This window comes from Protomyctophum parallelum, assembly GCF_964188405.1.
Source record: "Protomyctophum parallelum genome assembly, chromosome: 13".
NCBI lineage: Eukaryota > Metazoa > Chordata > Actinopteri > Myctophiformes > Myctophidae > Protomyctophum > Protomyctophum parallelum.
In genome coordinates, this window is record NC_139708.1 from 49970978 (window position 1) to 50086189 (window position 115212).

General features: G+C 42.6%; 5 protein-coding genes across 5 annotated transcripts in view; 3 read left to right on the forward strand and 2 right to left on the reverse strand.

Moving 5' to 3' along the window:
- LOC310868747 (extracellular serine/threonine protein kinase FAM20C-like) overlaps positions 1-15333 on the forward strand; it is a gene marked incomplete at both ends in the record, with an annotated part of 57973 nt that extends 42640 nt beyond the window's left edge. The window contains 8 exons of the mRNA XM_083779207.1: positions 2987-3065; positions 4767-4859; positions 7019-7134; positions 8817-8997; positions 10139-10248; positions 11633-11714; positions 12790-12849; positions 15084-15333. Of these exons, the coding sequence (XP_083635333.1) occupies positions 2987-3065; positions 4767-4859; positions 7019-7134; positions 8817-8997; positions 10139-10248; positions 11633-11714; positions 12790-12849; positions 15084-15333 (971 nt within the window). The remainder of the gene's footprint in view (positions 1-2986; positions 3066-4766; positions 4860-7018; positions 7135-8816; positions 8998-10138; positions 10249-11632; positions 11715-12789; positions 12850-15083) is intronic.
- A 1317-nt stretch (positions 15334-16650) lies between these two features.
- Positions 16651-39974, forward strand: LOC310869182 (uncharacterized protein). Its single transcript, XM_083779792.1, has 18 exons — positions 16651-16916; positions 18372-18543; positions 20083-20123; positions 20172-20325; positions 24374-24493; positions 24931-25064; positions 26200-26244; positions 26422-26467; positions 28394-28465; positions 29621-29755; positions 29954-30070; positions 31618-31760; positions 32042-32110; positions 34679-34824; positions 36812-36920; positions 37434-37508; positions 38393-38536; positions 39834-39974. The coding sequence occupies exons 1-18, from the start codon at positions 16773-16775 to the stop codon at positions 39930-39932; spliced, it is 1965 nt and encodes a 654-aa protein (XP_083635918.1). The 5' UTR covers positions 16651-16772; the 3' UTR covers positions 39933-39974.
- An 11991-nt stretch (positions 39975-51965) lies between these two features.
- On the forward strand, positions 51966-55000 carry LOC310868748 (uncharacterized protein; the record flags this gene model as incomplete). The annotated part of the gene is made up of 4 exons (XM_083779208.1): positions 51966-52179; positions 53095-53130; positions 53504-53775; positions 54009-55000. The coding sequence occupies 4 exons, from the start codon at positions 51966-51968 to the stop codon at positions 54933-54935; spliced, it is 1449 nt and encodes a 482-aa protein (XP_083635334.1). The 3' UTR covers positions 54936-55000.
- Positions 55001-57574: 2574 nt separating this feature from the next.
- On the reverse strand, positions 57575-66172 carry LOC310868749 (GTPase IMAP family member 4; the record flags this gene model as incomplete). Its single annotated transcript, XM_083779209.1, is given in 5 exon segments — positions 57575-57793; positions 57796-57894; positions 57897-58209; positions 58513-58603; positions 66007-66172. Coding segments are annotated over 5 exon segments (888 nt in total).
- A 15297-nt stretch (positions 66173-81469) lies between these two features.
- llgl1 (LLGL scribble cell polarity complex component 1) lies at positions 81470-110052 on the reverse strand. Its single transcript, XM_083779789.1, has 12 exons — positions 109952-110052; positions 107701-107993; positions 106737-106890; positions 105571-105712; positions 102840-103195; positions 100304-100495; positions 96445-96517; positions 94942-95056; positions 92486-92544; positions 88485-88623; positions 86243-86325; positions 81470-82394 (listed from the first exon to the last, which is right to left on the reverse strand). The coding sequence occupies exons 1-11, from the start codon at positions 109997-109999 to the stop codon at positions 86247-86249; spliced, it is 1650 nt and encodes a 549-aa protein (XP_083635915.1). The 5' UTR covers positions 110000-110052; the 3' UTR covers positions 81470-82394; positions 86243-86246.
- Positions 110053-115212: the final 5160 nt, after the last annotated feature.

The following is a 115212-nucleotide window of genomic DNA, read 5'->3' on the forward strand; positions in this document are numbered from 1 at the left end:
CTAAAGCTATGTGTTTCTATGTCAGTGGTTCTTCGATAAAAAAAAATAGCAGACCTACAAGCTTGTAGCGCGCCACTCGGTGGCGCGCTATGAGCTTGTAGATCTGCTATTTTTCAATAGCTAAAGCATACCATATAATAACACCAAAATGGGTTCCCGCCCCAAAATGGGTTAAGGCAACCAGCCGGTTCCACTCGCTGCACAAGGTGCCCTTTTTTTCACTTGACCACCTGCCCCTCTAAATGTCTGTGCACGCCACTGCTCTCACACACACACACACACACACACACACACACACGCACACACGCACACACGCACACAGACTCTACTGATGGCTTGTATTGTATTATCGGGGATGAAACGACTAACCCAGGAGGTTTTGGAACAAAGCTTGATGTGTCTAAGATCCGATCTGCCGTGAGGCACAGCAAGGAGTTTGAACAATAAGCTACGCCAAGCACAAAAGGAGGAGGCATGTAAGGACACAACCACGTGTGCGCGCACGTGTGTGTGTGTGTGTGTGTGTGTGTGTGCGTGAGTGTGTGCGTACTGTACTGTACACGCATGCTTGTACAGTACAGTGTGAAGCTATTTGTACTGTGCATGCTTTTTCCTGTGATCTCTCTATTGACTGTCAGAAACGGTGTTAGGAAAAGAAAATACAAATTGACGTTCTCTTCTTATGGAGCGCTGCACTGCACAACACATCACTCACGATGCACGAGCCCTCAGGGCTCTAAACACATGCACGCACTCACACACTTCTGTACACTTCTGTTTCAAAGACAACTAGTACTTTTTTACGCTACTATAATTCTATAGGAAGGCAAAGATGTATATTGTGAGCTTGTAGATAACTTGTAGTGTTGTTTCAAATGATGTACTGGATACATAAGTCCACCACTGCACATGTGTACAGTATTATGTGAACACACAAAGACAAATCCAGACACACACACACACACACACACACACACACACACACACACACACACACACACACACATACATATAGACATACACATACACATGCACATTTTATCTTAGAAGACAAAGCTGGAAGCTAAAAATAGTCATTATGGCTGGAAGCAGAAGGCATGCAAATTAATTTGGAACTATACAAAGAACCAGTCTGTGTTTCGTAGAATCCGTATACCAAAGCAGGAAGACGGATAATCGAACATCGTGAATCACAAATCTCCTGCTGCATGCCTGATCTTATCGTAGATATATAATCCTTCCCCAAGCGCACGCACGCACGTACACACACATCGATATGCCTTCTCCTATACCATCAAATCACACACTGCCTGAATTGTCTTTTGGGATTGGCGTTGAATGGAGTGGATGAAATAATCTTCACTGCGTGGTCTTCACTTCCCCCGCGCATGCATGCATGCCACGCTCCTCAGCACCACATGTAGCATAAGCCTTGAGGCTTAAGAGATGTCTTAAGCCATGTACTTACTGTATATATTCTCTCAGCCCTCTTCATTTCAAGGACCCATACATACTACAGTGTCGTTTGATCTGCATTTATAGGCCAGCGTATGGTTCTCAAACATTTACATGTCAAGGACCCCCAAGTATATATATATATATATATATGTGTATACACGGTCAAAGACAAATAGTACTTTTTACTCTACTATAACTCTATAGGAAGGGAAAACTTATATTGCTATTAAGCTGTGTAGATTGATTGAAATATTTATTAACAGTTTGCAGAATTACAGTATACATTTCAAGCACAGACTCAATACAAAGACTGTTAACTGTGAGTGGACGACCCAATTAAGCATTACACTTGTTTACAACAGGGTCCACCATGTTCAATTCATCAAAACATTTAGAGACGTACAAATAGACACTTCTATATAGTTAAAGAACAGAACAGGATTTCATCATAATGGAGGTAAAAAGGGAAAATAAACATATTATACAGTGAGGGAAAAGGGGGGGGGGGTGGTGGGGATTCAGATTTTACGGGGGCCAGTTTTGATAACTTGTAGTGTTGTTTTAAATGATGTAGTGGATACATCATTCAGTCCACCACTGCACATTTGTACAGTAGTGTGTGAACACATAAATCCAGACACACTTATAGGCTATACACACACACACACACACACACACACACACACACACATGCATATGCCTACGACTACATGTGTGCTCGCGCGTATGTACGGTATGTATGTATGTGCGTGTTCTGTGATTGCTTCATCTTGATGTAGCCTATAATGAAGTACCAATAATGAGTGCATTATAAGCATGGCGACTATATAGGCCTACTGCAGAAGGTAGATCACTATCCCATTCTGACCGGGCACCCATTTTGGTGTCAGCATCATCTTATGCTTTAGCTATTTAAAAATAGCAGATCTACAAGCTCATATCGCGCCACCGAGTGGCGCGATATGAGCTTGTAGATCTGCTATTTTTGAAAAATCGAAGAGCGACTGACATTTTTAGAATCTGATCTCAGGTCAGAATGGGTTCATCAGACCAGTGTGTGTCCGGCGGAAACCTCGTATGAATCTGATCTCAGGTCAGAATGGGCTATCTACCAGTAGATCGCAAAGGCTTTGCAGGTACACCACATGACATGCCCCAATATATATATATATCATTAAAAATATGTACATATTTTGCCATCTGCTATTTGAATTAAGGTGACTTGATTGATTGACATCAGAAAGAGCCTGTCAGCTCAAACACACAATGCAATAATTTGCTTTCAATAGTTTGCACACAAACATAGCATTACAAAGTCACAAAGTCACACAAATTACTACGAATTCCATTTTCCGCTCTCTTATTTCCCATTCCAAGTGTGTTTGTCTCATAGTGTGTAAGGCCAGTGCTGCTGTTTTCAGCAATGGGATAATACTTTTTTGGTTTGGTAGATCTTGTTGAGTCGAAAAAGGGTGGGCGCCTCTGATATATTATAATGTATCTTCATGGAGTACATTTGGTCTTTCAGAGCAGAAGACGGGAGGCACGCAGCTCAAGCTGCTCATGACCTTTCCAGACTACGGACAGGCCCTTCTGAAACCCATGAGGTGAGACAGGCCCTTCTGTAACCTATGAGTGTAAGACAGGCCCTTCTGTAACCTATGAGGTGAGACAGGCCTTTCTGTAACCTATGAGTGTAAGACATGCCCTTCTGAAACCTATGAGGTGAGACAGTCACGGCAAAACACATGCTATTCAACTGCCGAACAGCAAATAGCACTTTATTCTGGCCCTTTTGCACATACTGCCCACCTTTGCTGACTTTGCTACTATACTGTATGTCATGAGTTCTCTGTTCTCTAGTGCCCTGTTCTTATAGGCCTGTATTGAATGTTGTTTTTGTGTGTATTTTTTTCTATGATCTGGCTGCAAACCAATTTCCCGCAAGGGACAATAAAGCTAACCTTGAACCCCTTGACTGACTGATGATAACACTCGTACATAATGTCTGATGACAAATACTTTCGCGAGCTGAAAAATAGCAGATCTACAAGCTCGAGCTACGAGCTTGTAGATCTGCTAGTTTTGAAAAGTCTTGAAAATGTGGCGCAAATCTTTCAATATATATATATATTCTTTCAGAGCGAACGTTTTAACTCAAATCTTTGCTTCTGGGAGGGGGGTCCCTAGCTGGAACGACATATTTTCAGATGGGGGGGGCCGGCAGCTGATTACATGTGATATTTGGGGTCCATGAAATAGTTTGAGAAGCACTGGTATTTTAGTTTTTTTCAGAAAACTGTCATGATTTAGTAGACAATGTCTACTAAACGACCGAGACCAGATTCTACAAAATGTCTACTAGACATTTTGTATAGAAACTGGTCTCGGTCGTACATGGGTTAAGAAAAGCTGACCAATTTGCTGGGTGACTGATGGCTCTGGTCCATAGCCTGGTTCTGGTCTGGTACTGATGGCTCTGGTCCATAGCCTGGTTCTGGTCTGGTACTGATGGCTCTGGTCCATAGCCTGGTTCTGGTCTGGTACTGATGGCTCTGGTCCATAGCCTGGTTCTGGTCTGGTACTGATGGCTCTGGTCCATAGCCTGGTTCTGGTCTGGTACTGATGGCTCTGGTCCATAGCCTTCTACTGAAGCAGTAGAAGGCTATGGACCAGAGCTAGGTGACTGCCTGGTGGGATTGATGGTCAGAATTGATTAGGTGAGTGGTTTTCAAAGTGGGGTTGAGATCGGGACCCTCAGGGTTCCTTAAGAGGGTTCCAAATGGACCCGTACAGGTCTGTAACTCATTCTGACCTGAGATCAGATTCTAAAAAAATGTCTTCTACATCCTGACAGTTTTCTGAAAAAGCTATGTTTCTATGTCAGTCGCTCTTCGATTTTTCAAAAATAGCAGACCTACAAGCTCGTAGCGCGCCACCGAGTGGCGCGCTACGAGCTCGTAGATCTGCTATTTTTCAATAGCTAAAGCATAACATAATGCTAACACCAAAAGGGGTTCCCGCCCCAAAATGGATTAAGAGGGTTCCAAATGGACCCGTACAGGTCTGTAACTCCAAATGGACCCCGTAACGGGTCCCATTTGGACACTCTCGGAGTGAAGGGGACCCCCCCTCCCCTTATAACAGCAAGTCGATCAATCAATTTGTCCCGCCAGTCACCTAATCATTAGGTGGCCGGTGGGGACGAATTGATTCATCGTGTGTGTGTGTGTGTGTGTGTGTGTGTGTGCGCGTGTGTGTGCGTGTGCGTGTGTGTGTGTGCGCGCGCGCGTGCGTGCGTTTGGCAGGCAGTCCAGAGATGCAGAGACAAACCTCAACTTGTTCTATTTCTCAGACTTTGAGAGACACAACGCGGAAATTGCTGCATTTCACCTGGACAGGTACAGTACAGTTGCACGTACAGTATAGGGGAGATTACAGTAGGAAGGTTACACCCTACACTACAGTATAGGGGGAGATGGGAATTACAGTAGGAAGGTTACACCCTACACTACGGTATAGGGGAGATGGGAATTACAGCAGGAAGGTTACACCATTTCCTATGATGCCAAATCATGATTTCAACTGATAACCAGATTATGAATGGAAGGTGCATTATCCAATGCATAAAGTGGCATGATTTTAGTGTATATATTTCGATGTGATATAGCAGCATAAAGTCAAAGTGCAAAATCCAGCTATCGCCACAGACGGTATATACAGTAAGAAAAGTAAACTTGTCTTAAACCATTCTGAACGGGCACCCATTTTGGTGTTGGCATCATGTCGTGCTTTAGCTATTGAAAAATAGCAGATCTACAAGCTCGTATCGCGCCACCGAGTGGCGCGATACGAGCTTGTAGGTCTGCTATTTTTTAAAAACCTAAGACACTTTTAGAATCTGATCTCGGGTCAGAATGGGTTAATAATGAAACTGTCAGGATGTAGAGGACATTTTTAGAATCTGATCTCAGGTCAGAATGGATTAAAGTTGAGCCTTCCATGACCCGTCTAAGGGAAAGGAAAACCTTATGCTTGGCCGAATGCCCTTATTTGCTCAGAGGCGGAACGTTTTGGGAGAGAGAAATATAGTCACTGTTGAGGGAGATAAAGGGCACTGTCGCTTTGATTAACCAACGTTAACCCATTCTGATCTGAGATCAGATTCATACCAGGTTTCCACTGGACAACACACTGGTCTGATTAACCCATTCTGACCTGAGATCAGATTCTAGAAATGTCAGTCGCTCTTCGATTTTTCAAAAATAGCAGACCTACAAGCTCGTATCGCGCCACTCGGTGGCGCGATATGAGCTTGTAGATCTGCTATTTTTCAATAGCTAAAGCATAACATGATGCTGACACCAAAATGGGTGCCCGTTCAGAATGGGCTAATGTCTGGAAGCATTGCCAGGAGGCTGGGCGCGGTACAGTTTGGGCAGCAATAGTGTTATTTAGTAGCCTAGTCTCCAACCTTTTCCCATCGAATATTATGGCTATCAAAAGTGTTTGTGTGGCCCCACACATCTGACAGCTGCTTTTAATGATCAATTGATTGATTGATTGAAATATTTATCAACAGTTTGCAGAATTACAGTACAATGGATTGATTGTGTTCTGGTTTGGGTCAATGAAACTCATGCAGTATAGGCGATACTTTAAATTTATATAAATTTATATTAAAAGTATAGACACACACACACACACACACACACACACACACACACACACACACACACAACACACAGATGCATGCATGCACGCACGCACACACACACATGTCAGGAAAGAGAGAGAGAGAGAGACAGAACATATACACACTAAACCCAAGCGTTTAGATTATAAACAGTTTTAAACACATAATATGTGTTTAAAACTGTTTTTATTTATTTGTAACACTTTTTAAACGTGTCACAGTGTTTAGATTATAAACAGAAGAACATGTTTAATCCCTGTAACACTTTTTAAACACATAAACGTGTTTAGTTTTTACAATCAAAGTCAGTCATATAGGTGTTTAGAATTCGAACACTAGGTGTTCTCGTGAGGTGTTTGAGTGAACTCGTGTTCTATACTGTATTTTATGACCATTAATAAACACTTGGCATTTTATTATTACACACATGGTGTTTAGGTTTAAACGCGTCACATGTTCCAGGGATTTACAGTGATAAAAGCTTTAAAAGCAATTAAGGCTTTAACCTTTCTTCTGAAAAAAGGGGCCTTTAAGATAAAGACAAATACAGCAAATAGATTTCATAATCATGTATCTGTTGTACACTACTCTCAATATTTGAGTCAGAGATAAGAAGAGAGAGACAACATACATAAAACATATGGATAGTAGCTTTATAGGCAAGGCTTTAATTTTTATTTAAAAAAGATTTAGAATAAAAGGAATTTTGTACTGTAAGAAAGTTTGGACATGAAAGATTCTAATATATAATGGATGCACTTCATGGACTCTCTCTCTCTCTCTCTCTCTCTCTCTCACTCTCTCTCTCTCTCTCTCTCTCTCTCTCTCTCTCTCTCTCTCTCTCTCTCTCTCTCTCTGTTTCAGAGTGTTAGGTTTCAACAGGGTGCCTCCAGTAGTCGGCCGTCTTATCAACGCCACCACAGAGGTCAAGGAGGTCACCACAGACCACCGCCTATCCAGAACCTTCTTCACCTCCCCTGGTACACAACTACACATGTGTGTTCGTGCTCGTGCCTAATTGATATAGGCCTATAGTGACAGCCGGGGCGCCTGATGGAGGGGAAAGGAACTGGTTGGAATAACGTGTTCCTTCCACGCGCTACGTCCAACCAGGAAAGCTCCCCCCTGTCAGGTTGTAAAGGAGCAACTTGGACACTCAGGCATGAAGGAAGCATGAGTTCAAGTCCGTTGCTCTCCCCTTGTCCCCCATATATGGGGACTAGGTTGGTGGAGGGTGTGTAGAGCCCAGGATCACATTAGATGATTGACACAGGACGGGCCTAAACATAGTGAATGTAAAGCCAAGGTTGTTGCAAGCAGTACAGTACGATGCTTCATGGTCATTTTATAAAATAAACCTGTAATGGTCCATGTTTGGTGAATGTTTTGTTTGTTAGTGTAATGTGTAGGTACAGTAGGCCTACTGTGAGTGTTTTCCCCCTGTCTTTATGCCCATATATATAGTATAGACTACTTTACATCTCAACACATTTTTGTCACTCTAGTCTAAAGTCTCCGCACCTGGCTCGCTGATAACAAACTATCCTTACACCTGGGAAAAACTGAATCCATTCTCTTCGGATCAAATAGTAATCTCAGCAAGGCAGATGGCTTCTTGGTTAGAGTGGGTGACAATGTTATCACACGAAAAGATGAAATTACCTACCTAGGTTCCATCCTGGAGGCCAATCTTTCCGGTGATAAAATGGCCACCAACGTAATCATAAAAGTCAATCAAAGAACAAGTTTCCTTTACAGGATCTCCTCACTGGTCAACAAAAACACCTTGAAGACCTTAACAGGAGCCCTCGTACAAGGTTTCTTTGACTATGCATCCACCTCTTGGTACCACAGCACCTCAAAGGCCCTTAAAACAAGGCTCCAGACTTCCCAAAACAAACTGTTCAGGCTCCTACTTGGCCTCACCCCCCGAACCCACCTCACCCCTGCCCACTTTGACAGGCTGGGATTGCTTAGGGTCGACGACAGAGTACAGCATCTTGCAATGGGTCTGGTCCACAAGATTCGATACACCACCAAGATACCCATGTACCTGTCTAAATACTTCCTTAATGTAAACGAAGTCCACACCCACAACACCAGAGGGAGTGCAACAAACCATGTACAACCCAGATTCGGCACAAACAAGGGACTACATTATTTTCGCTCCTATGCCACCAAAATGTGGAACGCCCTACCAACAGTCATTAAGACATGTGAATCCCTTGACTCCTTCAAAACCGCTCTCAAAGGGCACCTACGGATGGCTGCAATTCAAAACTGGCCTCTGTAAAATCTGAATCCCCCCCCACCGCCCCCCCCCCCCATTTCCCCTCACTGTATATGTATCTTTTCCCTTTTTGCTTCCTTTATGATGAATTCCTGTTCTGTTCTTTAACTACATAGAAGTGTCTATTTGTATGTCTCTGTTTTGATGAATTGAACAATGTGGACCCCGTTGTAAACAAGTGTAATACTTAATTGGGTCGTCCACTCACAGTCAACAGTCTTTGTATTGAGTCTGTGCTTGAAATGTACCGTAATTCTACAAACTGTTAATATATATTTAAATCAATCAATCAAAAGTCTAAACTGTAGCAGGTATAGGTACAGCACTAGCCGACTTCAAAGTTCAAACCCATGGGTATCTGTCTCCCTCTAGTGGGGAATGTGTGTTTCTACGGCCGGTGTGAGTACTACTGTTCCACGGAGCACCCGCTCTGCGGTCGGCCCCATTCGGTGGAGGTTTCCCTGGCCGCCATGTTGCCCGACCTCGACCTGGCCCCACGGAGGTCCTGGAGGTCACCGTGGAGGCGCTCGTACAGCCGCACCAAGCTGGCACAGTGAGTTATTAATAATTATAATTATTAATTATCTGTCCCATTGATTGATTGATGATGCATGCGGGCTGCCATATCTCCCTCCTCTGTAGTGTGTCTAACTCTAAACCATCTCAGTCTGGCCTCTCTGGCTTTATCGCTCACAATGCGTTGCGTTGCGACGCCTTGTGAGCTTGTAGATCAGCTATTTTCAGCATGCAACCAAGTGTAAAATGACTTATACTGGATCTCTTGTCCACTATAGTCCCTTCCTAAAATTATAAAGTCTAGTTTTTATTTGTCGACGAAATTGTCAGTATATTTAGTCTTAGTTTTAGTCATCGTAGCTTAGTTTTCATTTAGTTTCCATCTAGTTTTCGTCAGTGGAAAAAGGTAGTCGACGAACATTTTTCGTCTTAGTTTTAGTCGACGAAAACAACACTAACTCCCTCTGTTGTACTCTTGTTACTGTTCCTTGTTACTGTTACTCCCAGAGAGAAATAGCAGACCTACAAGCTCGTATCGCGCCACTCGGTGGCGCGATATGAGCTTGTAGATCTGCTATATACTACTCACCCCGGTGCTTGCCCGTTTTTCCTCCCGGAATTTTCCCCAGTGAGGGGGATAACTTTGTAATATGCTATTGGCTGTTTGTATTCTTTTTGGAAAAAATATAAAAAGATACTCCTGTGGAAAGGCTATATTATTTGACTTATTTTGAACCTATGAACAATTTAGTATTATTTAGTATATGTAAGGTTTTGCCCCCTCAAATGGTACCTCGTCAGATAATCCCCACATATCCTACAACAACTTCTGTGAACAGACTTCACTGTAGTAGCTTTTCATAAATTATATTTGTACTTAGGCTGTTCTGCTGTCATGAACGTTTATAGTTAGAGAAATTCAAAGTCCAGCCGTCTGCTGTCCAGCCTCTCCCACCCCTCACTGGGGAAAGTTCCGGGAGGAAAACGGAAAAGGGGTGAGTAGTCTTGTTACCCCATGAGAGAACCTCAACGTTTCAATCAACCAATCAGAGAGAGAGAGACCAAGTTAAACTATAGGCACATGGGATGTGCAATAAAACACAGCTGTATGGCAACTTTTGATTACGTCAAAGAATGGTCTTTCCTTTGTCACCGTGGCGTCACTGTGTTGTTCCCAGGTGGGAGAAGGACTCTGCGTACTGTGATAAGGTGAAACAGACCGCTCCGTACAACCATGGCTCCCGATTGGTGGACCTGATTGACATGGCTATACTGGACTATCTTATGGGTTAGTATATAAACACCTTGAAATCCACATTCCTACAGAGCATTATTCAGGATTCCATTCATTGTAATGCAACCTAATATATAATGTAAAGTTTGTAAACTACACAGCTTTTCATTACCATTCAAAATGACCATAATAATATGGTCACAGATAAAGTCATTTTTAGGAGAGATTATTACATTATTGGCTGTTGCTGAAGTTAGAAACATTAATATATTTATTTGTCAACGTTCAGGCATTACGGTAGGCTACTATAGAGCGTCGCAGTCCCTCCCCCTTTCAGAACAACGAGTGGCCCAGGAAATGAATCTCAATGCATTTTCCTCATAGACATTTCAGAAAGTATTTATTTAAAGACCTTTTACGCCGCGGACAAAGCCAACTCTTGTCGTGACAAATCATGAAAACAAACACAAATTTTCAGGCCAAACAAAGAATTAGAAAGTAGAAAAAAACGGCAGGTTACAACACTTTTTTTTGTTGTTTTTCTTCTTTGTAATTATTTGTTTGGTCCAAAATATTGTGTGTGTTGTCATGATTTGTCACGACAAGAGTTGGCTTCGTACGACGCTGAAAAGGTCTTTAAATAAATACTTTCTGAAATGTCTATGAGGAAACTGCATTGAGATTAATTTCCTGGACTAAGGAAAGGAAAGGTACTATGTTTACCCAGGGTAACTGGACTAAGGAAAGGAAAGGTACTATGTTTACCCAGGGTAACTGGACTAAGGAAAGGAAAGGTACTATGTTTACCCAGGGTAACTGGACTAAGGAAAGGAAAGGTACTATGTTTACCCAGGGTAACTGGACTAAGGAAAGGAAAGGTAGTATGTTTACCCAGGGTAACTGGACTAAGGAAAGGAAAGGTACTATGTTTACCCAGGGTAACTGGACTAAGGAAAGGAAAGGAAAGGTACTATGTTTACCCAGGGTAACTGGACTAAGGAAAGGAAAGGTACTATGTTTACCCAGGGTAACTGGACTAAGGAAAGGAAAGGTACTATGTTTACCCAGGGTAACTGGACTAAGCTCAAGAACTTGTTTACAGCCAGGCCCTGCTCATAGAACATTTCATGGTAGAGGTTCATTGCCTTGTCCAAGGGCACTTCAACGGTGGTCATTTTAACGTGCCGGTCCGGGGATACGAACTAGCGACCTTCCGATATCAAGACCGCTCCGCAAACCGTTCGGCCACCGCTGCCACTCGTCGTTCTGAAAGGGGGAGGGACTGCGACGCTGCGACCCTTTGCATACCGGTATGCGTCTGCCTAAAGTTCCATCCCATCATCCCAGCTCAGTAGAATCATCACTAATATTATTTATTAAATCCCATCCCATCATCCCAGCTCAGTGGAATCATCACTAATATTATTTCCATTCAAAGGCAACATGGACAGACACCACTATGAGACCTTTGAGAAGTTTGGTAACGATACCTTCCTGTTGCACCTGGACAATGGACGGGCGTGAGTAGTGAATTCATACTAATATTAATAAACACTCCATACAGTACATATAAAAGTTCACATGTTGTAATGTTAATGCACCTCCAGATGGGGGCAAAATTCAGCTGTCTGAGTCATATAATTATATATGATGAGCAGGTGCTAAAAAAAGCATAATCTATTAGAGCAGACAGCTCTCACCCCCTATTCCGAGAATATGAATTCCTGCCATCCGGTCAATGGTTAAAGACCCTTGTTACTAAAAGCAACGGGTACAAATTCTCATTTATACCTCCATCGGGGCCATCAACAAGGGAAGCAGGAGGAGGTAGATGTAGGGTGTGTTCGGAAATGCGCCCTGAACGCACTAGTGTGCTCTCTTGTCGTTCGTTTATTCAGTGCACTCGGTGCGTTGTCGTTCAAAAAATCCAGTGCGCTGCGCACCGGGTGTGCCGAGTGCCCCACACTGAGCGACCCTACCCTGAAGCTGGGGTCGTCCACTGAGCGACCCTACCCTGAAGCTGGGGTCGTCCACTGAGCGACCCTACCCTGATAAGCTGGGGTCGTCCACTGAGCGACCCTACCCTGAAGCTGGGGTCGTCCACTGAGCGACCCTACCCTGAAGCTGGGGTCGTCCACTGAGCGACCCTAACCCTGAAGCTGGGGTCGTCTGGTGTGATTCGTGTGACAGCGGTCACAGCTGTGGTCGTTCGTAAATAAGGCACACTGAACGCACTCTGTGACGTCACCGCCCACCACACTCAACAAACTGACCACATTCCCGGTGCGCATTTCCGAACGCACCCGTATAGTTACACTTGGTGCACTTTAGCTGTAGTTGCACTTTATATTTAACGTAACATCTGTATCTTGTGATAATGTATACATACGTATGTCTGTTGTTGTTATGTATGTTCTACTGTTTGTAAGGTCTTTGAGAGCTTTTATTATCGGCTGTAAAACGAAAGTGCCCAGCTTGGGACATATGAATAAACTTGACCTTGACCTCCATGCCGGTGACGTATCTAACTTGGTAATGGTAGATTAAATTGAACGAAGCGTCTCATATGATGATTTGTGTGCATGCTTCCTATAGGTTTGGGCGTCATTCTCGCGACGAGCCCTCTATTCTGGCTCCCTTGAAACAGTGTTGCAGGTAAAAGAATTATCTGAAATGTCATATTGATAGTAAGACAAAAACAAGAGGCACATACAGTATGTTTTTATAAAATCTAGTTTTAAATTTACTTACTAGAAAAGACAAAAAAGGGGATTAATTAATGAGGTTAGTGACTTTCATCAGGTGAAAACCCACCTTTTCAGACTCCATCATGGCCCGTAGCCAGGGCTCGACAGTGCGACTAGGTACTCGCATTTGCGACAAAAAATATCACCGTGCGACTTGTAAAATTAGATTTGTCGCACAGGTGCGACTACATGATTTGACCATTCAATCGTAGCCTGACCTAAGCAGAGACATTTCTGGCCTAGATGGGAGGGTCGCGCCTCAGAAAAGCGCGCACCCTGATTGGATCTCATCGATCTGTCCGTCACCCCCGGCCCCTCCTCTCCCCCCTAGTGCAGCGCTACGTCACATCATTTAGAGCGACGCCCACCCGGAAGGGTTGACTCCCACTTTTAGACTGGTTCAGCCCACGGCTTTTTCCAGGCTTTCATCTTTCGCACAGACGAAATGAAAGCCTGGGTATCGAGGCTATTCAATCGTGATAAAGAGAAGTCTCTGTCTACAGCAAGTGCACATTCTATAGTCGCGGTTCTATACCTAAATCTATATTTCTGAACGGCGGTGTCGTTCGCCAAAAAGAGCAGAGCTACAAGCTAACAACGTGTCGAGGCTCAATGCGGCGTTCATTTGGAGATCTGTCCCCTTTGCTCCCACCGCCCCGCCCCTCCCTGTGTTGCTGCTCAGTTCTCTTCCCCACTGAGCAGCGGAGCGAACGCAGCAGGGTAGCACAGAAGACAAAAGGAGTTGCTAGGACCCCGACACGTTGAATACTAAAGTTATTTAGAAAGTTTGTAATGTTAAAACATCACTTGATATAACTTTTAACCAAACGTGGGTGAAACAGCGTGCAGCCACGCACGTAAAGAGTGCACGTGCACACGCACATGGAGTAGACTGATTGATTGGTATACCAAAACAACCCTTGCTTAGCACCTCGCTAAAAGCGTGTGCGCAGCGCAATACGAATGACCGACCTGGCTGGATATATTATTAGTCAGTGGCTAGCTCAGGTCCATAACTCTAAATGCAACGCATTAGACTAGAGCTAAGGACCAGAGCTAGTCAGTGGCCTCACTGGCCTGCATAACGAGCAACGTAAAAAAGGCAAAGATCCCCCCACCACCTCATTCCACCACGCCGAGGTGTAGCCTATATGTCCGATGTTCTGTCTGAACTGAAGCAGTCAGAGCCAAGGAGAATGTTACAATACTAATTCACCATTGAGTAGCCTCTGCACTGTCTAAATGTCACACTCGCATGATGGAACAGCAAGATAAAAACGGATAGTCTGTCTGTCCATCCATTCATAAAATGAATTGACTATCTATCTGCAATTCTGCATACCAAACTATCAGTATAAAAACAAATTGATTATATAGATTATATAAAAAAAATATGATATCCAGATGAATATCAATATTGTGATAATTTCTGAAAATATATTGTGATATAATATTGTCATATTGCCTGCCCCTACCTCATATCACTTTATTAAAGAAGAATCACACCTGTGTGAAGTGAGGCCCTGAGGGGCACTCTTATCATCATACATCATGGTTTAATTTACGTCATAATTATTGGAATTTTGACCTAATTTCTCCGTTCATTTTCAATGGAAAATATTGAGACGTGTGGGGACTAAAGCTGTATATAGGAGGGGCTAGCGCCCCTCAAAAACACATAATTTGATAACTTTTCATCGTGCTCCTAAAATAATTTGTGTGCTACTAGATTTTTCAACTTAGGCGCACACGTGCTACTTGGAAAAATGCTAAGCGTCGAGCCCTGCCCGTAGCACTTCCCCCACCCCCTTAGATAGCATTTCTGTAGACTTAGATAGCATTTGATACAGACTTATAGCATGTTATGTAGACAGCACTATAATTGCATTGTATGTAGTCATAGCACGTCATAGTACATATGTATAGCATAGTATAGTATATATATATGTGTAGTTTATATGTATAGTTTCATTATATAGATATTCCACTGTTACGTTCTTAGCTTACGCATGTTTCATGATAAATGCTTTTTATGTGATGTATTCCCATGCTTTTTTGTTCTTGCTTAATGCTCTGGATTAAGAGCGTCTGCTAAATGCCTAAATTGTAAATTGTGATTATTTGTAAATGTTTTTTTCATAGGATCCGACGCTCCACTCTGCTGCGCCTGCGGCTCTTGTCCCTTCCGGGCTTCCGTCTGAGTGACGTGATGCGGGAGTCCCTGTCCCAGGACCCCTTGGAGCGCGTGGCCCGGTTACCCCCCCTCCTCTCTGAGCCACAGCTCTCCGCCTTGGACCGTCGCCTGGCTGACGTCCTGCAGGCGATAGGCGCCTGTCAGGGTCACCACGACCACGTCCTCTACGATGACATGGAGGGATACTATGAACAATAATAAAACATATACACCTTTTCTAAACTCTTCACTAATTGTTTTATGTTGCCATGAGGATTGCAGTTCAATGCCAACTGTATGTGTTTGACAATGGTGGCAATTAACCCATTCTGACCTGAGATCAGATTCTAAAAATGTCTTCTATGTCAGTCGCTCTTCGATTTTTCAAAAATAGCAGACATATGAGCTTGTAGATCTGCTCTGATCTTGAAGATCTGCACAAAATGGGTTAAGCAAGTATAGAGGTTTGTGCAGCTAAGGGGCAGCGGTGGCCGAACGGTTTGCCGAGCGGTCTTGATATCGGAAGGTCGCTAGTTTGTATCCCCGGACCGGCACGTTAAAATTACCACCGCTGAAGTGCCCTTAAGGCATTGAACCCCTATAGGCCTACCATGAAATGTTCTATGAGCAGGGCCTGGCTGTAAACAAGTTCTTGAGCTTAGTCCAGTTACCCTGGGTAAACATAGTACCTTTCCTTAGTCCAGTTACCCTGGGTAAACATAGTACCTTTCCTTTCCTTAGTCCAGTTACCCTGGGTAAACATAGTACCTTTCCTTTCCTTAGTCCAGTTACCCTGGGTAAACATAGTACCTTTCCTTTCCTTAGTCCAGTTACCCTGGGTAAACATAGTACCTTTCCTTTCCTTAGTCCAGTTACCCTGGGTAAACATAGTACCTTTCCTTTCCTTAGTTCAGTTACCCTGGGTAAACATAGTACCTTTCCTTTCCTTAGTCCAGTTACCCTGGGTAAACATAGTACCTTTCCTTTCCTTAGTCCAGTTACCCTGGGTAAACATAGTACCTTTCCTTTCCTTAGTCCAGTTACCCTGGGTAAACATAGTACCTTTCCTTTCCTTAGTCCAGTTACCCTGGGTAAACATGGTAACTTTTCTTTGCTTAGCTGTGCTGCCCTCACATACATCTAGAGATCACTGATCCAACTGATATGGCCATATACCGGTATATCAAATCAAATCAAGCTCTATTTATATAGCACATTAAACACATAGGCCATTACTTTGCAAATAGTTTTTTTAATTGTGTAAGATAGATTGTTTTCTCCCAAAATTCCTCTATTCAAACAGCTGGCCTGCATGGCAAATTAAAAAGAATTCGATAGACTGGAATCAATAAGTTGCTTTGCAACCATTATTCCACTTTAAGACCAATCAATGATCCCATCTGTTCTTGTCGGTAAGAGATAGTGGGTGGAGAGTCCAATCCACTTTCGAAACGTCACCAAAAAACCAGGAAGGAAAGAGAAGTGGGAAGTGAAAGTATACATTTGAGTGCGGGCGGGATCCAAACCTCGAAAACAAGGGATTCATGTTTTTAATGCGGAATCCGGATTTATATTCGTCGCCTGCTGTTACTCGCGCAGGCTAGTAGAATAATATAATCAAAGCTTAATATTGTAATTGTAAACAGAAAGTATCCAAAATGGACCCGTTGGGTTTCTTCGAGGAGGGACAACTCCTAGAGTTCCTCCACCGCAACAAGACGGAGATCTCCTTCATGGCGAAACCACACACGTTCATCATGCAGCTCCGGGACCACGACCTGATACGAGAGGACAGATACAAGGTGAGATCAGATGTTGAATCCAAGTACGTTAACTTCCTACAGTCGGATCATGTGTAGCTCTGGTCCATAGCCTTACTGCTTCGATTCTGCCCTGCACAGATAGCCCTGGAACATAGACTGCCATGATGATTATCATGACAGCCATGCAGAAACCTAGCCCTGTTTTTGGCGCTCGCTGCATTTACAAGATTTCCGTATATATAAACATTCCGATTTCAAATATAAAGTACTCACAAAGTGTCCCACGGGTGTTAGTTAGTAGCAGCGCCAGCGATTAGAATTGCTGCATCCCGCGTTGTTTAATAAAAAGCATTTTTATCCGAGCGCCCCGGCTACTTTTTTCAAACGGGGTTCGTTTGGGAAAACCCACAGTTGCACACCGGGAGCGCACTCGCCTATTGGTCTGTATTGGGCAGGGCGGTCAGCGTGCCTATATCGAACACACCGAGTGCCACCCTCCTCCCGACCGATAGGGGCGCGTAGTTGAAAGCCAATGGGCAAAATAACAGCTCGGATAAAAATGCTTTTTTATTAAACAACGCGGGATGCAGAAATTCTAATCGCTGGAGCTGCAACTAACTAACACCCGTGGGACAAATTGTGAGTACTTTATATTTGAAATCCGAATGTTTATATATACGGAAATGTTGTAAATGCAGCGATCGCCAAAAACAGGATGCAGTTACTTCATGACTCGAATACGAGAGTCATGAACCATGGCTAGTGCACAGAGAGAGTATAAATATGTGTGTATTCAGAACATTCAGAATAGACCAGTCAGTGAACTTAATTGTATCTTGTACTAACTATACTTATACCGGACTAGTTGTCTTGCAGACATGGTTTGTTCGTCTCTGATGCTGCAGCAGGACCAGCCGTTTTCGTCCAAATACAAACCAAACCATAATGGCTATAATAATAATAATAAAACTTTATTTGTATAGGCTAGCACCTTTCATGACATGAAATGCAGCTCAAAGTGCTTTACAGAGCAATGGAGAAAAAGAAAAGAAAAGCAAGGCATAAACAACATTAAAAAAAAACAAGCAGTAATGCAATACAGTGAGAACATGAATAACCAAAAAAATAAAAGATCAATTAAAAGCAATGGTGTAGAAGTGGGTCTTGAGCTGTGCTTAAAAAAATGTCTACAGAGGCTGCCTGTCGAATAGGCCTATAGTACTGTCTGTAACTGTTTGGACTCTGGTGTAAGAAATATTATAATCAAAATTGAAATCTGGGTTATGGTTGATAGTTGGACAGAATATTTTTCTTCTCTCTCCCCCCCCCCCCCCCCCCCCCTTCCAAATAGGTTCCCAGATTGGTTTGTAAGTCATAACAAGTATAAAATATATACAATTTAAATAACTTGTTGTTTAGGACTATTATTATTAGTGATAAATGTATCATAATTGTATACAATACTCCTCCTGTGTGTACTGTCTGTGTGTGCAGAAGCTGATTCGTATGAAGAGAGACAACATGAACAGTGGCCTCTACGACGAACTGGACTGGCTGGAGCAACACACGCCGGAACACATCCGACCGTTCTGGGAGTGTGTGTTCAAGGAGAGCATCCTCAACCGCTACCCCAAGCTACTGATACTGCGGAACAGCCTCATGGATGGTCAGTTAACTGTCTGAACACTGAAGAAAGATCAGTGGTTTTCAACCCTGTTCACGTACAACAAAGTGTTGTTTTTGGCAGCAAATTTCAATTTTAGTTTTAGTCATTAGTCTCCTGAATAGTTTTCACTTAGTCTTAGTCACATTTTAGTCACCTGGAATGTTCTAGTGTTGGTCTAGTTTTAGTCGACTAAATGTCATAAGATTTTAGTCGACTAAATCTACAGGTGGTTTAGTCGACTAAAATGTATTTTTGCGGGCCTTGTTGCCGTCATAATGACTTATTTTACACTTGCTGAAAATTGCCGATCTACAAGCTCACAACGCGTCGCAGCGCGACGCGTTGTGAGCTTGTAGATCGGCTATTTTCAGCATGCAACCAAGTGTAAAATGACTTATACTGGATCTGTTGTCCACTAGTCCCTTCCTAACATTTTAGTCTAGTTTTTATTTGTTGACGAAATTGTCAGTATATTTAGTCTTAGTTTTAGTCATCATAGCAGAGTTTTAATTTAGTTTCCATTTAGTTTTCTTCAGTGGAAAAGGTAGTCGACGAACATTTTTTGTCTTAGTTTTAGTCGATGAAAACAACACTGTTTCACGTCCAAGGCCCATTATTTAGTCAGCATTTGAGCCGCGCGGACCACCATTTGATGAGGTTTAGCCTCTCAGACCCGAAACCAAAGAATGTTTTGTTATCGTTGACACAAAACACACATGGGGGCGGGGGTGGCTCAGGGGTAGAGTGGCTGGATGGTAACCGTAAGGTTGCCTGTTCGAACCCTGTGGGCTCCCCCCCAGAGTTAGTGTCGAAGTGTCCTTGAGCAAGACACTGAACCCCTAATTGCTCCTGATGTCCTGGTTGGTACCTTGCATGGTTTCTGCTGCCATCGGTGTGTGAATGTGTGTGTGAATGGGTGAATGTAATGCACAATCTCTGTAAAGCGCCTTGGATAAAGGCGCTATATTATTAAATGCACCATTTACCATTTACAGTTCCATGCCGTGTGTTGGCAAACGATCAAAATAACAATCCTTCTAACATTCTCTAATTGCGGAGGCTTCTTGTAAATGTAACAATAATGTAACTCTTGCGAGTTTTACGCTCTCAAGAGTTAAATATCTATAAGGGTCCATTTGGTTACCAACTCTACGTCCTTTATAGCTGGGGAACCCCCTCAAGGTCCCCGCCCGGACCACTGGTTGAAAACCACTGCTGAAGATGATGATATGGCACCCATTTTGGTGTTGGCATCATGTTATGCTTTAGCTATTGAAAAATAGCAGATCTACAAGCTCATATCGCGCCACCGAGTGGCGCGATACGAGCTTGTAGGTCTGCTATTTTTGAAAAATCGAAGAACGACTGAAATTTTTAAAATCTGATCTCAGGTCAGAATGGGTTCATCAGACCAGTGTGTGTCCAGTGGAAACCTCGTTATGAATCTGATCTCAGGTCAGAATGGGATAATGATACTAGCGCATCGTGTCATTTCTTCCATACTTACTCCATCTCCTCATCTGTATTCTGTACATGCAGGCTCCTTCCAGTTTGGCAAACTACCGCAGAAGGTGGAAAAAGTAGAGAAGAAGGAGACTCCGAAAGGTGGAGAGGAGGAGGAGGAAGAGGAGGAGGAGGAGGAGGGGACGAGGGAAAGGAAACGAGGGAAAAGGCAGAGGAAGAAGAGGCAGAGAAGTGGAAGTGTTCCTGCCGAGGAGGAACAGCCAGGAACATCTTCGTCATCGACCCCGGCACTGAGGAAGAGGAAGAGGCCAACCTACAGTAAATGCATTACACTATAACGCACTCACTGTTAAGTACGGGATAATGTCTCAGCGATTAAAATAAGGGTGCATTTTGCATCCCAAAACGCAGTTTATAGTTAACCCATTCTGAACGGGAACCCATTTTGTTGTCAGCATCATGTCGTGCTTTAGCTATTTAAAAATAGCAGACCTACAAGCTCATATCGCGCCACCGAGTGGCGCGATACGAGCTTGTAGGTCTGCTATTTTTTTTTAAATCGAAGAGCGACTGACATTTTTTAGAATCTGATCTCAGGTCAGAATGGGGTTAATCAGACCAGTGTGTGTCCGGCGGAAACCTCGTATGAATCTGATCTCAGGTCAGAATGGGTTAAGGGACGTCACGCAATAAAACAACGACCTCTGCGTCCACGGGATGCACTACTGTACTACTGTACAGTTTTTTTTTTATTCTAGTTTATTTTCCTAGCTTTAGTTATAATAATCATTTCTTCTTCTGTTTTCTACATTAATATAACCACATTATAACTATATAAAATGAAATGGGAGTTAGATGCTGCAATTTGTAAAAAATGGCAAAATATGACTCTTTAACGTTGTTGAAGGGGACTCGTCTAAAAGACCATCCCTGCATCCCAGGACTCATTTCATTGAAAACCTATTTACATCACTGCTGTCTGTCTAGGTAGGTGGTCATTGTCGGGAGATAATTTACAGACGGGGGTTTAACCACCGATGCAAATTATCCTGCTTATTACATGGCTACTTAAAACATAAATTAATAAATTGACCCAAAGCATAACAAAATGAGCCATTTCCTTTGCTTGCGGTAATGGAAGTATAGCATAAGTGTCGCGCTTGGCTGCCGCGTCTGCCCAGCTGCAAGGAAGTGAGTTGGTCAAATAGAATCCATTTTTGGGTATTGCTTCGTCTTATTTCTCGCTCAAATGTTTTCAAAAACCTTTTTGAGAGCAATGTGCTGCTGTAAATGACATTGTGCGTGTGTTTACATCATGGCTGTCATGTTGGAAACACCAGAAATAACAGACCACTGAATTCAGCGATTGACCACTCAGAATCAAGCATTGAACCAAGCCATGTAATAAAATACCATAGGATCAATAATTGGACCCAAAAGTAACGACAAAATGAGGCAGGGGTGGGCAACTGGCGGCCCGGGGGCCACATGCGGCCCCCACCTTCACTTAATGCGGCCCACATGTTAATATCAGAATACTGATATAGTTTTGATTTCAGCTGTTACAATCTAACATTAAATGACTGGTACTTACTATAGTATTAAAATGTTTGTGTCCAATGTAGTTATGTTAACAGTTCATAAAGTTAACATAACTATAACTAAATGCATTTGAAATTCAATAAAAAGGTTACTTTTCAGGTTTCCAATTCAAAAATAGCAAAAAAAATAATAATCTGGTTTTCAATTCAAATATAGCAAAAATAGCCCATCTACAAGCTCAAAACGTGTCGCATTGCGACACGTTTTGAGCTTGTAGATCGGCTATTTTTTGCTATGACAGTAATATGCACTGTGGCACTCCACCCTCTGGAGTGAGTGTGGGAATATATTGGCCCTCGCCATCGTCAAAGTTGCCCATCCCTGAAATGAGGTATTTCCTTGCTTAATATGGTAATGATTTGAAGGTATTGCATAAGTGTGGCGCATACAGCACAACACAAAACAAGGGAAGTGAGTTGATCAAATATAGAATAGAATAGAAAAAGGGCATGGTTTGTTTGGTTGTAAAGGGCATGGTTTGTTTGGTTGTAAAGGGCATGGTTTGTTTGTTTACGGGCGATGTCTCTTTTCTTTTCTCCTAATGTAGCACGAAATGAGTTTGAGAAATCCCAAGCAAAGTACATCATTTCAAATAAGGCATCTTCCATAGTTACGTCAGGTTAATAATAAGTCATCTTTCCGTATACATTAAGGCCAGGCCAAGCTGTCCGTCGTCATGGTCCTCCTCTCTCAGTCCCTCCGTTCTAACTCCCGGTTATTCTGTGTCCCCCCATGCTTTATTTCACAAACATCAAACAGCGCATATAGTGGGCGTGTGTGTGTGTACAGTGTGTGTGTGTGTGTGTGTGTGTGTGTTACTTAACTTTAAAAAAAAAACTTAACTTCAAATGAAAAAGAAAAAACTTAACTTAAAAAAAAAACTTTAAAAACACTTAACTTAAAAAAACTTAACTTAAAAATAAAATCTTAAAAAAACACAAAAAACTTAACTTAAAAAAAACTTTAAAAACACTTAACTTCAAAAAACTTAACTTAAAAATAAAATCTTAAAAAAACACAAAAAAGAGAACTTTTAAAAAGAAAACCTTAAAAAAGTATGTAATTTATTCTAATCGTTGTTGTTGCCATTTACGAGCTGCGTTCGCTTCCCGCGTTTGCGCGTCTTACTTATACTTATACTTACTTGTACTAATACAATGCATAAGCTGGCAAACTGTAGCCTCCTACCCTCTGGTCCAACAGACCCTAAAGATAACAACAGATCAAAGATCACTCTGGCAAGAAGTCAAAGAGTAAAACCTACAATTTGGAAATGAGCCAGAGATTAATGGCCTGTGGCACAAATAGACCTTCAGTTCTAGGCAGTCACAGTTAAATGAAATCAGAGGAGAAATACAGAGTAAAAGTGTACAATGTACAATTATGACTAACCATGTAGTTAGGGATCCCCTTTTGGTGTTAGCATCATGTTATGCTTTAGCTATTGAAAAATAGCAGATCTACAAGCTCATAGCGCGCCACCGAGTGGCGCGCTACGAGCTTGTAGGTCTGCTATTTTTGAAAAATCGAAGACCCACTGACATAGAAACATAGCTTTTTCAGAAAACTGTCAGGATTTAGAAGACATTTATAGAATCGTTCCCAGGTCAAAATGGGTTAATTAAAATATTTCGTTTATAATTAATAATAATAATAAGAACACAGAAGGGGTGGTCAAATATAGCTGAGACATGGATATGAAGAATATACCCCAAAGAAAGTAATACATTCCAAATATATCAGCCAGGAAGACAATGTATAGCATAAGTTAAAATGCTCATGCATTTGTGATCTTTCATGTAAAGTCTTTGCACCGTACTGTGTAGGTACTGGTCTTACATTTACACCATGCTGTACTGTACCTACAACAAATATTTCTACTAAGAAATATCAAATATGTACCGGTAAATCCCCTCTTATTACACTAGGTGGTGCACTTTAACCATAAACGACACATTTGTATCATTCAGTCATAACGGTCTGCATGATTCTACTAAAAGCCTAAACTTGAATGATTTCACTTTAAAACACACATTGACATCTATAGTCTGGCTTTTGCATTCTCCCCCAGACAGTTTTTAAGTTGCTTGATTTAACCCATTCTGACCTGAGATCAGATTCTAAAAATGTCTGTTTGAAAATGACAGTTTTCTGAAAAAGCTATGTTTCTATGTCAGTCGTTCTTTGATTTTTCAAAAATAGCAGACCTACAAGCTCATAGCGCGCCACCGAGTGGCGCGCTATGAGCTTGTAGATCTGCTATTTTTAAATAGCTAAAGCGTAACATAATGCTAACACCAAAAGGGGTTCCCGCCTAAAATGGGTTAATATTTAGATATTTAATATTGATTTGATGCAGACAGTCCCCTTAAAACTAAATCTGAACCATGTTAGGCTCATTTAAAACGCTCATCCTTGTTTCTGGTGACTGATACTGTAAATGTTTTAACCCATTCTGGGCGGGAACCCATTTTGGCGTTAGCATCATGTCGCGCTTTAGCTATTGAAAAATAGCAGATCTACAAGCTCATAGCGCGCCACCGAGTGGCGCGCTACGAGCTTGTAGGTCTGCTATTTCTTTTTTTTAAATCGAAGAGCGACTGACATAGAAGACATTTTTTAGAATCTGATCTCGGGTCAGAATGAAAACTGTCAGGATGTAGAAGACATTTTCAGAATCTGATCTCGGGTCCGATATTGAAATCAAGTGTAATCCTGGGTCCAGTTCCAGAGTTAAAACCCCTCTTTTGCGTTCATTGTCCAGGTTCACCTCTGAAGAAGGGCGATAAGAAGGACATCTGGACCTGGGCTCTCTATAAGGTCCAGATCCCAGTCACCTGTGGGGACAAAGAGGGGGTGCTGAACAGAGCCAAGCTGGCTAAAGGTAAGCAGTGGTGTTGATTTGAGGATATCAAAGTAGTAATTCATATTGAGACTTGTTTCCTTCCACTTAACCCATTTAGACCTGATCGGGGCTGTATTTTGCGTGTCTTATAAGTACCAGGTCTTATTCCCTAACTTGAGTAAACTAAAGACCTGAAGGCGTGATCAATGCCATTTGTGGCTATTCTGAGTGGCCCAAGAGCATTGATCACGCCTCCAGGTCTTTAGTTTACTCAAGATAGGGAATAAGACCTTACCAGGAATCGAAGAGCGACTGACATTTCTAGAATCTGATCTCGGGTCAGAATGGGTTAATCAGACCAGTGTGTGTCCGGCGGAAACCTCGTATGAATCTGATCTCAGGTCAGAATGGGTTAAGAAAGACCACCTAATAGAAATCAGTTACAGTAATATTGTTGTTTATTATTTGTGCCGTAGGCGAGAAGTGCATCGTGGTGCAGAACCAGTGGTTCACCCCCTCTGGGTTCGAGGAGTTTGGAGGGAGGAAGGCCTACAAGAACTGGAAGCTCAGCATCCGATGCATGGACACCCCCTTGAGAGAACTGCTACAGGTTTGGAATCAATGGAACACCATTTTATCATAAGGTTACATGCAAATGTAACCTATGCACTTACCCCACCCCCTTAGATAGCATTTCTGTAGACTTAGATAGCATTTGATACAGACTTATAGCATGTTATGTAGACGGCACTATAGAGCGTCGCAGTCCCGCCCCCCCTCGAGAGACCCGGAAAATAAATCGCTGTTCATTTTCCTCATAGACTTTTCAGAAAGTATTTATTTAAAGACGTTTAACGCCGCGCGGACAAAGCCAACTCGGATCGTGACAAATCATGACAATGAACACAATATTTTGGGGCCGATCAAATCATTAGAAAGAAGAAAATAAAGGCAGGAGACATAACACTATTTGTTTTGTTTTTCTTCTTATAAATTATTTGATCGGCCCCAAAACATTGTGTTCATTGTCATGATTTGTCACGATCCGAGTTGGCTTTGTCCGCGGCGTAACCGTCTTTAAATAAATACTTTAGGAAAAGCCTATGGGAGAAATGCATTGGGATTCATTTCCTGGGCCACTCGTTGTTCTGAAAGGGGGAGGGACTGCGACGCTCTATAATTGCATTGTATGTAGTCATAGCACGTCATAGTACATATGTATAGCATAGTATAGTATATATGTATAGTTTATATGTATAGTTTCATTATATAGATATTCCACTGTTACTTTCTTAGCTTACGCATGTTTCATGATAAATGCTTTTTATGTGATGTATTCCCATGCTTTTCTGTTCTTGCTTAATGTAAGTCGCTCTGGATTAACCCATTCTGACCGGGCACCCATTTTGGTGTCGGCATCATGTTATGCTTTAGCTATTGAAAAATAGCAGATCTACAAGCTCATATCGCGCCACCGAGTGGCGCGATACGAGCTTGTAGGCCTGCTATTTTTGAAAAATCGAAGACACTTTTAGAATCTGATCTCAGGTCAGAATGGGTTAATAATGAAACTGTCAGGATGTAATAGACATTTTTAGAATCTGATCTCAGGTCAGAATGGGTTAAGAGCGACTGCTAAATGCCTAAATTGTAAATTGTAAATGATAGGCTAGTCATATTCTCACCTTTTCACGTCGTATACCTCCTCACAAGACTTTTTATTTTTTATTTATTTTTTGTGTCAGGATGGACACCTGACATGTCCAGGCTACAAAACAACGAGAACAAAGGTATATATACGGAAATATTACTGCTGATAATAGTTTATTATTTTCTTCTTCATTGTTGTGGTTATTATTATTATTTGCAAACACGTTTTGTCTGTATTGTATCCCTGTTTTGTGTTACGCTAACCCTGGCCATTACTAATTACTTTTTTTCTTCTTTTTTTCCATCGCTAGACCAAGAAGTCACTGTTTCGTCCCATTGTTGAATTGGAAGATTCAGATACAGGTTTGTTAACCCATTCTGACCTGAGATCAGATTCTAAAAAATGTCTTCTACATCCTGACAGTTTTCCATTCTGACCTGAGATCAGATTCTAAACATGTCTTCTACATCCTGACAGTTTTCTGAAAAAGCTATGTTTCTATGTCAGTCGTTTTTTTTTTCAAAAATAGCAGACCTACAAGCTCATAGCTCATCTACGAGCTTGTAGATCTGCTATTTTTCAATAGCTAAAGCATAACATGATGCTAACACCAAAAGGGGTTCCCACCCAAAATGGGTTAAGTCTTTACCTGATGAGTTGTATTATTGTACTTTTATCATTTATTCGACCCGTTTGATCACGTCATCATCACAACAACAACTTGTAGGTTACGACTGGTAACCCCAGTTCTTTGACTATTCGGTTTTCGGCTCTAAAAATCGAGGGGGAGCGAGTGCAATTTCCGGCAGCGGGCGGCATCAGCCGCGGAGTCTCCACCAATTTGCAGACAACACCAGGTGTTTCTCAGCGGCATCAGTCTGACACCCTTCCCCAAAACCATAACCCTTTAAAGGGATTGTGACATTAAAAAAAAGGTTTTGGAATTGTTCTTATTTTTTTTTAGGTTTTCTAATCTCAATTGCACCCAAAAAACATGAACTTTTAACATTCAGTAGATTTTCTGTGATCTGGGGTTTTCTGGCTCAAACAGGTGCTCTGATTTGCCGGCAGTAAGTGACATCACTTACTGCAAATCCCATATATGTCAATGGGATTTGCCAGCAGATGTCACTGTTTCACTGTGTTGCCTGTTTTCATTGTAGCTCAAAAGGCCCCAAAAACCCCAAAGAAAACTTCAGACCACAGAAAATCCACTGAATGTTCAAAGTTCAGGTTTTTTGGGTGTAATTGAGGTCATAAAACCTAAAAGAAAAAAGAAAAATAAATGAAAATGAATGTCATAAAACCTTTAACCGCGAGCACAACGCCACGCATGTCGGACCGACACACTGCCGCGGTGGAAACGAGTGCCGGTGGAGTGATATAATCCCCCCCACCTCCACCGGCAGTGCTGCATTTTATTTTTTTGCCACTATTCGGTGCCATCCCTAGTTTGATTTCTCTGCGGTGCCTATACAGCTTTTACTCCAATGAACACAATGGGCTGTGTTTGCAGGAGGGAAGCTGGTGGAGGTATTACATCTGTAGTCTTTTACACGTGCATACAGCAGTGTTACACTACACTCCTGCTCCAGAAATGCAACAGCGAAACAAGATCTACCCACCGAAAAATATGATCTGAAAATAGTTGAACCCATTCTGACCTGAGATCAGATTCATACGAGGTTTCCACATGGACACACACTGGTCTGATTAACCCATTCTGACCTGAGATCAGATTCTAGAAATGTCAGTCGCTCTTCGATTTTTCAAAAATAGCAGACCTACAAGCTCGTATCGCGCCACTCGGTGGCGCGATATGAGCTTGTAGGTCTGCTATTTTTCAATAGCTAAAGCATAACATGATGCCGACACCAAAATGGGTGCCCGTTCAGAATGGGTTAAAGAACATGACAAACACACTTAGAATGGGAAATATAGGGGGGGGGGAAATGGAAATACTTTTTGTTTTTGTATGTAACTTTCTAATGCTACGGATCTTTGTGCTCAACAAAGTAATCTGTTGTGGGTTAACAGGCCCTTTTTTATGTCAATCAATCACGTCACCTTAATTCAAGTCTCAGATGCCAAATTATATATTTCTATATATAAATTATAGTTTTAGTGCCATGTCCTGTGATCTACCTGCACAGCCTTTGTGATCCACTGGTAGATCGCGATCTACCTTTTGGGCACCCCTGGTGTATATACTCAGGATTTTACTACGTCATGTAGGATGGCTGTTGGTTCGATGTTCGATGGTGTGAAGAGTGTCTCTGCTATTTCAGCGTCAAGTTCAGCGTCAGACAGTGGACTTGAGAACGAGGGAGATGAAGACGATGACGACTTAACAGATGCAGGTAAACCCGGATATATATTTTTGCAATTTTCATGATGTTGCTAACGTTGTCTGAGGTGGGCGGGTCTTTCAGTACCTTCATGATGCTCAGTGACATCATAATGATGTCAGAGGTGGGCGGGTCTTTCAGTACCTTCATGATGCTTAGTGACGTCATAGAAGGTAGGTTTGTTTCCATGCCCACATCCCTGGATTTCACCCGTGTTTAGTGATAGTGTGATAGAGAAGAATCCCATTCACCCACAATGGACTTTTTTTACTTTTAGTTTTGTTTTTCTTCACTGGACCAAAGGAGAAGTTCCCAGCTCCATTACCCATTAATTGTTTTTACAGTATTACAATTGCGCCCGGGGCTACTGCTCTATTGAAAGTAATAGTTTATTCTTGTCTTTGCTAGTGAAAGCTTATAAGTAAGGGTTAATATCTGGCTAGGTGGTGATAATTCACCCGACAGGGAGTTTCGCCTCGGTGGTTAAACTCCCTGAAGGTGAATTATATCCCGACAACGACCACTTAGCCAGATATTATCCCGCCTATGACATGGCTACCTAACATAAATTAATACATTGACCCAAAACACAACAAAAAAAAGTGTTGCGCTGGCTGCGTCTGGCCAGCTGCAGCACTGTCGGGAAAACAAGGCAGTGAGTTGATCAAATAGAATCCATTTTCGGGTTTTACTGCTTTGTCTATTTCTCGCTCAAATGTTTTCAAAAACATGTTTGAGAGAGCAATGTTTAGCTGTAAATGACATTGTGTGTCGTTAGTGTGTGTGTGTGTTTACATCATGGCTGTCATGTTGGAAACAGCAGTAAATCAGCTGGTGCTCAGAGGGTTTGATTAGGCAGAGGTCTGCTATAGAGCGGAGCATTAGAAAGAAGAAAATAAAGGCAGGAGACAACACTATTTGTTTTGTTTTTCTTCTTATAAATTATTTGATCGGCCCCCAAAACATAGTGTTCATTGTCATGATTTGTCACGATCCGAGTTGGCTTTGTCCGCGGCGTAACCGTCTTTAAATAAATACTTTTAAGAAAATCATATGGGAGAAATGCATTGGGAACGCCTGCCAGCCAGTTCTTCTTCTTCTCCCCAAAATGAAGTGGCCAGAGTGAAAAGTACAAGCCAGCTATTGTCCTCCTTTCTCCCCAATCAGAGAAGGGTGCCTCTCGCAGCCGAGCAAGCCCCGAAAATGCCACTGCATTCGTGCCCGCGGCGTCAACGTCAACATCCACCCAAACCGCCGTACCTAGCGCTATTAAACAGGAGGTGAACCAGGAAGGACATACTGGTAAATACTGACGCTTAAACGGGAACACAACATGTTCTGTTGTCCTGATAACCTTTGTGCTGCTTTACAATTATTACTGTTAGTTAATTCTGATGTTTTGGGAATGCTTGCTGTTTTAATTAGCTTTCATTACAAATCTTGTTTATATATTTTTCTCTCACATCTAACCCCATATAAATGTGTCTACCTGTCTACCAGGTGAAGGAGACCAAGAGGAACCGGGTTCCAGCCACCATGACACTGTTGACAAGAGAGTCTTCAGTGTTAAATGTGGAGCCATGAATGGCACATTACACAAACATCGATTTGCATCAGGTGTGTGTGTGTGTGTGTGCGTGTGAGGGAAATGGGCAGTGTACTGTGGAGAAAAACGCATCACAACACAATCACATTCAGTGGCGTGCACAGATAGACACTAGTGGGTGCTAGAGCACCCCCTGCCCTTTTGGCATGGGGTGCTCTTTATTAATTTGTAGTGTGTGGACCATGCGGTGACATTGATCAATTCATGATAAAAACGCTTCTACTATATTATTTAGGCCCCCACAATCTAAAGCTATGTTTCTATGTCAGTGGTTCTTCGATAATAAAAAAAAAACAGACCTACAAGCTCATAGCGCGCCACTCGGTGGCGTGCTATGAGCTTGTAAATCTGCTATTTTTCAATAGCTAAACCATACCATAATGCTAACACCAAAATGGGTTCCCGCCCCAAAATGGGTTAAGGCAACCGGCCGGTTCCACGCACTGCACAAGGTGCCCTTTTTTTTCACTTGAGCACCACCTGCCCCCTCTAAATGTCTGTGCACGCCACTGACATTCAACACATCACTCACGTTCGACATGCAAACAGAACGTTATTGTTCATCAGTGTGGATGGATGCTCACATTATTATCCTAAGTTATACCCGGTAGTTATCTTAACATTCTCATTGTGGACGGCCCTTAAACCTGTTGGAAAAAGAGAGATTTGTGCTCAGCAAACCTTATCACAACAGTGGTTGTGATAATCACAGGCTGGTGATGAGTAGAGGGGGTACTGCACTCTATGATGTTGGCCGTGGGTGCATATGTGTGTATTTACATGCATGTATTGCACATTATGATGTACAGTTATGTGGTAGTACTAATCATTATGGTAAAGTTAATAAATAAAGTTAATAATACGCGCATGCATAAAGTGCATAAAGTGTAAAATCTAGTGGGAGTGGCAAAGTGAGTTTAACATTGTTTAATGCAATTCAGATAGGACTTTTCTGTTTGGATGTATTGGCTGTCAATGTCAGAAAGTCGTTTTTTGCGACTCAGTAGGCGTTCTCGCATAACGTCCAGGTATGGACGATAGTCAAAGCTATAATTAATTACTGATGAACAATAAAGCTCATTGACGCTCATTGACAATTCGAAACTGGCCCCCGTAAAATCTGACCCATGGACCTGTATCAACGTTATTCTATTCACATAACTTGATACTAAATACCACTCACTTTGAAATGGATGGCCTGATCAAATGATAGCCTACATTGCAATCGGATTTAGCAATAAGGAAATAGGCTATGGATGAGAGGAAAGGGGTCCCCTCCCCCCCTTTTCCCCTCACTTCTTTTCCCTTTTTGCTTCCTTTATGATGAATTCCTGTTCTGTTCTTTAACTATATAGAAGTGTCTATTTGTACGTCTCTAAATGTTTTGATGAATTGAACATTGTTGACCCTCAAGTGTAATGCTTAATTGGGTCGTCCACTCACAGTTAACAGTCTTTGTATTGAGTTTGTGCTTGAAATGAAACTGTAATTCTGCAAACTGTTAATACATATTTCAATCAATCAATCAATCCACGCTGTTCCCATTGGTCCCCATCAGGGACATGTGGGAAGAGCATCCGTACGGACCAGCGCTGGTTCAGTCCTGTGGAGTTTGTGCGCGAGGCTCTGGAGCAGGCCGACGCCCCCTGGAAGAAAGAGATCCAATGGGAGGGGAGACCGCTCAGTGTGCTAATAGGAGAGGTGAGTTTGGTGTGTGTGTGTGTGTGTGTGTGTTTGTGTGAGAGTGTGTGAGTGTGAGTGTTTAGTTTATTAGTTTTGTTTTTTTCATACAAAACATTCTTAGTTCATCAGTTTTTTTCTTATTCTGGAAAATAATTATTATGTCTACCCTTTTGTCCATTAAATTAAAATAATAAAAATTAAAATATATATGTACATGTGTGTGTGTGTGTGTGTGTGTGTGTGTGTGTGCGCGCGCGCGCGCGCGTGTGCGTGTGCATGCGCGTGCGTGTGTGTTTCAGACAAAGGCCTTGCGTATCCACTCAGTGCTGTGTAAATGCAGTCTGTGCAGGCCAGAAGCCAAAGACCTGGTAAGTTGTTTAATGTAGCTGTATCAGAAGAGACTCAAGAGAGGTCATGTTTCCAGTGTGTCAGATTTGCACACAGTATGATTTATATAATGACTGTCATGTAACCCGGGGCAGCGGTGGCCGAACGGTTTGCGGAGCGGTCTTGATATCGGAAGGTCGCTATAGTTCGTATCCCCGGACCGGCACGTTAAAATTACCACCGCTGAAGTGCCCTTGAGCAAGGCATTGAAATCCCTACCATGAAATGTTCTATGAGCAGGGTGTGGCTGGCTGTAAACAAGTCCTTGGCTTAGTCCACTTCCCTGGGTAAACAAAGAACTTTGCTTTTACCTGGTGTGGTAAAGTCAACTGGATCCTGTCGACAATGATACTGAACTCATGTCGGAGAAAGGACTGCTTGCATTACGGCCTAATATCAGGGAGAAGAAACACATGTTCATTCATTGTTAAACTACAATAAGCATATGAGCAGCGTTCAGAAGGTCGTGAGATCTGTGGGAGCAGATTGAGTTGAACACAGACAGAGTTTTACCAGGAATAGTCCCTTTGAGAGACGGATGATTCTGGACTAGAAATGCAGTGGGCAGCTCATACGGACGCATCGCTACTGTTTGATTGATTGATTTATTTATTTATTAACCGTTTGCAGAATTACAGTACATTTCAAGCACAGACTCAATACACAGACTGTTAACTGAGTGGACGACCCAATTAAGCATTACACTTGTTTACAAGAGGGTCAACCATGTTCAATTCATCAAAACAATTAGAGACGTACAAATAGACACTTCTATATAGTTAAAGAACAGAACAGGAATTCATCATAAAGGAAGCAAAAAGGGAAAAGAAACATATACCGTGAGGGGAAAAGGGGGGGGGATTCAGATTTTACGGGGGCCAGTTTCGAATTGCAGCCGTCCGTAGGTGCCCTTTGAGAGCGGTTTTGAAGGAGTCAAGGGATTCACATGTCTTAATGACTGTTGGTAGGGCGTTCCACATTTTGGTGGCATAGGAGCGAAAATAATTTAGTCCCTTGTTTGTGCCGAATCTGGGTTGCACATGGTTTGTTGCACTCCCTCTGGTGATGCTGCTGCTACAGTCGACTTAATCCTCAAAATTTCAAAAAGTATTTATTTAAAGACATTTTAAGCGTCGTACAAAGTTGAGTCGAGTTGTGACAAATCATGACAATAAACATAATATTTTGGACCAAACAAATAATTACAAAGAAGGAAAACAAGGAAAAAAGGTGTTGTAATAACCTGCCGTTTTCTTTTTCTTTCTAATTATTTGTTCAGCCCGAAATTTTTTGTTTTGTTGTCATGATTTCTCACAGCTCGAGTTGGCTTTGTACGAGCCTTAAAAGGTCTTTGAATCAATACTTTTTGAAATGTCTACGAGGAAAATGAACGGGGAATCATTTCCTGGGCCCTGGTAGGGGGCGGGACTGCGACGCTCTAATTCAGTATTTAAGTCCGACGTCATTTTGTAGTGCTACGTTATACGTCCGGGTCCAAGTGGCACCAGCTCCCGTCCGCATCTCATTGTAAATAGAATATCTAAACGTGTGAATCTTTTTACAATGACGTTATCTTTCAGAAAGGAAGCCATTGAGGGAGACGATAAAGACTATTATTATCATTATTATTGAAGGTGGTAACCGTCCATTTGCTCAGTAAAGTATTTCGGGGGCATATTTAGTTGGTAAATGGACAGCGGTAAAATGAGACTTTCGTGGTTGTTTTCGTCTCATATTTAGTCCGACGGAGCGTCGCAGTATAACTCTATGGGGACACAAAAGCGACACAGAAGTAGGACTCGGAAGTATCTCAGGAGGGGGCGCTCACGTCACAGCTTAAAGGACAACTTTAGTTTTTTTCAACTAAGGTTCATGTTTTAGGTTATTAGAGAAAGTAAAAGATGAGTGTTAATTTTTTTTCATTTGCTTCTTTCTTTCATTTTAGGGATTTTAGCTCTTTTTCACAGGGGGGCGGGGGCATTCGAGCATGGGGCTAAATATGTATTTCTTTACAAAATGTTATGGTGATTTATTTTTATATTATTTACTATAGTCCTAATAAACCCCAAGAAATTACATCTGGCCACAGAAGATCACAGGATCTACTGAATGTGAAGGTAGCCTACTGGGGGAAGGCTTATACTGTGTGTATAGGCTCAATATGTCAGTTTGACACATTCAGTAGATCCTGTGATCTTTTGTGGCCAGATGTAATTTCTTGGGGTTTATTAGGACTATAGTAAATAATAAAAAAATAAATCGCCATAATATTTTGTAAAAGAATACATATTTAGCCCCATGCTCGAATGCCCCCGCCCCCCTGTCAAAAACTGCTAAAATCCCCAAAACGAAAGAAAGCAGCAAATGAAAGAAAATTAACACTCACCTTTTAGTTTCTCTAATAACAACCTAAAACATGAACCTTTGGTTGAAAAAAACTAAAGTTGTCCTTTAAATACTGAATAGGTGACTGGTCTAAAATAACCTTTCCCAGTGTCCCATGCTGCTAATGATGAAATGGTCCCTCTCTCTCTCCTGTGCCCTGGCAGGAGGACCAGGAGAATGATGACGAGTGCTTCGTCTGCAGGAGTGACAGACAGGAAGAGGGAGAGAGGGTGGTGTGCGACGGGCCCGGCTGTCCTCGCACGTTCCACCAGAGATGCCACCTTCCCAACGTGGAGGATGAGCAGCTGAGGTGAGCGTGCCAGAAGGACATTAACCCATTCTGACCTGAGATCAGATTCATACGAGGTTTCCACTGGACACACACTGGGTCTGATTAACCCATCCTGACCTGAAATCAGATTCTAAAAATGTCAGTCGTTCTTCGATTTTTCAAAAAATAGCAGACCTACAAGCTCGTAGCTTGTAGATCTGCTATTTTTCAATAGCTAAAGCATAACGTGATTTTAAAACCAAAATTGGTTCCCGTTCAGAATGGGTTAATTGTAGCACAATGTTGTCACTCTCAGTGAATTAACTTACATTTCCCTATTTTTTGGCATATCATTGTATTTTATTACAGTATGTATATTAAAATAATGTATTCATAATTATGTTCACATGGATTAACCCATTCTGACCTGAGATCAGATTCTAAAGATGTCTTCTACATCCTGACAGTTTTCCGAAAAAGCTATGTTTCTATGTCAGTCGTTCATCGATTTTTCAAACATAGCAGACCTACAAGCTCGTAGCGCGCCACTACGAGCTTGTAGGTCTGCTATTTTTCAATAGCTAAAGCATAACATAATGCTAACACCAAAAGGGGTTCCCGCCCCCAAAATGTGTTAAGAGCTTGAAATAGAGGCTATAATTCTTCCTTTCCGTTGTATGACGAAAGTACCGCATATAGGGTTTTTAAGTGGTTAAAAGAACAAAAAAATGAATTGCGATGTAAGCTGAGATTATGCATGTACTGTACGCACATTAGAGGGAACGAACGCTGGTGTGAACCATAGACTGTAAAAAAGATATGGACAAAGCGTTCCCCGGGTCTGATATGGACGTAAAATGAAGCCTGTCAGTCCTTGTATTGTAAGTCGCCGTCTTTCTAGATCCGTTTGGGCCCAGCTTGGCCATTGGCTGGCCCAGACAACGAGGCGGGACTTCCCCCCCCCCTTCTTCTCTGTTGGTTTTTATTTTGACTCGAACGGCTCCCGATCATAGACTGTAACGGTAGCCACTCCCCTCAGAACATACGCGACTTTATGGTCATTTTTTTAATAAATGGGACCATAATTCTCCAAAAATAATATTATGACATGAGAAATGAGACTTTAAACTAGTGACTGGAAGCAGAAAGTATTCATGACCATGTTTATTAAGGTTATTCAGTATTTTAGCTGTGACGTGAGCGCCCCCTCCTGAGATACTTCCGGGTCCTACTTTTGTGTCGCTTTTGTGTCCCCATGGAGTTATACTGTGACGCTCCGTCGGACTAAATCTGAGACGAAAACAACCACGAAAGTCTCATTTTACCACTTTCCTCGCAACAACAAAGCTGCGCTGCTCTCCAAAATCTGGCTGTGACAGGCCGTCTGCCCCACATGGAATACTATCGCCATTTTATTTGATTGTGTCAACTAAATCCTCATTAATGCAAACTAGATTCAACATACTCAAGCCACACATTGTAAATATCCCCCGAAATATTTTACCGAGCAAATGGACTGTTGCCACCTTCAATAATAATGATAATAATAGTCTTTATTGTCTCCACATCATATATTTTTGTTGTCATGGACACTTGTACAAAACATTAATAATTCTACTCGAGTTGGAAGCATTAAGACCCATTTTAACCCTCTATGGCTTCCTTTCTGAAAAATAACGTCAATTTAAAAAGATTCACGCGTTTAGATATTCTATTTACAATGGGATGCGGACGGGAGCTGGTGCCACTTGGACCCGGACGTAACGTAGCACTACAAAATGACGTCGGACTTAAATACTGAATACAGTCTAGGTGAAGTTGGGCCCAAATACATGGACCTCTATGGGGCTATGGGGTTTTTTTGGGCCCAATGACAGCGCCACAACAGGCCATTATATGAACTTTCAGGATGTCCCGATTTCCTTAGTGGCTTCACGAAATATCTGTCTGACTGCCCCCCTGGTGTGAACATAGTCGTGTGTTTTCTTGTTCTTTGTCCAATTGTGAGTGTGTCTGTTTTTTTCAGGGACGGCCGTGAGTGGTATTGTACGCTCTGTGTGTGGAAAATGTACGATTACCATGAGCAAAGCTCTCATAAAACAGTCCTGTCAAGTAAAATATCACGTCATCTGCTGGTGAGTATACTCTGTCTGTCTCTGTCTGGCATTTTTTAGTTTTATACTTTCCACAATTTAGTCATTATTTAATTTACCATAAGTGTGTGTTAATCCCTGTCAATGCTAACCTAACCCCCACATTTGCTTATTATGTGGGAAGGTGTTGATGAACACATGCGTCTCAATTTACAATTTACAATTTAGGCATTTAGCAGACGCTCTTAATCCAGAGCGACTTACATTAAGCAAGAACAAAAAAGCATGGGAATACATCACATAAAAAGCATTTATCATGAAACATGCGTAAGATAAGAACGCAACAGTGGAATATCTATACAATAATGAAATGTATAATGAAACTATACGTCTCGATCTCCAATACACAATTGTTTAATGGTCTGGGGAAACACCGGGAGGGCATAATGCACCGGGGAGGAACACGATATCCAATCTAGAACACGTTCCGTCCTTCATGGACACTATCTGCCTGTCCCCATCCACGTGCCCATAACTCTGTTGTCACTCTTGCAGGAATGTCAGTATCTTCTCCTCGCTCTGTACAGGGAAGACCAGCCTAAATGCTTCACTACAGATCCAACTGTCCATGTAAGTCTCTCATTCTCATAGGGGTTTATTTGTTTATTGGTTATTATTTGGATCCCCATTAGCTACTACCTTAGTAGCAGCTACTCTTCCTGGAGGCCCACACATAAAATACATTACAATTATAATGAAATACATATGAAATACATTTTTACAAGACTGTAAGAAAAACAGTTAAAAAAATAAAATACAAACTAAATATAAAACAAGTGATTAATAAATATAACATCGCAACCATGAATACAATTTCAGTTTGAGTAGCCTATACCGTTCAGTATGAAAGAACGGTGTTCAATGACAATCATCAAAAGATATTTTTAAAATCTGATTTAAAGGTATATTCAGTGATTTCACTTAATTCAAATATCACTTATTTTTTTGTTTTGTTGTGATAATCCTCCCTACTATAGAGTGTGCTGGCCATATAAGGAGTTCCTCCCTGTCCCCAGTTAACCCCTGGGGGTCAAAAAACCTTAGGTTTCGTTTTTGACTCTCTATCCTGATTGGACGAAAGGCTGGGTCCCACAGCCAAAAACGAAACCTAAGGGTTTGTGAGTGAAATCACTGAATATACCTTTAATTGTTGCCTGTCTGATTTGTGATGGAAGACTATGCAGCTCTTTCATTGCTCTATATATTACTGGGTGTTGCATTGCATTCGTCTTTGAGATGGGAAACGTAAAAAGACGGGTTGTATAGTCACTGGGACCTAAATGCTTCACTACAGATCCAACTGTCCATGTAAGTCTCTCATTCTCATAGGGGTTGTATATTAGTCACTGGGACCAAAGTGTTGGACCGACCAGCTAGTGGGAATAACAAGGACAGAACAGTGTGCTAAACTTTCTAAATGAGAGTATCGCCCCATCTCTTTGTGTCACCACCAGGTGAGAGACTACACGACGGTGGTCAAGTGTCCTATGTGGCTGGACAAGGTGGCAGAGAAACTCCAGCAGGACCGCTACCAGACCGTTGGTCAGTTTGTGTGTGACGTCCTGCTCATCTTCACCAACTGTGCCAAATTCAACAGGGTAAGAGACAGTACCAATACCACGCTAACTTCAACTAGTACCATGCTAACTTCAACTCATTTAAAGAGACAGTACCATGCTAACTTCAACTAGTACCATGCTAACTTCAACTCATTTAAAGAGACAGTACCATGCTAACTTCAACTCATTTAAAGAGACAGTACCATGCTAACTTCAACTCATTTAAAGAGACAGTACCATGCTAACTTCAACTCATTTAAAGAGACAGTACCAATACCATGCTAATTCAACAGGGTAAGAGACAATACCATGCTAACTTCAACTCATATAATGACCAAATTCAACAGGGTAAGAGACAGTACAACGCTAACTTCAACTACTACCATGCTAACTTCAACTAGTACCATGCTAACTTCAACTCATTTAAAGAGACAGTACCATGCTAATTCAACTAATTTAACCCTTGGACTGCCAGTCCCAATTTTTTTGTCACTTCCGGTTCAACGATCAACAACATCCTGTAGTATTTTGACCCTAGTCAATAGCTTGGCTGGTCCGGATTGCTAAGCTAATGCTATATTTTTCACAACTAAGTCAAATTAACCTCAAATCAACCCCAAAAGATGGCAAAATATCACATTTTTTACAGCGACGCACATAGAGACGGCGCGCGTGCACGATAGCGCACGATCACGCGGATTTCGGCAGTTTTTTGGTAAATTACATCCAAAAATATTAATATTAGCGAAAGAATATTAATTTTTGATCTTTTGACCCCCTGATAACTGATATTGATTGTCATTCAGTTTTTTCCGTTAACGGGAGGTTTAGATTTTTAGATTAATTCCGTTTTTTCCGTGAATTGTAGGCCAAGGGTTAATGACAGTATCCTTCAGGGTAAGAGACAGTACCATGCTAACTTCAACTCATTTAAAGAGACAGTACCATGCTAACTTCAACTCATTTAAAGAGACAGTACCATGCTAACTTCAACTCATTTAAAGAGACAGTACCATGCTAACTTCAACTCATTTAAAGAGACAGTACCATGCTAACTTCAACTCATTTAAAGAGACAGTACCATGCTAACTTCAACTCATTTAAAGAGACAGTACCATGCTAACTTCAACTCATTTAAAGAGACAGTACCATGCTAACTTCAACTAGTACCATGCTAACTTCAACTAGTACCACGCTAACTTCAACTCATTTAATGACAGTATCCTTCACTCTTCTAACTCTCTAGTTTTTCTGCTAGTGAATGGTCATGATTTAAAAAAAAAAAAGAAAGGCAATTCATTGACATTTTCCAGTTAATTGTTTTATGGTTCCGCAGGATAATGCGGAGTTCCGGGATTTAGGCGACAGTCTGAAGGAACTATTCGACAGTGAGTTTACCAAAGTGTTCCGCATCCAACAGGACAACGCTCAGTGACCAGGCTGGCTTCATGGGACCTGTACCCAGTCAAACTGAGGAGGCACATGCCGTACACAAATATTTTTAATTTTACTTTACTTGTACAATTGTGCTTTCATCAGGTCATGATGAATGTAATTGTACGGTATTATTAACCCATTCTGACCTGAGATCAGATTCATACGAGGTTTCCGCCGGACACACACTGGGTCTGATGAACCCATTCTGACCTGAGATCAGATTCTAAAAATGTCAGTCGTTCTTCGATTAAAAAAAAAAATAGCAGACCTACAAGCTCGTAGCGCGCCACTCGGTGGCGCGCTATGAGCTTGTAGATCTGCTATTTTTCAATAGCTAAAGCATAACATGATGCTGACACCAAAATGGGTGCCCGGTCAGAATGGGTTTAATCACCCACAAGCCAACCTTGCACCTTCTTATGGTTTAGCTCATTACGAATTGATGTCCTTACTGGATGTAGGTATATAGTATTGTTTTGTAGCCCTTCTTTCCCCTCACAATTAAGTCAGTATGCCAGTTAATTCCTCCCCACACATTTCTGTGTTACCACTGCTCTACCTCATCTGTAGGGTGGCCAGACGCCCGGTTTCACGCCGGACAGTCCGGTTTTAGACCCACCTGTCCTCCTCCCACCTCATCCTCTGGTCGGACACATAATTGTCTTTTTTTTTTGTGATATACAGTGCTTGTGTCATTTACTGTCATTTACGTCGTCTGCCTGGGTATTAAAATATCCGCAGCGCTGCTCAGCTCCGCAGCGAGCCGGCCACACTTGTCTTAAAAAGAGAGAGGCGAGTGGAGACGTTCGGAGTGTTGCCATGTCCGCTTAATTATAAGCGACTTTGGGCTTGTTTTATATAATAGGCTACTAAGCCTAGTCAGGCTTCTTTTGGGCTTGTTTTCATAGACATGGTTGCTTGGTTCTCTTCCAAAGACATCATAAAGAAAGGGAGGCTAAAGCACGGTGAACATATAGGCTACTGGAATCATTCTATGTCCCACACCGATGACCATAAGACTGTATAAAAAACCCACAAGAAAGAGATTAAACATAATGATAAAACATATCTAAACATGAAATAAAATAAATGGATTATAAAATGAATGGCCTTTGTGGTACCCTATAATTTAAAAAGGTTAATTTAACTAGCAAATATATGTTCTCTGTGGACATAATAATGCTGGAGATGATGGTGGTGAAAATCAGGTGCAATAGTAGTAGTAATAATATTAAAGGGATTGTGACATTAAAAAAAAGGTTTTGGAATTGTTCTTGTTTTTTTTTTAGGTTTTCTAATCTCAATTGCACCCAAAAAACATGAACTTTTAACATTCAGTAGATTTTCTGTGATCTGGGGGTTTTCTGGCTCAAACAGATGCTCTGATATGCCGGCAGTAAGTGACATCACTTACTGCAATTCCCATATATGTCAATGGGATTTGCCAGCAGATGTCACTGTTTTCACTGTGTTGCCTGTTTTCATTGTAGCTCAAAAGGCCCAAAAACCCCCAAAGAAAACTTCAGACCACAGAAAATCCACTGAATGTTCAAAGTTCAGGTTTTTTGGGTGTAATTGAGGTCATAAAACCTAAAATGAAAAAAAAAGAGAAAATTAATGTCATAAAACCTTTAATATCTGGGGGGGGGGGGGTCTGGGAGGGGGGGGGGGGTCGAGGGAGCGAGCCCTGCAAAAGTGTCCTCCTTTCTGAGATCTTGCAGGTGGCCACCCTACTCACCTGCCAGAGAAGCAGGGGCGTGCGCACACAGACATCAAAGGGGACCTCAGCCCCCCTGCCCTTTTACCCGTCTGTTAAAACAACCAGGGCTCGAAATAGCGACCATTTTGGTCGCAAATGCCCCTAAATTTTAATCTTTTGCAACCTAAAAAATATATTTGGGAGCACCAGTGCCACTACAAATAATTACTGTGGTGCGCCTGGCTACAACGATCGATTGTAAAAAAAAAAAAAAAAAAAAAACGGGCGCTCTGAGCCGCTCTCTGACACCCAACTCCACTGTACTGCCAGTGCTCCTGTCTGCACTAGCACTTCATGCTAACAAACCAACGTGTGAAGTGTGTAGTTGTTCTACTCTTGGACACAACGGTACGGGACAACGTTGAGCGCTGCATCGCTCACATTCCAGAGCGCCTCGGCTCGCAACTTCACCATGTGTCAGAAAGTACATTATTTCAAGCGTTCAGATTCAGAAAAGACCGGAGCCTCTAGCCAGCTCTGTGTGTGTGTGTGTGTGTGTGTGTGCGTGTGTGCGTGCGTGCGTGCGTGCGTGCGTGTGTGCATGCGTGTGTGCATGCGTGTGTGCGTGCGCGCGCATGCAAGAGAGAGAGGGAATGAGAGCGAGAGGAAGGGAGAGAGAATAGCAGACTTGTAAGTGTTTCTACCATGTGTAAAAAGGTTTCTACATAGCAGCAGTATTGATACTTTTACTTAAGTAAAACATTAGAGTAATTTTTCCACCACTGATTAGAAGTGAGTATAGGCATAGCTATAAATGTCATGTTTTACATCGAAATTATGTTATATTAGAAATTCTAATTATATGATCTAAATAGGCGAAATGAAGGTGAAAAACACAAAACAAAGAAAAAGAAAACGGGTGATGTGACTGGCCGGAATCAGTGTAGACTAGAGGGTCCTCATCTGGAGATGTTTGATGCCTCGGTCTCTTTGGAGAGATGGATGGATGAGGGACAGACAGTCTGGACACTACATTTTAAATTCTGGCATGCATTTTTATACTTTAGTCATTTCATGTTATTTGTAAACCACACGTTATATTATTGTTTTTATGAGTGTAAAAAATCGATTACATATTGGTGCTCCTTAGATTTTGGTGGGTGCTCCTAATTTCTTTCTGGTGCTCCTTCATTTTGAAATTGGTAGCACAAGCGCTACCAAGTAAAAAAGTTAATTTCGAGCCCTGAAAACAACTGCCCTTTTACCCCGTATGTAAAACAACTGATTGATTGATTGAAATATTTATTAACAGTTTGTAGAATTTACAGTACATTTTAAGCACAAACTCAATACAAAGACTGTTAACTGTGAGTGGACGACCCAATTAAGCATTACACTTGTTTACAACAGGGTCCACATTGTTCAATTCATCAAAACATTTAGAGACATACAAACATTTAGAGACATACAAATAGACATTTATATGTAGCTAAAGAACAGAACAGGAATTCATCATATAGGAAGCAAAAAAGGGAAAATATACATTATACAGTGAGGGGAAATGGGGGGGGGGGGGTGGGGTGGGGGGGATTCAGATTTTACAGAGGCCAGTTTCGAATTGCAGCCATCCGTAGGTGCCCTTTGAGAGCGGTTTTGAAGGAGTCAAGGGATTCACATGTCTTAATGACTGTTGGTAGGGCGTTCCACATTTTGCCCTTTTATAGACCACGAATGCAGCATTTACTACACGGTGAAAGAGATGCAAATGCCCTCCTCTCCTTTCCATGCCATGCCGGAAGGAAGGCAGCCTTCAGGAGAATTAGCTTTTTCCCAAAAGTCTCCCGAACTTAAACACAGTATTTTGCGTTGAACTAATTTGTTTAGAAACCCATGTCGTATACACCGCATCTCTATAGCTAAAGAGTGCTGGGTTGCGCCCCGAAAATAGCTGATCTACAAGCTCTCGACGAGTTGTGAGCTTGTAGATCTGCTATTTTCACATTTTGTTTTGTCCAGAAGTGCCCTCTTCTCTGCAGAGAAGAGCCCCCCCCCCACCAGGATGACGTAATACTAGTGCCTTCTTTGCCCTGCTCCTTCTGTTCAACATTCCCTGCTGACAGGAAACTGTGCAACTGCCCATAGTATGTGCAATGACACACCTCCCTCGATCATGGGCCTTTTGTGTTTGTATAAATAGATCCTATCGATAAATAAAATAATAAATAGAACTGGATGCACCGTGGAGATAAGTATATATATAAGTATAAGATTATATCCTACTATATCCATGATGCTGATGGCATCAGCTAAAGAGAATCCTAATGAAATATAAGTAATAGCTAGTTTTGTAGTCTGGCGACTACAAAACAATACTACAACATGACGTAACCATATCATCTGCATCCGCTCAAGCTCGGATCATACAGACTTTTGAAACAGAGACCACAGGCTTTCCTCCGGTGGTGGAAAAGCCTGGTGAGGCGAGGTTAGGCCGTGATAATGCGGCGCAATGCATTAAAAAAATGGGTTTTAATTGTCGGGTAACGGAAAATAATCTAATTTAAATAATCTAGCACTATAGCAGCGCTGACAGTTGCGATTGCATCATTGTAGTTATACTTCCAGTTATGCCTTAAAGTAAAAAAAATGTTTAATCAAGCAAGCTGCTTTTGTGTATTTTCTACTTGGCTGTGTACGCTGTCCATGCCTTGAAGTTCGATAATACACACTGACAAAATAAATAAATATATATATATATATATATTAAATAATTATGAATTATGATGACGTCATGAACGGGGCCTCCCGATCCTTAAGGCCGCCCCTGAGTATAGTACTTTATATGTATAGTTTCATAGATATTCCACTGTCACTTTCTTAGCTTACGCATGTTTCATGATAAATGCCTTTTATGTGATGTATTCCCATGCTTTTTGTTCTTGCTTAATGTAAATCGCTCTGGATTAAGAGCGTCTGCTAAATGCCTAAATTGTAAATTGTAATAATGATAAACCTGCTGTTGAAGGTCTGTATGTATCTCCATCTATGCCTAATCTATCCAGGGCATATTATGATAGGTTCTTCTCAATCATTATTTTCTCATTTTTTGCATTGCATCTTCGTTCCTAAATGTGTTGCGGCAATAGTAACTGTAGGCTATCATGTCTACGGAAGTATGATCACATCTCCCCGATTCTTGCCTCCCTACACTGGCTTCCTGTGCGCTTACAGGATCCAGTTTTAAGATTTTAATGTTTGCTTTTAAGTCTGTAAATGGGTTGGCTACCTGTCTATATTTCGGAACGTGTAAATCCCAAAGTATCGACAAGGGCCTTGAGGTCGACTGACCGCAGTCACTTCTCAAGATCCCTAAATCAAAGCTGAAATCCCGGGGGGGGATCCTGGGGGGATCGGTCATTTTCTGTTGTAGCACCCCACACTGTGGAATGAACTTCCACCTCATGGCAGAGCTTCTCAATCCTTGTCTGTGTTTAAATCACGTCTGAAAACACACTTGTACTCCTTGGCATTTGAACATACTGATTAAGAGTTGCTGCTTCCACTGCATTGTGTCATTATGCGCCCTGTCTATGTACTGTTGTTGTTGCTTTTTTTAGTATTTCTTGTGTACAGCACTTTGTTTCAACCTTGTTGTATAAGAATGTGCTTTATAAATGAAGTCTATTATAACTGATAATGGGGGCTAATACAAGTGGCATTTGACATTCTCATGGATGAATGCTGCCCCCTGCTGGTGGTAGACTGTAGTAGCAGCCTCTGACTGCATGCCAGGTCCTGCCAACAGTGAAAGTCATAGCAGTAAAGTTTGAAGAATTGGATTATTATATTATATTATGGACATGTTTATCATGTTCTTGTGTTGCTCTTCAGGGGAAAGTATGAAGAGCTAATTTACAAAATGTTCAGTTTTGAGGAGAATATATAATAAATATGTATATTTACCAAAATACCAGTTATAATTCTCTACAATTTAGAGAATTCGTTTTTTTTTTTTTAAACTAAGCATGGTAAATTGTGACGGCTGATTGTAGTAATTGTCTTTTGGCATGTTATTTTTTTATTCCATTTTTGTAGAATAAGCAAGTATCTATTGACCAAGTATGTTTTCATTTATACAAGGACTTTGTTGAATGCAATCGTGCAGCAACTAACACTTTTCTACCTGTTATGAAATTGTTTAAAACTCTGAATTGTTTTAAACTGTATACGTTCTGTATTTTGTACTGGTGTTTCTTTGACTTTTTGTGTCTCATATCCATTTGCTGTTTTTAACCCATTGTAGCCTGCTGCTGCTGTACTGCTAAAAATGTAATAAAATATATTCCATCAATCAAACCTACAGTACAAATATATAGTGTCAGAGCATATTGATGTTCCTGTATAAACAGTCCGTAAAAGTATATAAGTGAAACATGATGCAGCAGTGCAAGATATTTAAAAAATATATAGCCTAAATGTGTAAACGTAGCCTACACCTACTTAACTGCACATAAACTGGATGTCATTATTTTCCCCGCCCACTTAAAAGTCCTTTGATTGTGTGAGTGTGAACTTATAGGCCTATGCATATGTCATTTATATTCTCTTAGTCTTTGGGTAAATGTGTTCTAAGTCAAATCTGATCCATCTGGGGCACTGTATTACCTGAATTTAATTTGCCATGATGACTACATTACTGCAGAAAGGAAAGGAAAGGTACTATGTTTACCCAGGGTAACTGGACTAAGGAAAGGAAAGGTACTATGTTTACCCAGGGTAACTGGACTAAGGAAAGGAAAGGTACTATGTTTACCCAGGGTAACTGGACTAAGGAAAGGAAAGGTACTATGTTTACCCAGGGTAACTGGACTAAGGAAAGGAAAGGTACTATGTTTACCCAGGGTAACTGGACTAAGGAAAGGAAAGGTACTATGTTTACCCAGGGTAACTGGACTAAGGAAAGGAAAGGTACCATGTTTACCCAGGGTAACTGGACTAAGGAAAGGAAAGGTACCATGTTTACCCAGGGTAACTGGACTAAGGAAAGGAAAGGTACCATGTTTACCCAGGGTAACTGGACTAAGGAAAGGAAAGGCACTATATTTACCCAGGGTAACTGGACTAAGCTCAAGAACTTGTTTACAGCCAGGCCCTGCTCATAGAACATTTCATGGTAGGGGTTCAATGCCTTGTCCAAGGGCACTTCAGCGGTGGTAATTTTAACATGCCGGTCCGGGGATACGAACTAGCGACCTTCCGATATCAAGACCGCTCCGCAAACATATTTAACGTTTTGATTAATATAGCTTTTTTTATTGTTGCGGTAATGTTTAGCCTTTTTATGAAATGAATGCACCATAAGCCTGACGACTGAACTATTTATTCAATAGCTGAAGTATTTCACCAAGATAAGGGTTAGATTTTCAAGTTGGATAAATTATTTAGAAAGTTTGATGTAGTGCCTTTTTGATTGATAATGATTGAAATATGTATTAACAGTTTGCAGAATTACAGTACATTTCAAGCACAAACTCAATACAAAGACTGTTAACTGAGTGGACGACCCAATTAAGCATTACACTTGATTACAAGAGGGTCCACCATGTTCAATTCATCAAAACATTTAGAGACGTACAAATATACACTTCTATATAGTCAAAGAACTGCTGTACTGTATAATTATATATTTTTTATTATTATAGTATACCAAACATTGTATACATTATGTAATATATAAGTATAGTAAACCATATCATATATTATTAATAGACCATTATTAGTAAACCACAACACATTATGTACTATATAAGTAGTAAACCATATATATATTATACCATTATTATCATTATTATTAACTACAATTGTTATTAGTGTATATATATATATATATGTGTAGATGAATGTATATATCTAAGGACAACATGAATGTATGCACTGTGTAGGCAGATAGATGTCCCATCGGTCTGCTACACGTGCACAAATGTCCTCGCTCACCGACGGCCTCCATACACCTCCTCAGTGACTCCAAACATCTCTGCATGTCCTCCCTCACTGACAGCCTCCATAAACCTCCTCAGTGACTCCAAACATCTCTGCATGTCCTCCCTCACTGACGGCCTCCATACACCTCCTCAGTCACTCCAAACATCTCTGCATGTCCTCCCTCACTGACGGCCTCCATACACCTCCTCAGTCACTCCAAACATCTCTGCATGTCCTCCCTCACTGACGGCCTCCATACACCTCCTCAGTCACTCCAAACATCTCTGCATGTCCTCCCTCACTGACGGCCTCCATACACCTCCTCAGTCACTCCAAACATCTCTGCATATCCTCTCTCACCGACGGCCTCCATACACCTCCTCAGTCACTCCAAACATCTCTGCATGTCCTCCCTCACTGACAGCCTCCATAAACCTCCCGTCTGGCCTTCCCGGTCTCCTCTTCCTTGGCAGCTCCGTCTTCAGCATCCGCGTCTCCCAGTGTTACCAAGACTGACTTTGTAGCTTAATTCGATCTGAGACAAAATGGCTTCTGAAATTGTCTTTCACAGGATGGAGGATTTTTCCTGCCTTGTGTGTCATGAAGTCTTTATACAGATCCTGTTCTCCTGCCGTGTAGCCGCAGTTTCTGCCAACGCCTGTCTGCAGGAGTGGTGGAGAACGACACAAATGAAGGAATGTCCGGTTTATAGGGAGAGACATGCAACGGCCCCCTCCTCTTAACCTGTCTCTGAAGAACCTGCTGTGTGAGACCTTCACACAGAGGAGACTTCAGAGATGGACCGAGGTTCTCTGCAGTCTGCATGCTGAGACATTCAAACTGTTCTGTCAGGAATGTCTACAGCCAGTGTGTGTCGTGTGTCGAGATTCTAAACAAAACACACCGACCACAGATGCACACCTGTTGATGAAGCTGCACTGGATTACAAGGAGGAAGTCCAGAATTCAACTGGAGCCTTTGTGAGAGAAACTGAGTACCTTTTAAAAGAGTTATAACAGAGTATGACCAAGCAGCAGAACACATTAAAGGCCCAGAACACAGAGACGCAGATGAAGGAACAGTTTAAGACTCTTCGTCAGTTTCTACATGATGAAGAGGAGGCCAGGATCACTGCATCGAGGGAGGAAGAGCGGCAGAAGAGTCAGACGATGAAGGAGAAGATGGAGGGTCTCTCTGAACAGAGACATATCAACCATTTCAGACACAATCAGAGACATAGAGGAGGAGCTGAGAGCTGAACGCATTCCTACAGAACTACAAGACCACAGTGGAGAGAGTACAGCTCACACCGCCGGACCCACAGCCCGTCTCAGGAGCTCTGATAGACGTGGCCGAACACCTGGGAAACCCGACCGTCAGCCAGGGTCTGGGAAGAGATGAAGTTCATTGCAGTGTTGTTTTTGGCAGCAAATTTCTATTTTAGTTTAGTCATACATAGTCTTTGGACTGAAACTTCATTTAGTTTTAGTCACATTTTAGTCACCTGGAATGTCTTAGTGTTAGTCTAGTTTTAGTCGACCAAATGTCATAAGATTTTAGTCGACTAAATCTACAGTTGATTTAGTCGACTAAAATGTATTTTGGCGGGTCTTGATGCCGTCGTAATGAGTGTTTTTACACTTGCGTTGCGACGCGTTGTGAGCTTGTAGATCAGCCATTTTCAGCATTCAACCAAGTGTAAAATGACTTAAACTGGATCTCTTGTCCACTAGTCCCTTCCTAACATTTTAGTCTAGTTTTTATTTGTCGACGAAATTGTCAGTATATTTAGTCTTAGTTTTAGACATCGTAGCTTAGTTTTCATTTAGTTTCCATTTGTTTTTGTCAGTGAAAATAGGTAGTCGACGAACATTCTTCGTCTTAGTTTTAGTCGACGAAAACAACACTGGTTCACTGTCGACTACACTCCCGTCATCCTGGACCCCAACTCTGCCCATCGAGGACTCGTCCTGTCTGTTGATCTGACCAGTGTTGAGTTATGGAGGAGGGGGACGAAAGCTTCCCGACAACCCAGAGAGGTTTGACTGGTGGCACGGCGTCTGTCATGGGCTCCTCTCTGAGGGCTTGGACTCAGGGACTCACAGCTGGGATGTTGAGGTTGGAGACGACGCATTCCGTGAGCTAGGTGTGGTCGTAGAGTCTAACCAAAGGCAGAGCAGAGGCTGTAGGAGGCCAATACTGGGGAATAGACAGAAGTAGAAGTGGTTGTTATTATGCACGTTCCTCATCTGAGTTTCCAAACTCCAACACTTAGAAAGAACTATCACGGCACGGAATTCCTTTACAGAAAGTAGCTCAGAACATGTTTACGGTGGATTTTTATGAAACAAACACTTTGCAGTTTGAAAGAGGATAATTCAAGCTTTCCCTACACCTGCACTGATGGTGAGTTTAATGTCGTTTAATGCAAGCAGATCGGAAAGGCAATTTGGATCAATGGGATGTCAATTGACAATATCCAGACCGCAGCCATCTTGCCAGCAAGGTGCCAACTAGGTGCAACTTCCCATTGACAGCCCGTTCATTTTCAACAGAAATGTCCTATCAAATTGTATTAAACAAACTCACCAATATTGGAGCTGTACAGCAATCTTGAATTATCCTCTTTCAATCTGTAACGTTTTTGTGTCATAAATGGCTCGTTGGATATCACTCAACAGTCCTGTGTGTGCCACCTGTTTTGAACTAGCACATAATGCAGGAGGCAGCAGGATGTTACTTTACTAAAAACGAGTGCTTCTAAACTCCAATACTTGGAGGAAAAGAATCACCTGCAAGGAATTTCTTTACAGAAAGTAGCTCATAGCAAGTCTACGGTGGATTTTTATGAAACAAAAACTTTACAGCTTGAAAGAGGATAATTCAAGCTTTCCGTACAGCTGCAATGTTGGTGAGTTTAACACAAGCAGATCGGAATGGCAATTTGGCTCAATGGGATGTCAATGGAGGGTATTGCAACTCTAGATTCATCCCATTATAAAACAATCTAGTGTTGCTAATTGCAGCTACAACAGACCCTGGAACCCTGTGGTTCCCGAAGTGGGGTCCAGGGACCCCCAGGGGTCCTTGAGGGAGTTCCAGGGGGTCCCCAGCTAAATGATAGTTTGGAACCAAATGGACCCTTATGAGTATCTGTAACTCTGAGTGTACAAATGGTTCCATTTGTACAATCTCAGAGTTAAATTAACATTGATTTTACAATATAAGCGTCCCAAAAATGTATTTTTTACAGACTAAGAGTCCCTATTCATCCATTAGACACCCCAGCATAGTAGCATTTAAAGTTGCATAATGTTGTGTTACAAAACATCAGCTTTGACGGAGAAAAACAATACATACTCCAGTTTGTGGAGATAGGCTATCACCGCGGTGTAGTTTTTAAAGGGTTGGAAAACTACACCATTACATCAGTCAGTCGCGGTGATGTTCAGCTATCACCGCGGACACAGACCTATCTCTCTGTTTTTACTACCAGACTAGCCTCGGTCCCTGCTCACCGTCCCAGGGCAGGCTTATCAGACAAGTCTGATAACACTCTGGAGCTATCACCCCGTTCATTGATTGGTCTAGAAGTTGGGTAAACCACAGGGAGGCGGGGTCAATCATTAAGGACATCACCTTGAGTATGCATGGCCTCAACTCTTATTATCACCGTTTTATGATTGTTTATTGTTTATAAGGATCCCCATTAGCAGTTGCCTTGACAAAAGCTAGTCTTCCTGGGGTCCGACACAGACAAACATTTAACATTTAACAAAGGCAATACTTACAATTGTTTACCAAACACCAACTCAAAATAAAACATAGTAAAATAAAAATATAAAATAAGAAATAAAAAACATGAGATACCACCAGCCTCAAAGAGGGAAGAAAGAAAAGCACCCTGAACAAAATAACATGCATTTCTAAAGCAATAGGCTTGTTCAGTGACGTCATCCTAACCTCACGGAAAGTTGCGCAGCGGCGTTTGCGCATGCAGCAGCACTGTCTGCACGACTGACTGCACGGCAGAGAGAGAGAGAGAGAGACGCAGGCAGCCATTTCCCTCTCTCTCCCATGCAACAACAATCCGCGGCCAGCCAGCTGCACAGACAGACGGCCTAATTACAACTAAGTATTTGCGCTGAAGAATTGACGATTGGTTTTCATATGTGTTATTTATTTCAAGAGAATATATATATAACCAGAGCTCAGCTTGAGATAAAACTTAGTTTTGCCTCTCAATGCAATTGGAACGTGAAAACTGAAGGAAAAAAAATGATGTGCCAAAATATACAGCAGAGCGGTTGTAGTGGCGACGCTGCGATGATGCAGCAGATGCATGTGAAAATGGAAACGGTCGACGAGAATGCAACAACTGCGTTCGTGCTGGGCAGCCAGGAGTCGTCTGCGCCAGGCTGCGATCAGGACAGCGCTGCGTACTGTAAGGACAGCGCTGCGTACTGTACCTACACAGAAGCCGGAGAAGCCTGCAGCCCGAGTCCTACTGATGATAACCTGGAGCTGGCGGACCCGCAGCACGCAGCCAGTACTATACTACTGTGTGAGTTGAATAACTACTAGTAGTACACAAACATTTCATTGGTATAATTGTTTTTATAAGGAAAGGAAAGGTACTATGTTTACCCAGGGTAACTGGACTAAGGAAAGGAAAGGTACTATGTTTACCCAGGGTAACTGGACTAAGGAAAGGAAAGGTACTATGTTTACCCAGGGTAACTGGACTAAGGAAAGGAAAGTTACCATGTTTACCCAGGGTAACTGGACTAAGGAAAGGAAAGGTACTATGTTTACCCAGGGTAACTGGACTAAGGAAAGGAAAGGTACTATGTTTACCCAGGGTAACTGGACTAAGGAAAGGAAAGGTACTATGTTTACCCAGGGTAACTGGACTAAGGAAAGGAAAGGTACTATGTTTACCCAGGGTAACTGGACTAAGGAAAGGAAAGGTACTATGTTTACCCAGGGTAACTGGACTAAGGAAAGGAAAGGTACTATGTTTACCCAGGGTAACTGGACTAAGGAAAGGAAAGGTACTATGTTTACCCAGGGTAACTGGACTAAGGAAAGGAAAGGTACTATGTTTACCCAGGGTAACTGGACTAAGGAAAGGAAAGGTACTATGTTTACCCAGGGTAACTGGGTCAGGAACTTGTTTACAGCCAATCTAACTGGGATTGTTTTTAACAAGCAAGCCAGTAAAGAGAATACAAAGATAAGGTGCTACAGTTTGGTCATTTGGCTTTGGTCTCATGCAGTTTAGGCTATTACAGTCTTGTTTTGACAAATTGATTGCTATTATTAATTGGACATCATATCTCATATAATAAGCCCTCACCAGCTGGTTGATTGATGTTATTTCTAACTGTCACTGCAATACATTTACTAGACTTCCTCGTCTCAATTGGTCTCTCTCTCTCTCTCTCTCTCTCTCCCTCTCTCTCTCTCTCTCCAATAGACCCTGTGAGCACAGAGAGGTTCTTCCCTGCCTCAGGTGATAAGAAAAATCTACTCTAAGTTAGCTCTAGTCTGTGCATGCTCACTCGTGCGTGCGTGTGACATGCTTGATGTAACCTTGCTGCACCATCATTTGTGACAAATCTATTTTGTGAGGACAAATGATACAAAATATATAGTGTGTGTGTGTGTGTGTGTGTGTGTGTGTGTAGGGGGCAGGGTACTTTACTACAGTATAAAAAACCATAGTGGGTGGTTAATATATGCTCAATGAACTATATTGTTTCATATTTTATTTTCAAACAAAAGTAAATGATGTTAACAACAACATGCATGCATAGTCGTCTACTCTTGACTTCGACAGCTTTTAATTCAATTTCATGATATCTATGAACCCCCCCCCCCCGCAGCCTCAGAGAAGAGCTTCGCCCACAGCTCAGACTTCTGTTCCAAGGCCGTCATGTATCTGATCGAGGGGGTGGGGCGCCGCTGGGGGCTGTACGAGACCCGGGAGCGCTCGCAGCTCTTCCAGAGCGTCCAGGACGAGATGGCGGCCAAAGGCTACGTGCTTCCCGTGGAAAAGATCCGCCGCAAATGGAACAACCTCATCGTCACCTACAAGAGGGTGAAGGACCGCAGCCGAGAGACGGGCCACGCCAAGACCTCCTGGGAGTTCTTCGATGTGGGTGGCGGTGCAACGCTCAGGGGACAAGAACCCACTGTTTAGGCCTGAAGAAAATGTCTTCTAAATCCTGACAGTTTTCTGAAATAACCTATGTTTCTAGGCCTACGTATATCACAGTTATATCATGGCCTGGAGTTTTAAGAGAACATTTGTGGTCGGGTGTGTCAATTCTGCTAAAAACCGATTCCTCCCCTGATCTCTTGTTTCCATGTCTCTCTCTCTCTCTCTAGCTGATGGACGCCACACTCAGTGACACCGTCGGTGTCCAGGTCATGCACAGCAGCAAAAGTAAAAAGACCAGCAAAGCCGTCTCTGCGACGGGCTCCGTTCCTCTGTTGAAGATCGCCGCCAAACCACACCACGTGTCGGAGCTCGGCGCCCCCGACATCATCCCCCCCTACGATGACTTCACCCGCCCACTGTCGCCCGCCACCGCTCACATCAGCGACGACATCAGCGGCGACGCGGTGCCTGTAACGTCCGTTTCCCCGGCGGCGCCAGAACTCAAGCCCGGCCTCATCCTCCTAAACGGTGACATCACCACTGCTAGCGTCTCTCTGTGTCCGTCACTTGTTTCGTCAGCGTACGCCGCGGAAACGCTTCCTCCTCTTCCGGCTCCTTCCCGTTCCTTTGAACTGACCGCCAACAACAACTCGCATCCCCCCCGTGTCAGAGTCCGCAGCAGCGCCAGACTTAAAGCCCCGCCGATGCTCCGGCCTGCCCGGAGGGGGGGCGGAGGAGGGCAGGAGGGGGGCCGGGCTCCTCCCCCCCCGCAGCCGTCGTCACAGCGCAGCAATCACAACATCCACGCCCTCTCCTCCTCCTCCTCCTCGCCTTCCACGTTCTCCTCACAACAATCCCCTTTTCCGACCTCCTCCTCCTCTGGCTATGACGCGTCGAGGACAGACGGACAGCCTCAGCAGACGGACGCAGCAGAGCAGTCCTCCCTGCTGCAGGAGGTCCTGCGCAGGCAGGAGGAGCAGGCCTACCTGGAGCAGGCGGCCGGCCGGAGGGCCGACGCGCGGGAGAGGAGGCGCGAGAGGAGGGAGGTGCGCATGGCGGAGTCACTGGGCAGGATCGCCACGGCCCTGGAGCTGCTCTCCTCCAAACAGGACACGGTCATCGCTCTGCTACAGAGACTGGCAGAGCGGAAGTGATGCCTCCTTTACCCCTCTCCTCCTCGGGTCACTTTGCTACAGAGACTGGCAGAGCGGAAGTGATGCCACACACCGTGGCATCCTTTAAGGCCTATTCATTCATAGTCTGGATTTTCGGTGGTGAGCTGACCACCGGAGCTGAAATAACGTTGAGCGGTGGTAAGTTAAAAACAGAGAGAAGGGCTGGAGCGGAGGCGGTGGTTTGCTCTTCACCGCGGCTCGTGACGTCATGTTGTAGTTCGGTGGTCACCCCACCACCGGAAATCCAGACTATGTATGAGCCTTTACCCCTCTCCTCCTCGGTCACTTATCTACAGAGACTGGCAGAGAGGAAGTGATGCCACACAGTGGCATCCTTTACCCCTCTCCTCTGTCACTCGCACCAGGCCGTTTTGGCCCTTACTTAAATCATCCATAGATTTTTCCCACATAGAGATTTACAAGAATACTTATCAATTATTGTCTAGAATCAAGCCATCCAGGATCCTGGTGATTCATTTATCATGACCATAAAACCTTCATGATAAATATTATTTTTGTAATTTCTTTGAATATTTAATGATATGATAATAAATATGCTTTGTTTAGCATTTTATATTTTCACAATTTCAAAGGTGCTGTATGTATGGTCATGGCTTTATTCACCAGGATCCTAGATAGGCTTGATTCTAGGCTTAAAATCATTGATATAAATATTTTTGTAAATCTCTATGCGAAAAATGAATGGAATGGAAACTCACGCCCACTGCTATGCCCTATAGACCGATTCCGTAGCGGTTTCATGGTCGCAGCCTACGTATTTCCTGTAGGCGGACTCGACGTAGCTGCGGGGGTAAAACCCTCACCAGGCGCACCTCTTCCACTACAGTGAACAACAGAGTGACTGATGTTAGTTTGCCTCAAACTTTACTCCTTTACCTGCTTTTTTACTAACACTAACATTACAAAGATGCCCAGAACATCGAGATGAACCTGTGTAGTTTATGGCTGCTCCAACAGTAGTGGCAACATAACAAATAAAATAAAACGGAATGTCTAATATCCACCGCGATGGCTGAGACCAGAGCCATTGAGTAATGGTTGAGACAAAGCAGTGAAGAATCCTGCAAGATACATAATTTCAGTCTTACCCAATACCCAATCTTTCTGTTTTATGAACACAAGGCTGCTGTATTTTATACCTCATACTAAGCATTTAAAGTATGAGGTATAAAGTACAGCAGCCTTGTGTTAATAAAACATAAGAAATATTTGGTATTGGGTAAGACTGGCGTTATGTATCTTTCACTGCTTTGTCTCAACCATTACTCAATGGCTCTGGTCTCCGCCACCGTGGTGGATATTAGACATTCCGTTTTTAGCAGCCATAAACTACACAGGTTCATCTCGATGTTCTGGTCATCTTTGTAATGTTAGTGTTAGTAAAAAAGCAGGTAAAGGAGTAAAGTTTGAGGCAAACTAACATCAGTCACTCTGCCGTTCACTGTAGTGGAAGAGGTGCGCCTGGTGAGGGTTTTACCCCCGCAGCTACGTCGAGTCCGCCTACAGGAAATACGTAGGCTGCGACCATGAAACCGCTACGGAATCGGTCTATAGAGAAGTCAGAGCAAAATGGCCACCGTGGTAAATATGGGCCATTGGCTCCTCCCCTATTTTGTATGCTGTACAGTATGTATCGTCACTCTAGGAGTGACGTTTAAGCTGAGCAATGGCTCCGGTATTTGTGCTCTTTTATTTTATTTTTGTTGTTGTTTTTAAGAAATCTCCCAAGTGCCCACTAACGTTCCGGAACTAAAGTGTCCACTCTTCTGAATATCTGGCTGACCCGGTTGCTAATATTATACAACTTTGTACACAGTGTGTGTGACCTTCCATATCGGAATCTACAGTATACATACATTAAATTTGTTTTAAGGAAGTCGATCTCACTTTGTTATTATAACGCTTAACATTATTGTAAAACCTTCACAATCACATCATACATATTACACACACACACACAGGATGGAATTATACATGAAATTACATTCTACAAAGTTGATAAAAAAAAAGAAAAACACCTCTTTGATTGATACGGACGGTGTTTCTTTGCAGACATTGACAGCTGTGCCACAAGGAGGCACCAGCACACACAGTTCCATACATCCTCAAATGAGATGAATGTTTTATGGTCTATAATTGTTTTTATTTTATTTATTGGTTACAAAGTTTAAGCACTGCACTACTACTACTTTTGCATACAAACCTTTTTTCTTTATAGCATACAGTAAAATCATGTCATTGTTATGGAGACTGAATGAACTATGTCCATTAGCCTGGCCCTACAGTATGTATTTACGAAGACATGCCAGTATGCTTAACTAAATCTACTATATAATATAAACGTTAAAATACAAAGGGACTTTGTCCAAACATAGGCTTGTACATGAACAAACATAGGCATACTAGGCCTATCGCCAGTCCTATCGGTCACAGTAAAGCACAAACTGCCATTACCCCAAATACAATGAGTAGAAAGACAAAAATAATCTATGGTTAGTTCCAGCTGTCAGAACTCATCTCTGGGTCAAACCATATAGGCTGAAGTATTATGTGTACAATTATGACATGTGTTAAGGCATAAGCTATCAAAATATACATCACATGAGCATGCAGTTGGTGGCCTCAGCCTTCTGTCCTGCATTCTTCTCTTCTTTATGCCACAGCTCCATTCTCTCCTTCTCCAGCTCTTCACCCTGGTAGTGCTCCCGTAGACTTCTCTCCTCTCGGCTGATCTCCTTTTCTCTCTCTGCAAGGATGTTCTCCTGTGTTTCCCTGATCTTCCTCTCTTTCCGTGGGTACAGGTCCGTGTGGTAAAATGGCCGCCTCCATTTAGAGCCACCAGGGTCTGGACTTTGGACAGTACTTCCACCTGCTTTGGGTCTTCTGCATTCTTGTTGTTGAAGACGTGAAACCCACCCACTTGCATATGAAGTTGCGGAGGCTCTCATCGCCTTCTGTGATCATATTGTTTATGGTCTTTCCCTCCAGGCGGTCTCCATGGGTGAACAACACGATGGTGTAGTCCCACACCCTCTCACCGAACATGGCCTCCATCAGCTTGTGGGTTTCTTGATCTTCTTGAGTCAATCTTCCTAATGGGATCACATGCACAAAGGCATGAGGTCCACCCTCCTGGAGTTTGACACGCTTTAGAATGTCTCTAACGGCTTCCTCCATGTCACGGTCGGTCTCAAAGAACCCTGGTGTGTCGATCACATCCACAGGTGTGTCGCTGATGGTTACAGAGGCCTTTTCACATTGCATAGTGACTCTTCTGAGCTTCATGTCTGCTTTAACCCATTCTGAACGGGCATCCATTTTGGTGTCAGCATCATGTTATGCTTTAGCTATTGAAAAATAGCAGATCTACAAGCTCATATCGCGCCACCGAGTGGCGCGATACGAGCTTGTAGGTCTGCTATTTTTGAAAAATCGAAGACACTTTTAGAATCTGATCTCAGGTCAGAATGGGTTAATAATGAAACTGTCAGGATGTAGAGGACATTTTTAGAATCTGATCTCAGGTCAGAATGGGTTAAACACCTCTCGCCCCAGTATGGTGTTCCCACTTGAACTCTTCCCTGCTCCACTCTTCCCAAGCAGCATGATCCTCAAGGCCTTTCTCTCTGTGAATTCAGCAAATTTAGTTATAAAATACCTGATATCTCATCAAAGATAACATTTAGCAGTTTAGCAGTACCCATTGAAACACATTTTTGTTTAGCATTGTGGATGCCCAGTATGGAAGATCCCTGCCCATCATGCAGCTTGATGAATAAAGCAAGGGACATTCAATCCCTCTCAGGCATACAGACAGAACAGAACCACCAGCAAAAATGATATGATGGCATGGGTAATGGAGCTGTTATTTTATTGAATTTGTATGGCTGAGTAAGTCATGTGTTGCCGTCCAGTTGCAAAGAAGCTGGGGGGTAGCAGTTATACAACATACGATGCAACTTGACATTATGTGGTGCTTCTGTGGCCAGAAGTGAAGGGGCTACAGCTGCACTCTATAGGCTCCTAAACATGCAATTCCAGTTTGGCACATGCATGTGACATGTCACACACACACACACACACACAGCCTATAAGATTTAGACTCTCGTAGATGTATTTATCGATTCTGACATTTTCAATTTAAATACAATTTACATACAATCTTAGGCACGCACGCATGCACACACACACTGCATGTAGGATTAATTTATTGGAAAGACCTCTGACTGTCCTGGAGTTATAAACCTGTTTCTGTGATCACATAAAGACAAACAATATATTCACCAGAAAAAGGCCTTTCCCTATAATGTAGACGCTGCAATAACTTTTTTCGGTACTGATCCAACCAAGTCAGCTAACACTGACAACTACTGAGTCCTGTATTTAAATAATATTTGTTTCCTCTACTTATGTTCTGCTCCTGCACCTGCTGTTCTTCCTCAGCCATATGGATTCTGAAGTACAAACAGGAAAAGCGAAGATATTTAAACACAAAAAACACGAGTCATGTGGCATACTTTGGGTACAATTACACATGCTACATTTGGAAGGATAATAGATAATATATCGTTAATTTACCAAAAGTTAAACGATAGGAGAAGAAATGTTCATCCAACTATCCCTATCATTCGAGTGCACAAATCTCAGCTTTAATATAATGGCCTATAAAAGCCATTGAACAAAGGTCAATGCCCAACCCTACCCTATAGTGTCACTACAGTGTACAGTTTACCCACTTGATCTGTAAATTGTATAGTAATATACAATAATTTGTTTCACAAGATAATGCTGAAGTAAAGATAAGGTATATCATCAAAGATATGATTTTGAAAACACAGGACATGATGTTAAGTCCAAAGTGCCTAGGGACTCTGCAAGGCAGGGGCGTCCTACTCCCTGAGCCAGGCTTGCACTTGCAAAAAAATATATATATATATATATTAGAGCTGGGACTCGATTAAAAAAAAATCAAATTAATCAGAGGCTTTGCGATTAATTAATCTAGATTAATCGCATTTTAATCGCATATCATTATTTGACCCGAGAACAGTGAGAAAGCAATTTTTTCAAATGGATTTTGGTATACTAGTGAATCAATGAATAGTGAATACATAAGTTTAAGCAATAAAATATTGTTTTTGTAGTAATAGGGGTAATAATTGTTCATTGAATAATTGCACACAACTGTGCTGTAATCCACGCTACCATCGGATAGCCTTTTAAATCCTATTTCCAATCCACGGGGACAAGCAAAGTGATCTCAGCGGCTTCCCCCAGTCTGGTGAACTGTCTGCGGTTTCTGGTGGTGTTATTGTCTGAAGAGGACACGGACACTTGTTGCGCAGGTCCGTCTGAAAACTGTCCAGTGACAACGTTCCGCGGTGAAAAAAATAGTGCGATTAAAATGCGTTAATGCGTTATAGATGATGATGATGATGATAATGATGGTGAAATGGCACGACTCAGTGGACGTAAAAGGTAGAGTTCAGCGCTGCGTTTGAGGTGATGGTGATTGGATACTGTAGGGGGAATTCTGTTGCCTATAATACTTGGGATGATGCATGGATGGGTGTCAACAGGAGTATTTATAGTCATCATGTACTTTGTAGTATTGTTATTGTTGTTATTTGGGACGGGAAAGGTGTGTGCATGTTGAGGTCCGAGCCCAGTGGAGATGGGGCTGGGGAACAGGGTGGATATATGCTGGGAAGGACCGGGGCCAGGGGCAGGGGGACGTCAATAGTAGACCCCTAGGCGTAGGCCCCCTAGGCTAGGGAGTCAGTTTTTGATGGGGTAGGGAATTCCACATTTTGGTGGCATAATAGTGTAAGACTGAACAGTTCCGAGGGAGAACAGGAGGGGGAGCAAGAGGAGAGGAAGAGAAAAGATTCCATTCATGTTTTTGTTCTGTTGCCGTGCCTGTACCACGTTGTTTATGACTGAGTAAAAGTTTGTTCTAAACTGACGTCTCGTTCTTATGATAGCACCCAAGTGTTATACTGGTGGCAGCGGTGCTAAAGAACCAGCCCAAAGGAATATTTGAACTCTGTTTCAACGTCGTCAGGAGGAGGACTTGTTGTGAGTACTTTACTGTTGTTTAGCGAAATTAGCAATTATAGGTAGGCTACTCCGCAGCAAGTTTTGCCGGCTGAAAAAGAAAAAGGTAAAAAGAAAGGAAGAAGAAGAACACAAGAAAGGAGGAAAGAAAGAACAAAAACATGAACTTTTCTCTTCCGCTCTCTCTCATCCCTCTCTTCCTCTCCTCTTGCGCCCCCTCCTGTTCTCCCTCGGAACTGTTCAGTCTTACAATCACTCCCCCTCCCATCAAGAAATGTCCACATTTCACAGTGACCATGAGAACAGAAAGATTACAATTAGAACACATTAACCTTAGCACCTAAAGGTCAGCCTGTGCAAACGAAACAAAATTGCAAAATAACAGATCTACAAGCTCACAATGTCAAATGCATGTAGGTCGGATTAATTTACTGGAAAGACCTCTGACTGTCCTGGAGTTATAAACCTGTTTCTGTGATCACATAAAGACAAACAATATATTCACCAGAAAAAGGCCTTTCCCTATAATGTAGACGCTGCAATAACCATTTTCGGTACTGATCCAACCAAGTCAGCTAACACTGACAACTACTGAGTCCTGTATTTAAATAATAGTTGTTTCCTCTACTTACGTTCTGCCCGAATCTGCCGGCACCTTCCTTTGCCATGTTGTTTGCTGTCATTACAAAGCCCTCAGCCATATGGATTCTGAAGTACAAACAGGAAAAGATATTTAAACACAAAAAACACGAGTCATGTGGCATACTTTGGGTACAATTTACACATGCTACATTTGGCCATATAATGGCCTATAAAAGCCATTGAACAAAGGTCAATGCCCAACCCTACCCTAGTGTCACTACAGTGTACAGTTTTCCCACTTGATCTGTAAATTGTATAGTAATATACAATAATTTGTTTCACAAGGTAATGCTGAAGTAAAGATAAGGTACGTATATCATCAAAGCAATATATATATATATATATATATATATATATTTTTTTTTTCATCTCATTATGTTTAGACAGAAAGGACATGCAGTTCTTTAAGATTAATTAGATAATAAATGACAAACACTTGGGAAGATGCCAAGATTGAAGTCTGAAAGTAGGTTACACTTACAATAAGAATAATCTCTCAAGATTAGTTTCAGAATCCCCCCCCCCCCTTTTTTTTGCAGATGGGTTCCCAGATTGCAATAAGAATGACATCAGGGCTTCATACAAAATAATAGCCACCAGGGAGACTTACCAGGCATGGATGCTGGTAAATTGTTGAATAAACTGACCAACATAATGACAGAGCACCAGGGCCGGCTGTAGCCTGGCCCACTAGGGTGGGCAGGACGAATATATGGGGGTGCATCCAGCACGCACCGCACAGCGTAAATAATCCCCCGACATGCATAGAAAACTATGCTATCATCTCAGATTATCTATCTATCTATCTATCTTCTCCTTCTTTGATCAATAGTAACCCACCCTGTTGGCAGTGGCGTGCACAGACATTTGGAGGGGCAGGTGCTCAAGTGAAGAAAGAAAAGTGCACCTTGTGGAGCGCGTGGAACCAACCGGTTGCCTTAATGGTGTGTGAGATTTATAGATTTTGGGGCATAAATAATATATTGGAAGTTTTTAATCCAGAATTGATCAATGTCACCATGGGCCACATACTATACTGTACAAAAATAAAATGAACAAAACGAACATTCAAAAGGGCACATTGCTGTCCAGAGGGCAAAAGGGCAGGTGCTCTAGCACCACCCAGTGTCTTATGTGCACGCCACTTCCTGTCGGTTAACAGCACTTATGGCAAACAGTGTTCAGATGGGTTAAATTTCTCTAAAAATGCTGCCCACCCAATCAGAACTGATAAATGGTATTTATGGTATATTTTGTGGTTTTATATTGGCTACAAATAAATATTCTCCATAACTTTTGATTGGGTGGGCACCGCACATTTCGGTGGGGTCTGCACACCCCTGTCCCCTCCAGAACCAGCCCTGGTGGAGGTGGGGAGACTGGGAGGCCCCTGCTACTGAAATAAACACACCTGTCCCCTCCAGAACCAGCCCTAGTGGAGAAACTGGGAGGCCCCTGCTGCTACTGAAATAAACACACCTGTCCCCTCCAGAACCAGCCCTAGTGGAGAAACTGGGAGGCCCCTGCTACTGAAATAAACACACCTGTCCCCTCCAGAACCAGCCCTGGTGGAGGTGGGGAGACTGGGAGGCCCCTGCTACTGAAATAAACACCCCTGTCCCCTCCAGAACCAGCCCTAGTGGAGAGACTGGGAGGCCCCTGCTACTGAAATAAACACACCCCTGTCCCCTCCAGAAGCAGCCCTGGTGGAGGTGGGGAGACTGGGAGGCCCCTGCTACTGAAATAAACACCCCTGTCCCCTCCAGAAGCAGCCCTGGTGGAGGTGGGGAGACTGGGAGGCCCCTGCTACTGAAATAAACACACCCCTGTCCCCTCCAGAAGCAGCCCTGGTGGAGGTGGGGAGACTGGGAGGCCCCTGCTACTGAAATAAACACACCCCTGTCCCCTCCAGAAGCAGCCCTGGTGGAGGTGGGGAGACTGGGAGGCCCCTGCTACTGAAATAAACACCCCTGTCCCCTCCAGAACCAGCCCTAGTGGAGAGACTGGGAGGCCCCTGCTACTGAAATAAACACACCCCTGTCCCCTCCAGAAGCAGCCCTGGTGGAGGTGGGGAGACTGGGAGGCCCCTGCTACTGAAATAAACACCCCTGTCCCCTCCAGAAGCAGCCCTGGTGGAGGTGGGGAGACTGGGAGGCCCCTGCTACTGAAATAAACACCCCTGTCCCCTTAGAACCAGCCCTGGTGGAGAGACTGGGAGGCCCCTGCTACTGAAATAAACACACTATGGCAATGATTACCGGAATATTGGAATACAGAAATATTTAGCATTGATTAAAAGTAAGAAATCATAAATGAATGGAGAAAAAAGAAGAAAAGGGAAAGAATATACTGTGTATAAATTTAATTGAGAGTCTGTCCAGGGCTTCAGTGAGGTGCATATAAAGTTAATGCGAGGCCAAAACAAATATTATGGAATACTGTAATCAAGTATTTGTTCATTTTAATTGACTGTCTTACGTCAAACGGTGAATACCAGCGGTCAAAGGGCTTTTATTGCAGATGATTAAAGTACAGTGTCCTTTGTCCTTAATAATCATGCTTTTATATTGTTTATGCAGTATATAATAATCTGTCCAACAGCAACATCCTGCTGCTTCCTGCATTATGTGCTAGTTCAAAACAGGTGGCACACACAGGACTGTTGAGTGATATCCAACGAGCCATTTATGACACAAAAACGTTACAGATTGAAAGAGGATAATTCAAGATTTCTGTACAGCTCCAATATTGGTGAGTTTGTTTAATAAAATTTGATAGGACATTTCTGTTGAAAATGAACGGGCTGTCAATGGGAAGTTGCACCTAGTTGGCACCTTGCTGGCAAGATGGCTGCGGTCTGAATATTGTCAATTGACATCCCATTGATCCAAAATTGCCTTTCCGATCTGCTTGCATTAAACGACATTAAACTCACCATCAGTGCAGCTGTATGGAAAGCTTGAATTATCCTCTTTCAAACGGCAAAGTGTTTGTTTCAGAAAAATCCACCGTAAACATGTTCTGAGCTACTTTCTGTAAAGAAATTCCGTGCCGTGATAGTTTTTTCTAAGTGTTGGTGTTCTGGCCTCAGTGCTTTGGCCTCAGTGTTTTAGCACCCTCTATGGGCAGGCCAATGTATTTTGTTTCTTCTTTTCTGCACAGAGTTCTTCCTGTTAATTACTCCAGGTGCTGCCTATTGAGTGTTAGCAATCAAGGCATAATCTGCTGCAGTGCTGCTGTGCAGGGAGTTTAGGCTCACTCAGTGTGAATTCAGCTCAGTTTGAGAAGCCAGCTACATTCGACAGTCATGCTTTTTGTTTGTGCTTAAAGAGTCAAAGATTGTAAGTACATGTAGAACTTTTCCGAATACATTGTTAATGTTATGTTTCATTGAAAGAGTGGCGTATTTGGAGTTATGTGTTTAATACGGTTTGTTTCATACTCAACTGTTTTACTTACCTGTTACTGTGTAAAGATATTACAGCAGCAGCGATACAGTGCTACATTGATATACAAATATTATTTTATTGATGTACCTTCATTTCTGTGATGTTTATGTGAATTGTGTCGTATTATGGGATATTTACAAATGCTCTTTTTTCTGTCTTTTGTCACAGTTTTACAGTTTAACTTCTATATAAAAGACTTGTCAAGATCCACTCCTCTCTGACTGCTTTTTATGGAAGGATGTTTAGCTCACTGCATAGCCGCACACGCAATCACACATACGTGTGGTGAGAGCAGAAGAGTTGGAGTGTTTGGAAACTCAGATGAGGAACGTGCATAATAACAACCACTTCTACTTCTGTCTATTCCCCTGCAGTATTGGCCTCCTACGCCTCTGCTCTGCCTTTGGTTAGACTCTACGACCACACCTAGCTCACAGAATGCGTCGTCTCCAACCTCAACATCCCAGCTGTGAGTCCCTGAGTCCAAGCCCTCAGAGAGGAGCCCATGCAGGACAGACGCCGTGCCACCAGTCAAACCTCTCTGGGTTGTCGGGAAGCTTTCGTCCCCCTCCTCCATAACTCAACACTGGTCAGATCAACAGACAGGACGAGTCCTCCATGGGCAGAGTTGGGGTCCAGGATGACGGGAGTGTAGTCGACAGTGAACTTCATCTCTTCCCAGACCCTGGCTGACGGTCGGGTTTCCCAGGTGTTCGGCCACGTCTATCAGAGCTCCTGAGACGGGCTGTGGGTCCGGCGGTGTGAGCTGTACTCTCTCCACTGTGGTCTTGTAGTTCTGTAGGAATGCGTTCAGCTTTCAGCTCCTCCTCTATGTCTCTGATTGTGTTTGAAATGGTTGATATGTCTCTGTTCAGAGAGACCCTCGATCGTCTCCTTCATCATCTGACTCTTCTGCTGCTCTTCCTCCCTCGATGCAGTGATCCTGGCCTCCTCTTCATCATGTAGAAACTGACGAAGAGTCTTAAACTGTTCCTTCATCTGCGTCTCTGTGTTCTGGGCCTTTAATGTGTTCTGCTGCTTGGTCATACTCTGTTATAACTCTTTTAAAGGTACTCAGTTTCTCTCACAAAGGCTCCAGTGATTTCTGGACTTCCTCCTTGTAATCCAGTGCAGCTTCATCAACAGGTGTGCATCTGTGGTCGGTGTGTTTTGTTTAGAATCTCGACACACAACACACACTGGCTGTAGACATTCCTGACAGAACAGTTTGAATGTCTCAGCATGCAGACTGCAGAGAACCTCGGTCCATCTCTGAAGTCTCCTCTGTGTGAAGGTCTCACACAGGTTCTTCAGAGCCAGGTTAAGAGGAGCATGTCTCTCCTTACAAACCGGACATTCCTTAATTTGTGTCGTTCTCCACCACTCCTGCAGACAGGCGTTTGCAGAAACTGTGGCTACACGGCAGGAGAACAGGATCTGTAAAGACTTCATGACACACACAGGGCAGGAAAAATCCTCTTCTGTGAAAGACAATTTAGAAGCCATTTTGTCTCAGATCGAATTAAGCTACAAACTCAGTCTTGGTAACACTGGGAGACGCGGATGCTGAAGACGGAGCTGCCAAGGAAGAGGAGACCGGGAAGGCCAGACGGGAGGTTTATGGAGGCCGTCAGTGAGGGAGGACATGCAGAGATGTTTGGAGTGACTGAGGAGGTGTATGGAGGCCGTCAGTGAGGGAGGACATGCAGAGATGTTTGGAGTGACTGAGGAGGTGTATGGAGGCCGTCAGTGAGGGAGGACATGCAGAGATGTTTGGAGTGACTGAGGAGGTGTATGGAGGCCGTCAGTGAGAGAGGACATGCAGAGATGTTTGGAGTGACTGAGGAGGTTTATGGAGGCCGTCGGTGAGCGAGGACATTTGTGCACATGTAGCAGACCGATGGGACATCTATCTGCATACAATATATACATTAATCTACACATATTAATATATATATATATATATATATATATATATATATATATATATATATATATATATATATATATATATATATATATATATATACTAATAACAATTGTAGTTAATAATAATGGTATAATATATATGATAAACCATATCATATATATTATACCATTATGTCACTCACCTCATCTCCCGGTTGCGACAGCTGCCTTCACCTGAAGCACAGAGTGTCGGTGCTGGAGGGTAGAATCTCAACTCTCCACCAAATAAAGGATGATGAGATGTTCCTGGACTCCCTTCATACATCCTGCGTCATTCAGCTTGATGTGACTGTCCCCGCCGCCACCGGACTCGAACGTCCCCCCCGGTGTTCTCCCCCCAAGTCGCGGGAGCTCGATGCGACCCTCCCCGCCGCTGGATACGAACGTCCTCGCTGTTCCTCCAAGCCCCGGGATCTGGACGAGACAGTCACCCTCCGTCTCCCCCCCACTCACGAGGGTGCAAGACCAAAAATTACACCCTCGGCCTGCTCCACTCCTGGCCCATGGACAGTGATCCCCCGGGGAAAACATGGGAAGAAGCCCCCCCCACACGCACCCCCTCCCATACAATTAATCAATTCATTTTCTATTTTAGATATGAATGAGTTCCCCCCACTATACCCAGCCGCCCCGTCCAACGACCCACTGCCTAACCCATCATCCCCGGTCAACTCTTCCATAACCACTAGCCAGAAACCGTCCCGCCTCAATCTGTTAAAATCAGCTGTTAAACGCCGCTCGGTGGATCCCCTTGGGTCTCATCCTCCGAAGAAACCCACCCCCCTCACTCTGTCCAACACCTGGAAATGACCCACTACGATGCCGCTTCAGAAACCCACCACTCCATCCCCTTCAATCATTATCAGCGACACTGACACACCATCAACTGCACCCCCCTTACTGCATGATGATTAATCACAATAACCTGATTGCTATTCAACCACTACCACCACCCCCCCCCCCCCCCCATACACCCACTAGATTTGGACTACTAAATCCAAGATCTCTCAACAATAAAACTTTTCTTGTTCATGATTTCATTTTAGAAAACAAAATAGATTTTTTCTTAATAACAGAGTCCTGGCAAACAGACTCTGTAAATTTGATTCAGGCCACCCCCCCAAATTATTCATTCTTTCATGAACCTAGACGGTCTAGTCGTGGTGGCGGAATAGCAGCCATACATAAAGTCTCCTCCAAATGCTCACCCGCAAACTCACTTGGTACATTCACCTCCTTTGAAATGCTCAGTTTTATCATTCATGCTAAGGTTCCTGTTCTCTGCATTGTAATTTATAGGCCCCCCAAGTACAACGCCCGCTTCCTAGACGAATTCTCTGAGTTACTGTCATTTATAACCCCCAAACATGACAAAGTAATAATTATCGGCGACGTGAACGTGCACATATTCTGTCCATCTCACCCAATGGTTAAGGATTTTATCACCCTGACAGAATCTTTTAACTTCATCCAATCTATAAATGAACCCACTCACAATAAGGGACACACTCTCGACCTTGTTCTGTCCTTGGGCGTGTCTCCTTCCATCCTCAAAATTACAGACTTCCCTCCATCAGACCATAAAGCCATTGTTTTCGAAATCCAGATTGCCCCCTCCAGCTCAACCGTCCATCACCCAGCTCATCTGGCACGCGTCATTGATTCTACAACAGCCACCAAATTCTCAGAATTATTCCAGTCCTCCGCAACTTCCCCAACCGTTAACTCCTTTTCCCATGACCCAGCTGCATTGATCGATTATTTTAATAACACCTCCCTAGCCATTCTTGACTGCATCGCACCCCGCAAGGCAGTTAAGCCTCGTACAACAGGGACACCCTGGCTAAACGATGAGACCCGCCTCTTGAAGAGGTGCTGCAGAAAAGCAGAAAGAAAATGGAAAGCAGACAACCTGCACGTCTCCCTTGAGATCCTGAAAACTCTAATGGCGGACTATCAATCTGCTATTAGAGTTGCAAGAGAGAAATACTTCTCCAACATTGTCAAAAACAACAGCCATAACCCAAGATCACTATTCAAAGTAATAGACTCAGTCACAAATCCGGCCCCTATTCTTAATACTCAACTATCCCAGGAAAAATGTGAGGACTTTCTCAATTATTTCATAGATAAGATCCACAAAATAAGAACCCAAATAACCCCCAACAATAACACCTCCCACACCGCTCCAACCATCTCAGCTTATCTACATAACTTTCAACACGTCACATCTCACACATTAGGAAATATTATTCTTTCAATGAAATCCTCCACCTCGCAATTGGACTCTATACCAACCAAACTGCTAAAGGAAGTGCTCACCACAGTCTTACCCCACCTCCTTGCCATTATAAATGCCTCCCTATCCACTGCTATTTTCCCCGCTGTCTTCAAACACGCCATAGTACAACCCCTCTTAAAGAAGCCTAACCTAGATGCCTCGGAGCTACATAACTACAGGCCCATCTCCAAACTGTCATTTCTGTCGAAAGTTCTAGAAAAGGTCATATGCTCCCAGTTAACAACTTTCATGAACAACAATAACCTATTTGAAAATTTTCAGTCAGGTTTCAGAGCCCATCATAGCACAGAGACAGCACTCATAAAGGTCACCAATGACCTACTTCTCACCACCGATAACGGAGATTGTGCAGTACTGGTTTTGTTGGACTTGAGTGCTGCCTTCGACACGGTGGACCACCCCATCTTGCTCAACCGCCTGCAGACATGGGTTGGTTTGCAGGGAACAGCCCTGGAACTTATCCGATCATACCTGGCAAATAGGACTTTTTGCGTCACGTCCGGAGATGCCTCCTCCTCCATAGCCCCACTCACCTGTGGTGTCCCCCAGGGCTCCATACTTGGTCCCCTACTGTTTTCAGTTTACATGCTCTCCCTAGGTGTCATTATCCATAAACATAACCTCACTTTCCATTGCTATGCAGACGACACCCAAATATACGTCCCCATAAAGTCCCCTACCCCTGACAGTCTAGTCGCCCTTAAGGCATGTCTCCTGGACATAAATAGTTGGATGTCCCAAAACTTTCTCCAGCTCAACGCAAATAAAACAGAAATAGTTATCTTTGGCCCTCCAAGCGACACCGACATCCTAAAAAACAGCCTAGCAGACATGGCTATGAACATCACACCGGTAGCAAAAAACCTTGGGGTTTTCATTGACTCAGGCCTTAGCTTTAACACCCAAATAAAGAAAACCGTACAAGCATGCTTCTTCCAACTAAGAAGCATAGCTAAAATCAAGCCATTTTTAACAGTCCCCGACCTTGAAAAAGTTATTCATGCATTCATCACATCACGCTTAGATTATTGCAACGCACTATACCCTACACAGGCCTAACCCATAAATCCATTTCCCGCTTACAACTTGTCCAAAACGCTGCCGCCAGACTCCTGACAAACACCAGGAAACGGGACCACATCACTCCGGTCCTGGCTACACTTCACTGGCTCCCTGTTGTTTTTTGAATTGATTTTAAAATCCTTTTACTAACATTTAAGGTACAAATGGGCCAGGCACCCCAATATCTTGCCGATCTCCTACACCCCTATAACCCTCCCCGTACCCTTAGGTCCTCAGACGGGGCTCTCCTAAAGGTTCCCGAGAAATTTCATCGGGTAAACAAGGGAACACCCTCCCCAAAACCATCCGACAAGCAGATACCATTGCATCTTTTAAAACTCTTCTCAAAACATACTTGTTCAGAAAAGCATTCCCCCCTAGCCCCGTTGAATGTTTGTTCACTGAATTCTGTCGGTATTTTTATTTTTATTTTTATCTATTACATTGTTGTTGTTTTTATATTGTATATGAATATGCTTTCTGCTGTGGGTTCTTGATTTACTGTGCTGCATCCGTTTGGATGTGTTCGATTCTCCTGTGAATTTGTTGTGCAGCACTTTGTGACTTTGTCCAGAAAAGTGCTATATAAATAAAGTTATTATTATTATTATTATAAAAAGGTTTCACCGCTAGCCGTCTAATTTCTAGGCTACTCACAGGAGTGTGCATGGAAAGCCTGGTTAGGTGAGGCGAGGCGAGGTTAAGTCATCAGCTCGTGCACGCCACCTTTTGGTCACACCACCACGACCACACACACGCCCAAACAAGCACGCTGCTCTAGAGACAGTGTTTGTTACAACAAACCGTTTGTTTTAATATTAAACACCTCAAAGTGTAACTTGTATTGACATGTAGGCCAATGAGAAGCGGACGGGAGCTGGTGTCCATTGCCTACTATAGAACCCGGACGTAACGTAGGACTACAAGTGACTACAAAAGATTCGCGGGTAAAACTCTTGGCTGGGCGGAGCTTCACACCAGAAGGAAGTGACGCTGCCCCTCAAATACGGCTCAAGCGCGTTGAGATGGGTTTGCTCACAGTTTGTTTGGATTGCCACATCACACGTCGAGGTCGCCGTCGTCTGCAGGTAAACAATTAATCTTATTGAATACTTAACGCTGCTTTTGTTGTTCAAACATCTGTTATTTATATATATTATAAAAGTACAAGTCTGCTAAACCGTGTTCCTGTAGTCGAATGGTTAGGTTCGCTGCCTTGTAAACATCAGGGCCCGTTTCACCTGCCTGTCGAGGCATGAGTTTCTTTTCCTTTGTTCAAAAACAAACTTATTATTTTCACATCTGGTCAATAGCTCCATTCTTTGTTCACGGACCACCGTAAGTAAGTAATCGACTAGATGTGAAAAGAGTTTTGTTTGTTTGGTAAGACAACAAACATTCTTTGAAGTCGGCGGGAAGCAAACAAACAATCTTTGTCATTGGCGGGAAGCAAACCCGGGTCCTCTTGTACGCCAACGTATAAAAACAACATCGGCACGGTACATACATGTTCTTCTACATTCTCTAATTGTGATGTTACTTATGTTATTTATACAAGTTACTACTCCCTTGATAAACCAAGAACAAGCAAACAAAAAAGTAGCAATCTTCTACATTCTCTCTTGTGTAGTTTTTTGGAGATTAAGTAATGAAGATCTACTATTGGGGTCCATTTGGTTACCTAAATTAAAGGTATATTCAGTGATTTAACTCAAAAAACCTTAGGTTTCGTTTTTGGCTGGGACCCAAGCCTTTCATCCAATCAGGATAGAGAACCAAAAACGAAACCTACGGGTTTTTGACCCCCAGGGGTTAACTGGGGACAGGGAGGAACTCCTTATATGGTCAGCACACTCTATAGTAGAGAGGATTATCACAACAAAACAAAAAAATAAGTGATATTTGAATTAAGTTAAATCACTGAATATACCTTTAAATTTATCTGTGTATTGTGACAGTAATCATATAAAGCAAAAACTAAGGCACTGGTTGTGGTACTTCTGGTTTACCAGAACGGGGTTCAACTCCCTGCGGTGCCCTGCTCAATTTGTTGTTACATGGTTCATTTTCTGCTCATTGTGTAGCCTTTCCAGCATGTCTCTCCACAGTAAGCTGAATAATAAAAAGTGTGAATGGAGTTTAGGTGAAAGTAATTTGTGCCAATGTCTGCCATTGAGCCCCATTGTAAATTTGAAAGCACTATATTTCTAAAACTATGAAACATTTAAAAGATTCCTTTTCAGGCAAACATGTCCACCGTAAGATGAACCTAAGTAGGCTAGAATGGGGTTGGTAGGTTTAAAGGGATTGTGACATTTAAAACACATTTTTGTAGATTTTTTGGCTTTTTTGGCTTTTCTTGACATCAATTTCACCAAAAAAAAACGAAGTTTGAACATTCAGTGTATTCTCTGCTGTCTGGACTTTTGTGAATAATTATGCAAAAATGTCTCATCTGGTTGGACGGCAGAGATATACGTAGTTCTCCGCTAAAACTCCGCCCCCTCCCCTCTGCTCCCTGCCTAGTGCCTACCCTCTCTTCTCCGCTTCCTCATTCATTGTGACTGCAACTTTGTTTCTTTGTAATACTTACTAATAATGGCTTCTAGAGAAAAATCAATCTGCTCTGTTGTTGGCTGTGTCAATCAACACATGTCCTTACACTGGATACCAACTGGCCTAGATGACTCTTTTATTTTTGACACGTTCCTACCAAGTTGTCAAAGTAGCGCATCTTGGGTTGACAGGAAAGGGGGAATTACCGACATCTACAGGCTAAAATAAAATAATGTGTTTTTCCATGGCTTCTCAGGATGAACTTTACACATGCACAAAAACTCGTGTCAAGAAATACTGGAGTGGAGTTGAGTGTTCAAACTTTTTAGACACGTTTGAAGGACCATGGCCAAGACTTTTAATGTTTTTAAAATTATGTTATAAATCATGTCATAATAAGTATATAGGACTAGTAGCATGCCAAAGTTTGTGCTATTGCCATAGAGAATGCATTGGGCGTTTAAGTTAAATAACTCAGAAACTATAAAACATTTCAAAGTAAAACTTTCCAGCATGTGTCTCCACAGTAAGCTGAATAATAAAAAGTGTGAATGGAGTTTCTAGGTGAAAGTAATTTTTGACGTGCCAATGTCTGCCAGTGAGCCCCATTGTAAATTTGAAAGCACTATATTTCTAAAACTATGAAACATTTCAAAGATTCCTTTTCAGGCAAACATGTCCACCGTAAGATGAACCTAAGTAGGCTAGAATGGGGTTGGTAGGTTTAAGTATGTAGGACTACTAGTAGCATGCCAAAGTTTGTGCTATTGCCATAGAGAATGCATAATGTGTCTCATCCTCCGCAACACCAATTCACCAAAACACCGCCGCTATATTTTTAAGTATGTTGCGGTAGAGAGAACGTCTGTTTCGGTAATGATAATTTAATAATGTCAGATTTAATCCTCGTTCTTCATCATTTTGGACCATGGGCTATAGCCCATACCATACGGCATACTATAGCACGCCGTTTTTCATCATTTTTGAGGATTTGAAAAAGATAATTAAAATAAAAAAAAACATGGGTTATAGCCCATCGTTTTGAATTTTTGAAAAAAAATGTATCATCATTTTTCATAATTTTTGAGTATGGGCTATAGCCCATATCGTACGGCATACTATAGCACGCCGTTTTTCATCATTTTTGAGGATTTGAAAAAAAAATATATATATATAAAAACATGGGTTATAGCCCATCGTTTTTTGAATTTTTGAATTTATTAAAATCCTCGTTTTTCATCATTTTTGAGTATGGGCTATAGCCCATATCGTACGGCATACTATAGCACGCCGTTTTTCATAATTTTTGAGGATTTGAAAAAAAATACAAAAAAAAAACATGGGTTATAGCCCATCGTTTTTTGAATTTTTGAAAAAAAAATGTATCATCGTTTTTCATCATTTTTGAGTATGGGCTATAGCCCATATCGTACGGCATACTATAGCACGCCGTTTTTCATAATTTTTGAGGATTTGAAAAAAAAAAAAAAAAATCAAAAAACATGGGTTATAGCCCATCGTTTTTTTAATTTTTGAATTTTTTTTTATCCTCGTTTTTCATCATTTTTGAGTATGGGCTATAGCCCATATCGTACGGCATACTATAGCACGCCGTTTTTCATAATTTTTGAGGATTTGAAAAAAAAACAAAAAAAAAACATGGGTTATAGCCCATCGTTTTTTGAATTTTTGAATTTTTTTTATATCCTCGTTTTTCATAATTTTTGAGTATGGGCTATAGCCCATATCGTACGGCATACGATAGCACGCCGTTTTTCATCATTTTTGAGGATTTGAAAAAAATTCAAAAAACATGGGTTATAGCCCATCGTTTTTTTATTTTTTTATTTTTTTTTATCCTCGTTTTTCATCATTTTTGAGTATGGGCTATAGCCCATATCGTACGGCATACTATAGCACGCCGTTTTTCATCATTTTTGAGGATTTGAAAAAAATAAAAAAATTAAAAAAACATGGGTTATAGCCCATCGTTTCTTGAATTTTTGAATTTCTTTTAATCCTCGTTTTTCATCATTTTTGAGTATGGGCTATAGCCCATATCGTACGGCATACTATAGCACGCAGTTTTTCATCATTTTTGAGGATTTGAAAAAAATAAAAAAATTCAAAAAACATGGGTTATAGCACATCGTTTTTTGAATTTTTGAATTTTTTTAATCCTCGTTTTTCATCATTTTTGAGTATGGGCTATAGCCCATATCGTACGGCATACTATAGCACGCCGTTTTTCATAATTTTTGAGGTTTTGAAAAAAAAATAAAAAAATCAAAAAACATGGGTTATAGCCCATCGTTTTTTGAATTTTTTTTATCCTCGTTTTTCATCATTTTTGAGTATGGGCTATAGCCCATATCGTACGGCATACTATAGCACGCCATTTTTCATCATTTTTGAGGATTTGAAAAAAAATCAAAAAACATGGGTTATAGCCCATCGTTTTTTAATTAAAAAAAAAATTATCCTCGTTTTTCATCATTTTTGAGTATGGGCTATAGCCCATATCGTACGGCATACTATAGCACGCCGTTTTTCATCATTTTTGAGGATTTGAAAAAAATTCAAAAATTAAAAAAACATGGGTTATAGCCCATCGTTTCTTGAATTTTTGAATTTCTTTTAATCCTCGTTTTTCATCATTTTTGAGTATGGGCTATAGCCCATATCGTACGTCATACTATAGCACGCCGTTTTTCATCATTTTTGAGGATTTGAAAAAAATAAAAAAATTCAAAAAACATGGGTTATAGCACATCGTTTTTTGAATTTTTGAATTTTTTTTATATCCTCGTTTTTCATAATTTTTGAGTATGGGCTATAGCCCATATCGTACGGCATACGATAGCACGCCGTTTTTCATCATTTTTGAGGATTTGAAAAAAAATAAAAAAACATGGGTTATAGCCCATCGTTTTTTAATTTTTTAATTTTTTTTTATCCTCGTTTTTCATCATTTTTGAGTATGGGCTATAGCCCATATCGTACGGCATACTATAGCACGCCGTTTTTCATCATTTTTGAGGATTTGAAAAAAATTCAAAAATTAAAAAAACATGGGTTATAGCCCATCGTTTCTTGAATTTTTGAATTTCTTTTAATCCTCGTTTTTCATCATTTTTGAGTATGGGCTATAGCCCATATCGTACGGCATACTATAGCACGCCGTTTTTCATCATTTTTGAGGATTTGAAAAAAATAAAAAAATTCAAAAAACATGGGTTATAGCACATCGTTTTTTGAATTTTTGAATTTTTTTAATCCTCGTTTTTCATCATTTTTGAGTATGGGCTATAGCCCATATCGTACGGCATACTATAGCACGCCGTTTTTCATAATTTTTGAGGTTTTGAAAAAAAAATCAAAAAATCAAAAAACATGGGTTATAGCCCATCGTTTTTTGAATTTTTTTTTATCCTCGTTTTTCATCATTTTTGAGTATGGGCTATAGCCCATATCGTACGGCATACTATAGCACGCCATTTTTCATCATTTTTGAGGATTTGAAAAAAAAATAAAAAAACATGGGTTATAGCCCATCGTTTTTTAATTAAAAAAAAAAAAAAATCCTCGTTTTTCATCATTTTTGAGTATGGGCTATAGCCCATATCGTACGGCATACTATAGCACGCCGTTTTTCATCATTTTTGAGGATTTGAAAAAAATTCAAAAATTAAAAAAACATGGGTTATAGCCCATCGTTTCTTGAATTTTTGAATTTCTTTTAATCCTCGTTTTTCATCATTTTTGAGTATGGGCTATAGCCCATATCGTACGTCATACTATAGCACGCCGTTTTTCATCATTTTTGAGGATTTGAAAAAAATAAAAAAATTCAAAAAACATGGGTTATAGCACATCGTTTTTTGAATTTTTTAATTTTTTTAATCCTCGTTTTTCATCATTTTTGAGTATGGGCTATAGCCCATATCGTACGGCATACTATAGCACGCCGTTTTTCATAATTTTTGAGGATTTGAAAAAAAAATAAAAAAATAAAAAAACATGGGTTATAGCCCATCGTTTTTTGAATTTCTTTTAATCCTCGTTTTTCATCATTTTTGAGTATGGGCTATAGCCCATATCGTACGGCATACTATAGCACGCCGTTTTTCATCATTTTTGAGGATTTGAAAAAAAATTAAAAAACAGGGGGTATAGCCCATCGTTTTTTAATTTTTTAATTTTTTTTTATCCTCGTTTTTCATCATTTTTGAGTATGGGCTATAGCCCATATCGTACGGCATACTATAGCACGCCGTTTTTCATCATTTTTGAGGATTTGAAAAAAAAAAAAAACAAAAAAAACATGGGTTATAGCCCATCGTTTAAAAAAATTATAAATTATCCTCGTTTCCAGCAAGGGCAGAATCCATTTGTTCCGGCCTACGTGCCGGATTTTTATTTTTTATTTAAAAAAAATCTTTTTTTGTACCGGCCGGTGCGATAGGTCGGCCGGTCGGTCGGCTGTACTCTGTCGTTCTATGAGCAGGGCCTGGCTGTAAACAAGTTCTTGAGCTTAGTCCAGTTATCCTGGGTAAACATAGTACCTTCCCTTTCCTTAGTCCAGTTACCCTGGGTAAACATAGTACCTTTCCTTACCTTAGTCCAGTTACCCTGGGTAAACATAGTACCTTTCCTTTCCTTAGTCCAGTTACCCTGGGTAAACATAGTACCTTTCCTTTCCTTAGTCCAGTTACCCTGGGTAAATATAGTACCTTTCCTTTCCTTAGTCCAGTTACCCTGGGTAAACATAGTACCTTTCCTTACCTTACCTTAGTCCAGTTACCCTGGGTAAACATAGTACCTTTCCTTTCCTTAGTCCAGTTACCCTGGGTAAACATAGTACCTACTACCTTTCCTTTCCTTAGTCCAGTTACCCTGGGTAAACATAGTACCTTTCCTTTCCTTTGGTTGATTTTCAAGTATATCAGAGAAGAATAAACACTCGCACACAGAGACAGATGCGTATGCACCGTCCCAGCATATATGACGTCAGGGTATAACTGGTATAGCTCTCATTGATGACGTAATAAAGATGTGGATTAAAGAACCCAATGCCAGAGTGTAAGTGGTTTTCGATGGTGACGTAATGACGATATTATGTTTTAGTGTCGGGAGGATTAAAGGTAATGCTCCTATGTCTGTCTGTGTCACGCTGTAACACCACCGGCCCGCCACCAGAGGGCACAGCTGTATCACACACACGCACACACACACACAAACTTAACTTAAAAAAAAAAGGAAAAAGAAAAAACGTTTAAAAAAAGCCAGCTGGCCGACCTCTTGACCAGCAGAATCCAGTTTGACTGGTTGACAAGCTGACCAACTGAACTGACAAACCAGCAAGACCGTGTCCATTTAAGACCAGCTAATGCATTTCACTTCAAGGTCTATCAAGAAAAAAAATGACACCTGTGTGAAGTGAGCGGTGCAACTCCGTGTTACAGACCCACAGGCCAGGGTGCCGGCCCGGTTCCGGCGAGCCGCCCCCACGTCCGAAACGGTAGAGGAATGACAGTTACCATGTGGGGGTCTCCGGGGAGTCCCCGGAACATCCAGACCCCCAGGAACGCGCCGAGGGGGCCGGGTCAATTGCGGCAAGCTGCCCTATGTCCAAAACGGTTGAGAAATGACAGAGTTACCGTATGGGGGTCCCTCTACTGTAGGTACTGTACTGTACTGTACTGGCACACCCGAAATCATCATATATACAGTTAATATGTGCGTGTGTGTTTGTGTGTGTTAGGTTGTGCACAGGTGGTGAAAAACAACCATGCTATTTTCGTGCTCATACCCAGACAGCCACACACACACACAGCTCCGTAAGGGAGTGGTCGCACCACTCAAACATTGAGGGGAACAAAAGTGAAATTAAAATATTTATCGCGCACGGTACACATAAAAAACTAAAAACATACCATGCACATCATTTAGAGTAAATACTTTATTAACATTCACCATTCTCCATCAGCAAAATGCTAAACAATCCAATTAAAACTACACACACACACACACACACACACACACACACAGACAAAAATTAAAGACTTCAACAGAAAACAAGTCATCACGGTTGGTGGAATCATAAAGTAAGTCGTGCCGGCTGTAGCATGAAATGGTTACTGTAAGTATTTTTGTTTTCGACGAGACCCTTAAGACCTTCATAAACGAAACACTAATAAACACATTAAAAAAAAGGCAAGTAATCACCAATCCTATCTTTTGAGCTACGTTAGTTAGCAGTGAGGTACCCCCTTTTGATTTTATTCTCTTTACATGAGGTGATATATAAGAACAAAAGCATGGAATACTCAACGGTTTCTGCTAAAGCTACATTATGGAACAAAAGGTTCTAGAAGATTCTAAACGTTCTATTCCATCATTGGCTTGGCATAATAAACCTGTCTCTTTACTTCAAGGCCGTAAACCTAGATATATATATATAATATATATTTTTTTACATAGTAAAAGTTTTTTTTTAAAAGGGTTAAAATACTGGTGATCCAAGCACTTGCTTCCGCTATAGCCAAACGTTTGCCCAGACCACACTGCTTCACAGAAACCCCATAGTAGGCCTACTTGCTTCTTTCTCCATCGCCAGTCTTCACGTCATCTAAAAGCCATGGTTCTCAACTGGATTTGCTTAAAGGGACACTTCACCCTTTTTGCTAAAAAATATATGTTAATGACGTTTAGAAGCTTTAGATCACTTTCATGGGGGTCTTTATGTGTGTAATATGTGGTTTTAGATATTTTAGATTGTAGCAGTGAGCCTGTTGTCTCTGATGTCATGGACACTGGGCTCACTTCCTTCCTGGACTACATGTTGTCTCAGTAAGACAGCTCTCCCCCTATCCACAAGGAGGAGCAGTGCACCAAAGAATTATAGGAATTGTAGTCCAGGAAGGTAGTGAGACCAGTGTCCATGACATCAGAGACAACAGGCTCACTGCTACAATCTAAAATATCTAAAACCACATATTACACACATAAATACCCCCAGGAAAGTGATCTAAAGCTTCTAAACGTCATTAACATATTTTTTTTTTGCAAAAAGGGTGAAGTGTCCATTTAAGCAATCACCTTCCCCGTCAAGTCAAGACTCGGATGTAACCGAAAACGCTGCATTTCCCTTTTCCACGTTATTAAAGGACCACTTCAACACTTTTCAACTTCTCTTCCTATAATTGGTCCTAACTAATGTTCATGATAAAATACCACCATTTCTTTCCTACTCAGTCTGTGTCCAATAAGAAGGCTGTGGGCAGTTCCAGATACCCGTCCACCAGTGACATCATCGATGGTGAATCCAAGCTAATAGAAACTGGCAGGCTTTCTTTTCCTGAAAAGTTGCAATGCAAAAGTTGAAGCCATCGTTCTCACGGTAATACAAATCTAAATATATTTTAAAACAAATCTTGCCTAATGATGATGTCACTGGTGGACCGGGTGTCCGAACTGCCCAAAGCCCTCCTATACGAGACACAGACCGAGGAGGGAAGAAATAGTGGACCAATTTATATGAAGAGATGTTGAAAAGTGGTGAAGTGGTCCTTTAATAATTCTTATTTCACAGATCTGTGGTTATCAGTCACAACACAACAAAGTGACCTTCCTTCTTTGTGCGGTACCTTTCCTCAAAGCCATATAAAACATCTAATATAGTATCAGTCAGTTCAATAGAAATGAAAACAAACGAACAAACAAAAAAGAACCTTCATAATTAGGATACTTAAGCGTGTTCCTTCATGAGATGCCAATACCAAGAGATAACTTCAGTGATAGTGTGCTTGTGTGCGATGACAACATATTCCTATTCTGACCTGAGATCAGATTCATACAAGGTTCCCACTGGACACACACTGGTCTGATTAACCCATTCTGACCTGAGATCAGATCCAAAAAAAAAAAAAAAGTCAGTCGTTCTTCGACTTTTCAAAAATAGCAGACCTACAAGCTCGTAGCGCGCCACTCGGTGGCGCGATATGAGCTTGTATAGATCTGCTATTTTTCAATAGCTAAAGCATAACATGATGCTATAACACCAAAATGGGTTCCCGTTCAGAATGGGATAAGTTGCATGCTTCCTCTCACTCCTTTTGAATTAGCTTTTTTTTTTTAATTATTTTGTACTGCTTGTTATTCTGACGTTTCTGTTTATATTGTTTAAAAAAAATTGCTTTATTCAAATAAACATTTCAAATCAGGCTAGAAAGAACAGGGAATGCTACAGCTCTCTAGTTCTCACAGATGTTCCATACTTCATTTTTGCTAAAATAAAATACACATTTTTTGCCCTCTCTATATCGCTACAATGTTTTCCCTTTCTGTCTCGGGCTACAGATTCACAGTTCATCCTTGGGTTAGTTTGTGAAACACTTTCCAATACATCCATCCATCCACCAACTGTGTGCACGGTTAATATTCACAACAAGGATATTTTCCCAAATGAGCACCAATAATTCAGGCTGTGCGGGGAGACATTGAATGCTCCCCAAAAACAGGATCAAACATGGCACATTACACCTGTTAAACGGGAGAGAGAGAGAGAGAGAGAGGAAAATAACCCCACAGAAACATGGCAGATAAAATGTCCCATTCATATTCAGGTTGCAGCCCTTTTCCAAAAAAAAACGGCCTTCATCTTTGAGTGTCCTGATTGGCTGATGAGCACCCAGTAAGCATGTCCAGTCAGTGTTTCCCACACGTGCAAAGGGAGGTACGAATGAAGGCTCGACAACAACGCATCCCACATGAATCCATATAGAGAACACCGGAATCTTCAGCCATTCCGTTCCGGAAAACCCCTGCGTTAAGAACACGGACTCAACCAGGCTGCCATTTTTTCCCCCCCATCCAGAACAACCCACATGCGGTGATGAAAAAAAGAACCCTCTGCCTGGTGGATTCAGTGGGTATAGACGTCTGCTGGTCTCCGCGGCTCAAAAATAATGTCATGTTTCGACGAGTGATACTTTCAGTCCAACACATGGTTGGGGGTGACGAATTTCTTTCCTTCCTTTGTCGTCCATAACAAAGGCTTTCCTCCCGGTTTGTGCCAGGGGTAAACCGGGAGGCAGGTGGAGAGGATCCTTCAAGACGAAGGAGGGAGGGTGTTGGTTGTTGATGTGGCAGAGCTCTACAGTAGGGTTGGGGTGGTTTTGGAGGAGGGTGGTGGGACTGGACTGGGCTCTACAGTAGGTTTGGGGTGGTTTTGGAGGAGGAGGGTCGTGGGGACTGGACTGGGACTGGAGCCGAGTCCACTACCCCGTCCGTCTGTCTGTCTGTCGGTCCTTCTGTCTGTATAGTCCAACATCCAGCTGTGTTGTTCCATCATCCCACTTCAACCATCCTCCCTGAAAACTGTTGAAAGACAACACAAAAAAAAAACAAGCCCAAATTGATTAAATCAATTCATTACCAGCTGCATTATTATTATCTGTGGGTCTGCTGCTGACGTTATGCCACTCTTTTTTAGCTGCGTTCCGCTGTTATGCTCAAATGAGTGACCCTAAAGAATTCTGAGGCAACGTGGCTGGAGACGAGGCAGTGCCGTGCAGACGATGGGATGTTATGGGTTGTTGCCAGTGGTGGCAAACTGTCGTGACAGAAATAAGCTAAAGCAGCCTCCAAAAACCAAACCAGGCAAGCAATACTGTGAATGAATCCACGTTAGGCTGGAAATATGCAGGCTTGGCAACCAGCAGAAAATGATCTCCAGTGTGTACTACCCGGTCGGAACTTTAGCAAGCTAATATTGACCAGCTTGCAGCTGGTTAAAAAAAAGGTTGCTCATGTTGTCAAAACAACAGCCAATACAAACGATGGAAATATATATATATATATATATATATATATATATATAGCGCTCAGAACGTTTCAAAAGCACAGGCTAACACTTCAAAAGGCAGCTTTTTAATCCATTCTGACCTGAGATCAGATTCTAAAAATGTCTTCTACATCCTGACCGTTTTCTGAAAAAGCTATGTTTCTATGTCAGTCGTTCTTTGATTTTTCAAAAATAGCAGACCTACAAGATCTGCTATTTTTCAATAGCTAAAGCATAACATGATGCGAACACCAAAAGGGGTTCCCACCCAAAATGGGTTAACCACTTAACCCTAGAACACTGAACCCCACTTCTGTCAAACCATCACTAACCATCACTATATTTGACCCAATGTAATATTTATTCCATTCAAAAAAATATTTATCATCACAATATATTAAAAGTACAGCAATACATGGTAATTTTTGAGGTACTCTTCTTTAATATTTAAAATGTTAAAATAAATAACTACCCATTTCTGGGACATCTGAGAATGGTGCAAAAGACATGTTTAAAAGAGAACAATAATGTGGTGTTTTACAGTCCAGCATCAGAAAGTGTTTTAACCCATTTTAAGCGGGAACCCCTTTTGGTGTTAGCATTACGTTATGCTTTAAATATTGAAAAATAGCAGATCTACAAGCTCATAGCGCGCCACCGAGTGGCGCTCTACGAGCTTGTAGGTCTGCTATTTTTTAAAAATCAAAGAACGACTGACATAGAAACGTAGCTTTTTCAGAAAACTGTCAGGATGTAGAAGACATTCTTAGAATCTGATCTCAGGTCAGAATGGGTTAAAGCCATCTTCAATATCAGACTCAGCCACTAGGGGGGAGGAAAGAGTTTACAATAAAGGAGAAAGGAGTGGACAGAATATAATTAAAGGCTAGACAGTATGGTATAATATAAATCATATACTTGTGTGAATGTGTGATAAAGAGTACTATATCGAATACCATGACATTTACACTGGGTCTTAGATACATCACTGGGATAATTAATGCCTTCTTTCAAAACAAAATGGTGCCACGTATTAACCCATTCTGACCGGGCACCCATTTTGGTGTCGGCATCATGTTATGCTTTAGCTATTTAAAAATAGCAGATCTACAAGCTCATATCGCGCCACCGAGTGGCGCGATACGAGCTTGTAGGTCTGCTATTTTTTAATAAAATCGAAGAGCGACTGACATTTTTATAATCTGATCTCAGGTCAGAATGGGTTCATCAGACCAGCGTGTGTCCGGCGGAAACCTCGTATGAATCTGATCTCAGGTCAGAATGGGTTAAAGGTTTTATGACATTCATTTTCATTTATTTTTCTTTTTTCTTTTAGGTTTTATGACCTCAATTACACCCAAAAAACCTGAACTTTGAACATTCAGTGGATTTTCTGTGGTCTGAAGTTTTCTTTGGGGTTTGGAAGCATTTTGAGCTACAATGAAAACAGGCAACACAGTGAAAACAGTGACATCTGCTGGCAAATCCCATTGACATATATGGGATTTGCAGGATCTTACATCACAATCTGCCGGCAAATCAGAGCACCTGTTTGAGCCAGAAAACCCCAGATCACAGAAATGTTCATGTTTTTTGGGTGCAATTGAGATTAGAAAACCTAAAAATAATAATGTCACAATCCCTTTAAACAGATTAGCTTTGCTAACTCTTTGCATGTTCTCTCATCTCTGCTCTTCTGTATGTACTGCAGTGTTGTTTTTAGCAGCAGATTTTGATTTCAGTTTTAGTCATAGTCTCTTGAATAGTTTCCTTTCAGTTTTAGTCACATTTTTGTCACCTGGAATGTTTTAGTGTTAGTCTAGTTTTAGTCGACTAAATATCATAAGATTTTAGTCTAAAATGCATCTTGATGCCGTCGTAATGATTGCGCACATGCTCCAAAATAACAGATCTACAAGCTCACAACGCGTCGCAGTGAGCTTGTAGATCTGCTATTTTCAGCATGCAACCAAGTGTAAAATGACTTATACTGGATCTCTTGTCCACTAGTCCCCGTCTAACATTTTAGTCTAGTTTTTATCTGTTGACGAAATTGTTAGTACATTTAACACTGATGTACTGTATATGTTAAATGCTGTCTCAAGTATGTCTGCCTCGTTAAGGAGACGCTGTCTGTGCTGTGCTTTTCTTTTTGTCCTCCTCCAGAGATGGGATGGACAGAGGACTCCTCCAGAGATGGGATGGACAGAGGAGGAATGTCCTCCTCCAGAGATGGGATGGACAGAGGAGGAATGTCCTCTCCAGAGATGGGATGGACGGAGGAGGAATGTCCTCCTCCAGAGATGGGATGGACAGAGGAGGAATGTCCTCTCCAGAGATGGGATGGACAGAGGAGGAATGTCCTCCTCCAGAGATGGGATGGACAGAGGAGGAATGTCCTCTCCAGAGATGGGATGGACAGAGGAGGAATGTCCTCTCCAGAGATGGGATGGACAGAGGACTCCTCCAGAGATGGGATGGACAGAGGAGGAATGTCCTCCTCTCCAGAGATGGGATGGACAGAGGAGGAATGTCCTCCTCCAGAGATGGGATGGAAAGAGGAGGAATGTCCTCTCCAGAGATGGGATGGACAGAGGAGGAATGTCCTCCTCTCCAGAGATGGGATGGAAAGAGGAGGAATGTCCTCTCCAGAGATGGGATGGACAGAGGAAGAATGTCCTTTCCAGAGATGGGATGGACAGAGGAGGAATGTCCTCTCCAGAGATGGGATGGACAGAGGAGGAATGTCCTCCTCTCCAGAGATGGGATGGAAAGAGGAGGAATGTCCTCTCCAGAGATGGGATGGACAGAGGAAGAATGTCCTTTCCAGAGATGGGATGGACAGAGGAGGAATGTCCTCCTCCAGATATGGGATGGACAGAGGAGGAATGTCCTCCTCCAGAGATGGAATGTCCTCTCCAGAGATGGGATGGACAGAGGAGGGATGTCCTCTCCAGAGATGGGATGGACAGAGGAGGAATGTAGCGCTTGGACAGAAAAAACAAAACCCTTTGAAGTTTACACACCCTGGACACGCTTCATTAGAAACAGGTGTGTGTGTGTAAGAGAGAGAGAGAGAGAGAGAGAGAGAGAGAGAGAGAGAGAGTGTGTGTGTGTGTGTGTGCGCGCGTGTGTGTGTGTGTGTGAAAGAGAGAGAGTGTGTGTGTGTGTGTGTGTGCGTGCGTGTGAAAGAGAGAGAGTGTGTGGTGTGTGTGTGTGTGTGTGTGTGTGTGTGCGCGCGCGTGCGTGTGTGTGAAAGAGAGAGAGAGTGTGTGTGTGTGTGAAAGAGAGAGAGTGTGTGTGTGTGTGCGTGTGAAAGAGAGAGTGTGTGTGTGTGTGTGTGTGTGAAAGAGAGAGTGTGCGTGTGTGTGTGTTCTGTCACCTGTTCAATTGATAAGGATGCCAGTAGAACGACCCTCCTCCTCTTTGATGTTTTTCAAGTTGTTCTCTGCCTCGTCCACAGTGCTACACACACACACACACACACACACACACACACACACACACACACACACACACACACACACACACACACACACACACACACACACACACACACACACACACACACACACACACACACACAGAGATTAGACACACCGGTTTCGGTCTAATGACAGTCGGACAAATAGTGTGTCTAAAAACTAAAGCCTGTACTCCATTCTAACCCATTCTGACCCGAGATCAGATTCTAAAAATGTCTTCTACATCCTGACAGTTTTCAATTCTGACCTGAGATCAGATTCTAAAAAATGTCTTCTACATTCCTGACAGTTTTCCATTCTGACCTGAGATCAGATTCTAAAAAATGTCTTCTACATCCTGACAGTTTTCCATTCTGACCTGAGATCAGATTAAAAAAATGTCTTCTACATCCTGACAGTTTTCATTCTGACCTGAGATCAGATTCTAAAAAATGTCTTCTATGTCAGTCGCTCTTCGATAATAAAAAAATAGCAGACCTACAAGCTCGTAGCGCGCCACCGAGTGGCGCGCTTACAAGCTTGTAGATCTGCTATTTTTAAATAGCTAAAGCACGACATAATGCTATCACCAAAATGGGTTCCCGCCCATATAATCTTCTATCTTTTCTGAGGTTATACAACTGGTCCTTCTTTTTTTTTTTGAGCAGTGCAAAGCGCTACAACGTGTGGCTTTGTGTGCATGTCTAACCCCCCCCCCCCCCTTCTCCGACATCATGAGGTTGACACCATCAGATGTCATCATCATGATGTCATGCCTATTTTTTTATTTTTTTTATCCCACAATTTTGTAACCCATTTTTCACCCCGGTGTCAATCATCTAATGTGATCCTGGGCTCTACACACCCTCCACCAACCTAGTCCCCCTATATGGGGGACAAGGGGAGACCAACCTAGCCCCCATATATGGGGGACAAGGGGAGAGCAACGGACTTGAACTCATGCTTCCTTCATGCCTGAGTGTCCAAGTTGCTCCTTTTACACCTGACAGGGGGGGAGTTTCCCTGGTTGGACGTAGCGCGTGGAAGGAACACGTTATTCCAACCAGTTCCTTTCCTCTCCATCAGGCGCCCCGGCTTCATCATGATGTCATGCCTGACAAAGAACTTGGTCGGTGGGGCCGGCATGCATTTCCAACTTGCATCGTTCCAAGTAGGCATCAAGTCTCTGTGCGTGTGCATGCACGTCTGTAATCCACGTAACTCGGAAACCGTCCGCCGCACCGACTTCAAATTCGACACGCACGTTCCACAGTAGCTCTGGTCCATAGCCTTCTACTGCTTCTACGACCATTCTTCCCTGCAGCAGCCTATAAGGCTATATGGGACTTTCAGTTTTAAATCTCAAATCGAAATCAGACCAGCCTCTCCTCTTTGGCGTAAATAAAAATAACGTTTTTGCTACTCACCAAAACAAAGGCGCGGGTTGTGTCATTAGAAAGCCTACTTTCCTTAGTGGACACACTCTGAGCCCCCCCCCCCACCACCACACGTATAAACGGTACCTTTTGGCCAAAATGGGATTTTCTTTCACCGGAGGAAAACTATTCTCTATGAGGCAGTTCTCTGGGCAATATCGGTAGAGAGTAACTAAAAGTATTTTTTTCCCGGTGGAAACAAAACGTTTATACGTGTGGTGGGGGGGGGGGCTCAGAGTGCGTCCACTAAGGAAAGTAGGCTTTCTAATGACACAACCCGCCTTTGTTTTGGTGAAAGTCCCATAGCCTTAAGTTACTGCAGGGCAGAATGGTAGAAGCAGTAGAAGGCTATGGACCTGAGCTAGTTCCACAGTACCACCACAGGTTCTGTGTAGTACTGTGTGTGTGTGTGTGTGTGTGTGAGTGAGTGAGTGTGTGTGCGTTGTTTCATTTATCCCTAGGTGGCTTAAAAAACCCCAAACAAACATCCTGTCTAGTAGTGTCAAGTAATAGTATGTCAACAATGTGCTATATATTTATATTTATTTTTCTCCTTTTTCTCCTCTGTGTGTTAAGCAGCATGTGCAGCAGCTATATCTGGTTGGACCATATAATGTATAACCTAATTCTGATCAGTGTTTGGGTCTATTGTATTACGCCTCTTGTGCAGATCCAAATAAAATAAATCAAATGTGTGTGTGTGTGTGCGTGTGTGTGTCTTTACGTGAGGAAGTCCCTGACGTCCTCCATAGTCATCTCTCCGGTGGAGTCCAGGGTGATGTCAGCACAGCTGAGAGGGGAGTCCAGGGGGGTGTCCAGACCCCCCGGGGAGGACAGGCCGCTCTGGGGGTCCTCCGTCAGCCCTGTGAGGGGGTTTAGGGTTTAGGGGTTTAGGGTTTAGGGTCCTCCGTCAGCCCTGTGAGGGGGTTTAGGGTTTTGGGTTTAGGGGTTTAGGGGTTTAGGGTCCTCTGTCAGGCCTGAGAGGTTAATTTAGCCCATTATTTAACCCATTCTGACCCGAGATCAGATTCTAAAAAATGTCTTCTACATCCTGACAGTTTTCTGAAAAAGCTATTCCATTTGTGTCAGTCGTTCTTCGATTTTTCAAAAAATAGCAGACCTACAAGCTCGTAGCGCGCCACTCGGTGGCGCGCTACGAGCTTGTAGATCTGCTATTTTTCAATAGCTAAAGCATAACATGATGCTAACACCAAAAGGGGTCCCCGCCCAAAATGAGTTAACCCCTCAAGGTGTTTACAGTGTTATACTTTAGCTTAGACCGAGTGCCGCGCTGATGAGCTTGTAGGTCTGCTATTTTTTGAGAAATCACAAAATATATCAAAGCGAACATTTTTTTATTCATTTAGTTTGAATCTGGTGTGGGTCTAAATGGGTTAACCCATTTTGGGGCGGGAACCCATTTTGGTGTTAGCATCATATCGTGCTTTAGCTATTGAAAATAGCAGATCTACAAGCTCATAGCGCGCCACTCGAGCTTGTAGGTCTGCTATTTTTGAAAAATCTAAGAACGACTGACATAGAAACATAGCTTTTTCAGAAAACTGTCAGGATGTAGAAGACATTTTTAGAATCTGATCTCAGGTCAATGGGTTAAGCAATATCACCCTGCTGTCCCAATGGATAATAATAATAACAATAACAATAACAATAACAATAACAATAACAATAACAATAATAATAATAATAATAATAATAATAATAATAATAATAACAATAACAATAATAATAATAATAATAATAATGCATTTAATTTCTAAAGCACTTTAGATTCTTACAAATCTTACAAAGGGTGCTGCAGGGTTAAAACCAAAAGCATGGCCAAAGCCCAGCCCAGCTAAACTAAAAGGCCTAAAAGTAGTCTCACAAACTATAGGTAAGAGAAAAAAGAGGAAGATGCTTTGTCAAAGAGGTATGATTTTAGTCCACTGCTGTCCCCATTGTTGTCCCATTGTGGGCATGATGATGTCATCCTGAATGTGTTCTAAGAACTTGAAACAAGATTACAAAAAACTTGAGAACATTTTGGAAGACGGCGTAAGTGGTTGAATTTCAAAGGGCAACACTTTCTTTTTATATATATATATTTTATCCCACAATTTTGTAACCCATTTTTCACCCCTGTGTCAATCATCTAATGTGATCCTGGGCTCTACACACCCTCCACCAACCTAGTCCCCATATATGGGGGACAAGGGGAGACCAACCTAGTCCCCATATATGGGGGACAAGGAGAGAGCAACGGACTTGAACGCTTCCTTCATGCCTGAGTGTCCAAGTTGCTCCTTTACACCTGACAGGGGGGAGTTTCCCTGGTTGGACGTATAGCGCGTGGAAGGAACACGTTATTCTAACCAGTTCCTTTCCCCTCCATCAGGCGCCCCGGCTGGCCAGGGGGAGGCAGTTTAGAGACCAGGATTACTGCATGTTTTTTGTGAGGGTATATCACCTACCCTAGGGGACACGGGGAGAACATGCAAACTCCACACAGAGCAAAACTTTCAGAGGTGGTGAATACTGAATAGTTTTTATTGAGTCTTGTGATGGAACCAGTTTAAATGTGGCTCTATTTAACCCCGTCATTGATCTGGCCGCAGATCAATGTGTTCCTCTTATCCCATCCTTTACACATTTCCACCGCGTGAACATGATGGTCAGGTCACTGCAGGTTTTATCAAAGAGTGATATCAAAAACATTTTGTGAAGATAGAAAGCTGACTAAAAGACCTCAACCAGGGACTGGGGGGGACTGCTTGGGAAGTCCTTCACTTTCATCTTTCAAAGAAGAAAGAAAATGCTTGAAATTGATCAATTGTATAACTGTCAATTTCAGTTGTTTGTTTTCCCCTTTCTCGCTAGCGTGCTCTGTCTGGAGCAAGTAAACAAAACCGTACTCCAGACAGTCTTTATGGCAACTAACTCGCATTTCCTGCCAGGCAATGGGAGGGATTGGGGGGGGGGGGGGGGGGGCATTCTGAATGGTTACCATAGAGACCAGAGTGGACCTCCCCCCCCCCCCCCCCCCCCCTCTTCAAGACCCTTGAATGGTTTTGGGAGAAGAGCGATACAGAGGAATAGCATCCAGCGCCAAGATGGCAGAGGTAAACAATACCAAGGGGAGAGAAGGAGAGAGGCTGTAGGCACAGAGAAAGTAGAGAAATAAAGAGTGATGGCAGACGCAAAATTGTGCGTGTGTGTGTGTGTGTGTGCTTTCCTTACTAAACAAGTAAAATATCAACCATTAGTACAGGCCATTATACAACTGGGCTATACGTGTCAGCTCATTGTTTTTATATTTGGCAGCCTGGGCCATGTCCACAGGCTAGTGGTCAGAGGCTTGAGGATTATAGGGTTGTCCAAGAAGTGTAAGGCAAAGCAGCTCGCAGCATACTGTTCAATCTCCTCCATTATAGGCAGTCGGTCTATTTGGAGGAGAAGGTGCTTTTTGTACCCACGATTTACTTTCGCTGTTGGTAATACTATGACAGACTGAAGTGACCAGTGTTGGCTGTGAATAAGTTCATGTGTTTTCCTATATTCTGTACATTTAGGGCTTGTTTGGACTCAAGCACTGAGACACGTGATGTTACGAGTGCGTAGTATATCAGAAGCAACTGAAAATATTTGTGCCCTTGATAATGTATTTTATAAATGTGGACTCAAATAAAGAAATCGAAATGTGTGTGTGTGTGTGTGTGGAGATTTTTGTCAACATTCCATTTTGCCACAGACATACTAAATAAGTGGACAATAATATGACCAGAAACACATACCGTACATAGATAGGATATATAATAAGGAGGATATATTAATATATATTAATAAAGGATAGCCCGGAATGACCAGAACAGGTCTGTAACTCTGAGAGGGTTCAAATGGAACCAAATGGACCCGTATAAAGGTCCATTTGGTTCCATTTGAACACTCTCAGAGTTAAGGTTTTCTTCAGAATAAATAATAATAATAAATATAGTGTCAGAATAAACTAGAACTGCACTCTGTCGAGTGCATACTTGCTTGTTGCACACTAGTAGGCCATAAATGGCCAACTAGTGCGCAAGCAGAGCGCGCAAGTACTTTTGACCGTTATGAACTGTCACTTTTGATGCGTATGCACCGTCCCAGCAAATTGTGCCTGATACGGCAGTGGTGCCAGATTACATACATGTATACACAGGAGCATTACCTTTAATCCTCCCAACACTAAAACATATCGTCATTACGTCACCATCGAAGACCAATTACACTCTGGCATTGGGTCCTTTAATCCACATATTTCTTACGTCATCATTGAGAGCTAGTTATACATAATATATGTATATGTAATTTGTAAGTTGATTAGCAGTATACTGTGGTTACTTTGCGCCGTACGCAGTCCCAGCCATCAGGCACAATTTGCTGGGACGGTGCATACGCATCAAAAGTGACGGGTTGGCTGGGACGGTGCATACGAGCCGGGCGAAACTATTACTTGCGCGCTCTGCTTGCGCAAGTAATAATTGTCATATTCTGAAGAAAACCTGGAGACTTGACATTCAGTAAGTGGGTGTTATGATCAAATGAGAACATTATAAAAAAACCGAAACAGAAAAACAGAAAATCAATCATTTGCCACGGACAAGACCAAGTCGGACATGTTGGTGACCCCTGGTGTGTGTGTGTGTGCGTGCTCGTGTGTGCGCGTGCGTGCGTGTTTTTTTTACATACCCTCAGCCTGAGCCAACCGGTGGGTTCCGTTGGCGTGACGCTGAGCCGTCATGCCGTCGCTATGGAGACACACAAAGCACGGCATGATGTCAGAACATTACAATGATGTCATCACAACCATTCTGACCTGAGATCAGATTCATACGAGGTTTCCACTGGACACACACTGGTCTGATTAAACTCACAAGGAAGCTTCGACAGTAAAAATCTAAACTAGTCTAGAGATCTTTTTCTCCAAAATAAGTCATCATTTCCCAATCATTTTTTTACCAATGAATTTCCAAAACGTTTCCAAAATACTTAACCCAATTTCCACAACGTTGTTACATATTTCGTGTAATGTTTTACGTGTTTTGGAAAATACTTTTTTTACTAACTACAGTAAATCTCAATTTCAAATATGTGTGTGTGTGTGTGTGTGTGCTAGGGCATTAACGACTTGAGATTTTTCCAAGTCGACTTGTCAGACAGCAAAGTCGAAGTTGTATCGATAAATCGTTTTATGCGGCGGGGGGGGGGGGGGGGGGGTCTTAACCCATTCTGACCTGAGATCAGATTCACACGAGGTTTCCACTGGACACACACTGGTCTGATTAACCCATTCTGACCTGAGATCAGATTCTAAAAATGTCAGTCGTTAAAAAAAAATAGCAGACCTACAAGCTCGTATCGCGCGACTCGGTGGCGCGATATGAGCTTGTAGATCTGCTATTTTTCAATAGGTAAAGCATAACACGATGCTGACACCAAAACGGGTGCCCGTTCAGAATGGGTTAACAGGGGCGGGTGGAGGTGCTGCGCGCTCAGATACGGAGCATGTCAAACAAAGCACTGCGCATTCAGTCAGTGGCCTCTCCAATATGACACAGTGCATGTATCATCTATATATCAGAGGTTCCCAAACACCGGTGCCGGTCCGCGGGACACGTGCCACTGGTACGCGAGAGGGGAATTCCAAGTTTTGCGTTTAAAAATCCATTTGAAAACACTGAGAAAAGAGAGAGGACAAACACCAGACCTGATGGCCGTTGCGCGCCCTAGAGCACGACGCTCAATCACCCGTTGGAATGCAAAATGCTTGCCTTTCAGGCTGCCTTTATATCCTACTCGTCTCTTTGAAAACGCTTCTGATTGTGATTGTGGGTGGGGGGGGCGGACGGACGACGGGGACCGAACGGCGGTGAAAAGTTGACTTCACTGACTGATTTATATAAACGGTTTCGAGTCAGTGTTACTTCCATGTTGCGTAGCACTGTCCAATCTTTGGTATCTTTGGCAGCAGCAGCTGCAGGCTATTTTGTCACGATCGCGTTAATGAAACCAAACGCTACACGCTAGGATTATTATATCATGTGAATCATGTCAAAATGAAAAGATGATGTTATCCAGGTAAAGTAGTGGTATTGGCAACACAGCGGCCCGAGAACACAATAAGAGATATAACATTATTATTCTCCTCCTCCACAACTCGATAACGTTCTCATGTTAGTTTGTTACTTATTTTCTGAGCCATGCAAATAAACAACAACCAGCACTGACCGGAGACGGAGAGGTTCATGTGCGTAAAGCTTAACCAGAAAACAAGACAGTCATTGCGTCAGCACGGATGTAGCCTCGGAAAACCCATTAACCCAGACGTTATATTTCCAGCACGGAGGTGAGGGGGATATCATTTGGGGGTAACGTTTGCGTGCTTCTATCTGTTAGTGTTACTTCTCTGACACCGCGCAGTTCAAACTCCAAATTCAGCCAGTCAATAGTGGGACACCGCGCGCTGAGAGCCACATACACAGCTGCATTTGGTTTTTAATTAAGGGCGCGTTCTGAATGCAATGCAACCTAATAGGTGAGTGCACTCCGGTGCATATATGCAAAGGGTAAGAATGACTTCTGTCCGTGACAATAATCAATGCTACAGTTTGAATTCTGTACACTACACACGCAGTGACGCACACATAGAGCAAAAAATATGATAAATATGAAATATGTTTATTATTATTTTTTAACTTTCGACTTATCCTAATCCGAATCGACTCGTTTTCTTTTCGATAAATCGATACATTTTTGATGAATGCCCTAGTGTGTGCGCGCGCGAGCGGTAGGTAGGTAGGCACCTGGTAAGTGTCTGTGTGTGTGTGTGTGTGTGCGGTAGGTAGGTAGGCACCTGGTAAGTGTGTGTGTGTGTGTGTGTGCGTGCGTGCGTGCATGCGGTAGGTAGGCACCTGGTCAGTGTGTGTGTGTGTGTGTGTGAGTGCGTGCGTGCGTGCGTGCGTGCGTGCGTGCGTGCGTGCGTGCGTGCGTGCGTGCGTGCGTGCGTGCGTGTGTGTGTGCGCGCGAGCGGTAGGTAGGTAGGCACCTGGTAAGTGTGTGTGTGTGTGTGTGTGTGTGTGTGGTAGGCACCTGGTAAGTGTGTGTGTGCGTGTGTGTGTGTGTGCGTGCAGTAGGTAGGTAGGCACCTGGTCAGTGTGTGTTCTAAGGGCCGGTCCATCTGAACAGAACACAGTGGCTCAGTGAGGACCTTCGCAGACAGAGAGAACCTCTCGTACTCCGAGGGGGAGATCAGGTAGAAACCTGGACAGGACAACAGACAGGACAACAGACAGGACAACAGACAGGACAACAAGCAGTTAGACTGACCACTATTATTGAAACACATAAAACAGACAGTGCATTTCAGTTGTGGGCGAGAATGCCATGAACGTTGAATGACCCTTGAAGCCTTTATGGTCGAATTGCTTCTCTGTCCCACACATTAAAACGCGGAGAGAACATGCCAGACATGCCAGCGTAATTGAGGATAGAATTGTTGCTGCTCTGGAGAATCTGGAGCAAACAAAGGTGTGGAAACTCTTAATTATCTTAAACCGCCATCAGTCTGTGACAAAGTGACTAGAGGAGGCTGCAGTGGAATACATAATTTAGTATATTATGCTTATAACTGAGAAGAAGTGAACCAGATGTTTGGAGTGAGAATGCATCCAAAACGATAGCGGGGAGGCAAAATAAATAAATAAATATAAATCATCCAGCTATAAAGTCAATGAATTCACCTGTGCTAACGTTTGTTTAGAGCCCTTGAACAAACAGAGTGGCATGAGCCAAGGCAATTGACTTTTTAAAATGTTTGTTTACAGCAGTAAATGTCATGTAACGTCATGTTGTGGGTCAATATAAATACATCAGGCTCCCTTCACTTCACAGAAGTGTGATTTTCTTATTCAGAAAGAGAAAGAAAAGAAGAGGGGGGAGTGAAATATGATGGTGGTCAGTAGAATGAATATGTGACCAGATTTGACTGAGAGCCTGCCATCGCGCACATTCCAGCTTTTCACCAGAGGAGAAAAACTTTTCAATGAGTTAATAGCACAGGCATGTCTGAAATAAATGTCAGAGCTGAAATCGACATGTAAATATGAAATAACTGCTTAAACATGTAACTAGGTGTAATGTTAGAGACCACAGAAGACATGTAAATATGAAATAAATGCTTAAACATGTAGCTAGGTGTAATGTTAGAGACCACAGAAGACATGTAAATATGAAATAAATGCTTAAACATGTAGCTAGGTGTAATGTTAGAGACCACAGAAGACATGTCAATATGAAATAAATGCTTAAACATGTAGCTAGGTGTAATGTTAGAGACCACAGAAGACATGTCAATATGAAATAAATGCTTAAACATGTAGCTATAGGTGTAATGTTAGAGACCACAGAAGTGAACCTTTCAAGCCTGTTTTCTCAACTCGCTGTTTCTCTGCAAGACATTACTCTATAAGCCATATATCCAAAACTGGTGGGTCAAACTGAACAACCAACATATCAATTTGAAGCTACGATTCCCTGCTTTCATATGACATGAAAAAACTAAAATTCAAAAACATCCAATGGCAGTCCCTCAGTCAAATTTGGTCACACAATGTGTTTCCTGGAGAGTAGGAGGAGTTGACATCACTCACCCTGTCCGTTCTTGGTGAAGACACAGGACGCGATGCCACTGATGTCCTCTTTACGGATGCAGTCGTAGCGCACCTGAAGACACAGCAAACACAACAAGGTCACGTCATCACGTCAAACACAACGAGGTCACGTCATCATGTCAAACACAACAAGGTCACGTCATCATCATGTCAAAAAAAGAGTGACAAAAACAAGACAATGACACGAGAGTGACGACGAGACTATACACACACAGCGGATGATAAACGACCGTCTCCCATCCTGTGAACGTGTGAGCCAAGTATCCAAGTGCTTTTGTCTGCAGGGGTTACTGTCCACCCTCTGTACAGAATGGTTACTGTACACCCTCTGTATGGTATGGGTACTGTCCACCCTCTGTATGGTATGGTTAAACCTGTGACCCACATGTATACCGGTAGGCCAATAGGCAATAGTCTAGTAGTGCACCTTTTATATACCTTTATTGAAAGGATAAGCCCCTTGAGATGTCGCATCTCATTTTAGAGGGGGTCCTCAACACAGATACATTGTACAATACAGATCACAAAACAAGTACAACAGTACAACCATACACACAGACAGGACAAAACAATACAAGACAGAACAAAAGCTCTCCCAGAGATAGCTCCCACCCCACTGTTTCAACCCTAAATAGCAGAGTTCATAAGGGAAAAAATATATACCCTTTGCACAATGAGACCATGTAATTAGGCAAAAAACTAAACAAAAACAAACAAGCAATACCAGCATGCATAATGTGATAATAATGAACAGCAGCACCGAGCCAGCAGGGAACACATATGAAGGTACATACAGATCAGTCAGTATGTTATGTTTATGGAAAACAAGTGTGTCCTGTGTTACTTGAAAGCAATACTGCACTTTATGCACAAGTTACTTTAGTTACAATTCTGTATTGCTCTATAATGCCGGTGGGCGGCGGTGGTTCAGGGGTAGAGTGGCCGGATGGTAACCGTAAGGTTGCCAGTTCGAACCCGGGCTCCCCCAGAGTTAGTGTCGAAGTGTCCTTGAGCAAGACACTGAACCCCTAATTGCTCCTGATGTGCTGGTTGGTGCCTTGCATGGTTTCCACCGCCATCGGTGTATGAATGCGTGTGTGAATGGGTGAATGTAATGCACAATCTCTGTAAAGCGCCTTGGATAAAGGCGCTATATAAATGCACCATTTACCATTTATAACAACACTGCTGAACCATAATAGATGCACCCTCATAAAACATTAAACCTGTATCTAGGAGGGGCCCCTCATAAAACAAACATTAAACCTGTATATAGGAGGGGCCCCTCATAAACAGACACTAAACAAACATTAAACCTGTATCTAGGAGGGGCCCCTCATAAAACAAACATTAAACCTGTATCTAGGAGGGGCCCCTCATAAAACAAACATTAAACCTGTATATAGGAGGGGCCCCTCATAAACAGACACTAAACAAACATTAAACCTGTATAAGGAGGGGCCCCTCATAAAACAAACATTAAACCTGTATCTAGGAGGGGCCCCTCATAAAACAAACATTAAACCTGTATCTAGGAGGGGCCCCTCATAAAACAAACATTAAACCTGTATCTAGGAGGGGCCCCTCATAAAACAAACATTAAACCTGTATAAGGAGGGGCCCCCTCATAAAACAAACATTAAACCTGTATCTAGGAGGGGCCCCTCATAAATAGACACTAAACAAACATTAAACCTGTATCTAGGAGGGGCCCCTCATAAAACAAACATTAAACCTGTATCTAGGAGGGGCCCCTCATAAAACAAACATTAAACCTGTATAAGGAGGGGCCCCTCATAAAACAAACATTAAACCTGTATCTAGGAGGGGCCCCTCATAAAACAAACATTAAACCTGTATCTAGGAGGGGTCCCTCATAAAACAAACATTAAACCTGTATAAGGAGGGGTCCCTCATAAAACAAACATTAAACCTGTATAAGGAGGGGTCCCTCATAAAACAAACATTAAACCTGTATAAGGAGGGGTCCCTCATAAAACAAACATTAAACCTGTATAAGGAGGGGTCCCTCATAAAACAAACATTAAACCTGTATCTAGGAGGGGTCCCTCATAAAACAAACATTAAACCTGTATAAGGAGGGGCCCCTCATAAAACAAACATTAAACCTGTATAAGGAGGGGCCCCTCATAAAACAAATAAAGTAAAAGTAAAGTAAAGTTAATGTGGCATGGCTTTGTTCTGCTTGTACACAGCATACAGAACGAACCATTGATGGTGACGTCAAATGGGAGGCTATGGTTCATTCTTAATTATCTTAATTTCTCCTCTCATTCCTGTTTCACGTCTTTGAGGGGCAGCTACTGTATTAGTGAAGATTTACGTCTCACACAAACATTCAATTCCCATTGATTGACAAGGAATGGAGAATTTACGCCATATGTGGATGAGCAAATACGTCATGATGATTGATGTACAGTGCGATGATAAGAGCGCCCCTCACTTCACACGGGTGTGATTTTTATTGCTCCGTTTTGTACTTTAAAGTTCTCATTCATTTATTTTGGTAAAATGTGTTGCACATTGCAGTATTGATACTTTTACTTAAGTAAAACATGCACTTCTTCACGCACTGGTTGTGGTTAATCGCATGCATACGCACACACGTCTGCTTCACAGTGGGCGTCTCTCTCTCTCCTCTCGTCATTTGGTTTTACCAGCTGACCAGCTCTGTTTTCCTCTCTCTCTCTCTCTCTCTCTCTCTCTCTCTTCCCCCCTCCCTCCCCTCTCAGTTCCTTCTTTTGTCTTTTCCAGCACAGCTGGAGAACTCCTTCCCTTCGCCGCTATTTCTCTACATTATCTTTTTACTACTTTTTACTACTCCTTTTCATGTTTACGTTCGTCCTCTCTCGTCCTCGCCATCTGACAGTCGTTTCATGGTTTTGTGGCCATAAAATCCTTTCCTAGACAGCATTAACCCATTCTGACCTGAGATCAGATTCTAAATAAATGTCTATTACATCCTGACAGTTTCATTATTAACCCATTCTGACCCGAGATCAGATTCTAAAAGTGTCTTCGTTTTTTTTCAAAAATAGCAGACCTACAAGCTCGCTATGAGCTTGTAGATCTGCAATTTTTTAAGTAGCTAAAGCATGACATAATGCTAACACCAAAAGGGGTTCCCGCGCCTAAAATGGGTTAAGAGATGTACAAACACATTCTGACCACATATTGAAATGTCAGAATAACCACACGCACGCACACACACACACACACACACACACACACACACACACACACACACACACATGTTGTTTTTGGCAGCAAATTTCTATTTTAATTTTAGTCATAGTCTCTTGAATAGTTTTCATTTAGTTTTAGTCACATTTTAGTCACCCGGAATGTTTTATTGTTAGTCTAGTTTTAGTCGATTAAATCTACAGGTGATTTAGTCGACTAAAATGTATTTTGGCGGGCCTTGATGCCGTCATAATGACTGATTTTACACTTGCTGAAAATAGCAGATCTACAAGCACGTTGTGAGCTTGTAGATCTGCTATTTTCAGCATACAACCAAGTGTAAAATGACTTATACTGGATCTCTTCTCCACTAGTCCCTTCCTAACATTTTAGTCTAGTTTTTATTTGTTGATGAAATTGTCAGTATATTTAGTCTTAGTTTTAGTCATCATAGGTTAGTTTTAATTTAGTTTTCGTCAGTGAAAAAAGGTAGTCGACGAAAAATTTTCGTCTTAGTTTTAGTCGACGAAAACAACACTGACACACACGCACACGCACACGCACACACACACACACACACACACACACACACACACACACACACACACACACACAGTGACACACAGTGTCTTACCTGTGGTCTTAGGGCGGGGATGTTGAAGAGGTGCATGTCTCCCAGGTTGGTGAGGCAGACCATGGTGTGTTCGCTGTAGTCCTCCTGGGCCGTAGAACTCAGAACCACCAGCGCCACCTTCCTGACCCGACAGCCCTCGTGGGCCGTCAGCTTGAACTTGGTCTTGGCGCTGACCTTGGGGAGGGAGAACACCTGCGGAGGGAGACAGCGACAATGCATTTTTATAGCATGGGTAGATTGATTGATTGATTGAAATATGTAGTTTACATTTTGCAGAATTACAGTACATTTCAAGCACAAACTCAATACAAAGACTGTTAACTGTGAGTTTGGGCGGGAACCCCTTTTGGTGTTAGCATCATGTTATGCTTTAGCTATTGAAAAATGGCAGATCTACAAGCTTATAGCGCGCCACCGAGTGGCGCGCTACGAGCTTGTAGGTCTGCTATTTTTGAAAAATCGAAGAATGACTGACATAGAAACATAGCTTTTTCAGAAAACTGTCAGGATGTAGAAGACATTTTTTGAATCTGATCTCAGGTCAGAATGGGTTAAGCATTACACTTGTTTACAACAGGGTCCACCATGTTCAATTCATCAAAAACATTTAGAGACGTACAAATAGACACTTCTATATAGGACCTCTTCACCACTTTTCAACCTATCTTCATATAATAGGTCCTCACTAATAATCATGAAAAAAATGGCGCAATGACCCAATTAAGCATTACACTTGTTTACAAGAGGGTCCACCTTGTTCAATTCATCAAAACATTTAGAGACATACAAATAGACACTTCTATATAGTTTAAAGAACAGAACAGGAATTCATCATAAAGGAAGCAAAAAGGGAAAAGAAACTTATACAGTGAGGGGAAAAGGGGGGGGGGATTCAGATTTTACGGGGGCCAGTTTCGAATTGCAGCCGTCCGTAGGTGCCCTTTGAGAGCGGTTTTGAAGGAGTCAAGGGATTCACGTGTCTTAATGACTGTTGGTAGGGCGTTCCACATTTTGGTGGCATAGGAGCGAAAATAATTTAGTCCCTTAGCCCCGGCAGGAATGGAACAAACATGAACGACAGAGACAGACAGTACCCCAATATATATTATTTATACACATATTTCTGACATATTTCCAGTATTTTTCTACTCCCTTAACCCATTCTGACCTGAGATCAGATTCATACGAGGTTTCCGCCGGACACACACTGGTCTGATCTGACCTGAGATCAGATTCTAAAAATGTCAGTCGTTCTTCGATTTTTCAAAAATAGCAGACCTACAAGCTCGTATCGCGCCACTCGGTGGCGCGATATGAGCTTGTAGATCTGCTATTTTTCAATAGCTAAAGCATAACATGATGCCGACACCAAAATGGGTGCCCGGTCAGAATGGGTTAATCCATTTAGATCTGAGGACGCATCTGTGCCACCTCATATTAAGCATTATTTGAAAACATTCACTGTTGAAAAATAACCTATCTACAAGCTCAATTGAAATATTCGAGGTTCTCTTAATATATTTTTTCATCCCATGATTTTGTAACCCATTTTTCACCCCTGTGTCAATCATCTAATGTGATCCTGGGCTCTACACACCCTCCGCCAACCTGGGGAGAGCAACGGACTTGAACTCATGCTTCCTTCATGCCTGAGTGTCCAAGTTGCTCCTTTACACCTGACAGGGGGGCGTTTTCCTGGTTGGACGTAGCGCGTGGAAGGAACACGTTATTCCAACCAGTTCCCTTCCCCTCCATCAGGCGCCCGGCTGGCCAGGGGGAGGCAGTTTAGTGACCAGGATTACTGCATGTTTTTGTGAGGGAACCTAGCCTAGGGGACACGGGGAGAACATGTGAGGGTACCTACCCTAGGGGACATGGGGAGAACATGTGAGGGTACCTACCCTAGGGGACACGGGGAGAACATGTGAGGGTACTACCCTAGGGGACACGGGGAGAACATGTGAGGGTACTACCCTAGGGGACACGGGGAGAACATGTGAGGGTACCTACCCTAGGGGACACGGGGAGAACATGTGAGGGTACTACCCTAGGGGACACGGGGAGAACATGTGAGGGTACCTACCCTAGGGGACATGGGGAGAACATGTGAGGGTACTACCCTAGGGGACACGGGGAGAACATGTGAGGGTACCTACCCTAGGGGACACGGGGAGAACATGTGAGGGTACTACCCTAGGGGACACGGGGAGAACATGTGAGGGTACCTACCCTAGGGGACATGGGGAGAACATGTGAGGCTACTACCCTAGGGGACATGGGGAGAACATGTGAGGGTACCTACCCTAGGGGACACGGGGAGAACATGCAAACTCCACACAGAAAGGCCCTTTCGCCAACCCCGTCTTCGGGTATGGGCACTGATGACGCGGAGGAGGGAACACGCCGCCAGCACCCACAGCGTCCCGTGCGGGAATCGAACCCAGGACCTTCTAGCTGTGAGGCGACAGCACTACCAACTGTGCCACCCGTGCCCCCTAATATTCAAGGTTCTCAAAACGAGGTTCTCTGCAAATACCTTGAGCTGCTCCTCGGAGGCGATGAGCACCGAGTGTGCGTTGGCGTTGTCGGGCGCGGTGGCCAGGTCCTGGGCCGCCTCGTAGGGGTCGGGCAGCGGCCTGCCCCGCCCGTCCAGCACCATGATGGACACCACGGGCGCCCGGTGCATCAGCTGGATCTCCTTCCCCAGGACCGCCTCGGCGCACAGCGCGTCTCTGCCCTCGCCGCCACCGCCACCGCCGGAGGAAGAGACGCCTCCTCGGTCGCCCTGGAGGCGCCCGCCGCCGCCGCCGCCCACGCCCGGCACCTCCAGGGCGTAGGCGTATACGCTGCCCGAGTTGGTGCCCGCCCACAGCGTGGGGCCGTGGTGCGTTCCTGGAGATTTGACCCGTTGATTGATTGATATGTTTACATGTTTACAGCAAAAAATGCACACAGTTATACATCACTATCAAAAGGATAAATGCTTATTTATGGAGGAGGGGGCAGAGAATGCCCCTGTTAGTGAGGACAGGGCCATAATCTACTGTATAACTGATGAAATTGTGCTTTGAATTAACAGTTTTCTACTGTTGGAATCAGAAATACTACAGTTGGTTTTAGTTTTGAAATTTCTGATATATTTAGTCAACTGGACATGAGTTGCGTGTTACAATGTAGATCTGCTGTTTTTGACGTTCCCCCCAGAATATGGAAGCTGTGACGTTACCCCCAGAATATGGAAGCTGTGACGTTACCCCCAGAATATGGAAGCTGTGACGTTCCCCCCCAGAATATGGAAGCTGTGACGTTCCCCCCAGAATATGGAAGCTGTGATGTTCCCCCCCAGAATATGGAAGCTGTGACGTTCCCCCCAGAATATGGAAGCTGTGACGTTCCCCCCAGAATATGGAAGCTGTGACGTTCCCCCCAGAATATGGAAGCTGTGACGTTCCCCCCAGAATATGGAAGCTGGGATTCAATGGTTAAACAAAAATCAATGTTTTCCCAACATCCCAACCATGTGTTTCAAATGTGAATGGACTATAACAAGGGTGCAGGCATCTGTTCCGACATACCACGAGTCCAACAGTCATTAGTTCGACACCCTATACCTGCATACGCTGTTTGGATAAACGTCTGCACCAGGGGTGCAGTCAGACAGATATTTAGTGAAGCCACTAAGGAAATCGGGATTTCCTGAAAGTTCATATAATGGCCTGTTGTGGCGCTGTCATTGGGCCCAAAAAACCCCATAGCTCCATAGAGATCCATGTATTTGGGCCCAACTTCACCTAGACTGTATTACCTTAATAAACATGGTCATGAATACTTTCTGCTTCCAGTCACTAGTTTAAAGTCTCATTTCTCATGTCATAATATTCTTTTTGGACAATTATGGTCCCATTTATTAAAAGAATGACCATAAAGTGGCGTATGTTCTGAGGGGCGTGGCTACCGTTACAGTCTATGATCGGGAGCCACCCCCCGTTCAGTCAAAATAAAAACCAACGAAGAGTAAGGGGGGGGGGGGAAGTCCCGCCTCGTTGTCTGGGCCAGCCAATGGCCAGCTGGGCCCAAACGGAGCCAGCCAATGGCCAGCTGGGCCTAAACGGATCTAGAAATATGGCGAGTTACAGTGCAAGGAATTACAGGCTTCATTTTACGTCCATGTTAGACCCGGGGAACGCTTTGTCCATATTTTTTACAGTCTATGGTTCCGACATACCAAGAGTCCAACAGTCATTAGTTCGACACGGTCATGGTTTGGGTCTTCCCCTGTCTGTATTTCGGCCACTCCCACATTCTATTCCACCACACTGCAGACCCACACACCTGTCTCCCACTGCCTCATCAGCCCAACAGTTCACTTCTCATTACACACCTGTGCCTACTTCTGCAATCAAGCCACCGCCTATAAAACTGGACTCATTCTGCCTCATTCCTTGCTAGAAGATAACCATTTGTTACATGGGTGCATTCCTGATCTCTGTATTTTCCTAGTGTTCTTAGATTATTTACTAGTTTGGATTTTGACCTCCTGCCTGTTTTTGGACTCTGATATTCTGCCTGCCCCTTTGGATTTGCTTGCCTGTTTTGGACTGCTTTCTTGGTTTTGACCTCTGCCTGCTGTACTTGGTTTTCCCTTGGTTTTGATCGCTATTAAACTTTTGAACTTACTCTGCCTGTGTTGCCTGCACTTGGGTTCCATTTTGATACACAACGTGACAGCCACCCTATACCTGTATGCGCTGTTTGGTTAAACGTCTGCACCCCCTATGACATAGCATGATGGTGTTAGCATGTTAGCGCGTACCGTCTCGTAGGAAGGTGTCAGCGAAGCAGAGACATGATGGTGTTAGCATGTTAGCGCGTACCGTCTCGTAGGAAGGTGTCAGCAAAGCAGAGACATCGGACCCCCCCCCCCCCTATGACATAGCATGATGTTGTTAGCATGTTAGCGCGTACCGTCTCGTAGGAAGGTGCCAGCGAAGCAGAGACATGATGGTGTTAGCATGTTAGCGCGTACCGTCTCGTAGGAAGGTGTCAGCGAAGCAGAGACATGATGGTGTTAGCATGTTAGCGCGTACCGTCTCGTAGGAAGGTGTCAGCGAAGCAGAGACATCGGACACCCCCCTATGACATAGCATGATGGTGTTAGCATGTTAGCATGCGTACCGTCTCGTAGGAAGGTGTCAGCGAAGCAGAGACATCGCAGATACATCGCAGAGACATAGCATGATGGTGTTAGCATGTTAGCGGTAGCGTACCGTCTCGTAGGAAGGTGTCGGCGAAGCAGAGACATCGGACCACCCCGGAGAGCGAGTCGTCGGCCGAGCGCGGCTCGATGCGGCGCTGCACCGGAGCCACCTCCTCCTGCTCCGCCGCTAGCGCAGCGTTAGCCTCCTGAACCTGCACAGGAAGAAGTACTCAAATGTTTATCTTTAGGATGATGAATCAATACTGCGATATAGAAATACTGTCCGGCATTCAAAAATGCAACAGTATTGGCATCAAAATGTCCCGTTTCAAGATTTCAAATGTATACAAATCTTTTGAAAATAGTAGATCTACAAGCTCACAATGCCTCACACACTGCGGACCCTGTAACCAGAAGTATTAGCCGCCTCCATTTCCGTCGCTTGTTCCGACCCTTCACTAGCATGAGACACGCTAAGCTGACCCTTCACTAGCATGAGACACGCTAAGCTGACCCTTCACTAGCATGAGACACGCTAAGCTGACCCTTCACTAGCATGAAACATACCCGGAGCAACGCGCAAGGTTTTCATTGACATCCTAAGATCGTGCTTCATCTCATATCACCTCATTTGAGCTTCAATTCTGAGATAAACGCCGCTAAAGATGGCATTACAGGACTCTATGGAGCACGGATCAGCAACTGACTAGAGAAAACGCTATTGTTACGCTGAATTAGTTACATGTTCGCTAGAAACAGACTGTATCAAATATGAGTGACTGACTGTCGCAAACTATGCAGAGACACCTCCCTGACAATATAACGATACAGAGACACCTCCCTGGCAATATAACGATACAGAGACACCTCCCTGACAATATAACGATACAGAGACACCTCCCTGACAATATAACGATACAGAGACGCCTCCCTGACAATATAACGATACAGAGACGCCTCCCTGACAATATAACGATACAGAGACACCTCCCTGACAATATAACGATACAGAGACACCTCCCTGACAATATAACGATACAGAGACACCTCCCTGACAATGTAACGACACAGAGACACCTCCCTGACAATATAACGATACAGAGACACCTCCCTGACAATATAACGATACAGAGACACCTCCCTGACAATATAACGACACAGAGACACCTCCCTGACAATATAACGATACAGAGACACCTCCCTGACAATAACGCAGTCACAGCTTGTGTGTTTCACCTTGCTGGTGGGGGTGGAGGTGATGGGGCGCTTCTTGCCAGACACCCGGCTCTTGCGGATGCGTCTGAAACTCTGCCGCAGAGACTTCTTCAGAGACTTGACTCTGGACAGCGGTCCCTCCATCGCCAAGGAGTCGTTGGGATGCAGTGTACACCTGGGAGCACAGACAGACGGACAGACAGACAGACAGACAGACAGACAGACAGACAGACAGAAAGACAGATATGCTGTGAATCTTTGCGTCTTTCCGTGTGAACGCAGCACAAGTCCTTATTTGTTTTGTTCTGTGTTGTTGGATTGTTTTCTTGTTGTATGTGCCCTGAGGACCCCCATGGAAACGACTTGCTGCAACTCAAGGAGCTTTATTCTCTAGTGAAAAGTCAAATAAAAAAATATTAATATTTACCCCCTATCCCCTACCAGTGTTGTTTTCGTCGACTAAAACTAAGACGAAAAATGTTCGTCGACTACCTTTTTTCACTGACAAAAACTGAATGGAAACTAAATGAAATCTAAGCTACGATGACTAAAACTAAGACTAAATATACTGACGATTTCGTCGACAAATAAAAACTAGACTAAAATGTCAGGAAGGGACTAGTGGACAAGAGAAGTCATTTTACACTTGGTTGCTTGCTGAAAATAGCCAGTCTACAAGCTCACAACGCGTCGCAGCGCAAGCTCACAACGCGTCGTAGACCGGCTAATTTCATATAGTCATTACGACGGCATCAAGGCCCACCAAAACACTAAATCACCTGTAGATTTAGTCGACTAAAATCTCATGACATTTAGTTGACTTCACTAAAACTAAACTAACACTAAAACATTCCATGGTGACTAAAATGTGACTAAAACCAATTGAAACCTATTCAAGAGACTATGACTAAAACTAAAATAGAAATGTGCTGCCAAAAACAACACTGCCCCCTATACTCCGCTCTCTGAACGGGTGTACCCCCACCTGGCGAGCACGGCGTTGCGTCTGTGGTAGTCGAACAGGCCGAAGCCGTGGCTGGTCCCGAAGGCGATGAGGTTCCACTCGGCGTGCAGCGTCACGGCCGTCACCGAGGCCGGCGGCAGGCACTGGACCAGCACCAGGGGCTGGAAGCCCGGCGGGAAGGGGGCGGGCTTGAGGCGCGGCTCCAGCCTATCGTGGCCCTTCCAGGTGAAGCCCTCGCGGTCCTGCAGCAGGTCCACCACGGACACGTCCACCGTGTGCTCCGAGCGCTCGTCACTCAGGACCATCACCATCACCTGTGTGTTATTATTATTATATTATCACCATCACCTGTGTGTTATTATTATTATATTATCACCATCACCTGTGTGTTATTATTATTATTATTATTATCACCATCACCTGTGTGTTATTATTATTATATTATCACCATCACCTGTGTGTTATTATTATTATATTATCACCATCACCTGTGTGTTATTATTATTATATTATCACCATCACCTGTGTGTTATTATTATTATATTATCACCATCACCTGTGTGTTATTATTATTATATTATCACCATCACCTGTGTGTTATTATTATTATATTATCACCATCACCTGTGTGTTATTATTATTATATTATCACCATCACCTGTGTGTTATTATTATTATATTATCACCATCACCTGTGTGTTATTATTATTATTATTATATTATTATTATTATTATAATATTATTATCACCATCACCTGTGTGTTATTATTATTATTATTATTATTATAATATTATTATCACCATCACCTGTGTGTTATTATTATTATTATATTATTATTATTATCACCATCACCTGTGTGTTATTATTATTATTATTATTATTATTATTATTATCACCATCACCTGTGTGTTATTATTATTATTATTATTATTATTATTATTATTATTATCACCATCACCTGTGTGTTATTATTATATTATTATTATTATTATTATTATTATATTATTATTATTATCACCATCACCTGTGTGTTATTATTATTATTATATTATTATTATTATCACCATCACCTGTGTGTTATTATTATTATTATTATTATTATTATTATATTATTATTATTATCACCATCACCTGTGTGTTATTATTATTATTATATTATTATTATTATCACCATCACCTGTGTGTTATTATTATTATTATTATAATATTATTATCACCATCACCTGTGTGTTATTATTATTATTATATTATTATTATTATTATAGTATTATTATCACCATCACCTGTGTGTTATTATTATAGTATTATTATCACCATCACCTGTGTGTTATTATTATTATTATTATTATTATTATTATTATAGTATTATTATCACCATCACCTGTGTGTTATTATTATTATTATTATCACCATCACCTGTGTGTTATTATTATTATTATTATCACCATCACCTGTGTGTTATTATTATTATTATTATTATCACCATCACCTGTGTGTTATTATTATTATTATTATTATTATAGTATTATTATCACCATCACCTGTGTGTTATTATTATTATTATTATCACCATCACCTGTGTGTTATTATTATTATTATTATTATTATTATAATATTATTATCACCATCACCTGTGTGTTATTATTATTATTATATTATTATTATTATTATTATTATTATTATATTATTATCACCATCACCTGTGTGTTATTATTATAGTATTATTATCACCATCACCTGTGTGTTATTATTATTATTATTATTATTATTATAGTATTATTATCACCATCACCTGTGTGTTATTATTATTATTATCACCATCACCTGTGTGTTATTATTATTATTATATTATTACTTGCGCAAGCAGAGCGCGCAAGTACTAGTTTCGCCCGGCTCGTACACTTTTGATGTGTATGCACCATCCCAGCAAATTGTGCCTGATTTGCTGGGACCAGATTACATGGTGTGTATATGTATAACTAGCTCTCAATGATGACGTAAGAAATATGTGGATTAAGATCTGCTATTTTCAGCATGCAACCAAGAGTAAAATTACTCGTGTCTTTTACTTATACTGGATCTCTTGTCCACCAGTCCCTTCCTAACATTTTACTCTAGTTTTTATCCGTTGACGAAATTCTCAACATATTTAGTCTTAGTCATCAACTCACCATAGCTAATATTTCATTTTTCGTCTTGGTTTTAGTCGACGCAAACAACACTGGCGTGTACTGTACGTTACATGACTATACTGTACAGTTTGTACTGTACCTGCCCAGCGGTCCCCGCCACCACCAGCTTGCTGCTGTATTTACACATGCTGATCTTCTGGATGCCGAGCCTGGGGTCATCACTGTAGGGGTCAAAACATCCCACCTACGCGCGCACACACACACACACACACACACACACACACACACACACACACACACACACACACACACACACACACACACACACACACACACACACAGCCAAACACAGCCACACACACACACACACACACACACACACACACACACAGAATAGTTGGTTTTTCAACTCATTAAGACAGTAAAGCAACCACAGACTGTTTTAATTGCACCCAGGCACGACATGCAGCCCCTAGTCCTGGAGACAGTACAACATGCTACATGTTAGAACACACACACACACACACACACACACACACACACACACACACACACACACACACACACAAAGAACAAACAACAAACAAAGAGGTAGGAGCGCACACAGCAATAGTGGGGAAAGTGCTGACCACGGGAGATAAACTTGAGGGGGGGTTGCATGACTCTTTTTTCACCCTAAAAGATGATCATCAGGTATTTTTATATAAGGAGGAAAAAAAGTGTACAGTATTTGTTAAAATGTCGTTTTTATGTGGACACGCCCACCAGTTCATTAAGTATGCCTGGTTTGCCTGGTGGGTGGTGATTCACCTGAACTGAAGCCGCACCCACAGCTGTTGTTGTATGATAAAAGGGGGAGGGGTTAAGGGAGGGGATGATATTGTGATGTCAACTATATCACTGTTTTTTTTCTTCCATTGGCCCGTTTGACTGTCAGGGTTTCAGCCTCTCGGACGAAACCCTAAATACAAAGTTAATACACCATTGCACAAAACAACCACACCAATGTGTCTAATTGTGAACACAATGAGCACTAACTATGAGACCTGGCACAACATGTATGTCTGTCTGTCTGTGTGTCTGTGTCACGCTGTAACACCACCCGCCCACCACCAGAGGGCGCAGCTGTATCACACACAAAAAACCACACACACACACACACACACACACACACACACACACAACTTAACTTAAAAATGAACTTAAAAAAGAAACGTAAAAACATTAAAATAAATGTACAAAAAATACTTAAAGAAAACGTAAAAAAAGAAAAACACACACGCACGCACACACATACTAAAAGATAACTTAAAAAAACGTAACTTAAAAAAATCTCACAAAAAATAAATGAAATAACTTAAAAATCTTACAAAAAATAAATGAAAACTTAAAAAAAATCTTACAAAAAATGAATGAAAGAACTTAAAAAAACCCCTTAAAGTACATAATTTATTCGAATTGTTGTTATTGCAATTTACGAGCTGCGTTCGCTTCCCGCGTTCACACGTCTTACTTGTGAAGTACTGTCACCTCATAAAACACATGAAAAACTTTAAAATGACCGCTTCTCCTCTCCTCCTCCTCCTTCATGTCACATCTTAGAATACAAACACATTCTGGACGGGGTGTTGTGGAATGTCAGAGCGACCTCTCAGAACCCTTCCACAGAAACACTCTCCATTTCCAAACCTTCCACACAGTGGCTCTCAAAGTGTGTGCGCGCTCGCGTGTACACACTTTCAGAGTTTTGCAGGACCTTGAAAGTGAAAGGTTTGAGAATAGCCCTGCTCCGCTGAATTCCTGGACAATCCCCTTCTTCTACAACCACCACGCGCAAACACACAGAGAACAACATGCATGTCCGTAGACACTAAATCACACACAGTAGGAATTCCAACAGTATCCTCTCTCTCTCATGAGAGAGTTGTGTTTTGGCAAAACAAGGAGTAGGGAGAGGTTTTTGCGTGCACGCACAAACACACACACACACACACACACACACACACACACACACACACACACACAGTGTGAAGGGATCTGGTTTTCATTACCGAGGAAAACAGGGAAAGGCTCTTCATCCCATATGAGGGAGGGCTACATTCCAGAGCATGCAGCTCTGTTACCCCGGGTTACAGGACAGGAGAGAGAGAACGCTAGAGGACAATGTGCAGAATAAGGAGCGGGACGGTAGCACGAGAATGGGGGCGGAAGACAACAGAATGACAGATGAAGATATAATGTAAAAGTAATGTGAACGCAGGCCCTAAGGTGCTTGCATATACAGTAAAGTAATGTGAACGCAGGCCCTAAGGTGCTTGCATATACGGTAAAGTAATGTGAACGCAGGCCATAAGGTGCTTGCATATATACGGTAAAGTAATGTGAACGCAGGCCCTAAGGTGCTTACATATACAGTAAAGTAATGTGAACGCAGGCCCTAAGGTGCTTGCATATACAGTGAAGTAACGTGAACGCAGGCCCTAAGGTGCTTGCATATACAGTAAAGTAATGTGAACGCAGGCCCTAAGGTGCTTGCATATACAGTGAAGTAACGTGAACGCAGGCCCTAAGGTGCTTGCATATACAGTAAAGTAATGTGAACGCAGGCCCTAAGGTGCTTGCATATACAGTAAAGTAATGTGAACGCAGGCCCTAAGGTGCTTGCATATACGGTAAAGTAATGTGAACGCAGGCCCTAAGGTGCTTACATATACGGTAAAGTAATGTGAACGCAGGCCCTAAGGTGCTTACATATACGGTAAAGTAATGAGAACGCAGGCCCTAAGGTGCTTGCATATACAGTAAAGTAATGTGAACGCAGGCCCTAAGGTGCTTGCATATACAGTAAAGTAATGTGAACGCAGGCCCTAAGGTGCTTGCATATACAGTAAAGTAATGTGAACGCAGGCCCTAAGGTGCTTGCATATACAGTAAAGTAATGTGAACGCAGGCCCTAAGGTGCTTGCATATACAGTAAAGTAACGTGAACGCAGGCCCTAAGGTGCTTACATATACAGTAAAGTAATGTGAATGCAGGCCCTAAGGTGCTTACATACACAGTAAAGTAATGTGAACGCAGGCCCTAAGGTGCTTACATATACGGTAAAGTAATGAGAACGCAGGCCCTAAGGTGCTTGCATATACAGTAAAGTAACGTGAACGCAGGCCCTAAGGTGCTTGCATATACAGTAAAGTAATGTGAACGCAGGCCCTAAGGTGCTTGCATATACAGTAAAGTAATGTGAACGCAGGCCCTAAGGTGCTTGCATATATACGGTAAAGTAATGTGAACGCAGGCCCTAAGGTGCTTGTATTTACGGTAAAGTAATGTGAACGCAGGCCCTAAGGTGCTTGCATATACAGTAAAGTAATGTGAATGCAGGCCCTAAGGTGCTTGCATATATACGGTAAAGTAATGTGAACGCAGGCCCTAAGGTGCTTGTATATACGGTAAAGTAATGTGAACGCAGGCCCTACAGTGCTTATACAGTAAAGTAACGTGAACGCAGGCCCTAAGGTGCTTGCATATACAGTAAAGTAATGTGAACGCAGGCCCTAAGGTGCTTGTATATACGGTAAAGTAATGTGAACGCAGGCCCTAAGGTGCTTGCATATACGGTAAAGTAATGTGAACGCAGGCCCTAAGGTGCTTGCATATATACGGTAAAGTAATGTGAACGCAGGCCCTAAGGTGCTTGCATATACGGTAAAGTAATGTGAACGCAGGCCCTAAGGTGCTTGCATATATACGGTAAAGTAATGTGAACGCAGGCCCTAAGGTGCTTGCATATACAGTAAAGTAATGTGAACGCAGGCCCTAAGGTGCTTACATATACAGTAAAGTAATGTGAATGCAGGCCCTAAGGTGCTTGCATATACAGTAAAGTAATGTGAACGCAGGCCCTAAGGTGCTTGCATATACAGTAAAGTAATGTGAATGCAGGCCCTAATAGGCATCCGTCCGTCAGTGATGACGATGGATTGCGCCTGGGTGGTCATGATTTCTTGCAGCGACGGCTGTGGCTGGACAGCCCCGCTCCGGAGTGACAGTCTTTAGCGCAGTTGGTGCAGACAAAACGAGAGGGGACTGGCACAGGAGTGGGGGCTGCTTCACGCAGTTTCCTCTTCTGTCTCTTCGCCTGCAGCAAAGAGATGTGTCTCTCCTCGGCACGGCGAGTTCCTGCAGCGACAGTCCGCCTCCATACGCCACGGTCCTTTGCAGCTTCCTCCCAGCTGTTGTGGTCAATGCCTGCCTGCTTCATGTCACGTTTGCAAACGTCCCTGAAGCGCAGGCGTGGGCGACCAAGAGGTCTGGAGCCTGTTGACAGCTCTCCATACAGGACGGCCCTGGGGAGCCGGCTGGGGTCCATCCTGTGGACATGGCCAAGCCACCTGAGGCGGCGCTGGCTCAGCATGGTGAACATGCTGGTGGAGTGAGCACGTTCCAGGACTTCTGTGTTGGGAATTTTGTCCTGCCAAGAGATTCCCAGGATGCGACGTAGACAACGCAGGTGGAAGCTGTTGAGTCGTTTCTCATGTCTGGTGTATGTGGTCCAGGCCTCGCTGCCATACATCAGGGTGCTGACGACGCAGGCTTGGTAGACCTGGAGTTTTGTGCGCGTAGCTAGGTGGTTGTTTGACCACACTCTTTGTGACAGCCTGGCCATCACTGTGGCGGCTCTTGCAAGACGGGTGCCCAGTTCTGTGTCAAGGGAAAGATCGCTGGAGATTGCAGATCCGAGGTATGTGAAGGTGTTAACACATTCCAGAGTCTGACCCTCGATGTCAATGGAGAGTGGAGTTCCAACATCCTGTCCCATGACATTGGTCTTCTTTATACTGATGGTAAGACAGAACTCCTTACAAGCAGATGAAAGCCTGTCCATCAGCCCCTGGAGTCCAGACTCGGTGTGGGATGCTAGTGCTGCATCATCAGCAAAAAGCATTTCCCTCAGGAGGACACTGGTCACCTTGGTCTTAGAGCGCAGACGCGCAAGGTTGAAGAGTTTGCCATCAGCTCTGGTGTGTAGGTAGACACCTTCAGGACATGAGCCAAAAGCAGCTGACAGTACTAGGGAGAAGAAGATTCCGAAGAGGGTTGGTGCAAGAACGCAACCCTGTTTCACGCCACTGCGGATTGGAAAGGACTTTGATGTTTCACCTTCCCAACAGACTGAACCTTGCGTGTTGTCATGAAATGATTTTATGACGGCAAGGAGTTTTGGGGGGCATCCAATCTTTTCAAGCAGCTTGAAGAGACCATCTCTGCTGACAAGGTCGAAGGCCTTTGTGAGGTCGACGAAAGCGAGATACAGGGGTCTCCTCTGTTCCCGACATTTCTCCTGTAGCTGTCGAAGGGTGAAGATCATATCCACTGTGGACCTTTCTGCCCGAAAGCCA

What these genes read in the sequence shown, in the direction of transcription:
- LOC310869182 (XM_083779792.1), top strand. Translation starts at nt 16,773, where the DNA reads ATGGACCCGTTGGGTTTCTTCGAGGAGGGACAACTCCTAGAGTTCCTC. An exon ending in CAGAGCCAAGCTGGCTAAAG is followed by an intron (nt 24,494 to 24,930) that starts GTAAGCAGTGGT and finishes TTTGTGCCGTAG; the next exon opens with GCGAGAAGTGCATCGTGGTG. An exon ending in CTACAGATCCAACTGTCCAT is followed by an intron (nt 37,509 to 38,392) that starts GTAAGTCTCTCA and finishes TGTCACCACCAG; the next exon opens with GTGAGAGACTACACGACGGT.
- llgl1 (XM_083779789.1), bottom strand. Translation starts at nt 109,999, where the DNA reads ATGTGTAAATACAGCAGCAAGCTGGTGGTGGCGGGGACCGCTGGGCAG. An exon ending in CCTCCACCCCCACCAGCAAG is followed by an intron (nt 105,713 to 106,736) that starts GTGAAACACACA and finishes CTTCCTGTGCAG; the next exon opens with GTTCAGGAGGCTAACGCTGC. An exon ending in CGACACCTTCCTACGAGACG is followed by an intron (nt 103,196 to 105,570) that starts GTACGCTACCGC and finishes TCAAATCTCCAG; the next exon opens with GAACGCACCACGGCCCCACG.